Raw genomic sequence first — 144,179 nt, 5'->3', positions numbered from 1 at the left:
TCGAAAGGCCACGGCAACAAAAGCATGGGATCTAGCTGCTGGACCTTCAGGGGACACTGTGCATACCCTGTAAAGTTTCTAAAAACCTTCTGGTTATGTGCCTTGTCTGTAAGGGCACACAAGGCAGAAATTATAAGAGCTAATGAGTCTCATTCAGTCAAACAGCCTTCACTGTGACTCAGAGGAAATGTGGATTAACACCCATCCATCTCTTGTCGCCCAAGTCCTCTCACAGTGCGGCAATTCACTCGAAACAAATTAAGACACAGCCAAATACATTCACATTTATGTACAGGCACAGAAACACACACCTCTGCTTTAGTAGACCAGTCAATCTTTGGCGGATGTGACAGTGGGAGGCCTAAGGGTCCCCGACATAGACGCAAACAGGTATATAGATCTTCTCTTGCTGACATGTGAGTCCCTCAGTGTGAGACGCACCTCTGCTTTGTTTGGCTCCAGTCAATATGGACTAAATCAGCCTTCAGCCTCACAGGCACTCGTTCCTTCACCTTTTAATTACATGCTAAATATTTAAACAGGATTGAGGATTGAACAAGTCGGGAAACTTTTTTAATGCAGTCTCCTTCTAGCCCAGGCCTTCAATCACTCCCTGCACCTCGCCCTCATTTACGTCAGAAAGCTCTCTCCCGTCCCCTTCCCTTTCATTTTTCTCTTTCACTTCCTAACTTCCTTCCTTATTTCTGTACATCCATCCCGCCCCGGGTTTATTCACTCGCTCTGTTTTTGCGCACTGGAGACAGCGCCAAGCAGATGGTCAGACAGAAGACGGATCTTCAATGTGTTCAGAGAGCTCACAATGAGGCAGTGAGGGCAGGGAGAGTAGAGAAAAAAAGGAAAGTGCAAGAAGGATGAGTGAGAGAGAGAGAGAGAGAGAGAGAGAGAGAGAGAGAGAGAGAGAGAGAGAGAGAGAGAGAGAGAGAGAGTAGAAAGCTGAAAGAAAAAATAGATCTGCGCTCATCAATCATGAGCATGGTCATCATTCTTTCTCTTGCTGCAGGCTCTGATGAGGGAAAACGATCTTTTCTCATATCACCCTTCAACGTGTTTTGATTGGACAGACAGAAGATCTATCACATGGAAAGCTCGTCATCATTGGTACAGTATCGGTCACTCACGCCCTTAAAGGTAAAATCCACCTTGAACAATTTGCTTGCTAATGATTTTCTGTGAATTCAAAATAGCTCCTTGTACTATCAACATCTTCATCTAAATTCACTACGGTTAGCCCTTTCCCACATTACCCATAACGCTGTATGATGACATGTCGATGCTAGTCCAATTGCTCTTGCTTCTCCTGTTCCTAAATGACCTATGCAACAATGTCTTTAATCTTGTTTTTAAACGTGCCATTTTTGCTGGACTCTGGCTGTTTAGTGAAGACTGAATGCAGTTTTTAAACCTTGAAGTTGTCCAGAGAACTGATTGCTGGTCCTCTGGGCTTTCATCAAACCCTAGCATTATGAAATCTATCCACTCTATGCACATCTTGCTGTGTAACTTCCTCTTTCAACTTTTGTGAAAGTGAAAAAAAGTGCTGTTCACCATTTCATTATTGTATTCAAAGGACAAGAATGACAAAAAAGAGAGAAATAACTACTACTAATTTTGTCTACTAATTCAAGTTGTTTGTACCCCTTTGTTCTATTGTTTTTAGGGGTTTTAGGAGTTTGCAGCAACCCTGACTTACATTATGTTCCTTATCGTATAAATTATAATTTCTTAATAATAAGCATCTCTTTTAATAGACCCCTGTGACACCAGCAAGGTAGACAACTGCTAACTTCTCACAATACTATGCAAATTTGGCATAATTCAACAAATCCATGACTGTTCAATGTGGAGATTTCTGCACTGAATACATGAATAATCTTGGGGATGCATGACATTTAGATTGTTCTAGCATTTTTTATTGAAGTGCAGTGTTCTCGCATGACACATGGCTACTGCCAAGGAATGAATCAGCTTAAACATGTTCATTATCCCCATCATTATATCTCAGATTATGACTAACACTGTACGAGCTCCTTGTATGAGTGGCTTCCTTCCTATTCCCTTTAAAATGATTGGGCTCTAAATAAAGATTACAGGGAACAAAAGATGAAAAAAGTCCTTTGGTGAAAAAAAGTCCTGAAAAGCAGAAGAAAATTATATATTTTATGTCACACTGAATAGTTATGTGAACTTTATATTAAACTGAATTAGCAAAATTCTTTAAAATGTTCTTGAGAATTCTTGAGAATTTCTCCTGGAGAATTAGCAAGCATTAGCACAAATAATCTATCAGAAATATATATATATATATATATATATATATATATATATATATATATATATATATATATATATATATATATATATATATATTGTTTTTTTTCACCTAAAGTAGCAATTAACAAGCAACAATGAAAAGGAAAGTGTCCCCTATACACTGTTATCCCAGAAATTGTTTTAATTCAAACTACTCAGGTACAATAAACATAAAATCCAAAATGTTTGCACAATTACTCCATGTTTTCAGTTTGTTGTACGATTTGCATGATACTTTTCATTCTACTGAATTGTATAAATTGAAGGTACTTTAACTTAGCTTATTTTAGTCTGTTGTCAATGCAACGCAATACAAGGAAGATGTTGATTGGCTCTTTGAACTGTCGTCAGACAAGGATGCAGCGCGGATGTTCATCAACGTTTGCTGGTGAGTAGGACTTTACATTTTGGTCTGAAACAGCGAATACATTATAAAACATTGATAAATGAGATGTATAACATTTAGCCAGTAAAACTAAATGTATGTTCAGGCTGTGTTTACATGTTGACGTTCGCCATCGTGTTGTATCGATCAGTTGCAACCGCCACTTTTATACAGTTCTATGTTACGACATGCTCTTTTGAATCATCACATTTAAAATCTAATGCTTAACCTTTTTTTGATCAATAATTCTCATTAAACAAATGACCAAAAACATCATCTGTTGTGTAAAACTATATCTTTTTTTTATGGTGATTTTGCATCTTGGGAGTTTACCATATTAGAAATGTCCAACATGGTTTAAATACAGCGCAACTTTATCATTAACCTTTTAGAAGTTTTTACATTTCTTTGTGAGTGAAGTGAAATAGCTTAAATTCAAATTCAACTCCCTGCAAGAAAAACTAGCCCATGTAACGTTAGTTGTCTTAAAGAAATGCAACTTCGTGCTCATCAGCGTGGTGTTAGCTAGAACATTTCGGTTAATGCGAGTCTGTTGTATCATGACATGCTAAATAAATAAATATATAGCTAGATAACACATGAATATAGGACATGTAGTGATGGCTCGAACTTTAGAGAGAATGCACTTCTTAGTTGTGATGAATTCACAATCGCTCTGGGTCTGTACATTTGATGATTTCGAATTGGCTAACCCTTTAGGAAGATCTAAAAGAAAACATAAGATGTGTGCACTTTATTGGGTTATTGCAAACTTGCATGGAAAATACAGATCCACACTAAACTCAATTCAGTTTGCACTTAAGATCTCAAATGCATTTAATTGAACTAACAGTTTTTAATGCAGTGCAATTGAAATTTTAGGTACATTAAATTTAAAATGTGTTGTTTTTTCAACAAGACAAAATTAACCTTTTTAGGGCAATGAGTTTCCATAATTTTTTTAGGTTCAATCAACCTGTAAGGGCTTACAGTGTAGACAATATGAGGAAAAAACATTAATAAGGGCAGCATTTAAAAACGGACCCATCTTCTGGCCAACACTGGGTAATGTATTTATAAATTATTTCTCTTCTTTGGTGCCAAATAGATTAGGACATGACTTCCCTGCTTTACCACATCCATCAGAAGAGAAGGACCTCCAAAACTCCAACCAGTTCAATATTGGTGGTGCACCATTTCCAGCAACATGAATTCAGCTTTGACTGGTTAATGAGCTATTATACAAAACAAAACCTTGTGTTGTCAATGCAGGAAGCTGATGGAATTGTCACCTGCTTGCTGTGTCCTCATTTAGCATTGAATTTCTTAGTTATGCCACACTCCATGTGAAAGACAACACTCAGAGCTTTAAGAATTTGTAGTTTAGCATAAGTTTTTTTTGTTTTTACCTAGCTATAGGGAAAAGAAAGATGTTTAGCATTAAACACATTTTTACTTGTTCATAAATATCTTAAATTTGTAGCTGTTTTTTGAACCGCTAAAATCCTTGTAAGGTTATCTGAACAGAGTTAAAAACGTCTCACACTGAAATCACTGGGGGATGTGGTAGCCTAGCGGTTAAGGTGTTGGACTACCAGTCGGAAAATTGTGAGTTTGATTCCTACATACACCAAGCTGCCACTGCTGGGCCCCTGAGCAAGTCCCTTAACCCTCAATTGCTCAGTTGTATAAAAATGAGATAAAAGTGTATGTCGCTCTGGCTAAGGGCGTCTGCTAAATGCTGTAAATGTAAAAGCCAACAGTGACCTGACTTTGAGTTCAACACTGCAGGTACACACCTCACGTGGTGTTTAAAATTGTAACAGTACTGCTTCTCAAAAGCCTTTGTGATATGTGAGTGAGTTATAAAATTATTAAAGTTATGGATCTGTTAATTTAATAATAAGTTAATAAAATATGGTTCACATCTCACAAGTTCCTGCAAAAGCTTATTTTTTGTGTTCTCAGTCACACTTTGTTGGCGTATATTTATTATTGTCGTAGCTGTGTATTCAATATGACCACTTAAGTTGTGATAGTGAGAGACTGAGTGCATCTGTTCACACTGATTTTAATAGCAGATATCTTATTATAATGTCCATTGGTATCAATCTTAATATTTTTATGAATACATGTTTTAAATTATGATATACCACCACTGGCACGCCATCGGGACTGTGGTCATCGTGGCCCCAAGGGGTGTGGCCCCCGCTGCAGCAGGCGTCCCTTATTTTTCTGTATTGAAGGCAACCTAGCCTAACCACATATACCAAACATATAGGTATGTGTATAGATGAATAGAATCACATTTTTGGAACTGTCCTTAAAGGGTGCAAAGTAATAGTTTGCGGTCAGCAGTGTAGCAGAAAACTCAATAAAGCTGGAAATGTAATTGCTCTGATAATTGCATAAAAGTAAAATACAAAATATTAAATGTGCTGTATAAAATGTATTTGCTGTTCAGAACCAGTGGTATTTGGTACAAGGAAAAAATCCTTATTTAGAAAAAATTTTTCCATTGCCAAAACAAAGCATTTCAAGGGCAGACAGGTTATAAATTGCACAGCAATCAGTCACGCTTGTGGTTTCTCACTGATATTTATTTTAACACTTATCACATACTTGTTAATTAGTGTGTTATGACAGCCATACTGTCATAAACTTATAGGTGTACCAATGTACAGTACATACAAGAGATGATGATATACGTAATAAGAAATTCAACAGCATTTCAAGATGCAAATTTGTTTAAAAAGATTTTCTTAACAAAGCCTACCTCTGTGTGTGTGTGTGTGTGTGTGTGTGTGTGTGTGTGTGTGTGTGTGTGTGTGTGTGTGTGTGTAAGAGAGAGAGAGAGAGAGAGAGAGAGAGAGAGAGAGAGAGAGAGAGAAATAGACAAAGTGTTACATAAGACATTCATGTTGCTGTAAAAAGTATGTGTTTTAGCAAAACCCAGCGGCCTTCTATGTCCATCACAGCATTCAACTGCCACCCACTCGTCTCATTCCTGTAGCTACGGTGTAAGCGCACAAGGCATTTTGTCTATACAACACAGCATACAGATTCAAACTAAGCCTTTAAGAATGTTCAGCTGTGCCAACAACATGACAGAAATAAATAAGTAAGAAGCATTAGGTGATGCAGCTAATGTTAGAAGATCATGAAGAAGCACAGATCATGGAGTGTTTATATCTAGCGAAAAAAAAAGAGGAGAAATCACACGATCCAAAACATCACTAAGACTAAATTAATGCTAATTAAATAGTTTTAGTCAATGTGTCTGTTGTTTCTACATGGTGATGTCATTAAAATGGAGCTAGCCAAGTTGGAACTTGTTAAAGAGCTTGGTGGGTTGGTGAGTTGGTGTGTGAGGGTCTTTTGTGGTGATTGAAACTCTGAGCTCCACCTACTCATCTTTCTGGAAACTTCCACTTGGCCACCCCCCTCAAAAGGTTGCCATAGTGGCAAGACGTTTCAATCTGAACTCAAGAGTTGCAGTCATGCATTTTATGATTTATAGTGATTTGCAAAGATATCATATTAGCTTATTATAATTAGCATTTGTAGTCACAAACACACACAAAAATACAGTGGTGATATATATGTATCTAAAATTTTGGACACAGAAATAATTTCATATAACCTTCTTTTAAAATAGAAATAACAAAATTCTGAGTTTTGTAATATGTTCAAAGTAAAAGTGTACAAGACAGTAGTGAGACCAGGTATGGTGTATTGGTTAGAGGCCGTAGCATTGAGGAAAAGACATGAGGCAGAGATGGAGGTAGCAGAGATGAGGATGTTGAGGTTCTCTTTAGGAGTGACGAGGATGGACAGGATTAGGAAGGAGCACATCAGAGGGACAGCTCAGGTTGGCTGTTTTGGAGACAAGGCCAGAGAGACTTGATTGAGATGGTTTGGACATGTACAGAGAAAGGAGATTGTTATATTGGTAGAAGGATGTTGGAGATGGAGCTGCCAGGTCAAGAGGTCAAAGAGGAGATATATGGATGTGTTACATGTGGATATGAAGTGTGGTGTGAGAGTATAGAGGATGCCGAGGATAGAGTTAGGTGGAAACGAAGAGGAAGAAGGAGGTTCATCCTATCTCTCTGTCATTTATTCATTTACCATTGGATGCTAGTCTGTTCATTTTTTCAGATAAGTGACAGCTGTGTTGTGCTGAACACAGCTACACCACAGTTCATCACAGAATCATAAGGCTAGCTAAGGTCAATGTGCTTATTGAGTTATCAGCTCAGAATAAGTCAGCATTACCAGATATGATGTTGGTTAATTATAACAAGGGAACGACTTGCAAACACGAGTATGAAAATAGGCAAGTAAATCATCACTTTCATAATTAGATCATTATTCTCTGGCCAGAGTGCACTTTTGTTAGAATATCTGGTGCAATAATTAGAATTTCTATGGTATTTCTTACATTGGCAAAATCATTTTTCTTATAATTGACTAAAATAAGCAACCTCTGAGAGCAGCATCTTCCCAAATACTGCTATATTTTGTCAAGAACGGTTAGTCTACTAAATATAACACACCATGTTCAAATGAAACTGTGATTCCTCATACTTACTTATTCACAACCAAGACTTTGAGTTCAACACTGCAGGTACACACTTCGCGTGGTGTTTAAAATTGTAACAGTACTGCTTCTCAAAAGCCTTTGTGATAGGAAATGTCAAAGTGTTGGCACAGCTGGCTTGTCTTCCTCTGAGGTGAAATGGAGCTAAAATATCTGGCTTTAATAAAACAAGATCATTCACCGAGCTCACTGTGTGCACCCGATAAGAACAAGCGATGCCGCCAGTCAGACTGTGGAGCTGCACACCTATGGAGGTAATTTCCTGTATAAGAAATATGGACAGAAATTTGCCATATGTTTTATGAAAAAAAATTAAAAATTAAATATAAAAATTTTGAAATCTGTAGCTAAATGTTCAAGTATATGTTTTATTTGTAACTGCACCACTCAGCCCCACTCACTCAGCTTTCTCGAACCTTCCACTTGGCCACACCCAGGACAATGCCATTATAAGCAGTTCTTGGGCATTTTAGAATAATTAGATGTGATTTATAAACATAGAATTTTAGTTTATTATTATGATGATCTGTAATCACTATACTAATAATTTAAACATGAAAAAAAATTAAGGCAGGACTCGGAATATATGAAATGTGTTTGTGAAAAAAAATATACTTATTTTCCATATATTCCATATACTTATACTACTTTTCCCCAAAAAGCTTTGTTCAATTTTAAATAACTATACAATTATGTATTTCAGTCTGCATTCTGAAAACATTATAATGCACTAAAATGCCCTACTGCTTGCCTTAGCGGAACATCTGTTTTGGTAATGATGGACTCGAATGCAGCATTTGACACTATTAAATTTTAATGAACAAGCTTTTGAAGACACAGGTTAGATGGAGTTCTTTTGCTTGGTTTGCATCTTATTTGACAGACCATTACCAGTTTGTAAGCAACAGAGATTCTTCAGAGTCTAAAAAAGTGTAATTTATATACAGCCCCTTGGATATGTAATTTACAAACATAATGTTGCTTTTTGCTTATGCTGATGACACACTATTATACATGTATCTGTCAGTTGGGCTGGATTCTGCCAAGATAGAAAAGTATGTTGAAGACAGAAGACAAGAGAACCACCTTCTTTAAAATTCTGAGTGTTTTCTGCCAAATTATGACAGCACATGACAGCTTCAATGACAGTTCTGACCCGATTATACAAATTTTATAAAATAAGTAAAAATTGTCACTTTATTCTATTACTATGCTTGTATTTTGCTGTTAAAAGATTTATGTTCAAACCTACTGATAAATCTGTCTGTCTGCTAGCTAGTCATCATCGATTATATCTGGATAAGCACTGAAAAAAGGCAACACAGGAAGTCTCGACCAATCAACAACTTACGGGATATTTTCACTCTGAAAATATTCTACAGTCTGGAAGCATCGGTATAGCGAGCTGGAAGGAAAGTACAGGTACTCTTTAGTTATATATGTTATCCATAAACTCCATGTATTGTTTGTACAGTAGTAAATGTCTACTGAACTCAGTACTAGTTTTGAAATGTTTAAAAATTCTGTCACATCAGACACTCCATAATAGTCCATAAATGTACTATTATAGCAAACATCAGATATAGTTAGTATTAAAAATTTGGCATCAGTTGATTCGTCACTTACTATCAACAATGCAAATTTTGCATTTTGACTGTTGATGTTATTGATCTGTAAATGATTTCAGAAATATAGAAGTGTTCTTTCTAAAGAAGAAATTTTATTGTTCATCCATATAAAAATTAAATAAATGATTACACTACAGTATTGTGTTCTTGTTTGTACACTAAATGTTTCTCAATGATGTTTAAGCCACAAGGTATTTAGCTAATTACACACAATCTCCCAGCTAACGTATTGGATTACTGGAAAACTAAATTTCTTTATGCTCTGGCCTTCCTCAAACTGCCTTATCTTACTTTTTATCTCGTGCAAAATACAACAGCTGAATATTTACCATGGATCAAAAAGAGGGTTAGTGTTTCCTCTCTTTTGACATGTCTTCACTGGTTTCCTTTTAAGTGCAGAATTGATTTTTAAAACTTTTATTTATGTATACAAAGCACTTTCTGGTCTCATGCCACAGTATGTTATTGACCTTTTATACTCTCGCTTTCATAAAAGAATGCTACAACCTTGCAACAAAATACTTCTATCTTTGTTGTTTGGTTTGGTGCATGTAAGGTCTGCTCTATCTTTAGCTTTAGCATCTTATGATGTTAGTTAATGTAACGTTATATGATGATACATACAGCAACTAATTGTCTTTAAATGTGATTTATAAATAAAATTTGATTTGACTAAGCAGTTTCATCTCAGCTACATAACGACTATTATAACAACAGTATAATTGTTTCAAATATACAGTACTTGCGTTACACACCAGGTTATGTATCTCTACCTGTTCGAAATTTATAGTTCTGCTTTTTGGCTCTTTTGGCTCATTTTTAATACTTTAATCATAATTAAATAAATTCATTCTCAATCAGGTTGTTAAAGGCAAGTTCACTTGAGAACAAAGTTGGGATTGTATTAAATGGATATAATTTCTAGACAGATTGCTAGGGTCAGGTTAGAATTCTTCTGTACATTTTGAGGTTGCTAGTCCCCTAGTCGCATGCAGAAAACTTGTCTGATTCGGGTCCCCTCTCAGGAGACACAAAGCAATTACAGAACAGAATAGTGTTATCCGAGCAAGCCTTGTCTCTCAGAGATGAGCTGCTCTTTTGTGGCCGCCTGGTGCGAGTTTGGGGGCAGTGGCATGAAAGGCAGGAGGGGGCAGGCTTTGTGCCTCTGTGACAAGGGATATTGGCCTGTAATAGCCTGGTCTTACTGTTAATTAAGGTTCAGCAGGAGATAAGCAGACTAGAACTCTCTCTGCTGTGAGTGTGTGTGGGGAAGAGAATAAGAGAGTGAGAATGCAGATAAAGGAAGACTTATCACAAATTTGAACACTATCTAGACCGCAAAGTGCAAAAGTACTTTTCTAAAGTAACTCGAAGGCATAAGAGGCAAAGGACCACTGCTACATTTCAAATATAATTAGAGAACATCTTTAGTTTCTGTCTTTATTTATACTGCAAATTTTATTCGGACATGTCGTTAAGAAGGCTTCTGGTTCTTTCCGATATTAACACTACCCTCATCCACTGGGAGGCAGAACCTACAGGGCCCCATGATAAGTGTACAAGTGGTAATGTAGGTTTGTCCTTTGCTAGAAATTTTGAAGTTTTTAGATTTTAACATAACAAGCCTTTAATGTATTTACCTTCCGTACAATAATGTAAAACAGAAATTCAGTAAATTAGAAAATATCATAAAATATATAAGCTGCTACCAACTAGTAAGTTACAGAAATGTACTGACAGAATTTGAATACCATTTTGACAAAGTGGAGCCTTTATAGAATACATTTTTAATATCCTTAATATTTTTTGTATTTTCTTGTTAATTTCTAAAGAAACATATATATATATAATTTTATTTTTAATGTTATTTATTTGTATGTTTGTTTGTTTGTTTGTTTATTAATAAGCTTTGCATGTTTAATTGAATTAACATTTGTGTCAGAGTCATGTAAGGCCCTGCAGGGTTTTATTTTACACTGTACTTAAAAGAAGTGTTTTATTCTTCATTTTTTTAATCCATGATGCGTCCCTTCAAAATAATGACAAAGCTAATTTTCAGGTGAGGAAAAAAGTGATGATGTAATATAAGCACACTTTATAATGAATACCTTAGTCTGTTGTGTAGATTGTTGAATGTATTCACACAATCAAGAGCCTTCTATCAAAAGAAACTATGTGAACTGCCATGAGGTTACAGCACTAGTACGCTAGTGTAACAGTTTTATGAAAAGAAGGATTCTTATAAGAAGCATTTTTTAAACTCTTGTAGATAAAGGCAGGCTAATATTTGTGCTAACATTCAAAAAGTATAAAAAAATAAATAAATAAACATGCAACCTTGAAGTCAAAACATCACATTTCCAGTCAAAACACTTCCAAGAGTTTACAAAATCATTTATCACATAGTTTCAATCTACCTCAAGAGCCTAATTCATACTGTTTCATTAACCAGATAAAAGAATGTAATAGTGGTGCAGTAGCGGTGTCATGATTAGGAATATATAAAGTGAAAGAAATGTTCTTTTGCTGTACATATATGAAATTCAAAAGCCTCGCTGATTACAGAACTGCCTCAAACTGCCCTTGTCTTCTATTGTTCCAGACTGCTGTAGAGCTAAATCACAGAAAAGCATTCTAGTAATGTTACCGCATTTCAATACACTGCCTATGCGACCTTCATTCATCTCTACAATCAAAGAGTCAAAAAGGAGTCATCACACTCACTCTCTCTCACACACACACACACACACACACACACACACACACACAAACACACACACACACACACACACACACACACACACACACACACACACACAGAAGGAAGAGAGAGACTCTTTATGCCATTCCAGTAGAGCACTTGTCTAGTTCCTTGCAGATTGGATACATGCAAACTCTATCTCCCTCTCTCTCCCCCTCTTGCTCTCTCTTTTTTTTTCTTTCTCTCTCTATCTTATTCTGCATGGATAAATGATGAAGGTGCAGACATGGAGAATGAATCAGTGCAGATTTGCATCGCACTCACACGTGCTTGTTTGAATGACTGGCAATCATCACTATACTACTGTTGCCTGTTACAGAATAGATGAGGCGATCAAAATGGCATTACACTCCACTGAAAACAGAAAGAAAGAAAGAAAGAAAGAAAGAAAGAAAGAAAGAAAGAAAGAAAGAAAGAAAGAAAGAAAGAAAGAAAGAAATGAATGGACATCAGCAGACTGAATTAGACAAATGAGGGAAGAAAGAAGAGAGAGAAAGAGAGAGAAAGAAAGAAAGAAAGAAAGAAAGAAAGAAAGAAAGAAAGAAAGAAAGAAAGAAAGAAAGAAAAAAAGAAAGAATTATTCTGTATTGTACAATATGTTGAATTATTAGTAAAATACAGTTATGTCCTAGTGACAGAGTTCATCTAATGTTAAGGTTTTATTTCATTCATGAATTTGTATGATTCATTAATGAAAACTGCAACATGTCAAAAATAAAAACAGGACATAAATGTTGTTCCTTTTTTTTTTTTTTTTAAATGCTAAATGCTAATGCTAAAATTCATTGATGTGTGACGTTACCATTATATTTTTATTTACATGTCTAATGAATGTTATTTTACTTTTCTGGGGTCTTCAGTAATGAGCGCTCCATTGAATGAATGATGCACTCAAAAATAATGATGATGTTTTTAATGCATGTAAAGAAGCCATTTATGTTTTGTAATAAATGGTGGGGTCAGTGGAGCATGTGCAGTATGTAGTATATGTATATCCCTGTTTGCTTTTTATTTCTTTTTTAAATTTACATTTATTGAAACATCAGCCAGTGATTCTGCACATCAGATTAAAATGATCAGATTGGAGATAATTAAAGTTAAAGTTTTGAGTTTTTTTATTTGAGTTTGACCTACATTATTACACACACTATGTAATTACATTGTGATTACACACGCTATGTAACTACATTGTTATTACACACGCTATGTAATTACATTGTTATTACACATGCTATGTATTTACATTGTAATTACACAGCCTATGTAATTACATTGTTATTACACACGCTATGTATTTACATTGTTATTACACAGCCTATGTATTTACATTGTTATTACACATTCTACGAATTACATTATTACACACGCTATGTAATTGCATTATTACACAGCCTATGTAATTACATTGTTTTTACACACGCTACAAAATTTCATTGTTGTAATTACATTATTATTACACAAGCTATGTAATTACATTGTTACTACACAGCCTACGTAATGACATTGTAATTGCACAGCCTATGTAATTACATTGTATTTGCACAGCCTACGTAATTACATAGTTATTACACAGTCTATGTAATTACATTATTACACACGGTATGTAATTACATTGTTATTACACATGCTACGAAATTACATTGTTATTACACACGCCATGAAATTACATTATTACACAGCCCATGTAATTACATTGTTATTACACACACTATGTATTTACATTGTTATTACACAAGCTATCTAATTATATTGTTATAAAGGCACACACACACACACACACACACACACACACACACACACACACACACGACTGAGCAAAAGAAACAGCGAAAACAAGTGTAGTGTTTGTGTGTGTGTATGTTAACAAAGACCTGTAGCCTGCAGGTTCCACTTCTCTGACTTTTCCACTCCTCTTTTTCCTCCAGCTGAATGGCTGAGGTCTTTAATCGTTAGCAGCATCAGTCTCCAGTGGATCTAATGTCTGCTATCCATCATCCTGTACATACTTCACACACGAACACCCTACCAGCACACATCAACACTCTCTGTGCAAGAGTGTCTGTGTGTGTCAGTAAGTGAGATTATTTGAGCCTACATTACCTGTGCGACTGTCTGTGGCTCTGTGTGTGTGTGTGTGTGTGTGTGTGTGTGCGTGTGTTTGGGAGGGGGGGGGGGGGTTGGTTGCGTACGTGCTTGTGTTAGTGAGTACGATTATTTGAGCCTACATTACCTGTGCTAATGTCTGTGGCTGTGCGTGAGTGTGTGTGTGTGTGTGCGTGTGTGTGTGCGCGTCACACCGAGTAAGATTATTTGAGCCTACAGTACTGTGCACCTTTCAGTGGCTGTGTGTGTGTATGCATGCGCGTGTGTGTAAGGCTAACAAAGTGAGCTAAATTTTGATAAATTCATGCAGGTTATCAACACTAAATAAATACATCCGTATGTCAAGATATGGAATATTATGTGTATTTATTATTTATACATTTTAAACTACAAATGCTTTGTAAACACTATTTTTTCAGTGGAATAATGGAATATGCAATGTCAGCATTCTACAGCACTGTGTCTACATTAAAGGCCTCAATCTGTGCATTGCATATATACAGAGCAATAGGATCACATGATCGCCTCTCGTTACAGTACCTGATTCATCATCCTGATTCCAAAGCCCAGCCTGCTTTAACTGATATAGATTTAAACTACCAAATTATAATTGTCAGAGGTGGGAAGGATAATGGAGTAAAAATAAAAATTAATTCTTACATGCAGGACATGTCTTTGATGGGAAAGAAAATTATTTATCAGTTTGATCCAAGAGTGATTTTTTTTTAACTTTGCTTTTACACGTGTGCGTTGTAGTCTTTCAGAAGTGCGTCTTCAACTGTCTGCTTTATTTGAACGGAAAAGCACAGGTACGTGCAGCGTGCACGCTCAGTCAGAGCTGGAGGCGTTTATCTATAACGTTAATCGGCTGAAAGACGCAAAGACGGCAACCAAAAGCAGTGAAATGTCACTATTCTTATTACCAGAGTTGTCATATAATATATAATATAAAACTCTTCTTGTTTTAAATTCTCACTGAGAATGAAGATGAAATCCTAGAACCGCCCCTGGTGTCAACCCAAAAAACACGAAGTGCTTAATTTAATTAACATTAATTTTGTCATTTGTAAAACATCACAATAATTTTGAGTTGTTTTAAAGGACAGAGCTGGAATCTCCCTACCGTTTGCGATATGGCCTTGGTGAGTCACTTGGTATACATTATATTTCCAAAAGTATTTGGTCACCTGACCTTTCCTGCTATATGTGGTTGTTTTCTGATCTCACCCCTACCGAACACCAGTGGCCTAGTTTTTTGTAGTGAGTATACTGTGCCCCCCCCCCCCCCCCGCCTCATACTCACCCATCCGAGAGCGACACCCCATAGGCACCACCGCACTCACTAATGCATAAAATATGCATCTACATGTAATTTAGAGCATTATTAAAGACTGCTTATGTGTTATCAACATTCAAATTTATTGTAAGCAACAAAAGACAGTCAGCTGATAAATCCTGTGCTCCGGGTCCCATATTCATATAACATTTAAGGCTAAATGTAGCTCTTAAAGGTATAGTTCACTCAAAAATGAAAATCGTGTTATTTCCTCAACCTCAATTTGCTCCAAAACTGTATGAGTCATCATCACAAAAGATGATATTTTGAAAAATAACAAAATTTTCATTTTTGGATGAACTATACCTTTAAGAGCTACATTAAGCCTTAAATATATGAATATGGGACCTGGAGCACAAGTTTTTATCTGCTGTCAATTTTCAATGTACATTTAAGAGTGAACAATAAACATTTGTTCAGTTCTATCACCAACACTCTTTCATTACAGAATATTATGAACAGAATGAACTACGACTTTTTACTTAAGTACATGTCAGAGCCCATACTTCTTTACTTTAACTTGAGTAAAAGAGTGTAGTCACTACTTCTACTTTTACTGGAGTCTTTTAAAAAATGAGTATCTGTACTTCTACTTGAGTAAATGATGTGTGTACTTTTGCCACCTCTGATAATAGTTATTATCTTTCATTCATCATGATCCCTGCACCTCTGTGATCTACGCTTCCTGTAAAATATGCCACCAGAAACCGGTCAGTTTAGCCGATTTTGTAGCTCACAATAATCATTTTGGTTTGGGCGATCATTTTCCACTAAAATCCCCAGGTAAGAAATATTTGTTTATTTAATCTATTTTGGTGGGGAATTCAGAAATGTAGTTATTTATTTTAAGATATGGTTAAACTGTAGTATTGCAGTATGTTAAATGAACTCAAGACAAGATTGTACTGTGAGAGAGAGAGAGAGAGAGAGAGAGAGAGAGAGAGAGAGAGAGAGAGAGAGAGAGAGAGAGAAAGAGAAAGAGAGAGAGGAGAGAGAGAGAGAGCGCTTTGGTAGTTTTAATAAAGATGAGTTGAGTGGAGAAGTGATCCTTGTGCATTTAAGTAGCCTCTAATGCATAAAAAATAAGATACTCTATTATTATCATGAAAAAAAATACAAAGTCAAAAGAACCTTATGATAATATTGTAAAGCAAACACACTCATGGATCCACTTTGCTTTTTTCCCCAAAGCATACCATCCTTCCTCATGTACAACTAATGACACAAATTCACTTTCCATCGCATGGAGACACAATTTAACTCCTAAAGTCCATAAAAATATCATTTTCATCTCACAACGAAGCCAATCAGCTCATGCTGGGCAATCACACCACTGTCATAAGGATGTCTTTCTACCAGCAGGGAAGCCTGTATAGTGAAGAGCTCATTTACTCCGGCTGAGGGTAAGATGATTGCTGACACCTTCACTCAGCTCGTAGTGGCTTATAATTGGGAAAATCAGCACAGAAGCTGAGAAGCTGGCAACAAAAGTGTGAATCCTAAAATCTATCAGACTGTAAATGCATCCACTCTTTTCCTTTTTCTATCACTTACTTTATGACTACGGCACTCACATGATCGGTTCATGATGTGGCATTTTATTGTTATTGAAGCTAACATTGCTAGTTATTAAATGTTTACATGTATTATTTTATTAGACCTTTGACTATAATTGTCACACTGTGCTATCTATTTACTGCAGATTTCAGCCATATATAAAAATAGAATCTAAATTACTAAATTGTAAAACATTATTATTATTGTTTTTATTATTTTTTTAAAGACTGGCCTTGCACATTTATACCAGCTGCCCCATTCAAACTATGTCCAAAAGGTTACGAACCATCGCACCACATATACCTATTGATAAACATCCCATTCAAGATTTATTCCCCTTTGCTGTTCTAATAACCTCCAGTCTTCCCAGATGGCTTCCCAATAGATGTTGGTTGTGGGGATTTGTTTTTGTTCATTCAGACACAAATGCATTAGTGAGGTCTGACTCTGGTCAGTGAGGTCTGGGTCTGGTCAGTGTTCCAGTTCATGTCAGTGGAGTTGGGGTCAGGGGTCATGTTCTTTCACACCAGTCTAAGTGAAGCTTGCTTTGTACACAGGGATCTTGTCATGCTGAAAGAGGTTTGGGCTTCTTAGTTCCAGTCAAGGGAAATTGTAATGCTATAACATACAAATTACATTCTAGACAATTTCGTGCACCCAGATTTTGGGGTGTGTAACAGTATGGGGAAGAAGGACATATACTGTAGGTGTGATGGTTAGGTGTCCACATACCTGTTGGACCTAAAGTGTATATTGTCAGATAAAATTCCAATAAAACACAAACATTAGATTAAGTAGCTACTAGAGTTACATGTAAAAACCCTAAAGATTTGTTGAAATATGTTAATGTAAAGTATTATGACAATTTATTTTGGTATTTCAAGGCAATATGAGCATATAAAAAATTATAAACAAAATACAATTTTGGTATAGAATTTAAAATATTTATTTGTTTGTTTGTTTGTTTGTTTGTTTATATTGATTTATTTATAACTATTTCCAGTATTTTGGGACATAAAAAAACAATTGTTAAAGATACAAGCAATAGATGAATGCCTTAAAATGATAATTTTTATACATTAATAAATAGGTATTTATTATTTGTACACTTTTTCCCCATGCGAGGATATCTTAACCTTTTGGATGGGCCACGAACAACAACCTTGAACCGCAATACTGCAATATAATCGAATCTAATTTAAATCTGAAAAAATTCTAAACAAACATTTGTTATTATCTTACTACTTAATATCCAAATCAAATTCAAACAAATCTGTCTGTGTATTCACACAAGTAGCAGGACATTTTTTAATTCACAGCCTACAGTACATGCTTGCTAGCAAAGTGCAGCATATTATTTAGCACCGAATTTGTTACTATTAAAAAAAAGAGACACGGTACAATTGATATATAAGCAAATGTTATGACTGATATGACTGAAATAACACGGATTTGGTTATTTACAGTACATTATAATTTACAATATGGACAAAAGACACAAGCAACAAGGATGAGTAAACAAATCCTTAGCGTTCTAAGCAATTATTATGAATGTTGGCTTGTAGCTAACCACCAACATGAAAGCCCTCTTGCTATGAAATGTCATAAAAGAGAGAGTTGTCATTGCAAAGTCACCTTGTCATATTTAACACCGCGGAGCTGGACATAAGAAGCTAGACGATGTGTCATTGAATCTTGTCATTGAAGCTCGTTTTTCCTGTTCAGCTGCTCTGTGTGTATGTGTGTGTTGGTGTGTGGGTGTTGATGTGAAGGATGCTGTCAGCTTGTGTACAGCCTGTTTGACAGCTGAAGACCCTCTCAGGTAAGCGGCTTGTGTGTGTATGTGTGTGGGAGTGTGTTTTTTTGACCTGGGTGTCAGTCATGGAAGCTAGGTGACATCTCATTGTCTTCCACTGTGCAACAGGATGACTGAGACAGACGTGATGAGCTTACACTGAAAAGACAGCGTCCTCATGACAGAAAGCACAATCACCTTGTTCATCAGCGGTGGAAGAAGATACAATGCAAATACATTGTGCATAAATACACTAATAAATACACAATGTTATTAGTGACACGGAGCTGCTTCAGTGTAAAGAAAAAAACCAAAACAAAAAAAACAAATTTAAACCATAGTTTTGAAAATAAATAAATAAAAAATAATACATACATATATAAATAATAATAAAGTTATATATATATATATATATTATATATTATATATATATATATTATATATTATATTATATATATATATATATATTATATATAATATAATATAATATAATATAATATAATATAATATTGTATATAATATTGTAATATTGTATATAATATTTTATTTACATGATTGTGTCTGAACTTATGAAGTTAGCACAAGATATGAGGCTAATCTTGCTAAAAACTAAGGTTCACTTCACATCTCAGTCATCACACACACACAACTTTCAGATTTTGATCCAAATTTTGTTTTAAATTGTTGAAAGAATTGATTAGCATAAGGTAAATTTTAATGAATCTCATTTGTAACACTGAGTTTTTATAGACATCTTTCTTAACACAAAGATTTAGGAACCAACTCTGTGTAAGGGAACAATGACAATCATTTGCTACAGTACAATGCAAAGCCTGACCAAGCAAGGTGCATGCTTGAGTCTGAGAACCTTACCAAGGCCTGACTAAGCTTGTTCAGGCCTTGGGTCTCGCCACCTCAACTTTAGTACATCCTGTTGCTCTATCAGTTCATACAAACAACCTCTACTCACATACATAAAAGGTCAGAAAGGATCCTTATAAAATTTATTATCACAATCATGATGATGATTTTTTTGCTATTATTATTATTATTATTATTATTATTATTATTATTATTATTATTATTATTATCTGATTACATTTAGTAGTCTAAATTAAGAAAACATAAGTAATGTCAACAGGAAGAAGAAGAAGAAGAAGAAGAAGAAGAAGAAGAAGAAGAAGAAGAAGAAGAAGAAGAAGAATATAAGGCATAGAAAATAATAATATATTTATTTATTTGACTCTAATGTGGTATCTCTAAATTGGAACCAAATGCCATTTGACACATCCATAAATTATTTTTATTATTTAAAAATTTACTAAATTCAATTACAATTTATTAATAAGTCTTTCTTGATCTTATAGTTTAAATATAAAACTAGAAAACCTGTCCTGCTGAAATGACAAGCCCTGTTTAATGTACATGTACACTGTGTTATGATTGCATTTCACTTCATTTCTTCTTCTTTCCATATTAACCGAGATCACCAGAGACTACAATTTATCATTATTTCATATAGTTCCTGTCTTTTCATCTCTTTTTCTCTCTTGGTAGGTATAATTTTTGAGTAGTCTGAATCAAAATGGCTCTACAGACTGCCTTATGCAGCATACAGAAAATAGACCTGTACTTAGATCATGGAGGGAAAGAGAGAGAGAGAGAGAGAGAGAGAGAGAGAGAGAGAGAGAGAGAGAGAGAGAGAGAGAGAGAGAGAGAGAGAGAGAGAGGGCAATTTCTCTGAAAGCTGCAGGGCTCTTCACAGAATAACCTGTCACTGAATTCTCCTTGCTGCTGAATTACCAAAAAACGTCTGGATCTGAAATTCACAGTTGGCAAGTAAAATGGAAAGTTATTAGGTAAGCAGTTAACGAAATCTGTCAGTCTGATATTTTTCATATTAGAAGACAAATTTTCTCCCTACGCAGATACCAAAATGTACTCCGAGACCTCGAGGCATATTTCCATTCAGAACAGATGGTTCTGCAGTGGTTTAGTTTATATAGAAAGTAATAGAAATAACTAGATAAACGCTATGTTTTTCGCCTCCTCTCCCTCATGGTCTACTCTTCTCCTTCTTACTGGATTCACACAAATTTGCAAGGATTTCCCACAATCCCCCTGGGATAACATGATTGCTTCTTAGTCCTATGCAGAGCCAACAAGGCAAAGGCTAACGCATATCATTTTGGCAGGAGTGTGTCTTGTATGTACGTGGTGTTCAGACCCACAAACATTCCACAATCCAATTCCCACATTCCACTCAGCACACATCTGTGAAAATGGCTTTTGATGGTTTAGATACATATATAAACTCCCACATACTCACCCAGCTCTGCAGAAATACATGTAATGCATTTGTGTGTGTGTGTGTGTGTGAGTGTGTGTGTGTGTGTATGTATGTAATGGCTCCCAACCTTTCCGCATGTCATTTCTAATCTTCACTGATGTGTAAATTGTACTTTCGTTACCATGACGATTCCCAGCTTGGTATAGACATAGACAAGCTTTAGCTGCTGGCACAAATGCTGACCCTGAGCATCCTGCCATTCAAAATTTCCTTATTACCCCTTTTTTACCAATACACTAGTGTTCCGTTAAACCTGGGAAAAGGACATTTTTATACTAAATTTCAATCCAGGTAAAAAATTTATATTAATTTATGGCTACAAGTCTGATATACAGTAAAATGAGTCAGACTTTCAGTACGAGACGCTTGTTTACACCTCTATCGAATAACCTTTCACGGTTATTCAGTGGTTAAAGAAAACACTTTCACATTATACATGCTTACACTTTACATTTTACATTACATTACAACTTGCACTTGCACAATAGGGTTTGATATCACCACATACTTTGAGCATATTAACATTTGTGTAACAAAAAAATATTTTCTATGAATATATTTCCACCTAGCGAGTTAGGTAAGAATAGAAATATCAATGAAAAACAAATTCTTAAAAATGAAATTAGAATGTATACTTTTATATGAGTCATTAAGCACCACTTCAGAGTGTGACATGATAATGACATTCAATGTTGAATGTGGACAAAAATAAACAGGCATTTTTTTGGCCTCTGACTATCACATATCATGGCTTCTGTATAAATACTTGTGAGTGTATAATATATATTAAATAAAAGATTGTGCTGGATCAAGTGCTATTTTATAAGCTATACAAGATTGAAAGTGAAAGTCCTATTGTTACTAATGTGTGTTGTGCATGCTCCACCATCTTGGTCAAGAATCTGGGGTCTATTTCGAAGTCTTTCAATCCGTATTATAATTTTTTTTTTAACTTCCGTGCCTTTATAGATTATTGACAGTAACTAAACATGATCTTTTTTGTGCCTTTAGATAAACTTTTGTTGGGATTTCCCATTACTCCACACAAATATCTACAAAACTGTTTCATATTAGATACTAAATATTAGATTTAATCAGATGGATTGACTTAAATTATTTTAAATGGTCTCCTGTTCTATTGCTTTCTTCAGTCCAAATTTTCTATTCCTTTTTTTTTTTTTGTTAAAAGGTGACGGACACTACTACTTCTATTGAAGTAAAACCTGGCAACCACAAAGGTGTATACATTCATATATTCATCAGGTCTGTTACATAATCCGAAAAACAGAAGCCCAATTCGATTTAAGTAGGACCGGAAGAAAAATTCTTTATGTAACTTTTGGACTTAAGTCCCCACTCTGAATATTGCTGATAGGTAATGCATTTTTTAAATATAACACTCTAAATTATTCAAAATCAATTCAACCGAATCAAATTATAGTCAAGATTTCATCATTATGATTTACATCATTGTGTTGTATTATTATTTATGCTATTGACAAACCTCGCCTCTGTTAAACAGTCATGTCCAAAACCTCTGAATACACTACAGCAGACAAAACAATAAACATTTGTTCAGACAAAATAATACATTAAACTTTTTTATTTATTTATTTATATTTTAAAATAATATACTATATGTTTAGTCTATATAGCACCTGGAGTTCAAGGGTTAGAAAATAAAGCACTTTCATACTAGCAAACCGTCTCTTCCCTACTGTGTCCGGATCTAGCCTAATTACACCTTATTAAAATATTCACTTGGCTCAGGTTCACTGAAGGCTAACAGATTAATATTAACCTACTCAGTCATAGTCTAACAGTCTAGTAATAATGCTACTGCCCCATAGGCACTACTGCAGCTTTGTTTATGACTGAATCCCATACATTGTGTTACTGTAAATAACCTTTACAAATGAATTATAACAAATTATGCGAGAATGGAACAAACTTCAGAAACAGATTTGCTTTCCTGCTTTGATCTAAACCCACCCCTTGGTTGTGATCTGGACAACAGGGAGAGGTAGGAGTGTTGATAAAGGTTATGGATGGCTGGTGGAATATAGGGGCTGTATATACTGTAAAGGCTGTAACATGAAATAAGCTTATTGAAACACTTGGATATTTTGGGTCAGTTGGTAAGACAGCTATACCTTTAATTAATGGAAATCTAGTTTAAGTAAAAATACAAGGCCAGTATTTTGAAGAGAAAAAAAAACCCACAGATTAAAGAGGCTATTGATCAGCATTTCATTTTTGGTTATTCAAACATATTATTCTGAAATGATGCAACAGGACTATGGGAATACGGTACAAACCTCCTAGCATCTCGAAAAAAAACTCTACTGAAGTATATTTGTGTTATGTTTACAGTAGTAGGGTGTGAAAGTAGGAGTATTTAGAGTAGAACGTGTATTCAGAAAACATAAGCTAATAAAGAGAAAGTCCCAGCATTGTCTTCATTAATTACACAAATCCATTTAATACACCTTGTTGGCCCATTTTTGGCAGTACAGCAGCTTGTCATATTATAAAATAAATTGGTGCAGTGATTAATGTATGCATGGTTAGCACAATGCTAGCACTCCTATCACACAAAAGGGGTTGAGTCAGCCCCAAACACTCAATAATGAAGAAGATGCAGCAAGCTTAACATATCCTCTCCCTCGCTTGCACTTCCTCCATCACTTTAATACAGGTTTAACTCTTTAAATTTCTATCCACTCGACTGATCGTTGTTCATGCTAACATAATTAGGGAAATGATGTCAGATTAATTCAGAGCGAGTTCTTGTCTGTTAGATAAATTTCTTGCTATTGCTCTCTTTTTCCTAGGTCAATGAAACATTAAAGAAAATATGAATAGCATCTTATGAAAATGCAAATGCATTATTCATAGCTGCAATCACATCAAGTCAAACAACAGCAAGATCTTAAACTCCACACTTCCACACCATATAACCAGCTTAATCATTTTACAGTACATTGTTTTTATCTGAAGTAACTGGAGAAACATTCATAATCTTCGCATATGTAAAGGAGCATAACAGGTTAATTGTCATCCCCTAAGACGAGATTGGACCCAAAATTGTGTTTAGGGATGTATGACACTGTAGTGCTGTCATTACTCAGTTTGGCGCTCATAAATCTTGCTTTGCTGCAAGCCTGTTTAAAATTATAAAAAAATTTGTTACACTTGGAGAGAGTTTAAAACAATCGCAACCACATATATGTGGTCACAACAACAGCTTTACAAATCCTATCTTGAAAAAAGGGAAAGAAAGACAGAAAAAATTACTTTTAATTCAGTAATTTGTTTTTCCTACTAAATAATGACACAGTGATGCTACCAATAAACTTGCAAACTTGGTCTCTGGCTTCAAATCCTGCCACTGCAGTATGTGTATTGTTCATGAGAGTTTATCTATCTATCTATCTATCTATCTATCTATCTATCTATCTATCTATCTATCTATCTATCTATCTATCTATCTATCTATCTATCATTTTTTGATAATACTGAAATTATGTACATGTGCAAATATTGGAAATCCTGAACTATTTTAGGTTTGAATGATAAACTCTTGTCACAGAGATACAGTACACTGCAAGGTTAATGAACAAAGATCATGATTCTTAAGGGCTATTAAGTAAACTATTAGGCCTATAGTCACTCTGCGATAGTCAGCTTTTAAATGTGAGGACAGTAAAGCTAATCTTATCAGTGTACCTGTAAAGTCCCAAATAGACTCTAAACACACTCTTTACATGTACCACTATACTGTATATTCCACCGCACAATATGTTGAGAAACCACAATGTGAAAACAAAAACACTGGGAACTCTGCTGAGTTTGCACTACTGGAGAGACTCTACTGTCAATCATTATGTCATCTTATACACCCGTATACAGTAGCTCTGTTCAGACAGGAAATGGGACTTTTTTTATGTTTTTCACTTATAATTTAATTGTAAAAAGGGACTTAAACTAACCATTGGTACCTACTTATTAAACTGCAGATTAAATGACTTTTTAAACTTCTAAAATCGAAGTTTTTAAAAAGGTACAAAGGATATGTAAAGGATTTTCCTTTGACTCAGAGTTGATTAGGTCATCTAAAGTTCAGCTGCAACTAACTGAACTCTGGTACAAATGTTCTCAAACTCTAAGATACTGAGATTCCATTAATGTGAATACTTTAATGTTAAGATAAAAGAAAGAAAGAGGGATAAAAAAAAAAAACGTCTAGGTCAGAAAACTAAACTGAAAATGTGTTATGAGTCTATCTTAGTCCAAGATTATAAGCAGCAGCACAATATTGATTGATGAGACTAATGAGACAATTTTAATCCTCATCAACCTGCGAGTTTGGTGACCTAGGGTTGAAAAGCAGTAGATTAGGACTCTCTCTCTCTCTCTCTCTCTCTCTCTCTCTCTCTCTCTCTCTCTCTCTCTCTCGTCAGAGTATTTCACATCCCCTGATCAATCAAACCTAGCACTTTATAGGCTCTTCCAGGTTACAGACAGAGATAAAAGAGTCTGCTCTGCTGCTGAGAGGCACTGTATTATTTTATTTTAATAATCATATGCAGGTATTCATGTGCGACTGAGAGATACTGAGCATTCTGACAGGCATACAATATTAACTGGACACAGGTAACACTATCCACTGTTCGATTATGCAAATGGTGGAATAAAAGGAACAGAAGGAGATAGAGAAGTGTGGGAGAGACGTAATCCTCCGTATTATCTGTGACGGCAGCCAAAGGCTCTCAGAGACGGTGTGTGGAGGGGTGACCAAAACAGATAGCAACAGAAAGAAGAGACATGTGGAAAGCCCATTGTGTATGTTTGTCACATTATTTAGAAAAAATATATATTATTCAGAAATAAATAAATAATAAAAAATCGATGATAAAAATTAAGATAAAGCCATAAATTGTCATCAAAGTCTAAACACATATACTCAATATCAAGTTATAATAAAATAATCCATATTCTTGGTCACAAGAAGCCCAGTGTAACATTCGGGAGAGGCCGCCGGAAGCGATGACCAAACCCGGATCTCTGCGGTAGTCCCTATCACCCTTGTACCGCAGATCAGACCCACATGCAGGATAAAGTGAAAGCACTACATTAACAGGATGAAGACTAACAAATCTCGCATCAAACAACTATAGCAACAGAAACAATATTTGACTATAACACAAAAGCTCAGACACAATAGCTTATGGCTCAAACACAGAAATGACTGACAAGAACAGTGATAACAAGAAAGGAATATATAGACCAGCACATCAAGGTAAACAAGGAAACCACAACAGTAGGAAAGGGCACGGCACAACACAACCCATGTGGGAACAATAATAGCAAAGCAGTTGATAATGGAACATCTGCCAGCACTCCCTCTAGTGGTCAGGCATAAAACTATACCAGGAGCTCCTAATAACCAGAACATAAAAACATACATAACAATACAACATGTATTAAATAATCAAGATTGTACTCAATGATGTATAAAATGACAAATTAATCAAAAGGCTAGAACAAAAAGGAAAACACAATGTGATAAGACAATGACATGACAGTCGTTAACAAAGAATAGCACATAAAGGATAAAGAACAAGCAGAAGCAGCGTACACCAGATCCGGAAATGAAATATAGCCGAAAGTGGAAATTTGTCTACATTTTTCTACAATATTTAAATCTTTCATAAAACCCCGCATGACAACTGACATAAACCTACATAAACACTTATAGAGTCTTATTCCAACAAGCACCCTGTTTCCAAAAGATGTCAATTTTTAATTAGTGTTGATGAAACACTAAATTTTGTAGGTGATTTTTGTTGACCCAAGGTTGTGTTATAACAGGTAATGCCACAATAAATACCCACTATGGAACCTCCTATGGTTAAACAACCTGGAAAAGTGTCTTGTTGGGGAAGTATGTCATTAACTAGAGAATATCTTCATCATCATCATTATCACAGAGAATATTCTTCTCCTATGAAATATTCCACATCTTGAGAGGTATGAAAAATTAAACACCTGAAATGTGGAATAATAAGGTGGAGAGGAATGGGTGTAAGGGGAGATGTTGGTAAGGAGATAGTGAAAGTTCTCTTTCCTTTTCCTGACTCCAGACTGAGACTAACATGCTGCATTATGATTTTATAAAATCCTCTGTTTATATTCCAGTTTAAAATTGAATACTTATGCTGTCCTAGTATTTCATATTATGCTTACAATTTAACAATAGCAGAAGATACTCAAGAAATCACACAGTCAGATGTGGGCTAATTTCCATTCCATCCATCCATTTTCTATAGCGCTGTTCCTATGCATGGTCCCAAGGAGCCTGAAGTCTTGCCCAGGGGGACTTGGGGCACAAGATGGAGAACACCCTGGATGTTTTGCCAACTCATCACAACTCTTTCACACACTACAGACAATTCAGAGATGCCAATCAGCCTACAGCATAAGTCTGTAGACTGGGGAAGGAAACATGGGATACCTGGAGGAAACAGGGAGGAGGTGAGAATTGAATCCCCAATCCCAGAGGTGCAAAGCAAATGAGCTAACCACTAAGCCACCATTTCCCCTGTGGGCTAGTTTTTCAGTTTTTTAATTTAGTACTTAAGGCCAGTATTTTTGCTAATTTGAAAATGTGGCTACAGTGAAGGATACGGTAGCTGAGCACTCAATTGCTATGCTTAATTTAAATCTTTATTTTACCCCATAACGATGATCATAGAGATAAGCAGATCTCAGATTAAGATGATATCTACTCAGATTGTTTTTTTTTTAAAAGCAATGATACTAACAAGACCATTCCATTTTTTTGCTTGTATATTTACAGCCCAACAGTTTTGATACCATTCCTGTCTTCTCATTGGTTAAGCTTTCTAAAGCATGTGTCCGATCGTTCTTACCTGTGTGTATTTTGACTACAGACTAAGTTTATCTTTTCTTGTCTGTGTTTTGACTCCTGCTATGGGCTTTGACTACGAATACTGGATGTGTCCTAATAAACATGTCAATCTTAAGCACTTACATCCTTCCTGTATGCTCCTAACACATTGTCAACTTGTGCTTTAAGGATAAAATGGGCAGCAGCATGTCCTATAGATTATATTAATTCTTATATTTATGTAAGGTATTTAGTTCAGTTCTACATAAAATAGGTATTTTCATACCCATGTAGTGTATGTACGGAGACGCCTTTGACGTTTCGCTTCCTAGTACATAACTGATGAACGGTCATTTACGGTATGTTCATGTTCAGATGCTCTTGCAAACAACAAGTGTAAACTACGGCCTCTGAAAATATAGTGAACAATTCGCATAAATTAATCTGAGCAGAACACAAAAAAGAGATTTGCAGTCAATGTGCCAACCACAAATCCTCTGTTATTGCTTCTACTCTGGTTTTATCCTTTTCACCAAATGAACCCGCCTGTAGCATAGAAAATGTCATCTCTTTTGTCTAAAAACATAGAAGCTGATGGCCTTATAGGTTTCTTGTTTTCAACCAGACAATTATTTTCCTCCTTGGCAAGGGTAATGTGGTCATTTGCAAAAGAAAATAAAATCCTGTATAAATCAGATAATTAAATGCATTAGCTTCATCTCCACAACAGAAGAATCCACTGTCTCATGATTACAGCTTCTTTTATATTCAGGGCTTCGAAGGTGTGTGTGTAAGGGCCATTTTTTTTTTCTGAAACAAAGCTATCTGTTATGATTATGTAGGGCCTGAAGGTGGAATTGCTGACTGAAGCTCTGCCCTAATGGGATTATTGTATAATCTAGTCAGGCAGCCATGGGGTCTCTCCCACATTCCTTCTCTCGGGACTGCCATTTAGCTTTATTAAGAAATATCACCTGACAGTCATACACAAGAGGCGACATGTACAGGTTACAGTCATGGACTTAAATACAGCGAGGAAGGAAACAGACAGCTAAAAAATCGATAGTAATCCTGTCATAACTTCCGGTAAAATGTAAAATTTATTTTTATACCATTTTTTTTATATTTTATATTTGTGATGCATAACATTACAAACATCGCTAAATGGCACTTATGGGATTACTTTCTTAATTTACTCTGATAATCCTTATCGAATAGAGAAAGATAAGTTAATGCGCGTTTAATTTATTTTCCATTCACATGTTAAGGAAAACATTAACTAGCAAAAAATAATAGCATATTCTCAAGCTGGAAGTCATAATATGTTGTAGTTAAGACTATTACATGATTTCTACCTGCTTAACTAATCATTACTTAACATTTAAGTAAGTATTAATTCAGGGATTAGTTCTGGATTATTTACTTACGCTTGTGATCGCATTACCACACTGAACATGGAAGAGTTTTATTTCACTTATATCACAGTAACCCTTTCAACAGATTTTAATAATTCAATAACAAAACCATACTTTTATTATTTTATAGTAATTAATGTTGTGGAACATCTAAGATCTAAAAAAAAATTGATTAGTGCTAACACCTTTTTACCAATCAAAATCGGGGATACGCAAGAAACGCTTACAGTACATAATGTAATACTGTTGCACATATCTTTCTGCTAAAGCATTGTGTTTTTTTTATTAGTAACTATTGCGCATCACAAAGATCTTGTCAAATATTGTTCACAACATATTTCAAATTCAAACCATGCTGGTGATCTTTAACATGTAATATGTTAGAAAGGAAGGTGAATGAAGCACTACAGACATGACAGGATATGAGTTTCCTCCCCGATGTCAGCATGTAAGGTCACTTTTTATTATATAAAAGCACACATGTAAAGGTTAACTTCAGAGTGCCTCCCTTAATTAAATGCCATCTCATTTCTATCCGGGGTTTTGTCCATATACTCTGATGTACTAACACACTGGATGAATCGGTCACACGTGGCAAACCAAAGAACAATTTGATTAAACACTGAAGAGCTTGTAACACACCAATTATGAAACAGTGAAACTGGTTAAACTCTGAAAAGACCTCTTAGAAAATGTCTGTGTGATCATCAGGGCTTCAAAAAAAGTGTCCTTGAGGAGCTCTTGATGAGGTTGTGGGAAATAAATGTAGCCATTTGAACCAAAAAAAAACCCTTTATGCCCCTTTTGTGTCCCTTCATTTGAGTTTGCTTAGCTGCCTGGTGATATTAGGAATAGCTACAGCTGGAGATTTTAAGGATTTAGAGTCTTATAGTGCAAAAGAGGTTTTATAATTTAATAACCATGAAATGTTATATAGCATCATTGTTCATAGCATTATTAACAGCTTATTACTTCTGGGTCCAATAATGGAACAGCAAGGCTTTGAGGACTTGACATAAGGGAAAAAAAAATTCTCCCTGAACAACTTGTCTATTCATTTTTATAATTAACACATTATCTTTGAAAGATTTATTGAACTCGCAATAGTCATTATTTGTTAATGAGGAATTTTGAAGATTAGCATTTAGACAAGAGGTGAGCAGGGTCATCTGCAAAGGATGCATGATTGTCTGACCTCATCCTCATCCTCGCCGTGCTGTTTTACTCTTCGCCTTGTTTAAGCATAAGAAAGCTTTAGTGCAAGAAATTAAATATCTATCATGTATCTTTCAACTCCATAACAAAAAGGCAACTCTCCCAACTTTTAACTAGCTTATATATATATATATATATATATATATATATATATATATATATATATATATATATATATATATATATATATACACACTGTATATGAACGTATTTTGCCATTGACACAAGAAATTACAAGCAGCAGTCACGGTGCACTAGCTTTTTGGCATGTCATACACAAATTACATTTTAGCTTCTGGCTAGCAGTGTTACATTCATATGTGCCAAAAATGTGTTTAATATAGCATTGTGACTCAGCCTTAGGTCAAGATATAATGTATTCTCCCTCAGAAACACACACACACACAAACACAGACACACACAAATTGTGTTAGAGGTGTGAGCAGGCAGTCATGTCCATGAAGGAGCAGGGGCAATGCAAAAGCTGTATAAGAAACAATGTTATACTATTATAAGTAGTGTGTGTGTGTGTGTGTGTGTGTGTGTGTGTGTGTGTGTGTGTGTGTGTGTGTGTGTGTGTGTGTGTGTGTGTGTGTGTTATATGCCAGCAGTGGAAGTAAATGCACTGTATTAGTGACCACATGCCATCAGAGCACATCAGTCAGCACAGCACTACTAGCACACACACACACACACACACACGCACACACACACACACACGCACACACACACACACACACTAAAGCCACAGATTTTAATGAAATATTCATTTTGCCATAGGCTCACACAATTTCACTGATTACAGATGGATTATTTACATAACACAAGATTATAAAAAGTGATTAGACATGATTAGACATATCAATAACACACACACACACACACGTTTCTCCCACAGAGTCATAATCAAGAAGAGTGACTGTAGGACTGTGTGCACAATCAGCCTTCCCTTGTCAGTTGAACACACACACACACACACACACAGAGAGAGAGAGATAGGACACTACATTTTTTGCACAATAGTAGAGTGACATTTAATTAAAAAGCCAGCATTAGACCAAAACAAAACAAAAATAGAGACAAATATATATCAGAGGTGGGGTAAAAAAAATATAAAAGTGCTATTGTATTTAATGTACCTTAAGTGTCTTTACTGAGATCATTGACTTGTATTAACTGTAGAAAGAATTATGCACTGTACTGTAAAATATCTCACATAAGAAAAAACAAAATTACTTAAACTAAATTAGCCTCATAACACCACCCCTGATTTACATGTTAAAAGAATGTTAGGTTTTCAACATCCAGTGAAAACTGTGTACATTTGACTTTTGGATATCAGGAACCAATAGTCGTGCTTTTATAGCACCTACTTGGCATTCTTGTTAGCAGAGAGCCTTTGTGCTGTAACTACGCTAGTATTTTAGCCCGTGAAACTGCTTCCCTTTATCCCCGGCTTCAATTCCTGTTTGATAAAGATGTCTGGCTCATGAGCAATCTGGTCCTGTCCCCGTGTCGTCTCTCACCTAATGAAAAGCAGAAATCGATAGCTAGAGGATTTATGCACTGGAAATCAAATGTCTCTTTGTTGGACAGACTGAGAGAATGTCTCGGCTCGAATCAGACGCTAATGGTGCCATTTAGAGGGGAAGTACAAAAGCCTGGTGTGTGTCAATCCACAAAAAGATAGGAGAGAACAGAAACGGAGATGGCCTCCGTGGTAGACACTAGAAGCCAGTTGCAGTGTTTATGGTATTACTGTACATCACTGTAAATTACACTAGTTAGCTTCCTAGCTAATATGGCATCTGGTTTTAAATTAGACAATAATGATATACTGTATAGTAGTTACATATTATTAGTCTATTGTTATTAGGTATTATGATAGATAGCATGTATAAGCTAACTTGTAATTAGCTAATGAATATGGCTCTTGGTTTGGAAACCATAAAATATTTTACTTAACATTAGTGAGCATTAGTTTAGCCATTAGCCAATTAGATCTTGGTTAACGGGTGGCATTACAGCCTGTTAGACTTTTATCTAAATTTATTACGCTGTCAAATGAAAGTGTTTTACAGTAAAATATTGTTGCTTAGCAACTGCCAAACTACTCTTTAAAAGATATGTTAGGATTATACTTACTATGATCTTGTTCTAGACTAGATAGAAGGAATCATGGACGGTTTAATCTATTTTGACACAACCCTGTTAGACAGTTGAAGATAACATCGAAAAGCACAAATGCAAGTCAGTAAAATAATGGCTTCAGAAGATGATCAGGGTTTTGGAATGGTCCGCTTACAAGAAGAATCTAAATCCTATCATATACCTGTGGAATTAATTGAAGAAGGTTGTGCACAGGACGTTCCATTGCAATTTGATAGTTTTTGGAAGGAAGAGTGGAAAAAAATGTTGTGTTTTTTTTTGTTTGTTTGGTTTTTTTTGTTTGTTTTTTTGGAAATAAAAGTTTTTGAAAGGAAGAGTGGAAAATATTTACAAATTATTTCTAAATTTCCAAATTATAATGTAGTAAGTATTAGATTAAATTACAAGAAAAATGCATTTTAGCAAAGTGTACATTAATGTGTGTCAAGTTATCGGATTTGTTATTATTATGATAATTTTTAATTTCCCTAAAAAAAATCTATGATTTTTTATTTTTTTACTTAAATTTTATTGTTTATCACATTAAAGGTGAAAAAAAAAACATATTGTAATGCTTAATCTTGGTTTTAATTTTTTACACACACACAAAAAAAAAACTGCAGTTCTAACCAAGATCTTTTTTTTATTTCTTTTTGAGAAAGCAGAAATATAACAATAAAACAAATCTATATTATTCTAAATTAGCTAACACAGTTTCACCATACTAAGCCAAACAAAGCACTGAAATGGCTTTGGTCACTTGATATGCAATATATGATGCTCTCATGCAATTTTAAAGACCTACAGTAGCCTATCATTTGGTTTAATAACTTCATCTTGAATCCACCCCACCACAACCAAACCCTTTAAACAGAGCAATAAAAAAAAACAGTATAAAACATTTTATGTTGGTAATATTTTAGCGCTTCCGAATTCACATAAACAGGGCATTTGAATAGTAAGTAGATAAAAAAAGGTCAAATGAATGATCTGAACATCTATTCATGAATCCACAGTAATCCAAGTAATTAATAGTACTCCAGTGACTATTTTAATATCCTAAGAAAGATGTTAGTAAGGGTGTATCCTGGTTTCACTATTGATGCCAGTGCATTAGCAGCAGGCTAGTAGATCAAATCCATTCAGTCACATTGAATTGAATTACAAAAAGGTTTAACATGAGAAGCTCGCACAGACACATTCATTTAGTTTCTAAAATAGACAGCCACTGTAATGCACATTTGCTTCAATGGACCGATTGCACTAATAGCGGAGCGACTATGATCAGGGATAATTAGAATGTGATCTACTAGCCAGGCTTTTGTTGTAGGAGAGTGAACTGCACTTATTGCTTTGACCTCGAAGCCACCCGCTTAGAGGATAAAGAGCACAAATTACCATGGCAACTGCTATATACCTGCCAATTAGAAATCTCTCAAGAACAGAGCTGGATTCTTAATAGTCACATAGGACTGATGTCACAAAATCACATGAACTTTATACTCAGTTCTACAGTGAAACGTCGCACCGGACACCGCTTACAGTTCATCATGGACATGCTGTTGAGGATTGAGCCTGTCCGAGTTCCAGACACTGGGAATAGTGGGAGGCTAAGTGCTATTTAATAAAATGACATTAAATTTGACACCATTAACCATTTCAAATTGTTCCTTTGGTGAAATCAGGATTTTCTCCATCGAATGACAATTTACTAGCAAGTCATACAATATAAATGCCATGACTAGGGTCATGAAGTGACTTACACCATTCGTGAATCCACCAGCACGCTTATGAATGTATTATGTAGGTGAAATGTTGGCAAGCTTCACTGAAAGGGTGAGAAAATGCAAAAAAAAAATAAGTTTAATGTTGATAACCTTCAAATAAAGGGTTAGCAAAAATGTTAAAATAACTGATCACTTTTTTCCACTGTATGCATTATGAAGATCCAATGGATGTAAACTTAAAAAAAAAATGTTAACAAAAGATTGAAACCATTTACAATTTCACATTAAAAGTGTATTACACAGAATATAGGTTGAAATATTTGACAGTGTCAAAAAGAAGATCTTATGAATATGTTATGAAGGTTCAGTGTATGTCAGATTCAGAGAATGGGTTATCATAGATTTTGAAATAATTGTTAATTTATTAAGCAGTGCTTCATATAAAGGGTCACCAAAAATATCTTGAAATTATTTATAAGAAGTGATGGTTTTGAAAGTATTAGGTTGGTCTGATGAAGGTACCATTTGATTAAACTGATACAGAAATGATGTTGTAATAAAAAAAATTGCTTAGACTGTAGCTCCTAGACTATATATAAAAGAAAACATTTTTCCAAATGACATACTTACAGTGGAAATTGTGACTTGTGTCTCAGTGGCTCAAAACTAGTCTCAATTTCTGTTAAAAAAAGGAAAAGAACACAAACCCAGGCAACATAGATCAACGTAGGTGACATATGTCACCATGTGGCTCTGCTGTGGCAGATTTTAGGAACAAATTCAAAAAATTGTCTCAGTTGTTATTGACAAACTCAATTCTTATGACTTCTGACATCAAGCATTAAAAATGATTGATAGTCTTTGTGAGTATAAAGGCATACTGTTGCGTGGGTCAGCAGTTCACTTCTGCGAGCACTGAGTATCGAGACACACGGATCATGAAAAATGAATAAATTTAGCTCAAGTCATCCTCCTAAATGTCACGCACACAAATAAATACACAATACAATGCACACAATCAGAACGAGTGACATTTCTAATTTACATCGTTTGTAATTCAACAGCAACATGAGAGGCTTGTGTTTAACTACAGAATGCCATTCTCAGTGCACCATCACAGACATCAACCTTGAGACAGCAGATCTCTTCCCAGGAATACAGCTAGGTACGGACATGTGGGCAGATGAAAGACATGATTGTAGTAAGCTAGAGCTCACAATTCTCTCCGGACTCAAGAGCTGGCTGGAGATTGACTTTCTCCCTCGCTGATGCTTTTTTTTTCTCGATTAAAAAAAAAGATGTCAAAACCCAGAACAAAAAAGACTGAAGTCTTATGAAACTTGCAAATGCAAATCCTTGCTTCATAAAAGATGTATGCAATGATAATAAAGGTTGTCTTCAACTAAAGCGTTAACAAAATTTATTCATTGAATTGTCTTCAGTACGACTTTTTTCTGGTTTTCTGGTTGGGGACATGATGTCATCGTGCACTAACATACATTCACACAAGCTACACTACCTAGAAGCATGTTTTTTGGGGGGTGTGAGGAAAGCTTCAGAAAACAGATACAGGGAGAAATATTTCAATAAAAGTGAAAGGTTTCTCACAACAGTGGAAAGACTGTAAATGGAAGGAAATATATTTTTCCAAATGTCAAATACTCGCCAAACAAATGAAGAAGAAAACATTTTCTATTTCAACCTAGTCATTTGTCATTTTCTTTTTTCTTACACCAATGCTTCACTGGCTTAAACCATTTCTTATTGTCTATAACAGCACAACATTATACTTTAAACAGTCACTGCTTTTTTCACTCTGTTTATTTAACACTAAAGGGGAATTTATTCCTGAAGAATTGTGCAGATATATAAAATGAAAAATGTCAGTCAAACAAAGAAGCCTGCTCATTGAGCTATGTCTAAGGGGGGTTCTGATTATGGACACAAGCTTCAATGCTGTACGCTGTCAGTATGGTACATTAGTTCGTATTTCATTATAGTGTATTTCGCATTTCATGAATATTATTTTGGACTCGCTGTCCATTTGGATAGGAGCACCTACTATACAACTGCTTCAGTTTATGAAGTTATCACTTATCTTCTGTGTAAACTCTGGAGAATGTTGAAACTCTCAAACCAGCCCATCGGGCAAAAACACACAGCCCACAGATAAAGTTACAGAGATCACATATTTTCCTCTATTCTTATGTGTGATGTAAACATTAACTAAAGATCTTGCTTGATGCACATATGCACTGTATATATATATATATATATATATATATATATATATATATATATATATATATAGAGAGAGAGAGAGAGAGAGAGAGAGAGAGAGAGAGAGAGAGAGAGCAGGTGTACAGATGTTCCTATTATAGTGGACGCTAATGGTATATACTGTATGTATATACAGTTTAAAAAATATAATTTGTGGTATTGTAGTCAGTCAAGGGGTAACTCTTAGCATGATGCAACCACCACCAGGCTTTAATGAATGACTGCAAGTACAAGATAATTTTTGAACAAACACAAAAAAACAGCACACAAACCTACGGTGAAGAACAGGCAGAGGTCAATCAAGATCAGAATGAGAAGCATTTGGATTGTACTGTGGGTTTGTTTTGGCTTCTGGAATGGCGCTGTAATTGGATATGATGTAGGCATTGAAAAACTTGGATTGTCAAGTCTGCCAAAATTACAACACAATTACAGTGTTCTATAATAATGATAATAATCAGATATTGCAATGATGGAATTCAACTGTTATAAGCATGTGTGGTCACACTGCAAGAAACAGGATGCTGAATATGTTCAGGCTGCCTCCAGGTATTTTTGACCTGTTGAGGCTGGATCTCTGTAGGTGGTCTGGAAGTTTAGGGGTTTTAGCATCACTGCCATCCTCCTGGGCGCCACATCATTACTTAATCATATTGACAGATCACAGCATGTAGAGAGCAGCAGAGTCAAGCGGTGCGTGTGTTTCTGAGAATTGCACCCTACCTCTTCTGTTCCTTAAGTATACCTAATTGGCAGAAAAAGGCAAAGAGAAGGAATAGTCGAGCGAACACTTTGTCTCTTCCTTCACAGTCGGGGAAAATCAAGCTGTCAGGTTATTACCGCATTAGCACCTATGTGCTAGCATAGAAAGGAACCATCAGGTGTTGAAAACAACAAGGACATCTTAGGTTTGTACTTCACACAAAAGCTACTTCAAATGCTTACTTGCACATGAATGCACGTGAAATAAGTTCTAAACATAAATCAAAAGACCAGCACATAAAATTAGGGATGTTTCCTACTTAAACGTTTGGGACTAAAACATTTATGAAACATTTCCAGATACATAGAATTATCACCCTCCAAAATCGCTAAAAGTGTAACAAAGTACTGGGGGATTTGTGTGTGTAACATTTAAACAGTAAAAAATTTGTTATAGCGCTTTGCATAAGTATTCACCCCCCTTGAAATGTATAATGATACATCCAACAACTGAAATGGGTTTAATTAGTATCATATCATTAAATGTAAATACACTGTATATACAGTATTTATACATATTATATATGGTTTGCTTTTTATACTATATATATATATATGGCTTGTTGGGGGTGGCACAGTGGCTTAGTGGTTAGCACATTTGCCTCACACCTCCAGGGTTGGGGGTTCGATTCCCGCCTCCACCTTGTGTGTGTGGAGTTTGCATGTTCTCCCCGTGCCTCGGGGGTTTCCTCCGGGTACTCCGGTTTCCTCCCCCGGTCCAAAGACATGCATGGTAGGTTGATTGGCATTTCTGGAAAATTTTCCGTAGTGTGTGATTGCGTGAGTGAATGAGAGTGTGTTTGTGTGTGCCCTGCGATGGGTTGGCACTCCGTCCAGGCTGTATCCTGCCTTGGTGCCGATGACGCCAGAGATAGGCACAGGCTCCCCCGTGACCCGTGAAGTTCGGATAAGCGGTAGAAAATGAATGAATGAATGTATGGCTTGCTTTTAAATCAAATGTAAATTTGTTCTATTTAAGGTTGTCAACAATTTTGCCACACATTCTTGTTAGAAAATAAGCATGATGATTTTCACATGTTTTAAATGAAAGATAATTAGCTCCACATTTTGATTAAACTCATTGTATTTGATATTATAAGCAATAGTTTATCCATTTCTCTCAAATTCTCTTATACCTGGAGTTGGCTGGAAATAAAATTCTCTAGATTTTGGTTCAATATTCTCTTCAGGTAGTTATATCTGAACACCTTCAGGGCTGATAGGTTTAGAGTCAGCTTGCTGTATAGTTTGATGGGTCAGTGGGTGAAACTGTGCTGTAGAGAGAGGCACGCCATGACAGCCACCCTGCCATGCCTGGTAACATAGTGTATGCTCTTGGACAGTAAGCATGCAGGCACCAAGCATGGTGCTTGTTACCCTTCATGCATGCTGGGGCATGGCAGTCAGGTGATACAAACTGATAAGCAAGAGACAGATCGAGAAACCTCCAAACCCCAGAACTCATTCTTCCATGTCAGACCCTGCCAATCACTTCCATATAAACTCTCTCTTTCCTCCCTGCTAGCCAAGGTCTCACATTTCAGCAGGTGCTTGTGTGAGACACAGAGTGGTTAGGAAGTCGATGTTTGAAGATGCCCTTCATACTTGATCCCACTGCTTTTGGTAATTCCAGAGATGGTCAAAACACTTGATATTCTCCAGCTAGTCTCTGTTATCAATAGAAGAAAAGGCATATTACTGTGGTGATAATGTGCCATTGGTGTTAGCACATCGCTAATGGGCTTGTCACTGCATCCCAGCTGTCCTTCAATGAGGTTATTCTACCACATCCTCCCTCTCTCTCTCTCTCTCTCTCTCTCTCTCTCTCTCTCTCTCTCTCTCTCTCTCTCTCTCTCTCTCTCTGTCTCTCTCAGACATGGTAATTACTGTCAGCTGGCAAAAATGCCTGGATCGAACAGCATTTGAGAAAAGGGATGCAGTCTGAAATGGCAGCAGTATGCTGTATGTGTGCAATCTGGAGTTTCAGCCAATGATGGGTCATTATTTGACCGAATCACTGATAAATAAAAATAGCTGAAAAAACACACGGGATACTGATATTTTAATTTTCAAACAAATACTCATAACATGCCTACTGGTTGTATTAATTTTTTTACAAGTGTTATAAAAAATATTAACTGACTTTTTTTTTTAAATAAATTATTCACTCAACACGTTGAGCTAAAAGTTTCTTAGCATTTGCATTGTCCCTGTTTGCTTTAATGGCAGTGTACACTCAAGCTGGCATGAACGTCGAAGGTTTCTAGATCAAATCCTTCAGATTGTCGTTTTGACATGTCTCAAGAGAAGACATTAGACCAAGAAAATCTGACCTTTTGTATAATGCGGTTAACATGCTAAATATCACACATTTGAATACATAGATATCTAAATTATTCTAATCCATTCCAAATAGGGCCATTGTGTGAATATACCTGAGCTACTTGCGTTAGTGACATGGTAACCTGATAACAAGTATATTCCTAATTGTAATTCCATATGTGAGCTATAAGGCTCTTGTGCAAATCCAGGCAACCAAATAAACATCACGAATGCTAAGAACTGCATCCCCATAAGACACCCGAATGCTCGTTTCGAAGATCTGCTGCTTAAGCTTTAGCTTTACTCTCATAGAGCTTACCTGATGGAAAACTATTTATTATTCAGCTGTTCGAACACATTTTTTGAATCATTCTTTTCTAAAATCAAAATCTACCACTTGCCTCTTGCAAATAATTCAATCACGTTGTCAAGCTCTCGAAAAAAAAAAACACAACCTCCACACTTGGGCCAATTAGAAGTGCAAACACACTAGAGCAAATGTAACGATCTCCCCAGGTATTCTCAGAGCTAAGCCTTGACAAGTTTTAACGGCAAATTGCTCTCCTTGATATAGACATCTACATTAGATCTGTCTAACCTTGTTGTCTCACTTTCACAAGTCTGCACAATATGCCACACTAGGCCAACGCATCCAGCTGTCCCTGTCAGCCTTCCGCTAAATCGGACCTCTAGTGGATAGCTAGCTTAACTGCTAATACACTAACAATTACAGCAAGAGAGAGTGAGTTAAAAGAGTGAATAATCCATTTACAAACTGAATCCAAGAAGAACAATTTGCACTCGAGTGTGAGAGGAATAAAACAGGATCAAAGATAGCAAAGAAAAAGGATTAGGGCTACAAGCAAAATAAAATCAGGGTGGAAAGAGAAAGAGTGGAGGAGGGTAATGCAGGAAAGTAGAAGCAGGGTTTAAATGGGGAACTAGGTCAATCTAAATAAAACTTTTAACTGTACGTTTAACCCCAGACTTGGTTATCTAGGTAATACTCTTGCCTGAATCCAATGAATTATTAGGACTTCCTTTTCTGGAACTGGAGCATCGCTTATAAACTGAAGACCTCACCATACTTATGCAAGAGTTGCACACAAATGAAACCACATCTTCTCTGAAACAACCAATCATGGGCTTGCTTTCGTAGCCTGTTCAGCCTTAGAATCTCAATATCTACTGTATGTGCTACAGAGGCATCATGTTGTAACAATCATATGTGTATGTTGAAACTGCTAGTACAGAGTAAATCACAGAAAATGAACCTATCCAGGAGTCTATATTAACAACTATAAGATTTTTTTAAAAAGGCAGCATCATGACCAAAACTTTTTCTTGGCCACATGACTTGTCTCCTCCATGATATTATAGAAGTAGGCTATAATGTGTCATGACTACAAAGTCTTTTTATTTTTTAATCCACCACCATCCACCCTCTTTGGAGGACAATAAGGACACTGTTAGCAATATATCAAGTTACATTGTTATGGTCTATTAAAGCCATTCAAGAGAGAGTGAAAGAAAAAAATAATACATTTGGAGGAAAGAATAGACAGAGAGAGTACAGGATACTGCGAAACCAAAAAATTCCAAGAGAGAAATTATGGAGATGGAATAAATGTGTCGCCTGAACACCAGCAAATATTGTGTTATTGATGGATTCTTCAACTAGGTCTTTGTAGCATAATACTTTTCATTTTGATTTAACAATCACACTAAGAAGCACCATACGATGTATTTTTATTCTTTATGATTCATTAAATTTGCCCCACACATGTATCATCAGCTGCTTTTATTACACATGAAAAATCTCACTTGGGAAAAAAGTTTAATAAAATCCCAGTTGTTTGAAGCCTGGCATGTATGTATATTACTGCTTATTTACAAAAATACCCACAATTCATCTTAGCAGTAACCACTACTGTCTAAACTACAGTCTAACATTGCTAGCAAAGTAAGCGAAGCTTTACAAAAACTAGCCTACTTGCTTAGCAACATAAAGTGTTTAATCAAGTCAAATCTTTCTGGAGACAGCACAATTTTATGCAGTAAGCAAGAGACATTAGCTAATTTTACATGGATGCAACTGATGTGTTGTATGTATGTTAGCAATAGCCATGTAGCTGCCTGGAAAACCTGAGATTCTTCCGCAGAGAATTGCTTTTTTTTTTAATTCTCCATCACATCATTAAGTCTAATAATTCAAACTCTTGCTCATAAAAATACTAATAAATTTCCAGACCAGGTGTTTGAACAAAACCAAATTTAAGCCTTAAAAGAAAAAAACAGTGTTGTTATTTCAAAATGAAGCACCACTTCCATGTAGGTGAACTAATTATTAAAAATCAAACACATAAAAACCATAAGAGAATGTTAAAACTATTCTACTCGCAGCTTCGGTGCCCTTCGGTTCAGTTCATATCAAATAAGCTTTCCAATCCGAGTTCTTTTTTTTAGTCTGGGTTGAACAGCTACAGTGCATTTAACAAGTGTATGGTCATTTTCTTTTTGAGCTAAATCTCCACTATCTCGTTAGCATGCTAGAAATTCAAAATTGCGTTGAGGGTATCACTTGGAAAGCAGTCTTTATTTCTTTTATATGTTATGACTTTGGGTACACAGGAAAACAGGATACAAGTGCATGAGGTTTAAAAACCTGAAGACCTGCAAATTCAAGCAATTATCCAACTAACCAATCATGTGGCAGGACCTTAAGGATCATGTGGATAAGTATCAAAAGCCCAGAAAATCAGCAGTCCCCTAGGTCTAAGTGTTTGTTTGGTGGCTAGGTTCTAGTCTTCCTGGGATAAGCTGGGTATCCATCGGACACCTGACTTGGATCAATAAATCTTATTTGGGCTGTTCTGTGAGATCTTGAAGGCAAATTGAGAAACTTGTCTGGAGCTTTTGAGTCATCTGTTTTGAACATGAACTCAATTTCAGAAAATATGTTTAAAGAACCTCGAATAGTTATATGTTTATTTACTGGATAATAACAGACACTTCCTGGAATACCTACACTCACTGCCAATATAACATAACTCTCATGGGGGCAGTTTCCTTTGTGTGCTTTGGGGTATGTTGGAAAAAGTGTATTTCCTGCTTCCCTTCACGGTCATAATTTATCTTCAGTTTTTAACTGTATCTGTCAATAGCTCTGTTTTCTCCTTATTTTCTGAGTAGAGAATATAGTGGCTTCAGACTGGCTTCAGAAACCTCCCCAAACAACCCTGTTGCTTCTCCTTGGTTATAGCCAAATCTACGGACCTTGCTATGGTGCAGTCTTCAGATATCTCTTCTTTAAATTCATTCATTCATTTTCTACCGCTTATCCGAACTTCTCGGAGCCTCAGGCGTCATCGGGCATCAAGGCAGGATACACCCTGGACGAGTATATCTCTTCTTGGCATTTTGAATAAAAAAACATAATGGTGGCTCAGTGGTTAAGACTTCGTCCTACTAATTAGAAGATTCACATCTTTGCATTACCCATCTGCCACTGAAGGTCCTTAATCAAACCTGATCAATTTCGTCTTGCTGAGAGTTATCCTGTTACTTTGGATTTAAGAGTTGTCCAAATAAATAAATCCAATAAACACTTGATGCTTTAAATCATCTATCATAAAAACAAATAATCTGAATCTGGCTCTTCTACGTTGACGTAACTGCCAGTCGCTGACTCATCCAGGTCCCTCGGTGTGCTGTGTCGCTGTAGTTTAAATTTGGCCTGCATTACTCACCTAATACATGCTCGAGTCTGTGACAATAATAGGAGAAAACATGTTTTTCATTTGTTCTTTCATCACGTAGACCTGAGTCACTTCAATACAAAGAAGATCAAATGAGAAAAAAAAGTTAACAGGCCCTCACAGTTCTCTATTTGTAATAAAAAGAGATCAAACATATGATACATTGCTTTAGTCAAGACATAGAAAGCTGTTGGTTTGATTTCACAGCACATTTCACATTTCTTTTTGGTTAAGGGGTAAGTAGTAGATAAACCAAAATGGAATAGGTAATGAAATTGATCAACCAAATGAAGCTGAGTTTTATATTCTTTAGCTGATTTCTGGACATCATTGACATCTGATTGCTTGATATGATGAACATATCATGAGTAGCATGTGTTCTGGTGCCAATTCAGGTGAAATGTGGAGCAAATAAGCCACAGAAGAGCATATTGAGGATGGGTACGAATGTTTGGGAACTTAAGTTTGTTGAACAGCTATGAATTGAAATGGAACAGCAATTTAATTGCATTCAGCCTCAACTAGATCAACTCGTGTGTCATGATTTTAACCCTAACTTGTGTTCATAACGCAAACCCCTTTCTGATTATCCTTTATTTCATTTTATATGTGAAAAAGAACTATATAAAATGTTGTCTGGATTTGTTTGAGTCTAAACCCTGTCGAGTTTCTCTCTGGGTTAAGCTTCTTTTACTTTAAAAAAAAGCAATATGTCATATCACTTTACCTACAGAAGATGTCAAAATGTGAAGGGTAGGCTCGGAAACAAGAAAAGAGAACCAGACGGATAGGTAATTATACAGGAAGATCTGAATGGCTTTGATCAAAAAAACATTTCAATGTCAGTCAAGTTAGAAAAGACAAAAAAAAAACTATTGAGGCAAATAGAGATGTATAAAAAAAACAGAAGAAAGAACAGGAATCAGAGAAGATTATGGTGAGTATGAAGATAGAGGATGTGGAGAGGGACAGAGAGAGAGAGAGAGAGAGAGAGAGAGAGAGAGAGAGAGAGAGAGAGAGAGAGAAAGGGGGGGGGGAGAGAGATACAGGATAAACAAGCATTAGAAGAGAGAGGGGTGCCCATCAAGTCTCGGCATGGTGTGTTAATGGTCTGCTGATTGCTGTGCTGTTACCAGCCATCACTGAGTAATTGCCGCTGGGGTTTATAGCAGTGCAGAAATGCAGGCGTACATGTGGGGCACACACTTATCCATTCCACCACTCAACTCAACCAAAATGGCTTCCACATTATACTTCGGCACAGAAAAGACACCTGCAATTTTTAGCATTTTAGCCGTGCAACCTCAAAGAAAAAAACAGGCATTATCAACTTCATCATAATCATCATCATCATCATCATCATCATCATCATCATCATCATAATGCTTTTGAAGCTGAGATTATGTAGAAACCAGTAGCAGAAAAAAAGCTCATTTTCTATGCAGCAAGCATTTGAGCATTCATTACAAAAAGATGAACATATTAAATGGACAAGAAGGGAACTGTGAAGGAAGAGGACGAATCTCCCTGGAATGAATAAACGTCTCATTCGCTATCTCTCTCCCCATCCTGGATGATGTCTTCGTGAAGCGGCTGAGGGTTGCCAGGCGACAGGGTTGCCTGGGAGCGAGGCTTTAATGAACAGTAACGGTGTAGTGCTACTCTCTAGATCTCGCACACACCGCTCCGAGTTGCACCACAGTCCGAGTTGGAGAGGGCGGGCGGGTTCGGGCGGGCGAGGATGCAGCTGCTGAAACAAAATGGCTGCTGTCATGGATCGCTGTTGATCTGTGCCTGAGGAAAGCAATTAAAGCAGCCACTCCTGATAGAGAGAAAGAGAGAGTGTGAGTATGGAAGAGAAAGGAAAAAGGGGCCTGTAGTGCACATCTGTTGATGTTAAAATGTCCCTTTTCCAGTTCTTTGAAACTGAATATATGGTGAAAACAGGGGCAGATATAAAGTACAGGATGGCTGTGCTGGAAGCATTAACCACCATTTTGTAATATGCCAAACCACTCCTAGGCCTTCTGTAATATATTATACAAAATATTATTTTCTGTTACATGCCTGTTGAGTATGGTACTGGTGGATGTCTGTTACATGTATGTCTGTAATTCTACCACTGATAAAAGATAAATCAGATTTTGGACAGCTCTTCTGCTTCAAGAAAACACAAATAACCTGCTGAAAAGTCCAGCTGGATCTGAAAAGCTATCAGCTGCCAAAACGGAAGCTCTTGAGCTGATAGACCATCGTTACCAACCGATAATTTCTTTTTCAGCTTCCTTATTTATTTATTCATCTTCAGTAAGTGTATCTGGAGTCTATCCCTGAAACACTGGGTACAAGGCAGCTTCCTTATTACTTCACTTAATTGATCAATAAAATGGTTTAGCTTTGCTTTTCTGATCGCTTCACTGTTAAAAATAACTTGTCTTGCTACTATTATGAGCTGTAATTTGGAAACTTTCTTCAGAAATGTTCTTACAAGCACTAGAAAAGCTGGCCTACCAACTTGATAACATTGGATAATCAGATACCTGGGCTCATATTCAAGAAAATTCTTAGTGTAAAGATTTTCTAAGAAGTGCCTTTGAAATGTGGACATTTCCTCTTGAAATTAAAGGTCAAAAAGTGTTAGGAGCATTGAGGAGGAAGTTTAAGAGTATAAGTTTAAAAGTTTCTTTATGAGAAGAGAAAATGAGCAAAAGGTGAAGAGGGAGAAGCAATGTTTCATGCAATATTATATATATATACATATATACACACACACACACACACACACACACACACACACACACACACACACACACACACACACACACATGATATGGCCTTAATATCTTCACACACACAATATTTGCCTGGCAATATTGCCTTGCTCTGAGATTGGGCCAGAATAACTCTTAAGCTAATTTTATATTTTCTCACTTTTGCAACACACCTCTCTCAGAGACATAAAGTGTCAGAGACATAAGTCAGCCATTTTGTGCATGAGTCATTTGTTTGATTTGCTACACCTGATTTGATTTACCAACGTTTGTACCATTAAGAACATAAAAAAGCTGTATTGCTATTTTCACATAGCAAAACATTTAGCTGATCTAGTAATCGCACCATTAATTAATAAAGGGATTTTCTGGCTTTTTGTCTCTTTCTCTCTCAATATAGATATATCAACCATTAGCCAGTGTGAACCACAATGTTATTATTATTGACTGGGTACTCCACTTCTACATAGTACAGTCTGCACCTTACTGTGTCTGAAGGAATCTATCAGAGAAAGGATTGTACTCTGTTGTATGTATGCATAGCAAACTGAAATCTGCAGACAAAACCACAATATATTCGATCATTTTTGTATGTCAGGTGTCATTTCATGATACAGATAGTGGTGAAAAAATGATTTGTAGAAGCTAGACTAAAAACATCCCAGTACCTTATCCAAAGCTGTTTTCACTGAGAAATGAGAGAACCGCTATCTGAGCCATGTGATTTCTGGCCTTGATATTTTCTGCTGCTTTGTCAAGATTTCCAGTCTGCAGCATCCCATTGCGCTTTATGCCTCGCTGGTTAAGACACATAGACTAGTTAAAGTTTATTTTCCTACTGACTCAGAAAAGTGCATTATTTCATCAGCCTCTCTTTTTTTAATGTTCAAAGTACCAAATAAAGCCCAGTTTGTCAAGTCAACAAGAAACCATATTGCTTAATGTTACTATGTCTAATTTCTTACCATCGAGACACCATCCAGACAACCATCTGTTTCCTGTAGTGTTTATTCTACACAGGGTCGCAGGGAACATGGAGCCTATCCCTGGTGACTCCGGTCACAAGATTTTTGACATGACATAAACCAATCAATAATAGGGCACAATACAGTCAATTTAGAGATGCTTATCAGTTTACAAGGCAAGGGAATAGATTGCCCAGATGAAACCCCAAAATGGGTGGGAGAATATGAAAACTCAGCACACAGTGTGGTAATAAAACCCACAACCTATGGAAAAATCTGGATTTTTGTTAAAACATATATAGTTTACTATATGATATGATCTAAAAGTTGCTTACTACATTTAACATACCTCATTGTCGTCACTTAGCTTAATATCACTCGGTTCCCACTGAGGAAAGAATCCATGAATCATTGAGTCACTGCTGTTCTTTTGGCTTGTTGTGGATGTATTTTTATTAGGACATTTTAAACTATTTAAATCTTTGTCCACTGCGCATATTTTCGATGATAATGTGATAATGCAGTTACAAGCTGATTACAGACTGAACCGATTAGGTTAATATCAGTTTCGATACAGAAAGTAAATATCCAGAACCTTGATCAAATTGTGAGCAAATCATAGACTAAATAATGATATAATTCATAGACTAAATATCATTTTTGCTCAAATGTGTTTATGTTTTTCCCAAAGTGGAGGTGTCAGTGGATATTATTTTGTCTTGCAGAATTTAGACACAACAACAACATAGTGCACATTTGTGTAATCAGTCATTATTTCCTTTAATTTTCCAACCATTTTCTTTCATGTTTTCTTCTCAGTCCCTGCAGGGCCTTTCTTGTCAGTGCTGTAGCATAGCAATATTCCAGGCATCTCTGTGATAGGCTGCACATGCACAGATACACAAACACACATGCGCACACATATACACACACACACATATGCAAACACAAAGAGCGAGAGAGAGAGAGAGAGAGAGAGAGAGAGAGAGAGAGAGAGAGAGAGAGAGAGAGAGAGAGCTGACTGTAATCTGTCATAGCAGAGCTCTGGTCTGTCAGTCTCATAAAGCAGCACTGTGTGAAAATGTCAGTGTCACAGTGATGGCTCCAGCTCCGCTCTGACGATCCATGGGCTGCTAACAGGGTCACAGATACTCGGATTAAAACTCCTCGTCGCTATTTTGAGACATAAGCTTTGCACGATTTTTAATCGTGAACACGAGTGTAAGTTTAGGATTGAATTGATTCAGCTTTCCCATGTGTATTAGTACTGTAGCACTGGTGTCAGGTACAAGGACGCTCACTCAATCAAAATGTGTCAATTAATCAAAACATAAAGGTATAAAATATGGCCACAAAATTTAAAAGAAGCAGAAGCAAAAGTAAAAAATAAATAAATAAATAAATAAAAATACATGAACAATTCAACATCTTTAAATAACAACATTGCCTTAATAAATTTGATTATGATTTTAATTATAAACCAAAAAAAAAAACGCAACATGGGCCAGTGGATGTTGTGAGTTTGTTTCCCAGTGCCACTCCTGGGCCCCTGAGCAAGACCCTTAACCCTCAATTGCTTAATTGTATAAAGGAGATAAATGTAAGTCGCTCTGGTTAAGGAAATGAAATGAAATGAACATGATTGGGTTGTTGTTATAGGAAATGAATAAACATTTGAGTGAAGTGATGCAGCTGAAGAAAACCACCTGTGTCAAGGACTGCTGGGCAGTTCCCTGCTCCAATTCTAAGATATATTTGTCTTTGTTCTATTGTATTATATATTTTTTTCCTGTTTTCTTTTTTTGTCTTAGATTGCATACTGTTATTACAGAAGCACAGTGCAGTTATTTCCTGGTCATTATTATCATGACACTGCCCTGCACTGAATCATCCTCCCTCAGGTAATTTGACACGCAGTGACCCTCTGGTCAGAAGTCCACATAAAGACCTTCACTTCCCAGAGCCCTGAAAAAATCTCCCTTTTCAGATGTGACCTTTTCTCTCAGAGCTCTGCTGCCCTCCACCCTGTCTCAGGTTTTAGATTGAAGTGACAAGACCAGTACGTGAGCCAGCTGAAGGCGACAATGCTGTCATAGTGAGGAGTTTAAGGTCTCGTCAATGGCATGACAGAAGCCACAAAGACAGTTACACAAACAAACTGGTTTAAGTGCACAATAAAAAGCACACCGACATTCACTCTCTCTCACGTTCTCTCTCTCTCACACACACACACACACTCGCATATTCTCTTTATTTCATTTCATTTCCCTTTTATTCTTCTTGATTGATGGCAGCATACAGAAATAAAGCTATCACTATTTGCATATTATTTACTAGCCTAGCGCGCTGCTTTTAGTGTCTTCTCTTTTCTTAAAAATGCCCCCTCACTACAGCTCTGATTTACAGAAGTACCGAGCCGACTGTGATTTAGTACCGTCATCAAGAGGCCCTCAATTATACAGGTCACAGGCTGTTCTCCTTATTCCTACTCCTCAGTCTAAAGGTTGATGTGCCAAACTGGTTCTATGCAGGTCAGGTTGACTCTCAACTGTGTGTAGGTGGGCTACAGCGTGCAGAAGTGCTTAGTAAGTGAAGATAAGTGGAAAGCCTGTGTGTGTGTTATCTTTATTGCCAAATGACCTAGCGCTCAGTAGCAAGTGTGAATATTTTAATGCAGACAGCAAAATAAATGACAAGACCAAAGAGACCAAGAGATCATTCCTGAAACTTTCTCACAATAGCATAGACAATGTTGGGCTATCGTGTTAGCATTGTGTGCTAGCATTTGTTGGTGCACCTTGAAAAATAAACATCCAACACACTTTCTGAACATTTCCAAACCGGAACCAAAATGGACTTAATTGGGATTTGATATTTCACAACTTGTTTATGAATATTTACACAAATTAGCCCATAATACTGACATGCAAAAAATAAAAAAATAAAAATATTGTGGTTGTAGGGGGGCATGGTGGCTTAGTGGTTAGCACGTTCGCCTCACACCTCCAGGGTTGGGGGTTCAATTCCCGCGTCCGCCTTGTGTGTGTGGAGTTTGCATGTTCTCCCCGTGCCTCAGGGGTTTCCTCCGATTACTCCGGTTTCCTCACCCAGTCCAAAGACATGCATGGTAGGTTGATTGGCATCTCTGGAAAATTGTCCGTAGTGTGTGAGTGAATGAGAGTGTGTGTGTGTGCCCTGCGATGGGTTGGCACTCCTGGTTTGATGCCCGATGACGCCTGAGATATGCACAGGCTCCCCGTGACCCGAGAAGTTCGGATATGCGGTAGAAAATGAATGAATGAATGAATGAATGAATGAATGAATATTGTGGTTTGTAGAATTATTTACAAATTCAAGATGCTAAGGTTGAATCTCACCATCATGCAACCACTACCAATCTTCACTGCTTTATATTTTCTTTAATAGTCAGATGCATGTTATTATTATGATGTGAATATATATTATATATATATTCACATCATAATATATATATATACACATACACACACATGTACTCATGACTTATAAACTTGTTTTAGTCCGCACATCCACACTAAACAATGTGGGAAAGTTCAAGGTGGGTGAATACGTAGGCAAACCACAGTACATATCGGGGTGAGTGTTTGTGCAAGAAGCTGTGTGAAGGCATCTCCAAATGGAGTGTGTGAGAGTGTGTATATTAGGCGGAGTCGGGGGGGATATGTAATTACTCTCAGATTAGGCAGAAAGGCGGCCGGCACAGCTCTGACTTTGATGGGATTAAACACTCAATTACCCAGCAAATCTGCCTCTCCCCCGTACCATTTTACACCCACACACACACACACACACACACACACACACACACACACACACACACACACACACACACACACGCACACACACACACACACACACTCCTTTTCACTCTTTCGACAACTACACTTCACACCACGACTCCATTAGAAATAGGGTTTCACACACACACACACACACACACACACACACACACACACACACACACACACACACACACACACTACTGTTCTATTTCCACCCAACCTTGCCAATCTCCTCCAACTTAAAATCTCAGATAACCATCAACCCACCACCGAGTTAATCTAACCGAGCTAATATCTTTCCTCATGCTGTTTCCCACACATATCAAACCTCCTTTTTCTCTTTTCCCAAACAAATAAAAAAAATAAACACAGGTTATATGAAACATTCCAGAAGTTCCAGAAGTATTGGCACCCTTCAACATATATAAGGTAAGACAGTTTAGATTAACCAGAAGTTTTATCATTTTAAACAAAGGCTTTTCACTACAAGACAATGGCCTCACAAACGATTAGAATTCCATAGTTAACTCCATAGTTTATTTGAAACTACTTATCATTGATAGTTCGTGATCGTTGAACGTGGAACACCTTTCCAATCAGGCCAAATGTTTTACGACACCTGTAAATGTTTTTGAATATTTTCTGAATGTGATGTGGTTCTTCCAAAAAGTGACCTTACAGCCATCTCTATGTTGATTTGGATGTACAGTACAGACCAAAAGTTTGGACACACCTTCTCATTCAAAGAGTTTTCTTTATTTTCATGACTATGAAAATTGTAGATTCACACTGAAGGCATCAAAACTATGAATTAACACGTGTGGAATTATATACGTACATAACAAAAAAGTGTGAAACAACTGAAAATATGTCATATTCTAGGTTCTTCAAAGTAGCCACCTTTTGCTTTGATTACTGCTTTGCACACTCTTGGCATTCTCTTGATGAGCTTCAAGAGGTCGTCACCTGAAATGGTCTTCCAACAGTCTTGAAGGAGTTCCCAGAGATGCTTAGCACTTGTTGGCCCTTTTGCCTTCACTCTGCGGTCCAGCTCACCCCAAACCATCTCGATCGGGTTCAGGTCCGGTGACTGTGGAGGCCAGGTCATCTGGTGCAGCACCCCATCACTCTCCTTCATGGTCAAATAGCCCTTACACAGCCTGGAGGTGTGTTTGGGGTCATTGTCCTGTTGAAAAGGTGGTGTGTCCAAACTTTTGGTCTGTACTGTACATGAAAAGTTTGGTTTTCTTGTTAGATCTAATCTATAGGCAACTGCTAACCTCCTGGTCAAGTATTTCAACTGCCAAGCTTACCAATATGCCCTGGAGCTGCAAAGAGGCTCCCAAGATTAAACAAACTCCCATATATCTATGTATTACAGTACACAGATTGACACCTTGCAAACAGCGACATTTAATCACCAGTTACACACAATTTTGCTTGTCGTCTCATCTCATTATAGCTCCAAGGATATTTTTATAGCTGCATTTTGTGGGTTGTTTTCAACAGGATCTTTTTTGTTTTTCTAAGATTTCTAAAGTAACCTAATTCTATTTTTTTACCTACACTATTTACTTAAATGCATTACTGCTATTCGGTCAGATAGAGTGCACTTTAGTCCACGTTCTCTGTTCAAAAATAAAGCAATTTTAGAGACAGGTATCTGGTGAAATTTCAGAAATAATGCACAAAATCTGTAAAATGAGGTTTTATGATTGGATTGTATAAGTGACAGCAGGATAACGGCTGAACATCATGACATCTCTGTCGAGCTTTTTTTCCTTTTCAAATGTATATTCTTTTATTTTTGTCATTTGGATTGTTTCACTGGGTTTAAGATATCTGATTTATTTGTATCCATCATGTCTGTCATTGTCAAAATGTGTGTGTTGGGAAAAGAGAAAAGTTGAATAAAACTAATCTCTATGTGTAAGTATAAAGAAGAAAGATGACTGACAGAAGAGTTGATCGGTTGAAAAGGTCAAGATCCATATGAGTTCGTCTACATGATTGTTACTCAACTTTCTGGCATGTGTGTGTGTGTGTGTGTGTGTGTGTGTGTGTGTGTGTGTGTGTGTGTGTGTGTGTGTGTGTGTGTGTGTGCGTGTGTGTGTGTGTCCTACTACTGATCACTCCTGAGGCAGATCCTCCCATAAATAACCCAAGCCTTTCTTTTGTTTGTGAGAAAATTGGAGAAGATACTCTTTTTTCATGGAATTATGGATTGTTTGACATTTCAAATGTCATCCACATTCCCAGAGGTGAAGTTGCAATCATTTTTCCGCCGTTGGCTGGTGTGACACTCAAATGTGAAAGTCAGAAAATGTAAATGTAAAACGAGGAGCAGCTGGTACTTTCTCTGCATGGTTTGCTTGACTGGCTCTCTTCATAGCAGCAAGCCTGTAGAAAACATCATGCCAGAAAATACCAGTGCTTCTTATCACATAAAATCTCCCAAATGGGCTGTTTTTCATTCGGAAGAAGTAAGTACAGTGAAAAATATGCACCATACAATTTCTCATCAGCATTTATAATCAAATATGCACAGAAATAAAAATCCTTATGTCATGTTACATCGGTATTGTCTTTGTCTCTGTTTACATCCTGTCCCCCATGCCTCTCTTTACTGTGTTCACCTGTTCTGTGTTTAGTTCTTACTTAGTTTGTCTGTTTATGGTGCCATAGTCATTTCTACAGCCTGTAAAGTCTTACCATGCACTAAATAATCTCTAAGTCTAAGAGAAAAAAATAAGAAAGAAAGAAAGAAAGAAAGAAAGAAAGAAAGAAAGAAAGAAAGAAAGAAAGAAAGAAAGAAAGACATTTGGGAGAGAGAAAATTAAGAAAAGAAAGAAAGAAAGACATTTGAGTGAGAGAAAATTAAGAAAAGAATGAAAGAAAGACGTTTGAGTGAGAGAAAATTAAGAAAAGAAAGAAAGAAAGAAAAAAAGAAAGAAAGAAAGAAAGAAAGAAAGAAAGAAAGAAAGAAAGAAAGACATATGGGAGAGAGAAAATTAAGGAAAGAAAGAAAGAAAGACATTTGAGTGAGAGAAAATTAAGAAAAGAAAGAAAGAAAGAAAGAAAGAAAGAAAGAAAGAAAGACATTTGAGTGAGAGAAAATTAAGAAAAGAAAGAAAGAAAGAAAGAAAGAAAGAAAGACATTTGAGTGAGAGAAAATTAAGAAAAGAAAGAAAGAAAGACGTTTGAGTGAGAGAAAATTAAGAAAAGAAAGAAAGAAAGAAAGAAAGACAGAAAGAAAGAAAGAACTAAACTAAACTAAACTATCTAAAAATACAAGGAGAACCTCGACATCCTTATCCAGAGTGTCTTACACATATCTCATTTATACAGCTAGGCAATCGAGGGCCTTGCTCAGGGGCCCAGGAGTGGCAGCTTGGTGGCAGTGGGAGTCAAACTCACGACCTCCCGATCACTACTCCAACACCTTAATCACTAGGCTACCACTTTCCTGCAGTAATGATAACTAAGTGCACTCAAATTCTTGATTATTCTCAATCCATTAGGGCTAGCATAAAGAAAGAAAAGCTAGCACACCACCAGCTTAACGAACGACAAATAAACTGCTGAAATGTATGATTTAAATAGCATGCTGGTCAGCTACATTGGTAACTAACATTTCTCTTCTGGAAAAGTAAGAGTGCCTGGGACTTGTCATTTGTTCGTGAAAAAAAGCAATATGTGTGACTCATAGCTATAGATTTAATCTGTTGTACTGTAGTTACTGATGTGTTTATGAGGAAAAAAACATATCCAAGGGAAAATGGAATTGTGAGAAAATATTCTACGGGTTTGCAACTCTGACTGGAGAATTTACATTATGATTTGTACATGACTTCTCATTTTTTGATACATATGTGTGAATGTGGTTTGCATCCTATGCGTGCTGTAGCAAAAACCTCCTCTATTTTCTTGTGACAGGAGTTGTTTTTCCTCAATAATGCCTTCATACTAGGCACAACAATGTGCTAGGTGTAAATGTAGCAGGAAGCGGTATTAATAAAACAGCTTAACAGCTCGAATAAGATATGAAGCCAGCTAGAAAGGCCGAAAGTGGGCCTGCTTTTAAGGCCTAAACTCTACACAGTTGCCCAGGTCGCTGTGTTCCCATTGGTCAGATCAGGTAATGATGACTGAGAGATGGGTCTAACTATAGAGAGATGTTCAGAACAAAGAGAGAGAGAGGAAAAGACAGAGACAGTAAGTACATAAAAGCAAGCCCTGTATTCCAACACATATATTATTAAACTACTTTTCACTCTCTTTGAATATATTTATACTCACATAATTACTTGAAATGGCATAATTGTCTCCAAAACAAATTCCTCTAAAACCACATGAGGCTTCAGCAGCAGAAAGCAGATGTATTATTGTGTATTGGAACATTTTATGCAATATTGAATGAGAGAAAACGAGCTCGAGAGAGCGAATTGGGTCGGAGACTGGGGCAACAATGTCAGGTAATTATCAGCAACTACTAACATCATTTGATCGTTAAATTCCAGAGGGAACCATGGCAACAGGCCCTAACTATGAGTATGAATACAAAGCAAATATACAAGACAGGAACTGTTCTCATTCTCCTCGACATCCAAATGGTATCAGATCTAAGGCAATTTTTTTAATAGAAATTCTGGATGGACTTTAATAAAAGTGAGGTTCCTAAGGGCTACATGATACCTACATTATCATAACATACTGTGAACCCATATAAACATATAAAAAAAAAAAACAGCAAAGCAAAATCTCTGCAAGAATAATGTCAATGAGTGAGTAAACATGATGATTTAAGATGGTGAGGAATTAATGCAACACCAAACTCAAACTGGTAATTTAGTTGGAATTGACAAAATATGGGTTTATCTGTAATAAGAAGGCCATAACCCTCATCAAAAATCTTGTAAATAGCTAATTGCTTACAGGTTGAGTAATGTACACTTGTTAATATTCTTCATTCATTCATTTTATACTGCTTATCTGAACTTCTCGGGTCACGGGGAGCCCGTGCCTATCTCAGGCGTCATCGGGCATCCATGCAGGATACACCCAGGACGGAGTGCCAACCCATTGCAGGGCACACACACATTCTCATACACTCACACACACTACGGACAATGTTAGCCGCGTTGCCTATTGGCAGCGCGGAATCTACTGTTGTCTTGTCCTGTGTCCGCGTCCTGTTTAGTGTTTCTTTCATTATTAAACCCTGTTTTGTTTTGCTATCCTGTGTCTGGGTCCGCTTCCTGCCCCGCGTCATGACAGAAGATTCCGCCGCACCAGGACCCAGCAGGATAGCCGTGCTCGGACCGGCTTATCGTGGGAGCGTTTTTGTGTTTTTTTTTTTCCCTGGACTTTGCGGGTTTGGTGACATCGGTCCTCATTTTTTTCGGCGAGGGACCCCGCTCCGCATCCGGTTTCTCCGCGGGGGGCGCCGCCTCACTTTCGGGTTGCGGTTCATGTCGCCAGCCCGAGTTTTGTTTTGTTTTTTCGGTGTCCTGTGACATCGCCCCGCATTTGTCCGGTAGGAGGCGTCGCTTCACATTTTGTTTCCGTGGAGGACGTCGCCCCACTTCCTGTTCTGCGGGGGTGTTGCAGGCCCGTATTTTCTGGCCCCTATGGATTTTCTGTTCTGTGGAGGATTTATTTTTTTTCTTCCCCGCCCTCCCTCCCCGTTCCTGAGAGGTGAGACTGGCCGCGGTGGACGTCACTCGGCCCTCCATCTTGGCTGTGGACGTCGCTCGGCCCTCCAGCTCGGCTGTGGATGTCGCTCGGCCCTACAGCTCGGCTGTGGATGTTGCTCGGCCCTCTCTGGCTGCGCCGCCATGTGCCTTGCGCCCCCCACCTGCCTTCGCCGTGTGCCTTGCTCCCCCCCACCTGCCTTCGCCGTGTGCCTTGCTTCCCCCCACCTGCCTTCGCCGTGTGCCTTGCTCCCCCCCACCTGCCTTCGCCGTGTGCCTTGCTTCCCCCCACCTGCCTTCGCCGTGTGCCTTGCTCCCCCCCACCTGCCTTCGCCGTGTGCCTTGCTCCCCCTCCTGGACCTTGTCGGGATTTGGCGCGTCGGGAGCCGTGCCTTGGGGGGAGGGGGGGGCCTTTGGCCACGTGCAGTTGTTTGTTTACGTTTCTCGTCACGTGTCTGCCCCGCCTTCGTCTGCTCCTCCCTGTCACCACACCTGCTCCTCATTGTGTCATCATTGTTTTGTGTACAAATGTTAGCCTCGTTGCCGATGGCAGCACGGAATCTACTGTTGTCTTGTCCTGTCTTCAGTCCGTGTCCTGTTTAGTGTTTCTTTCGTTATTAAACCCTGTTTTATTTTACTATCCTGCGTCTGGGTCCGCTTCCTGCCCCGCATCATGACACCATACATGTGATAATGTGCGAAGCATAATATATTGGAGCACCAAAATGCTACATTTTAATTGTGAAATTTTAATTCTGTAAATCGTTTCAAACTACGCTGGCTAAGACCAAACAATTTTAGATTTATTATTGTATATCCTAAAAAATGCTGTCTGCGCCAGGCTTTTTAGTTAGGATCAGTTTGGAAATATCTATGTCTTTCATCATTGATAAGTGCTTTGATCGTGTACGTACGACACACAAACACTTTTTCAAAAAAAAAAAAAAAAAAGCAAAAGTCAACAGCAAAAGTTCTGAGAGGAAAATCATGTAAGCTTAATCCGCTGAACTGCTTCTTTTTTTAATTAAACATACAAATAATAGAATACATAAAATACATTAAATTCTTGCTGATCATTTAAAAGATGTATTACTGAAGGTGACAATAAAAAAGACACTATTTAGTTATTAAAAGACCTAAAATTATGACATAGTATGAAGTCAATATGAGTCTAATTGCAGCATGTTATTCGCTAAGACGTTCCAACGCTATCATAAATGAATAAATAAATAAATATTAGTACAAAGTTCCTTGCACATGTGTTGGTTTGTTGTTTTTCACACAGTGTGATGGCTACCTAATATTAACTAGCTCACACTTCATGTTTTGCCTTTTAGCCTGTTGATGTTAGCTAATGCATTCAATGCTAGTCTAATCTGACATTAGCAAAGAAATAGAGATAATACAGACAATGAATATGCCTAAAGAAACTAGATTTTGTTCTCTCGTGGATGACACAATTCTGAATAGGCTTTTCTACTGTAAGGAACCTGATTGGATGCTAAAGTGAAATAACTGGATAAGCTAAAAGAAGTTCAACTGTTATATACTTTAACATACAGTCTAACTAGATGGAAGGAGAAAAGACTGTAAAAAATTACCAAACTTATTTTCAAATACATAAGCAGTGATAGTATATTTTATTGGTTAAGCAAAAATTTAGTATAAAAAAGAATAGAAATTAATCATATTCAGGAAAGAAAAGTGTTTGAGAGACTTTGAGCCTGTCTTGTGCAGGGACTAACCGGGCACTTGGATGGCTAATTACTTGAAGAAACAGGTAGTATCTGATTGGACAAGCTCATTAACACTTTGCTCCCTAATAATGACTCTGAGTAGCTTTCTGTACATGTCCTCCCACACCCTCGTGGCCGTATCCATTTTTCCTTATTATACGGTGAGCCGAGCTGAGACCTGGCTATTTCACAGTGATGAAAGATATGAGAGGAGATGATGGATCTGACACCCATCATAGGGAGAAATGTTGGCCCCAGGGAGACACTAGCATTTTATAAACTGGCCTTAGTGTTGGCTTGTCCAGCCAAGCACATCAATGGGATATTGCTTTGTTTTTCTATGTCAATTTGTCCATCATGAACCACTTTTTTTTTTTTAACATCTCACCATTTTTTATGAAGCATGAAAAGTTCACACACACACACACACACACACACACACACACACACACACACACACACACACACACACACACTTTTAAAGTGTTTCTTCTTCATAGCGCTGGAAGGCAGAGGTTTTATCCGTGTCAGTGAAAGGAATCTTCTGATGATATTTTTTTTTCTACCACTCTCCCTAATCGTCTATAAACTCAAAGGTCAGCCATTTTGTCCCCGCAATTGCCCAGTAGAGTGAAGAGAATGTGCTGATTGGGGGGGGGCAAAAGGAGAATGGTTTGCAAAATGCCATACAGTGCTTTATGAAAGTGCAGTCAAAGGGATAAGTCTTATGGATACAAATTTGGGCAAATTATCATTTTTAATTTTTATTTGCTTTTTATTTTTTCTTCAAGCAGTAATACAAAGTGAAATGGTCAAATAACAAAATCAAACATTTGGGAAAGGAAAGCTTTTGGGAGCTTTTGAGAAAGGAAAACAAAACGCTTTGGAATGACTAAATGAATACTGTTTACATGTTAAAGCCTAATTATTTCCCTTAACATTCATTTTGGATACTTAACATGTTGTTCTGTGTGATATAGTTTAGCTCACCTATGGCTATATGACATCTGTTTATGACACCAGTTTTTCACGTTTCACAGGTCTTCTTAATTTTTCCTCTATTATAACAATAAAATAAACATTGCCATAAGCATAAACTGACATAAAACTGGCACTGACTGTAGAGCTTTATCACCATCTATTTATTATTCACATTATAGAAATTGCTCAGTGTTTTAATATGCACTCAAATCACTTAGTTTGGTCCTTTTCATATTAATCCTTTATATGAATCTGTAAACGTTATGCTTAGTTTCATGTGCCATTTAACCTTAAGACCTTTCAGCCAAAAAGACATGTAAGCACTAGCAATTTTGCATTACAAATGATTCGAGTCAATAAGCTAAATGATTCAGACAGATGAATACGTACGGTCAGTGGCTGCCGAACGTTTTTATGGGGTTTTTTAAAAACTTCTTTGTATTGTTTCGATATCAATGAATCTTGCAGTAGTGATAAACTTCTCGGTAATGAATTACTGACTGTTTCATTCATGACAGAGTTTACAGTGAACATTTTGATCATGACAGAGAGTTACACAATTTCCATTCAAGAAGTCAGTATTTGACGCTCCTCTCATTCACTGGGACTGCGTTTGAATCAGTGAATCTATGAGTTTTAACAAAGATTCTATGTTCCCTTGTTCAACCGGGTAAGTTATAGAATCAACCTTTCTGTTTTAATTTAAATTCAATCATCTTGTTTAGTGTTTTTTTTTTTTAATCAGTGAATCTTTCAATCATAAAGCGAGTCACTTGCTTTGTGTTCAGTGAGTTAGCGTTTGAATCAGTGAGTCTTTTGGACATGATGAACATTTGTTTTTTGTATTTTGAAACATTTAGATATGGCTAAGATGTGTGAAGCTGTAAATCTTTTTACTCATTACCTACATTCACATCCCTACTGGACTTCCTGACTGGGAGACCTCAGTCAGTCTGGATTGGAAACAGCACCTCCAGCACCACCTATTGTTGTTTACCTTGCTGACTCACAACTGTGTAGCAATCGAAAAAAGAAGATCGAACCATATCAACACGTTCGCCAATGACACGACCGTGGTGGGTCTCATCAGGAAGATAGAGGAGTCAGCAAACAGAGAAGAGGTGCAACAGCTAACTGCCTGGTGTAGAGCCAACAACCTGTCTGTGAATGTTGATAAAACTAAAGAGATGGTTGTTGAATTCAGAAGAGCACAGAGAGAGAACTGTCCTCTGAACATCGATGTATTCTCTGTAGAGATCATCAAGAGCACCAAATTTCTTGGTTTTCATCCTAATTTATAAGTTCAACTGGTCATTCGACACCAGCTCCATTACAGAGAAAGCCAGGCAGCGTCTCTACTTATTACTAATGCTGAGGAAATCTCATCTCCCTCCCCCCATCCTGACTACGTTTTACAGAGGGACCATTGAGACATTCTGAGCAGCTGCATCACTGTCTGGTTTGGGAACAGCACCATCTCGGATCTCAAGACCCTGCAGCGGATATTGAGGACATCATGGACATTTACACCACACTCTTCATCTGCAAAGCAAACAGCATTATGGATGACCCCACACACTCCTCAGACACACTCTTCACCCTCCTGCTGTCTGGAAAAAGGTACCGAAGCATTCGGGCCCTCATGACCAGACTGTGTAACAGTTTCTTTCCACAAGCTATCAGACTCCTCAATAACTGAACCAAACTGTACCGAGCCAAGCACAATACACACACACACACACACGCACAGTCATCTGTTTTTACTGTACAGTACTAATGTACACCAAATACACACTCTTCCAATATACATCCATATACACAGCACCACCCATATCAAACTGTTTACATGATGTTTTTGCACACTGTTTTTGCTCTTTACTCACGCTGTCTTGCAAATTTCAGTCAACTGCTGTTTTGCACAATACATTAATTACAATACCTCATATAACTGCTGCTACTACATTAAGAGTTCATTCCAATATTTCTGCACATGCAATATAGAACACACAGTATGTACACTGGTCGCGTCTTTTGTTTATTGTCTTTTGTGTAATTGTCTTTTGTCCTGCACTGTCTTTTTGTCTTTTGTCGGCTAGGATTAACTTATTGAAGTCCTTAGCTCTGTTTTTGTTCTATGTAGCACCATAGTCCTGGAGAAATGTTGTCTAATTTCACTGTGTACTGCAACAGCTATATACAGTATGGTTAAAATGACAATAAAATGTTTCTTATTATTCAGTGGACCAGTGTTGGAATCAGCAGAATCATTTAGTCATGACTGTGATACACTTCTGTTTCATTCAGAGAGTTAAATCAGTGAACCTTTCCTTCATGACAAAGATTTCTTCTTTCTTGTTCAGTGTTTGAATCACTGAATCTTTCAATCACAAAAGTGAGTCACTTGCTTTGTGTTCAGTGAGTTAGCGTTTGAATCAGTGAGTCGTTTGGACATGATGAACATTTTTTTCCATCTTTTAGAGAGAGAAATATTTGAAACATTTAGTTACTGCTAAGAAGTGGGAAGCTATAAATCTTTCCACTCATTACCTACATTCACTCCCATATTGTTTAGTAGACCAATGTTGGTATCAGTGGAACTTTTGGTCATGACAGTGATATAGTTCTCTTTCATTCAGAGGGTTAAAGTGTAAATCAGAGCTCCTGAATCAGTGAATCTTTCATTAATGATCGAGATCCATTCCCTTCTCAACCCACATGTTAAGGGTTTGATTCACTAAATCTTTTGGGCACGTTAAATACTCACTTTTCACTTATTTAGTAGGTCAGTGTTTGAATCATTTGGTCTCAATTCACTTGTAAGCAAATATTCTCAGCAGATTTCTTCTCACAAACCTAGCACAACTGAGGCCATAATGACCTACAGTTATGTGAATAAATTAGGACACCCTAATAACTATTCAGTTTCCCCCTTTGGCTGAAATACTGTAACCTCAGAGAAAAGTTTCTTGTAGCCAACTACCAGTTTCTGATATCAGCCTGAAGAAAGTTTCCGCCTCTCTTCAATGCAGAATTGTTTCAGCTGTGTGTTTGAGGGGTTTCTTGCATGCACACTCTGTTTCAAATCACCACACAGGATCTCAATAGGATTTAGATCTAGGCTTTGTCTTGGCTATTCCAGAATTCTCTGTTTTGTTTTTTGTTTTGTTTTTTCATTTTCAGCCAATCCTTGTTGGATTTACTAATATGTTTTAGGTCATTGTTCTGTTTCAAGGTCCAGTTCTTCTTCAGCTTCATTTTTTGACAGATGGTCTCACATGTTCCCCAAAAGCACCTTCTGATACAATGTACAATTCATAGTGGATTCTATGATGATGAGCTGGCCAGGTCCTTCTGCAGTAAAGTATCCCCAAACTATAACAAATCCACCTCTGTGTTTCACAGTTGGTATGATAAATGAAATGCTGAAATGTTGTATTTGGTTTACACCAAACATGCCCTCTGTAATGGTCTCCAAATAATTACATTTTAGGCTCATCTTTCCAAAGAAAACATTATTCCAATAGTCTTGGCCTTTGTCTCCGTCTTCTTTCTTGCCCACATGTTTTTCTTAGACAGCAATGGTTTCCTCCTTGCACACAACCCATGATAATGAAAGCTGATTGTAGATTCATGCATTTTGACATCAACTTTAGCAAGAGCTTTCAGAAGGTCCCATGATGATATTTTAAGGTTTTGGAGACTCTGACCTGGGATATTTTTATATCCCTTTCCAGACTCATAAGCATCTTTATATCTCACTATGATGATACCTCTCACTTCAACAATTAAGATCAAACCAAACTAAATATCAGAGATTTAAATAAAGCATGGGGTGTCCTAATTTTTTACATGGCTGTATTCTGATTTATTCTCTCTCATAAAGAGCTCCTATTCATTTGAACTCACACACAGAATTCAAACACACAAGACAGATACATAATAAGATGGAGTTAGAAAGAGAAAGTGATTGTGATGTCAGCAACACCCTTTTTTTCGACTCCTCAGAGTAACGTAGTGATACAATCAGGCGATAAATAACAAGAAGAGAACAGACTTCAGATGCCAATATAATGTTTTACACAGTCTAATGCTAAAACAGACTCAGCGTGATGTGATTATATCTAGAATAGATTCGAGCTAAACAGATTTTGTGTTTTATTGATTAGGAACCGCACCAGTGACTGGGTGCAAATGTAATAAATGTAAATGTTAGTTTAGAGGTTTAACAGTCAGATTGTGAGTTAAAAGGTAAACTGTTTGAGGCATATTTACTGGATGACAGCTATCATGGTTTATAACTTTGTTTACGTACTGTATATCCTGTTTGAGTAATACATAGTAATCCCAGGAAGGGGATAAATGCTTTCCAAGCAATAGCTGGTTAAATTCTCCCCTGGGGTGTGATACAGACCGATCCTCATTCGTGTTGTGTATTTCTTATTTTTTTTAATAAGGTGAAATGACTGCTAGGTTAAGGTAAGCTAACAATCTCTATTGAATTGCAGTTCATTATTTTTTAGTTCATAGCACTTCAAGTCCCCAAACACCTGACCCCAGTTCATCCTATTGCTTGATCCCTGAATGTTAGTCGCGACCACCACAGGGGAAATCAACCAATCTGCATTCTGTATTTAAAACTAAAGCAGAAGCTTGTTAAGGTTGTGTCACCTGCACTTTTCTGCCCCTCGGCTGATCCAGCTCAAGTCTGATGAGTGAAAATTGAAATTCCGTCAGAGAGGAGGCAAGGTGAGGAATGAGGGTGAGATAGAGAGAGAGAGCGGGGGGGGGGGGGTGCAGAGAAAAATAGATCAATATTTAATTTTCTCTCCAGGTGATATGTTCAAGAGCTAATCAGCAAAAAACGGGAAAGTTGACACTTGGAATGTTAATTAGCCGGAGCAGTCTCCTTTCTTGTCGGACCATCCGTCCACCTCACTTTTTTTTTTTAGTATCTATTGCATGCTTCATTTTTCAGGTCACTTCTTCAACGTCATGTGTTTAAAGATCAAATATTTACTAGTTAATGTGTGCAAGCAAGAGACTAGATTCTAACAATATACTGTACACTTCCATCTGAAGTAATTCTTTATGATTGTATAAAGAATCATTTTTGTAAAACTGGCCTTGGGCCAACTTTTGTTTTACTGTAAAAGCACATGCGTGGTGCCCTGCGATGGGTTGGAACTCCATCCAGGGTGTATCCTGCCTTGATGCCTGATGACGCCTGAGATAGGCACAGGCTCCCCGTGACCCGAGGTAGTTCGGATAAGCGGTAGAAAATGAGTGAGAGAGTGAGTGAGAACACATGTGTGTTGATCCCACTATGGTTGGGTAACACTTTGGAGAAAGAAAAAAATAATAAACTTTTTTGCTTTACATACCTCCTTTTCATTCCTTTATCCACAATAGCCAATTAGCTAGCCACATCTAGTGGTTCCGAGGACTATCCCAGGAACCCTTAGTGTGAGGTTGGAACACACCCTAATCGTAACTCCATCACAGTGATAAAAACCCGATTCCACATTTAGAGCAGTAGGCTATTTATTGCACAAAAGATTGTGGCCGCAATTGTATTTCAATTAAATGAAGTGTATCTAATTACATCGAGGTATAATCAAATTGTCCTTGGTTGTCTCAGAAGTGAATTTGCACAAGAATAAGCAGCTAAAAAATGCAGAATAAAGACACAGGTTGACCTCATCTTTGGAGGTGGAACAAATAAAGAAGAAAATGCCATAACTAACATTATAACTGATGAGGTTTTTACTGCATTAGCAAAACTACAGCTAGCCTAAACACATTGAGTTGTGGCTCGTTTTCCACAACTGGTCAAAGAGAAACAGTAACAGCATCTGAATAACCTGTGCAAATGTCACATGAACTTTTTCCATTGGCCAGAATTTTTTTTTACCTATTTTTGTTGTGTCCATGTTCAGTATTGAATGTCTTGGTCAAGGGCGTCGATTTGGGTAGGGACGATAGGGACATGTCCCTACCAATATCCAGGGAACACTCAATTGTCCCTAGCAATAATTCGACCAAGCCTATATATATGTAATTATACATAACCACTGATATCCATCTGTGTCTTGTGCTTTTTTATCCAGGAATCATTAAATAAGATTAAAATATTTTACAACGGCGTTCTGGAAAAATAGCGCAACTAGTATGACACAAACGGTTAACAGATTTATCCCCTGCAATGAATCCCGCCTCTGTAACTCACCGCTCTAAAAGGATTGGCCTTTGCCTTTTTTGAGTCCTGCCTCTCTAACCCACGTCGCTGTTTGATTGGCTTTGTTTTTCTCGCTAATGTGTCGAGGTCGGCCGCGGTTATATTCCGTTGTATGCGACATGATTATGCAGGCTACCGGTATGTGAGTAAGAAAGTATTCTTATAGCAACAGTTTTATGCACAAAATACAGGGAATGTTGTCCCCACCAATGTCAAATTATGTCCCCACCAATGTGAAATTATGTCCCCACCAATGTCAAAATCAAACTTTCGCCATTGGTCTTGGTCATGTCACACTTCACAGTGGTGGGAATGTAGACTCCCAGGACCACAACACAGATGCCTGTCTTCTGTAATGCTCTTGTCGCTGAATAAAAACAAAATAAAAATATAAGGGCAGACTTCAAGGTTTTCTTTTTAATACTTCTTTTATCTCATTGACAATGCTTGCCACATTTTCAACATTTCCAACCATTTATTTTTTGCACACATTTTGCAATTTATCTGCTGTTTATTAATGAGAATAAATGTTCATGTGTGCCCAATAAAGCAAACAGACTTTTGATCTAATCAATGACATTCACACACACACACTCAAATCTGTGAGAACAAATTTTTTATCTATTAAAAAAAGAAGGAAATAAACATGACTCCCAAAGGCAGTCGCAATGAACTTTTTTCTATAATTATCCCTTTTCCTTGCTGTGTCTTGCACTATCTCTGCGAGAGAGTGGGCGACACATTCAGTGTCTCACTGCGCTGGTGGTCAAGGGCAACTCTGTCTAATTAATACTGACAGCAGAGGGATTTCGAACCTGCTGTCCTAAACACACACACACACACACACACACACACACACACACACACACAGACACACAAGCACACACACACAAATACATACACAGAAAAGAGAGGGCACAAGCAATCCAAACCCTGCAGTAGAGTGCACACCCACACACACTTCTAAACCAGACAAGTGACTGACTAAGTCCAACCTAGAGGTTTCTATTAAAATACACACACTTAGCAATGTCACCTTTAAAAACTTGCTTATACTGCAGCATGAATACTCTAGAGGAAAGCTTGTTATAAGCATGAGAGTTAATAAAAAAATATACTAATAATAATGAGGAAGTGAGAAAAGGCTGGTTACATAGGAACACTGCCTCAAATTTGTACCATGTATTTTTTTGTTGTTGTTGGTTTAGCTTGGTACGTAGTGTGTTGCTGTCAACACACACACACACAAAAATGTACTGCAGTTGCACAAATCTGTTAGTGTGTAATTATACCATCACGTGAACTGTCTTTCAGAGCAAGCTTTTGAGCCAAATATTGAAAGCGAAATGTTTCCATGTAGTTCATGATTTTTCTTCGAACAAACATTTTCTTTTTATACTTCAATATTACAAATGTTGTTTACATGTTTGCTGTGTTATCTCAGTCATTAGATTTGATGAGTAAAGACAGCTGAATAGATACCGAGCAGACTCAGTATGACAGTAAAGGGTTAGGGTTAGGGTTAGGGTTAGGGTTAGTGCTAGTATCAAAACCCACAAACCAAGGATAATATCACCATTAGAACTATCGCAACCAATGAGATCATAAGATACTATTGTAAAATTGTAGCATTATCAGAAATATAACCCTGCTATAGTAGTCCGGAATTTTATAGGAAGGAGCGCTACCACAGTCCATTTATATATTTTGGGTGCAGTGGTGGCTCAACTGGTTAAGGCTCTGGGTTGGTGATCGGAGGGCCTTGAGCAAGGCCCTGAACCTTCCCTGCTCCAGGGGTGCTGTATCATAGCTGCCCCTGCACTCTGATCCCAAAATCCTCAGTTGGGGTATGGGAAGAAAAGAATTCCACTGTTCTGTAATGTATATGTGGCGATAATAAAGGCTTCTATGTCCTGCTCCCCCCATTCTTTATAGCAGTGGCTGTCAGACTTTACAACACTGCAGTACACTGCATTTACAACACTGCATTACAAACTTTATATAATTTTATTTCTTAAATTATTCCTTAGGTGTATGTAATTACAATACAGTTTTTCTGCATTTTAACTGTCTTTGAGCTGCTGTGGTAAGTAAATTTCCCAAACACGTGGGAACAATCAAGTTTATCTTATCCTGTCTTATCTTATCTTAGTATTGTAAGGTCAACCTCAAATCCTTGTATCCTCTGTGTGGCTGATTTCTGGCCAACAGTTGCTTCACAACATCTTTACAATTCCTGTAGTTCGGGCATCACCAAATGGCGGACCGCGGTCCGGATCCGGACCGAGTCACGGGTCTGCCCGGACCCGTTAAAATTCTAATATTATCATATTAAGCATCTCCTTATTATAATCTAATATTATAAGATTATATAAGCTCTTTGATATTAATAAAAAGATAAATCTTTCGTTCATACACAGTTAATCTAGTTATTACGTCCGGAGCGTCATCAAAAGCCAAGCCAAAAACAGATTGTTTCTGTTCCATACTCCAGAGCAGAAGGTGGCAGTAATGCATCTAATTACGCTGGCAGGACAATTAAGATTCAAACTGCTGGAAGGACAGTTACATGCCCATTTCTCTCACTCGGAACGGAAGATGGAAAGGGAGTAAGGAGAGGTGGAAAGGAGAGAGGAAAAAGGGAGCTGCTCAAAGCTCTGCACTTTTCTTTTATTCAGTAAATTCTGCCCTGTTCTATTTTACTTGAAATGTTCTTTTGCCTAAGGTTCCTGTGTTATTAATGTAGTTAATGTTTAAAAAAGGAGCAGCTCAAAAGTCTTTTGTTTCATTTTTTTTCTTAAAGATTAAAAGCACTTTTATTTTATTCAGAAGATTCTGAATGTTTTACATTACTTGAAATATAGGCCCTAAGTTCAGGCTGCTCAAAGCTGTGTTTGCGATTTTTATTTATTTTATTCAGAAGAAAATCAGTGCCTGTTGTCTGTTACTTGACATGTAGTAAAGACAACTACAGGATTGTTTTTCATTATATAAGATTCGGACCTTTGCCGGGAGGAAATTTTAGTAACTGGACCTCTTTGAAAGCTTGTATCTAGCTTTTGTGGGCTCTAGCCTGTGTGTGTACCCTAGCCTGGTGCTACCGGTACAATTGACAAATTAATGATTAAGCATCTTGATGAGATATCAGTGTGAGTGAAGGTTAAAAGTATAGAGACACCGATGTGGATGATCCTGATAATCAAAATGAAATCTCGTATACTTAGAAACCACGACCTTGGCTTTGGCTTGCCATTGATACGAACAGTTTTTGCTATGATGGTGTTAGGACTTCAACTGAACTGTTTGATAACCTGAACAAGATAGACTTAATGTTAAAACTAGAAGGAATTTGACCATATAGTAAGATTTATAATCAGATTATCCAATGTGAGATGAGGATGGATTCTTTGAGATGAGGATGGTTCATCTGAAGTTTTCTTCTTTATATTGTCTCAAGTAATTTCCTGCCATCGTCATGTCTGGCTTAATTATTAGAAACTAATTTATAACATTAAAAAGAATATCTTGAATTTGTGCATGTACAATGCATGTTGTTAAAAGCACAACACAAAAATAAACTGAAATGAATTTCCCATTACAAACTAATCCCATTTTTCCATAAGCAGAAGAAATTACGTTCAGTATGAAGAGGGAAATGAGGCATTTGCTTTTTATAGTCAGTCAGCTGTGGATAATATTAAATCGGGTTAAAAATATTCCTACTGAGATAATATAGTGGTGACATAAGCATCATTAATGACTCTGATGAAAGTGTATATTCCTTAATAGTTCATAATGTATAATAAAGCAATATGCCATGAAACACGTGTAAAATTGTGTGTTCCTGTACTTAATAAAAATTAATAATAAAAATGAAAAAATATCCTGACAAAATTCCAGGAGAGTGACCCACAAAAATCTTAGGGTCAATTTTGTTTTTTTGTTTAATTTATTTGTATATTTTGATACATTTACTTTTGTTGGTGTCTTTCATTGGAATCAAAATTAAATCTTTAAATCTAGATCCCCCCCCCCCATTTTCACATTTGAAAAAAATTGCGGTTGAGATATAAACAAAAAAGCGATTAAAACCGTATTTTTTTCTGAAATGTTTGTGAAACACTCTAAATGTCACTGTGTTAAGGGTTTTCCCAATCCACCACACAGATCTGGAGCTTGCAACAATATAAATGTTAGCAACTGGCCTATATTTTCAGCTCACTAGCTAACATGCTAGCAATCCATGTTGACCGAAGCAGAAAACGAGTGTAAAATGCATAAGAGCATTACTAAATCACCATGAAGGATGTAACTGGAGATGTGGTAGCCTAGTGGTTAAGATGCTTGACTACCAATCAGAAGGTTGTGAGTTTGATTCCCATGTCCACCAGGTTTCCACTGCTAGGCCCCTGGGCAAGGCAATTGCTCAGTAATATTAAAAAAAGATAAAAATATAAGTCATTCTGGATAAGGGCAACTGCTAAATTCTGTAAATGTAGCATGAGGGTGTGCTAATTTCTGTTTACCTCTACTTCATAGAGTACCTCTAGTGACAGCTACAGTACAAATAATGTGTGGGAACTAGCTAACAGATAACTGAGGTTCAAACTTGACTGCTAGGTTTATAGTTTGTTGAAATAACATGGGGTAATAAAAGAATCATTGCTTTCCGGTGAAAAAGGGGATTTTTTATTACATACTATATATCCTACAGGTTACAAATAAGCGAATGGTCAGTGTTAGACAAGCTCTAGCTGTGCATAGCTTTGTTGAGAATATGGTTAGCTCACGCTGGTGTATGAAGCGCTGAGCTGTGAATGTGTATTTTGACCTTTCTTATAGCAAGCGAAGAGACACTGTGCAGCTGCGAGTGATTTGTCATCAGTTGTGGGAGAAACCCTTTACACTCTGCCTCTCCTGACATTCTCTTACCTTCTGTATCCCTGCTGTAATAAAGAGGAACTCTCACATTCTCCTTCTACTCACTCCTTAGGAGTCTTCTTTCCATTGCTCTCTGTGTCACAGAGCAGATTTTACTATCACTTTCCCTATTCACTTAGTAAGACATATCTGCACTAAGTGATGGGAAGGAAGTAATTGGCCTCTCTCTCTCTCTCTCTCTCTCTCTCTCTCTCTCTCTCTCTCTCTCTCTCTCTCTCTCTCTCTCTCTCTCTTTGTGTGTTCATAAGACACATATGTACTAAGTGATGGGATGGCAGTAATTGGCCCCTCTCTCTTTAGCCACAGAAACATTAGGGTTGCTCAAGCGTTAAGCTTTCCCTGCCAAGACAGCGAACAAAAAAAGGGGAAAAAATAACGGTCAACCAACTGACTCCTTTCGCTTGCTCAGACTCACCCCTCACAGTTCTGCCCCACAGCTATACTCACAGACAGCTGAGTGTCTTATGTGTATGACCGACATAAGAAGAGTGACTCAACAAGTCACACTGTAATGTGACTGAGGGCTCAGGACGCCCTTGTCTGACCAATTCTTTCCCCCTCAAGTCCAAGACATAGCCTGATGACTCTCTCGCGCCAGTGGATCTAGTCACATAGGCTCCCAGCTATGCTCTTGACTCTCCTCTGACCAAAGAGTATAAGTTTATAGTACTCTAGCAAGTTAATTAGGCACAGGCCATGTGAAGGGAATCAGAGACACTTTTTTTTATATAAGTTGTTTTCTCCACAAGAACATCATTGGGTCTTAGCTGGGTTCAAATTAAGTCAGCCCAATTATTCTGTAATTCAGAGTTGAGGGTCTCTGGTATCTTTCTCACTAAATGTTCATATGAAAAAAATGGCGTTACTTACCTCAAAGACTTTTATTATGGTATTATTATGGATAATGTTAAGAATTTGTTTAAAGTTAACTGTAAGGTTTTTTTTCCTGGAAAGTGAATGGAATTAACCAAAACTTTGACATTATTTTATATTATAATAGCAAATTAAATAGCATATATCTAGTTATGCTTTCAGGATATTACCTTGATATCTCACAGCCATTTAAATTTTCAATTAAACATCAGATCATGATAGTAAAAAAAAATATTAAATAAATAAATAAAATGTGAAAATAATAGGTTGTGTTGGATCCTATTTTATAAGCTGAATAATAAGAGTGGAAGCCAGATTTGCTGCTTTACTGTAATATTATGACTAGCACTATTCAAGCAGCAATATATTAGAAATACAGTATTAGATTCCTGTTAGATGTTAATTTCAATGCTCAGCAATTTCTCATTCGAATATGATTGCATAGGATTTTTCGTTTTTAAATGGCCTCTTTCTTTTACCTTGCGCCATCTCAGAAGTGTTTAGGAAAATACTAAATGAAATCCATATGATAAAATAAATAATAAATAAAAAAAAATAAGACACTGGAATGACATCAAGCTTTATAAAATAGCTACCAAATCTGAAAAATATAAATATCACAATTTATGAACTCCAAGCTTTTGAGAATTTAAATAGAAAAGTGGTTAATTTTCTACTAAACATTGTTTTTAACCCTGTGGATACAGTGCTAAAGCTGGTGCAATATTGTAAAAATTTGTTATAAATGTTATTTCAGTTAAGATTCCCAGTACACACATAACATTTGACAGGTTTAATCTTCTAGGGACCAAAGGTTCCTGTAACTGTAACATTCTGCTTTAAACAGTTGTCTCTATGAACTTTACTTTTATCATGAGTTGTAAAGGTTTGCAGGTTTTGTCCTAAAACGTATTAACGACTAGTATTACAGGGAATCTGGCATACTTAAATAAGAATCAGTAGGTTATTGGTGGTAAATCTGAACACTGGTAAAGGTCAGCATCATTAAGGACTAAAACAGAATTCTGTTGAGAATCGTATCTAGTCTTAAACCATCTTTACCATTCTGTTTCCTAATCATTGGTGGTTCTGCTGGAACAGAATACCATCTCTTGCTAAATCAATAAGCTCGGATACACAAGAGACAGAGCTACAAATGTCAGTGCTTACGTGCTTGCCTGTGTACACAGCACCTGAACCTACAGGGATAACTGGAGAAATGAAAATACGGAAAGGAACAAGACACGGAAATGATTAAATGTGCAGAAGTCGTTATTTAAAAATAACTTCTTAGAAGTACTAATAAACTGGAAAATATGTAATATGGAATCAGAGCCGATTGCAGGGATAACAGGAAGAGCAGCAAAACTACAAACACATGGAAAACTCTGAAGAAAATACTAGGCAGACTGAAGACTGAAATCACAAAGCACAAACAGAAACCAGGAGACACAACGTGGACTCGAACAGCAAGCACAAGACAGCAGGTGTATATATAGGGAGGGCAATCAGTAAGACACAAGTAACAGGTGTGCGGAGTTGGGAAAAGATTGAGTACAAAACAAAAGTTTGTCAGAACGTCCCCCTGGTGTCCTGGCAAAGAATAGTCCAAGCCATCCATTACAGACTCAGTGGCTTGATATATCTAGGAGGATACACATATTAAATTCAACGTTCTTGTCATATGATTAAGGTATGATAAGCATTTGGATGATGGGTTGGATTTGTGACCAAACTGGGAGAGAATGAGAAAATGAGACTACCATGACAACACTGAGACATTTCCATTCACACACTATTTTCTTAAATTTCTTAAACCATGCATGCTAACTAATGGAGTCCAAGATCATTCTGATTAAATTGGCAAAATATGTTTGCCTAGAAAATCGCCAGAGTAACTAGAGTCACAATTCAATTCAGTCACATCCTCTATGTTTCCTCAGGGTTCAATATCAAAGTCTGATGCACTCCCTGGAAACCTCTTTAATTCCCCTCTTCATTCTGTATCCATTAAACTCGGGGCATTGCAATGCCCTTTAAAAAACCAACTCGTAATCTGATAATTAACAATCTGCTAAACTTCAAGTAAGAGAAACAAGTTCAGGGGAGTACATGTGTGTCAATGGCAGTGGGTTTCAGCTAGCAGTGACCTTTTCCTGCTGTAGACTCAGGCCAGTATGGCAAGCCAGCTCAGTTAAAAGAATTTAATTAGTTAAGCTCCAGGCTGTATTATGGGCTTAGAGAGAGAGAGAGAGAGAGAGAGAGAGAGAGAGAGAGAGAGAGAGAGAGAGAGAGAGAGAGAGAGAATAAGTGAAAGAGCAAGTTTCAAGTTTCATTTTAGCTCACATTTAAATCTAGCTCACAGAATTGAGCTACAATTAAAAACAAACAAAGATGGAGACAAAAGAAATCATTTGTCCTTCTTTTTCACAATCCGCATACATCTTTAAGTTGTGTCCGAGAACCAGAAAGAAAGGAGTGACAAAAAGAAAGGAAAAAGAATAATGCTTTGAGAGGTTTACTTTTTTTCTTCAATGCATTTTAGTATATCAGTGATGTACTGTCTCATGGTCGCTATGTGACGTGACATGACAAACATCAAACCCGAAATAAATCGCAATATTTTCACGAGAAAATACTTTTCTAGAGTTAGAGAAAAGCTACAGAAATCTGTAATTAGTATTCTTAAAATCTTACACATAGTAAAAAATTGTACTTTCTGAAATAAAATGCAGAATAACATAATGTGCTGGATCATGGGCTGATTTATAAGCTGCTAAATACTTATTCGTATATGTACATTGTAGTACACCTGAGAGCAAAAGTAAAAATATTCTCCATAGAACATTAGATAATATAATACAGTTACCATTCTAATATACAAATATTGCACCTAAAACACAGATATTACATCTAAAGCAGAATTTATATTACAGTGGTGGTAAAAACAGTAGTTGGAAGCAGTTCAGGCATCAATAGGAATAGAACAATTGTGATAAATAGTAAATAATTCAAGTAAAGAGAAATTAATAAATAATATTAAAATAAATACGTAGGAATATACTACTATTACTACTACTACCACTACTACTACTACTACTACTAATAATAATAATAATAATAATAATAATAATAATAATAATAATAATAATAATAACAATATACTAGTATTTACCTTACATAAGAAAAATCTGTATTCCTTGACGTGTGAAAGACAAATCAGTTTAATGGACTCTAAATCTGAAGAACTTTCCATTGTGCAGAGATTTAGATTCATTTGAAATTAAGTGACCAACATTGAATACAGAAAAAAGTAAGATATCATAACATTCTGGGATGTGGTAGCCTAGTGGTTAAGGTGTTGGACTACTGACTAGGAGGTCATGAGTTCAAATCTCAGATCCACCAAGCTGCCACTGCTGGGCCCCTGAGTAATGCCCTTATATATAAATTAGATCAATTGGATAAGAGTGTCTTGTAAATGTAAATTATGCCATAAGCTCGTTATAGAGGTTTACAGTATATATGTCAAGAAAGTGCTAGTCTCTAAGAGCTAACTTTTTACAATTGGGATTGATAATCTTTGGATATTAGATTTCTTTAATTCACCCATTTTTTTTTCTGTATAGACTGAAACTACAGGGAACATTGCATTGTCTTTGTGCCAAAAATTGAAGGAGGCAATATGAGAATGCATATCCTCCATGCCAAATGCTGATTGTTTTCACTTTTCCCCCTCTCTCATTTAGATGGTACCTATGAGAGAACTCTGCAGCTTTGCGACTCCATGCTTGGCTGTGTCTAATCTCAAACAGAATTGTTATTGTGTGCGAAAAAACAAAAACCCAAACCCCACTACACGTTCAGCTCCAACATCCCTCTGGCTGCCTGGCATTGTTTGCCTTTTAAAGGCTCGAATGGGTCTCGACATCATTTAGAAGGCCTTGCCTAGCTGCACCCATGTCACGCATTTCTCATGCAAATGCATTCACGATGCAGATTTGCATAATAAATTGGACGGAATGTTAATCCATCCCAGTTTAATTTGGTGCGAGAGAGCCAAACAAAGACAAAGCCGTCATATTAATTTGCAACGATCTATTTCGTAAGGAGCAACAAACAACAAACGGCGAGTAAAGAGCGATTGCCATCTTTGGTTGGCTACATGCTTTGAGTCAGGCTAATCCACACAGTCAGGCAAATTAGAAACCTCAGCCATTAAATACATGTAAATAGACCTTTTGATTCTACTCCAAGGAAACATTCTGCCATTATCAAGAAGATTAGCAGCTGCTGCAGTGACAAAGAAAGGATTAGGTATTTAACTTTACACAGTCTCACTCACTTTCTTTGTTGTTTCCTGCAGATAACATCTTCCCCCCTCCCCCCCCACACACACACATTTTTTGACTTTGTCCTTAATGAAATAGAGGTCAAATGTGTTTGTGAGGATTCATCAGGTATCTTGATATATCTACATTTTTGTTGTAAAATTCAGAGTGTATTAGTATATAGTTCGGTTTGAGCAATAATAATAATAATAATAATAATAATAATAATAATAATAATAATAATAATAATAATAATAATAATAATAATAATAATAATGTATTTATTATTATTATTATTATTATTATTATTATTTATTTTTTTATTTTTTTATTGTTATGGATTATTCATTCCCTTTCAGAACATTCACACATCACTTTTTGCTTGACGTATTTTCCCCCCACTTGTAACTGAAATGATTGGCAGGTTTATTCTGAAAGTGCGAGACTGCAGCAGCCTGCAAAGGAAAAAAACACATACTTTATACTTCATGTAACTTGAGGAAAAGTTGGGAATTATTCACTGAAATCGACTTGAAGTTGCATTTCTTGAGGTTTTAGCCACTATTCATGACAACATGAAATTGCAGGGCAGGAGACCGGGTCTACAATAGGAATCAAAGTGCCACACAAAAGTATGTTAAATGGGTCCGTAGTTAAAAAGTGACAAGCAGTAAAATGCTTGTGTGTCAAAACAGTGCTAGGTATTGACAAAAGGGCTTGACAAATCTGAAAAATACATACAGGCCCATACTGTACTTACACGTAGTATCAATTTGCTATATGTCAACTATAAGAAATCCAGAGGGAATTATTGTCATGTAACAGCTCAGCCTGTCTTGTATTCTTCTTCTTTTAATCCAATAATGAATCTTTTTGCCAATGATTAAAATGGTTATGTTATGGATGAACTCATCATACTTTTTAAACTCTTTATTATTACATTTAATCTTATGAAACATCTCCAACGCAAATTTCTTTATTATTGATTATATTATAACAGTTAAAATTTCCATGGTTCTAAAGAGTTTAAGGTGTGAAACTTAGTTGCTAACTGTCATGACACAGCCCAGTCTTTGGCCACGTGCACTTGTTTATTTATGTTCCTTGTCACATGTCTGCCCTGCCCTCGTCTGTTCCTCCCTGTTTCCACACCCGTTCCTAATTGTATCTGATTGTCTTTTGTATTTAAGTGCCGATGGCAGCACGGAATATACTGTTGTCCTGTCCTGTCTTCAGTCCGTGTCTTGTTTCGTGTTCCCTTTGTTCATGTTTGTTTGTTTTGCTATCCTGCGTTTGGGTCTGCTTCCTTACCCTGTGTCATGACACTAACTAAGTGCTGACACCTGAGACCCATTCCATATACTCTATGTTACATAAACGTGTTATAATAAAAAAAAATCTTAACCACATCAACATGTACAGTATGTGTTTTTCTTTGTTAAAAATCAATGCAGGTTTAAGCATTTTTGGTACAGCTGGAACTACAGTCTTCGACATGCTGTTATTTAACGATCCAAACCTGCTTAAAATCCAGTTTTGAGAATTGAAGTGCACTCTGATGTAACACTTAATAATTCATAGCTAAGTATTAAGTAAATAAACAGTTAATGAATAACAGTAAGACTGTGTGTAATGTGTAAGACTTAACATTAGTCTCTTAAGACTACTGGCCTAGTCATCTTAAGATTGTATTATTGCTATATTGATATTGTCTAGTAGTTGCTTAGTAGTTAATGAGAAAAGAATAATTTTTAATGCTTCATCCAGCTTCTAGATATTTGACAAGTATTTCTAAATAATAGTTAAATCTATTAGAAGGATGATTGTATATCTTATAAGCACTTAAGTTTATAAAAATGTAATTCTCAAAATAAGTAAATAAGCGAAAATACCAACAGGAACAACAACGACAACAACAACAACAAAAAAAGAAGATTAGCAGAGAGATTATCATTTAATGAAATTCAGTATAAAGAGAACAAACGAAGAGAAAAAAGCTTGCTGTCAGGAAGAACTTCAACACCTTGTAAAAGGTTTGGATAATGATCCCTGCATTGCATCTGCAGCTTCACCATCCACTGAGGTAGGGAATTAAATTAGTGACAGTGTATTGAGCACCAGAGTAGGCTACACGCTTTGGATAATTATCTCTCCAACAGACTCGGCTGCCTCCTTTACCGATGGCTAAGATCACTAAGAATCAGTTAGACAAACGCATGCTGGCATTTCCTCCAGATGTCGGAGCCGACTGATAGCTACCGCACGACATAGGTTATTGTGAATGCCGTCTCGCTGTAGGAAGAATGTTGATTTTAATGTGGCTCTGTTTCCTTGTTTTTTATTAGTGCTGAAAGTCAGTGTGCTCTTGCGCTTGTTCCTTAATGCCAACTAATGACAACAAAATTCAGGTTCCAGACTGCCAAGGCAATTCTCCATTCAGATTCCTTTACCTAATTGCTAAATGCACCTTATGGCAAACAACTGGAAACTGTGTTATTTGTTGTCTCATTTTTTACCGAATCATGTCTCAGTGTGTGGTTGGACGGTAGTTTTTTTTTATATGTAGTTTGAAGCCACAGAAGCCACAGAATAAAGTAATCAACCAATCAAGCAAACAGTCAATTAATCAACATTCACAATGAATCAGGCATATATATATATATATATATATATATATATATATATATATATATATATATATATATATATATATATATATATATTCCTAATTCAACCACTATCCAGGAATTTATTGGACAATCTATCTTAATGTCAATATAATATATCGATCACTGTTATGTTCGACTCCATTATGGTGGAACTGGCTAACATATGCTTCCCCATTATAGTCAAGCATCTTAACATACACCTCCATTACACTGTAGTATTTTATCTGCCACTTGGCGTTCTGCTCAAAATATGCTGTCAAGCTAAACATACAACCCTATTAACTCCTGTAATGAAGCCTCACACAGCTATCCTGACAGAGATACATTGCTAAATCTCTCCAATCCTTTAGATGGGAGCATGTGTGGCATCGTTCCTGCATCCCTGACTGAGACCTGGGTTCCTGAAAGTGAAGAATAATCCTATGAAAAAACAAAACATTTTAACCTCATTACACTTTCAGCGTTGTTTTCACAGTTTTGTCAATATTTATGCGGGTTCTGAATCAGGCTTCACTCATGCATGATTTTTTTAGGCTTAGCATTATGCAAATCTTTTGTACAAACTTCATGATTAATATGATGATATGTGAACAATCAGAAGATGGAAAGCCAGGGAAAAAAATCTAATAGGAGTCTAATGTATGGCTAGGTATATTACTGCATGAATAGTCCAAGTCGGAACGATCATATTAATCAATGCAAAATTTGGTTTAATTAAACAAGATGGCTTCCATTATAATTATTTGGCATATTATATTATATTGAAATAGCATTTGATCCAGCACATTCTATTATTTAAGTCATTTTATATTACGAATCCACATATAATTGGGCATTCATCTTAATGTAGTTATTATACACTAACTACTAATTAGCAAGTCACTGTTACACATTAGACGTAGGCTATTTAATTACAGTTTGCATTTTTTTTTAATTGAATATGCCAATAACATAGCATTCGGGTTAATTTAAGGCACGAGCCTGTAAAAGAAACACACCCATGTTTTGAATGATAAGCTGAATAACAATCATCTGTTATATGAACAGCTTATTTTAAGTAAATATTTAATTTTATTACAAAAATAATGGATCTGTGCTTGAGATTAACATTGTTGTTGATTATGACGAAAAATTTGAATTGTCTTTATTCGTATATCAGTTCTGTTCACAATTTCAATATCAATTTCTCACTTCCCTCTTAATAAGTTTCCTGAAGAACAGGTGTGTGTGAGCGTGACCTCGCTACACTCTGTCTCGAGCTACTAGACATGGTTTGATATATAATACTGCCGCAAAAGATGAAATATCAAATTTGCATTGCGTGTATTTAATCACTGCAAATTCTCTATCAATTTGCTTTTGCTTTGCTTCTTTTATTATTTCATTACTACTTTGTCTTTCTGCCCTCGTCTCTCTACACACATCATCTCTCTCCCTCTTTCACTCCCCCTTTCTCTATCTCACCATGTCTTTCGTTAATCAGACACAGGTTTCCACTATCATTTCTCTCACTGTCTTTCTCACATTTGTCCCTATTACCACAGCTCATCAGCTCACAAGCTGGAGGCCAGATCCATTTCTACAACGCTTACAGCTCAATCTGTCTCCGCTTTACAAATTACAGCCTCCTGAACACCATGAGGCAGTGCAGCTTTATTAGTAAAGCTTTATATAGATGACGCATCCTGTCGTTTTCCAATAATAAGATCTTAAGGTGTTTATTTTATGTTTCCTTACGAATGTGGAAAAGCTAGTTGGTTTTCTAAAGACTTTTTAAGCACTGGATTTTATTTTTCAATATGATTTTATATAAATCCTTTTTTTTTGTTTATCACTACATAATATTGTTATGCACTTTATATTAAGCTCATACCCTATTCATAATACCTTATTTAGTAAAATAAAGTGATTTTATCATAAAGGGTTTTTAGTAACAGAAAACCTAAACAAGGCACTGTATTATGTTTTAAAGCAATTTTGATTCTAATAATTAGTTTTAAATCTATTTCTCAAATTGACTGTATATGATATATCCAATATCTCAGATTTTTTCACTGCAGAGAATAATTATCTTTCTTGGATCTTCTTCTGGGGGCTTAGTGGTTAGGACGTTTGCCTCACCTCCAGGGTTGGGGGTTCGATTCCCGCCTCCGCCTTGTGTGTGTGGAGTTTGCATATTCTCCCCATGCCTCTGGGGTTTTCTCCGGGAACTCCGGGTTTCCTCCCCCGGTCCAAAGACATGCATGGTAGGTTGGTTGGCATCTCTGGAAAATTGTCTGTAGTATGTGAGTGAATGAGAGAGTGTGTGTGTGTGTGTGTGTGTGTGTGTGTGTGTGTGTGTGTGTGTGTGTGTGTGTGTGTGTGCCCTGCGATGGGTTGGCACTCCGTCCAGGGTGTATCCTGCCTTAGAGAGGCACAGGCTCCTCGTGACCCGAGAAGTTGAATGAATGAATGAATGAATGAATGAATGAATGAATGAATGAATGAATGAAAGAATGAATGAATAAATGGGTCTTCTTCTGTATTCCTCGTAACTTTACAATAACTTCAGTGCATTATCTTAGCAATTGTTTACTTTTTTTTAACATGGGCAATTTATTAGGCTGGTGTCACTTGTTAATATGTCCTTGAAGACAAAGATTATTTTAAAGACCTTTTAAAGCACAAGAAAGCAACAGGGTTGGTTGCATCTCACATTACAAGCCTTTTACTTGTAATCCCGCTAGTCTTGTTTGTTTTATTGCCATTGTGCAGCACTTAAGAGCATAAATGGACATCAGGGGACATGAAAGTGGTACAGGGATCCCTAGTGTGCAGGGTCCTGCATCCAACCCTGAGATGTATTATGACTTTAAGCAGAAGCCATTCTCTTATAGTCAAGCCAAACAGATGGCAATTATATTCTAACATCCTTAAATCATCAAAGTCTAGTGCTTTACAAGCCATTACATTTTAATTTGTGTGTGTGTGTGTGTGTGTGTGTGTGTGTGTGTGTGTGTGTGTGTGTGTGTGTGTGTGTGTGTGTGTGTGTGTGTGGCTAGCACCCTTCAGTATATCTCACATTCATCTCAAGCCTACTGCAATATGCATTAATAGGAGTAAAATTATGTTTATAGTGTACTGATAATATACTGGCTCATCTATGTACACTATAAAGGTGTCAAGTGTATCTACCTGTACGTAGTCCACTATACAAGAATTTTCAAATACTAATTGACTACTAATTATAGATGTTGATTTTAAGAATACTACAATGTCTAAGTATACTTTAATCAAAGGAATCTTGGTGTCAAGTATAGACAAATTAAAGTTTTGGGGTTTTTTTGCCTGACTTTTGAATGAAACCTTTTTAAACTGTTTATATATTTATTTATTTTTATAATGTTTAATTTCCAGTCCCTCCTCGTACGTATATGAGTAGGATTCAAAAATTCAGGTTGACATAATTATCATCTGCCATTTGATGCCAAAATGTAGCTAGCTAGACATAGACATAAACAAAATATTTCAAACATGAATAAAAAATCACCTAACAGAACTTTATGCTTTAAAACTATTGTTTATATACAATATTTACAAATGACACCGATACAGCAGGTTGTGAACGATTCCGATTTAGGTTTGAGATGTCAGTCAGGTTCATGAAGTGTTCTGTGACTGGTAATTGATTATAAGACTCCACCGCTTTTAGAGGTCTACCAATCATCAATCATCATTAGAAGAAATGCACAGACGAAACAAAAATGTTTCATAGCAAAACCCACTCGTACAAACTCGGGACTCAAAATGCTGCATTAAATCTCATTAATCTTGCTTTCCATTCAAACATTTTCTACATTAAACTGTAATAAACACTCAATCAAAGACACATAATTTTCATCAAATTTTTACACAGGTTCACTTAAAACACCAAATATCATTTAATTTGCTAAACTAACAAAGCTTAATGAATAATACAGACACCTTTAAATATCAATGCCACATTTTAAAGTACTCTTTAGGTACGCCAGACTTTATGTGTAGTCTTAAAGCAATCGACTGGTCAAATAAGTATTGGAATAATTGAAGAATTACATTAATTTGCAAATATTCTTTTTAAAATATTAGCATGTCTAAATACACTTTAAGTAAAGTAAATTAGGTCACAAGTAATTAGTAAGTACTTTTATAATCTATAAGTCATTTTGATAAATATTTTCCACTTCATGTAGTAAAATGAAGTGCTTCTTCTATACTAATAAATGGGAAATGTTTTTTGGTCACCAAAACACAAATCTACTTGAAATTTTGTTACTGATTTGTACTTGTAACCTAAGTTCAGCAAAAGCTACGGTTTACGCTATCCAAAATTTAAAGGTAAAGAAAAAAAACAACAACAATGAAATATGAGGTTTCATGAAGATGTGGAGAGTGATCTGAAAATGTAGGTGACAGCAGGACAATGGCGGAACATCACTTGTCTAATGAACATTAGTGTGCTATTGGCTTGACTCCCAGACACTGGAAATGAAAAAGTAGCAGCAGGGAGTGATAATGACAAAAGTGGCAAAAGTGTGATTTGAGTACAAATATTCATTAGCAAACAAATAATTTGCCAAAACAGCCCTAACTGTCAAGGCTAGCACATTTGAAAGTGTATTCAGAAACAATTCTGTACAATACTCTGCCTTCCGGCGTGTGCTGTCGGACGTGGCAGGGAAATTAGCTTTCATGTGTACTGGAATAGCAATTCTTCAGTTCTAGCTTTGAGTGCAGAGCTCGTGGGATAGTGGTGGTGTTGTTTCTTCTCTATGTCGCTTACTAGGAGATTCCTGGCATGGATCGCTATTAGTTATTGCTGGATATGTAGCAGACATAGCACATGATGGTATTCTAAGGCTATGTTGACAAATGATTCTTGCACAAAGATAGATAGATAGATAGATAGATAGATAGATAGATAGATAGATAGATAGATAGATAGATAGATAGATAGATCGATCGATAGATAGATCGATCGATCGATCTAAAATCACCCGAAAGCCCCAAATCTATTGCCAAATCACAGAAAGGTTTTATTAGGTGTGAATTAATGGGTGAAGTGAAAAAAAGGCACAAGCAAGAAACAGTTTTCCAACAGAGTTCCACAACTACCAGATTTCTTCTCTAAATATATATCGGTTCATATTCAGCTGGATAATCAAGGAACTTTGGTTGTATTTTGTTTCTAAATGAGTAACAGTTAGAGAAAGGGTATAGAATTAGTACATGCACTAAATGTGTAAAGAAAAATAAATACAAGTTTTACAATACAAGTGATAGAAGGACATTCAGAACATCTATTCACCTAAAATGTACAGTTTTCATGAATAAATTATTTTCGGTTTATATTTTGGGTAAGAAATTTGCCTTGTCAGACAATATGTCAAATAGTCCAAATATTTCATAAGATGGAATGTGTGACCTTTGCTGGATGACGCATTGTCCAAATGTCTTCATGTCCTGATGTCCACAGAGGTGAATTAATGGCAGTGAGCCCTTTTACAGAAAACAATGTTGTTTCATGAGAGAAATGAGTTAACAGAGCGAGCGCTTGTATCTCTAAGTTCAGTAGAGCACTTAATGCCTTTAATGTTCTATATAATTGTCTGAGAGTCTAATAAAGCCTAGATAGGGTTTAGCAACAAAAACACACGTATCTAAGTTGTTGACTAACATATAAAACAAATATTAATGGCAATTCATCTAGCACAACATTTACAAAGTGTCTATCTACCAGCTAAGATTAGGCTCAAAAGGCTTATATACACATGCAGATGTCTTTTAATGGTGCACTTACGAACTGCTATAATAGAGTAACAAAGGCTTTGGTCTCCCTAAAATGGACCATGAATCCTTTCTATTTGATTTCAGTTTTACTGCACTGTGCCATTAGCTGATTATAGGTTCAGTAAATGCGGTGTGAAATGCTGTCATTACTCATTCTAGACCTAGTTGGACTATATTCAGTGGAAAAAAAAACATTATACACATATTTACACAGCATATGGTGAGATTCGTTTGATTTGTTCATTTAAGAGAAAATTGCTGAAATTCCAACTCACACTCTTGTAACAAATAAACATATCACGGTATCATGACCTGGACCGACATTTGTTCAGTAAAACAGAATTGCAAAATTCCAAAACACATACCACAAAGAAGCCGTCGATGAAAACAATGAAAAATCTGCTCTAGTTTATTGAGCGGAGGCAGTCATTTGGCAAGCGTGAGTGGAACTTGTAAAATTGATTCCTGAAAGAAAACAAATGGTCAAGCACATATTTTATGCTTCATGAACAATTTTTGGCGAAATAAACTGACAAACATGCCACATTATTTCAACAGCTCTAGGAATGTCCTTTACTGGACGGCTTTCAAGCAGTACCTTCTTCTTTTTTCCACATAGCAAAAAAAAAAAAACAGCAATCTGTTTACTTAGAAGATCCAATAGTGGGTTGATTCGTTCCCCACTGATTTTTCATTTACAATTACAGTATGTATGTAAAGTAAAGTGAAAATACATCTTAAACAAAATGCAAAAACTTTGCAACTTTGCAACTTTTACAGCATTTCACTTGTCCCTGTATACTAAAATGAAGTTTTCTGGTATGAAAGGAGTCTCCAGTGTCAGAGGATTACCAGGAATTTGTTTCTGTTCACAGTTACAGTAAGTTTTATACAGTATATAGTAGCTATAAACAGTCATTCTGTTGTGGAAGACTCTTTACAATTACTTTACAGTTACCCAAACCACATGATATGTTAACTAACTTTCCACATGTCCAGTTGCTGTGATTCCGGCGTTAAGGAGGCTCAGTTGCCCCTTTTCCACCGAGGCAGTTCGAGTGCTGGTTCGGAGCCAGAGCCTAATTTAGAACCGGTTCTTTCTGTTTTGACCGCCAAAGCACCGGCTCCGAACCAGGAAAAGTGGTTTTTAAGTAGCACCAAAACGTTGCTGGTCTAGACTTAAGAACCGCTTGCGTCAGGAGCTGTGTTAACACATTTGATAATGTACCTTAAGTATACTAATGTTTAATACACTTTTACTTTACCGCGATATGATAGATTATCAGCACACATGATAGTAGGTAGCTACATGCTAAGGCTAAAGTTTTCTGCGTTAACGATAAAATAACGTTATGTACTTTATCAATTACAACCTCCTTTTATACAGATTACACGGAGCCGCACATACACGTTCGGTTCAAGGTGAAGGTAACAGCCTTTAAGGCATTAGTGATCACAGGCTTCCCCAGGAATCCCTAAAGTTGGCTCTCAAACACAGAATCCTGCGGACAACGCCAGCTTGTTGTGGAGGTTTTTGAGAAAAATAAAAATAGCACACTGGTAGGCACAGGCAAGAGTAAAAAGGTTCACAATTTATTTGTGCTTCTGCACAACAGGACCCAACAATCCTTGTGTAGCATCTGAGAGCTTGTGCCTCGATCATTCATTACATTGAGATTTTATTGACATGATTCAAACAAAGAAAACATGTAGAGAGAAAAACATCATCAATCATTGGCTTAGATGTACAACGCCTGCTCGTCTCCTGATCTGGATAATCTTATCCTTTCCAAGGTCTACCTAAAGTTTATGAGCCTGAGTCTCACCAACTTGTCGCTAGCTCCTTCTGTGCCTCTAATATTCTACAAAAACAAACTCTGGTAATAACAATTTCACAAACAACTTCTAGTCACGCGTGCACAGAAGGTCAGACCGTTACAAACAGCTTCTTAGTCAAATTTTCCATCACACTTCCTTTCGAGTTGTTAGTGTAGAAATTGTTAGTGTAGACTCCTCTGAAAAGGGATCTCTTTTCTAACAGGTTTCTGACCAATCAGAATCAAGCATTGTTACAATGGTAATTATACTTCACAAACAAATTCTTAGGTAAATATTGTGTCTGAAATGTCAGTTAGTCAATAATAATTTTCGTATTTAGAAAACAACCAGTATGATATTCGTAATTGTGATTGTGTAGACTGAGTATTGACACGACCTTGCGCCTACAGCTGAATTTTAATCTTTCTGATGTTCAGTATAACCACACAGGTGAGCTTTTCGAGTAGGAACACTTCATTATGTAGTCATGCACATCATTTGATCTTTTGATTTATCCAGGTCCAACATGCACACATATAAAATGAATGAATAGGAAACAGTTTGAGGTTCAGACTTACATAAATCATTTCTGCTGAGCAGGCTTCCTCTGTGATCTACAGTACGTCAGGGGCCTTCGGAAATCATCAAATCCTCTGAGAGGAGTGACATCATCAGACAGGGATTGAAAAAAAAAGGAAAAAAAGAAAAAGCAGATGAATACGTTATGAGAAGTTGTCTTGAAGTGACAGGTGTTAAGATGAATTAAATCCATCGCTGTCACTTTCTGCGTCCATGCACAAAGCAGATAAAAATAATAATAATAATAATAACAAAAAAAGTCAAGTCTACGCTTTCGTGAGATGAAGGACAGGAGAGACGCTGGAGACACAATCGTTCTTGGTGTGATTTGAAGCTCTTTTCAGTGCATCCTTTATTTGATGTCGTTTGTTAGACAAGGCTGGTGTGGCTCAAGGGTCAAGTCTTGAAATAAAATCCCGAACGTGGTGACTGAGTGAGTGCGATTGGAGGTGGTTCCTCTTTTTCAGCCCGTAAATGAGTTTTCGGAGCAGCACAATGCAGGATGTGCGCAGGGACCGCAAGCTTATCAGTGGTCTCGTCTTCGCTATCAAATAGGTTTGGAGAATGCCGAAGAGCTTCCCAGTGCTCGGCTCTCTTAGGAATGAAGTGCTACCCGAACAAGCCTGTCGGTGAAAAACTCACTTCTTTTCACTGACACAAATTAGAAAAGCATGCAGGCTCTGATGGAGCTAGCTTGGCTTTCAAATTTTGAATATTCTCTAAATTAAAACAACACCTAACATCTGAACTTCTTACAGATGAAGAAGACACAGCCTAAAGGAGAGATCTGGACTAGAGCCAGATGGATATTCTGACATTTTAAAAAAACAAAACGCAAATACTATCAGGCATGCATAACATAAAACCACGCATTAAGTGCTTGAAGGACTTATGATGAGAGTGCGTGTGGTAAATACGTGTAGGCGATATGGAATAAACAATCTGGTTCATGTTATTTTGCATTTGTGTTAAGCGTAGAGAGAGTGAGGGCATTCATTTCAGCATATCTAATATCTAGTGATTGGTTAGAAGGTTGAATCATGTTCCCTACAACTCACACTGCAGTTACAGCTATAATACAAACCACATGTTTATAATAATGCATTCATTCCAATTCAAGATCAATATTCTGCCTGATCTGGCTGAATCTAATAACAGCCTGACTAAAAACATGCTAGTTAACAAAGAACCACATGGAGCTATCGACATGGGGAAGCTTTCTACAGTATAAGGAGTTGTTGATATATCATTGATGGAAAGAGTCTTAGGTGTCAGCATGTTGAGACTAAATTTTCCATCATGGTGATGTCTAGATAATAAATAACAAACAGCTAGTGTGGGGATGAGTGATGATAGCGTCTATAATGCAATTTGGTTTGTAATGTTAAATGATTAAACAATTACGACGTGTTGTTTGAGACCGATAACCTCCATCACATCACCACGTTTCTTGCTTATGTGCAACTAAGACTGCATTCTTCCTGTATCTTTTCACCTGTTATTATTATTTGTATTGTTTGCTATTTTTTAAATTTATAAAAGACTTTATAAAGGTTGGTTAATTTTGATGAATGATGGAATCGGTATTAGTTAAAGGAAACAACTGCAGCAGCGGCAGCAACAGCAAGAACAACAGCAAAAAGAAGAAGAACAACAATAAATAATTAACAATAATTAACTGGAGAAAAAACAAAACAAAAGAAAATATAAAAAAATGGGGACTAAAATTAATTTTCTCTCCTGGTGTGAAACGTTACTCATGTTGCCATGTTTCAGATTACTAACTCTGATGAGAATGTATCTGATTATGTACTGAATAAAAAAAATCTATTATATTCAACTTGAAGGGCCCATAACTCATCTCTCTCTCTCTCTCTCTCTCTCTCTCTCTCTCTCTCTCTCTCTCTCTCTCTCTCTCTCTCTCTCTCTCTCTCTCTCTCTCTCTTTCTTGCTCTGTGTATGTGTGTGTGTGTGAGAAAGAGAGAGAGAGTCTGGATCAGGGGTGGTAAATAGATAACTGAGGCTGCACTGAAAGATCCCTCTCTCAGGAGATGTAATCTGCAGACCTGCCACTCAAAAAGCAAGCCTCGGCACAATCGCTCTCATTCCCCCCTGCCTGCCATCCCTCCCTTCACCCTTCCTCAGCTCCCACCCCTCTGTAGGAATATTAAATATGTGCAGCATTTCTATCAAGCAGGACGCAGCATTGATTAAGTGTCAGTCCTGTGCGCTACCGATAGAGTGTCATTTTCTGCCAACAGCTGCTTATTCTCTCTTTCTCTTTTTCTCTTTGGTCAAAGGTTGAGAAAAGAGACCTCAAGCTGCAGACTGAGACTGGGTGAAGTGCAGGTAGACATATCAGAAACCTCTTTTGTATATAACAGATGTGATATTAGGTTAAACGAAGTGAGAGCTTTGCAACTATTTTGCTTAATATGATATTCTGTCTTTGTGAGCAGCTTTTACAACTACCATATTTTTCCTTATAGATTTTTGTATTATAAAACATTATTATTATTATTATTATTATTATTATTATTATTATTATTATTATTATTATTATTATTATAGCATGAGGGAAAAAAGTACTAGAAAATATAGAAATGTTTGAAAAATGTAAATTAAAATGAAAAAATGTACTGTAGTTTAACATGTAAAATGTAGAAAAAAGTTTTATTAAGCTTCAACAGTAAAAAGTACTGAATGTGAAAATGAATGTAAATAAATAAATTAATTATTTTAATATTATTATTTAAATAATATAAAATTTTTTTTATAAATATCTGTGAAGATACAACAAATCTAAAACTCGACAAAAGCTCCTGTAAAAAAATAAATATTTGTTTTAAGATGCATTTTAAAACTGTATGAATTAACCATTAACAATGCATAATCATTATGTAAATTAACACTGCTATATAGTGTTATGTATATTCTTAAATAATCACTGCAGAGCACATTCACTAGTCCTTATAAGAAGGTGTTGTTCTATTCAAAGCTTTTAAAACAAAACAAAAAAAACCTTAAAATGTATTAAATGTCTAACAGGGTCTTTCGTTCGAACAAGTTGTCAGTAGTTGGCTATAATTTTCTCTATTCCAAAACCAGCAGTGGAAAAAGTACAGAGACAGTTGTAATAAGAAGCAAAAGTATGGAAACTATCTAGAAATTTTACTCAATTAAAGGGCAAAAAGCTACTTAACTAAAAGATAAGATTTAGAAAGATTTCAAAATTCTCAAGTGTTCAGTTTTAATCACTAAAAATCTGAAGATACTGAAGTTCTTCCTGTGCAACTCTACATGCCATGCAAACAATCAGAAGGAAACGATACTAGTGACTCTAGGATTTTCTCACTAGGTCACTTATAACTGTTAGCTGTTTTGGAATTAGCTAGAAAATGGACCAATCTAATCTTACAGTATAAAAATGTATTTAACTTATTTAACAATCTAGATTAGGCAATCTAGTATATGAATCTAAACAACCAGTTGAGGTCCTAAGTTAATATAACCCTTGCTGTATAATTTAAAGGAAAAATAAGAATCTTATAAATTTCAGTTTGTTTTTTTATTTAGTTCTGCACTGAAGAAGCTATTTCACATAACAGATGTTTATATATGGTCCAAGACAAAATAATAACTGCACAAATTATTACCTAACATGTAGCTAATTCATTCATTCATTTCAGTAACTGTTTTGTCCTGTAGCTTGCTAATTTAAATCCAATTTGTAAAAACTAATCTTAACTAGCTCTGTAATTTGACAAGCTACTGTAGCTAAATTTACAAGCTACTTTATAAATCCTAACCAACTAGCTAACAAAAATCTATTTACAAACTAAACTAGCTAGCTACTGTAAGCTAACACACTACCTTTTCTAGGCGCATGTTTGAGTAGTTAAAATTTGTAAACTCTTTTAAATCTGCTTAATAATACTTACTTGTTGTGTTAAGTACAAATCATCCAAAATCCCTCTAAAATACAGCAACAACATGCAGTATTTTGTAATTTAAATGTAAAATAATAAGAGAGAGAGAGAGAGAGAGAGAGAGAGAGAGAGAGAGAGAGAGAGAGAGAGAGAGAGAGAGAGAGAGATAATGATATTAAAACAGTTATAAATTATATTAAACAGTTTAATTGTAAAACATACATTCCTATTTTGGAGTCAGAATGCAAACACTGAAATAAATATCTTGTTATCACATGGTCACTGAAAATAAGACTGTAATGAGGATTATAAAGGCTATGCTCAATATGCATTTTAATTACTGCCCCTATTTCGGTGTCTGTCTCATGTCTGTTCACGTGTGAGAAATTTTACCCGTTTCTTATCTCCCCTAACTGCTGTTTATATATATATATATATATATATATATATATATATATATATATATATATATATATATATATATATATATACATACGCATATATATATATATATTTATATATTTATTTATTTATTTTTATTTTTTTTTTGGTAAGAGATCTCCAAATTTCAAGAGTACCAAAACACCTGTCACTACTCATTTTCTAAGTTTTGCAGAAGCTCAACAGCGACATCTAACGCCTGTCGAGTGCATTTCCATATTTAAAAGACTCCTGTGGCCTTCAGATGGACTACAGAATTAGATGTTTCGGTAATAAGAACGAGTATACTGAGAAAGGAATAAAGAAGCAAACAACAATAAGTTAGCATTGTCTTATCTTACAGTAGAATATAAAGAGAAAAAAATCAGATTAAGGACCTTTCCTTGAGGCTCATAGAGAAATGCCTTGATGCCACTTGCCCCATTCCTGTCTCCATTGATGCCACCCTAGATGGTACTAAAAAAGAAGCGTATTAAAAAGGCATTTCCCAGCGTCCCGGCTCTCCCAATGAATTTAGTGCTTTAGGCTGCGGCTGTATATCTCTGAACTCTGAATCACCCTGCACATAAACAGCACGAGGCAATAATATCCTCTAAACGAGATATTGACAAAGTCCCACTCTCTGAATCCTACCAGCAATCAGCAACGTCCCATTAATGGCAAACCTCCAGCAGGCATCATGCACTCGTTTCCGAGGTGTCGTTAACGAGCAGATCGCCATTAAGATGGCTTCTTCCTGCTGCTAACAATCTTCATCTTGTTGTTATTAGGTAGTTAGCGGAATCATTCTTCGACCCGTTCCGACATGTTAAATTGAATAGGCCGTCGTTTTGTGCAGCAGATCGGGAAATCTGGAGCAGTCACAGATTTACACGAAACCTCACTGGAACAGGAAATGAAACATTGTTTAAACTATGATTCACTTAGGAGGCATTATAAACAAGTTACAATATGTCTCACTGTTAAAATACACAAAACAATCCTGGTAAGGTCAAGAATTTTCTTTAAAGACTATTCGTACTATATAATGTTTTTTGGATACATCCATAACATGTTATAATGTATACATAATGCATTATACACATCTTTAATGCATTACAGATTTTGCTACACTTTTGAATGTGTTCACATGTTGTTATGTTGCATTATAACACACTATTTCAACTCATAAAGCACTATGCAAAATGGGGCCTGATGACATAATGTGTTAAAAACAATACTTATAATACTATTTAACCATTCACTACTACTATAAACTATACTGCCATCTCATAAATAATAAAATGCTTCATGAGGTGCAATAATGCTATGAATGTGTTAAGAATGACCATAGATTCAAGATATGTACAAAGTAATAACAACTCATAATGCATTATAGACCTTTCTATTGAAGTGCAGTAATTCAGTACATATAATGCTTGGTTTATAAACAAATTCTAATACGTTATGACGTTTTGTTTACTTTTTTGATTATTAAAAATCTAAGCCCATCTCATATCATATCATGTCTGTTGTCATGATGTGTTTATCTGGCATTATGAACACAAATTTAAGTGTCACCATAGAAAAAAGAAAGAATGAAATCCCACAGTAACGTTAGCATGAGGAGATGAAAAAGAAACCGTAATGAATTTATTATCATCTATATAAAAGCACAAGCTCCAGGGTGCAAGAACGCGAAAATAACTCACTGAAAGCCTGGACCCTTGCAGAGCAGCTGAATTGAGAGCACTGGAAAGATAAACGCTTTACAAACGATAAACACTGAGTGCTTTAAAGGCCTTAGTTAATTGAGGACTGTGTTTCTTCATCGGTCTATCCATCCATTAGTCCAATTCACATTTCCAAAACATGAACCTACATTTCAGAGCAAAGCGCTCTCTAAGATACAGAGCTAAAAGGAAATGGAGCATTGAACAGGATTTATGAATACATACTATAAAACAGAATGTGTTTTTTTTTTTAAACCCCTTTAGTGCTTTGAGTATGCGGCATGCAGCAAAGCAGGGATGCAAATGTATTTATTCAGAAATGAAAAACTGTGAGCAATTTTAAATTCACAAAAGAACTGAAGATTGCTTGCATTGCTTGGAAAAACTTCCTGTAACGGCTTATGACTTCTGATCGCGTTCATAACATGTTATAAGGTATTTATAACACGTAACATGCATAAAAAAAATGTAGATTTTTTGTAGAGGTTGTAGATTTATACATAATGTTCTTCCAGTCTTATAAACTGTTACAAGAATGCATGGTGTATTCAGTAGGCGGGCCTTATTAGGTATTACGTAGAGTATGTATGTATACATAACAAGTATATAATATAGCAGTTATAACACTGAACATCAGTTAATTATCTTTCAATAACTTTATGCAAAAGTGCTTAATTCTTCTTATACCACAGCAGTTGGCAGAGGATTGAAAATGTGTAATGTTCACAATGTGTAATTTTTATCCCTTTACAGTTACATTATGTTAGAAGTTTAAAGTTAGCTCTGTTATGGCTTGTGTTACATCAAGTGAAGTTAGAGGTTTAAATAATCACCGACAACCTGCTGTAGGTGGACATGCAGGTTTTATTTTACCTGTGTCGAGTCAAGTGTGCACAAATAGAGTGAACAATGGAAGAGAGAGAAAGAAGTGACAGGCAGCAGGCAGACATTAATAACCTTATACTTCATTTCTTATATGGAAGTCTTGCCTATTGAGAGACTGTAAAACATCTGACTAGACTTGTACAATAATAGGATCATAAATTACCATGATAACACACAGCACCGAGAAACATCCGAATATTAGAAAGCAAGTTAAGTACACTCTCTCTCTCTCTCTCTCTCTCTCTCTCTCTCTCTCTCTCTCTTTCTCTTTAGCTCTCAGTCTCTCTTTATATATACACGCATAGAGTAGTATAAAATGTTCATAGTGCATGCTAAAAAATGTTAAAACACAAAACAGGTAAACATATTTAGCATATTGGCAGTTCAACCACAATACAACAGCGAGGTCAAATAAAAATAAAAAAATAAAATAAAAATCATACCCTAATTTAAAGAAGCATTTTTTTTAATCACCCAACAAAATCAACTGGATTGTCTACATTCATGGTTCAGTTAATGGAAGTGTTCTGAGAATGAAGGTGTTCTTTATCTCATGACTTACAAACACATTTAAGATAAACATTGATCTCAAGATAAATGTAAAAAATATCCATATGAAAGGTCATTCAAAAAAAAAAAAGAAAGAAAAAAGAGAGAGGGGAAAAAAGGACAGAGTTTTTTTTTCACATGCTTTAAACTGTACAATTATTCATATTGTTTTAGCATGAAATATATTGCAGTCAAAGTCGAACGACTCACAACGACAACACAAGCTGGCGTAACATTGATAATCTCAGCACCTAGAGTAAAGGAACGCATTATTTCAGTAACATCTCCTATGAAGCCTTGATCATAAATCATTAGAAATGGGATTATCGTTCTTTATAGATTGGATGCTTATAAGCATGTTATAAAGCTCTAATAAGTAACTGCTTGATAAATTATTATGTAATGCTAGAATATCAACACAAACAATAACGAATTGTGTTTGTTTTATTTTTAAATAATCAATAAACTTTTTCAAAAACCAAGGATTAGAAAGGTAACAGGGAATGAAATCTGAAAACAAATACAAATTTGACTATAAATTTTATATTTCGATAAATTGCCAATAAAATTACTCTAAAGAACTATTCGGACGGGACTAGTTTTACGTGGGGACGTGGGGGTAAAGTAATTATTACCAGAGCTTCTCTGTGATTTTAGTCCCGTCCGAATGTGCCATCTCGGTCATCATTACGGACAATGTCAGTAAAGATTACGGCGACTTTTACCTTCTGTAAAAAGGCCTGGAAAAATTACCTCAAGTAATACTTCCGAAAAACTCCGTCATTTCCTTTTAAAAAGTAGTTTTTGGGAACGTTTTGCAAGCATGAAGGCGCTTGAAACAGGAAGCAACGTCATACGCACATGACGACAAGGAGGTTACTATTGTGCATAAAGCGAGTTACCCCTCCCACTTCTGCTAGTTTTACTGAGATGTCTTGTCCCGTGCGAATTGGCCAAGTAATATTACAGACGTCCTGAGGTAAAATTGCATTACTCCACGTCCTCATGTAAAACTAGTCCCGTCCGAATAGTGCTTAAGTTGTTTTTTCTTCCAAATGTAATCTTTTTTTACATTTTTTTTAACAATTAATAAAATACATTTCCACAGGGTATTATAACAAATAATGACACTGTCATTAACATGATTATCAAGTAAATAGTCACGGCATGTTAGTAAAGCCGTTTGTGGCATTATTACACTTTATTACTTATACAGTATTCTAGTATTCAGTATTCTACAGTATACTTATACAGTATTATTACACTTTAATACTTATACAGTATTCTAAGTACTCATAAGAATACGGGCTTCATAAAAGGTGTTATCGAATTTACTCTTTGTATAGTCAGGTAACACTTTCCACAATCGCTGAAACAGTCATGTCATAATGCATTTATAAGGGCTTATACTCTATATATTGCTTTAATGGAGTACGAATGCATTCTAAGCTTATGCTTATACACAATAAGTCACCAATAATAACAAACGTCAGCACCACAGTCAATTATGTTTAATTATAGCCATGTTTCCAAAAATGTCATTCTTGTGATGCACCGTACAAACATGGGCTTGGATTTTTGTATTAGTGTTTGTTATAATATGAAAACTAATAAAGTATAACGTGTTCATAAATTGTTTTTATTATGATGTCTATAGTGCCTTATGAATGCATTATAGCATGACATGAATGTGTCATATAACCTTCATAGAAAGCGTAACATATGTATTTTTTATTTTTTTTTTAATCTTAACTATTTTTCTCTCTTTTCAGTCTCACGAATCACTAAAAGATTACTTTTAAACTGGAGATATAAAAACACTAACGCTATTGACAAACAGATATTTTTATATATATATATAAAATATGACATTCAAGATGATGTTAAAAAAAAAAAAAATTCGGAGAGGAACAAGTGCTCAATCTGCTTTGCACTTGCAGCTCTTATCCACAAGATGGAAGCATGCTGACGTCTCGGTCTTGGTGTTGCGTGTGTGCCTGGTCATGATCGGAGATGATGTTTAAAATCGAGTAGCATGATGAGGAGTAAAATCGCATGATGACTGACGTCCGTTTCGGGCTACTAACAGACCGGTAGAGGTGGAGGTGATTGTAGGAGAGTCTTTTATACTCATCTACTTCAGCCTTTTTTTTCTGTTTAGAGGAGTTGAGCTGCGGTCAGAGGAAGGCTGGATGACTTTCCAGTGTTCATCTTTCTTCTGCTAGGTTACCTGGAAGCCATGATCAACAATGAAGAAATTTCACATGCTGAACCTTTGGAGCATGTGATAGATAGTGGAGAGTTGGATGGAAAGTGGGAACTGGCAAATAAGCAGGTGGACCCTAATAAATACTCAAGAATGATCCAAAAATGATCCAATAAAAAAACTCCAAGAATTATAAAATGATCAATAGAGTAATATCTTTAAATCTCTGATGTACCTGAATTATAGATTGGCTTCAAACACCGCTTCGCTCAGTGCCTCTGTGTCCTCCTCTGCAATCACTGAAAAAAACACAGTTTTTAAAAGATAAGCAAAAGAGTGTTGAGCTAAAACACAAATTTGACATAATGCTAGTCTGATGTGAAGCAGCCGGAAATAGAAACATGATCGTGCAATGTGCTAGACGAAGCTAGCTGTTACTTGGAGAGACAGAACTTGCACGTGCCAATTTATAGACACACGCACGCACGCACGCGCACACACACACTCACATACACACACACACATTTTCAATCCTCATACAAGGATGAGGAAGCAATTAACTCTGATGACTCACCTCTGTCTTGACAGCTCCTATAGAGACGTGTGTGTGTGTGTGTGTGTGTGTGTGTGTGTGTGTGTGTGTGTGTGTGTGTGTGTGTGTCTGTAAACATCTGTATATGCGTAAAACAGATTTACTCTCAATCTCCATTGAACAGTTTGAAACTATTTACCTGAAGTGTGAATTAAAGTCTGTTTTGAATTCTTTTAATCGTTTCGTTCGATTTTCAGTTTCTTAAAAGTTTTAGTATTCACTTTTGGACAGAAATTTATACTGACAGAAACATCGATTAGTCTCACACATACAGTACTATTTAGGGTATACTTATATTTATGATTTATTTCTATTTAGATATTATTATATTTACAATATTTCCTAAGAGACTGTTTAGTCCTGTAGGTTTAAAAGAGGTTTTTAAAATTCGCACAACTACTGTATAATAGAAAAACTGTTAGTGTTAGTAGAGAAGTATAATGTGATCTGAGACACGAAATTAGGTTGTTTATTCAAGTCGAGACGCATTATTCGGTTATTATTCAGCTGTATTTATTCAGTTAGGGACACAGTTAGTCACATGGTGCTATACTGCCTCCACTAATTACGTTGGTATTGAACCAAACATCATATGCGGAGTTATAAATTAGGCTTTATTCTTCTTGAGTCGGCGTTAAAAAAAAAAAACTGAGTAATTACCATGGAAAAAAAAATATTCCAGTTCATTCATAGTGGCATTATGTCTTTATATAACACCTCGTATACACGAATACCACATATACAGTATGTACTCTGGTTGGTGCTGCTTTTCTGTATTGCCTTGTGGTGTTTTGTATTGGTTGTTTTCACTGTCTTTCGTCTCGCACTGTTTGCACCAGGTTGCACAAATGCACTTTATTACTTTAAGTCCTTAGCTCTGTGTTTTTCTATGTAGCTCTGTCTTTGTTCTATGAAGCACTACGGTCTTGGAGAAACGTTGTCTTATTTCATTATGTACTGCTTCTGCTATATATGGTTAAAATGACAATAAAAGCTTCTTAGCTTGACTTATGAGTACTTCTATATGATGATGCACATTACCTGTATTCTGGAGATTTGTGTGAGAGTTTGATGGAGGTGGAAAGCTGTACGAGCGAGCCTGAAGGGTAGGCGGAGTTTCGTGACTGATGCTCTTTGCTCGCTTGCGACATTCCACCGCCAACCGCGAGCGACACGCCTTATGACAGTTCACACCACACACTGGGGGAAAAGGTGAAAGAAAGAACAAGGGACGGTGTAAGTCGGGAAAGACAAAAGGAAAGAGAGGGAGGGGGAGAGGGAGAACGCATAATAAAAGAGAAGAGTGGAAATGGAGAAGGGAAGAGATGGGAGGGATGAGAAGGAAAAAAGGGAACTACAGTACAGTGCATATAAACGTGTGTGTGGGGGGGGGGGGGCACTTTCACACACATGCCTAAAGTGATAGACACCACAAAGAACCCAGAGATGGAGGGAGAGCTTGACACACCTATACAGAAATAGAGAATAATGAAGACAGGACAGAAAATTGTAGGTGTGGGAGCGTGACACATGAGTATAGAGCAGAGATCCATATTAGTGCCCTAGGCAACATAGTGTGCATACCTGAGGTAGGAAATCTAAAAAAAATATAGAAATATATTAATTTAAATTAAAAAAAAAAAATGCTGGCTGTTTACTTTTACATGTACTGTACAACTGTAAACATTTACAATATTGGCAGATTGTTTTTTTTTTTCTAAAGCGACTTTGTCAAGACACAACCGGGACTTTTGGCCACGTGCTGTTTTTGTTTATCATCTTCGTCACGTGTCTGCCCCGCCTTCGTCTGCCCCTCCCTGTCTTCACACCTGTTCCTTATTGTGTCATCGTGTCTTTTTATATTTAAGTGAGCCGCGTTGCCGAGTGCAGCGCGGAATCATTAGTTACGTTTACCCCTCGTCATGTCTAGTCTTTGTTAAGTGTCTTCATTTGTATTGCTTTTGTTATCGTCTTTATGTCCTTGTTGTTATCATTTATTAAACCCCTTTCCTTTGAAGCTATCCTGCATACGGTTCTGTCTCCGTCCACTTCCGGTTGTGACAGACTTACATTTATCTCATTTACACAAATGAGCAGTTAATTCTTAAGGGCCTTGCTCAAGGGCCCTAGTGTGTGCAGCATCCGATCTTCCAATCGGCAGCCTAATATTTTAACCACTGTGTTACTCTTGCACTTATTTTCTAGTTTATAGATGCTCTAACTTAAGTGATAACAGGAAAGTATTTTCCTATGTTCCTTTTTTATGTTAAAAGCATTAAAAGTCACTAAATACATAACTGTTCAAAAGATATTTAAATGTTAGAATCTCATCACTACTTCTTTACTGCTGTCTACCTTGTTTGTTAGGTGAGCTAAGAAAAGCTAAGATCCTTCTACTGTTCTAAAAAAAATATCAATGTGCCTCACTATCAGACATGAATAAAAAGGAATAAGGAATAAACCGAGCTTCATTGCTATCAATGAAAGAGTATGGCAGAATCGGCGTGCACACACACACGCACACACACACACACACACACACACACACACACACACACACACACACACACACACACACACACACACACACACACACACACACACAAAATTATGTAATTCGGGGAGTACCAGTGCCATTGGAAGCTTGTTGTACTGTGAATATTCTTACCTTTGCACTTGTAGCCTTGTTTATAAAAACCCCATATCTAGAAAAAAAAGAATTATGCTGGTTAAATAAAAAAGACTGGAAGAGAAAAGTGATGGATGAATGGAAAGAACAGCAGAAAAGCGGTAATGGAAAAAGGGGAGTCAGGATCAAGAGAGATGCGATCACATCACAGCAGGGAAACAATACATGAAAGGATTGGCCAGAGCATCACACACACAAGCACACACACACACACACACACACACACACACACACACACACACACACACACACACACACACACACACACACACACACACACACAGCAAGATCTGAGGGTCTAGAACATGCATGGATACGGCACATGTACACAAATGATCCCTCACAAATGAACACACAAACAACCTCATGATCACCTTTTCGGCACACAAAAAAATGTTCAGGGAGGTTTAGCACAAAACAACACAAGCACACAACTCCTGATACCAAATCTAGAACCACTTGTACATCTCTCACACAAGGAAATTTAAAACAAACAAAAAAAAAACATTGGTGAAGTGCGGTGAATTCAAGCCAATTAGTTTAGTCTGTACAAACTGACCTATATATACACACACACACAGACACACACACAGACAGAGTGCAGAATGAGCAGCTGAATGGCAGAATGTGTGGAGGAGTTTGGGTTCTGAATTTGGAGCTCTGTCAAATACACAATGTAAAAAAAAGAAAAAAAAATCCTAAGCAAGATAGCAAGTAAAAAATCTGAGATATTTCTGAGACTGTTATGAAATTCTACAATATATATATATATATATATATATATATATATATATATATATATATATATATATATATATATATACACAAACAATATAGGCCATCTCCTTATTATTAGCACCCCTCATTGAGCACAAATAAGTGCCTAAAGTAAATCCATAACAAATGAGGGACATTTAAATCCTAAAAATATGACAATAAACTACCAAATTGACACTGGTCGGTCAATACAGTATTGACACTGGTCGGTCTGCGCTGTTTTTTGTTTACTGTCTTTTGTGTACTGTCTTTTTTGTATTTTGTGTATTGTCTTGTAACCACAGTCTTGTCTGTCTTGTCCTGCACTGTCTTGTCTGTCTTGTTTGTATTGTTCTGCACTGTCTTGTTTGTCTTGTCCTGCACTGTCTTGTCTGTCTTGTTTGTATTGTCCTGCACTGTTTGCACCAGGTTGCACAGTTGCATTTTATGTGGCTAAGACTACTTACATGTCCTTAGCCCTGTCTTTGTTTTATGTAGCACCTTGATCCTGGAGAAACGTTGTCTCATTTCACTGTGTACTGCAACAGCTATACAGTATATGGTTGAAATGACAATAAAAGCTTCTTGACTTGACTCTTGAAATTTACGCCGTGTTTTTTCAAGTGGTGCATTTTTTAGCTGGTTTCAAAATGATTGGAACCATTTTAATAAGTAAAATCACTTGTTAAACGATCTTGAGCACTTAATTTTAACTCAATTCTTATAACTCATTTGTGTTCTTAGGTTTGTGAATGTGGATTTTTTATTTTAATTCCGACCACAGTGTAAATGTGACACTTAAATGTGATCATCGTTATAGAAAAAGTCACTTTCTGTAGGAATCTGAATGACTGTGTGTAAGATTGATCTGTTTTATTCCCCCATTTTCCTAAATGATCCCAGTAATTGTCTGTATCTGGTAATAAATATGTCCTCGAATGTATTTATCTATCCACGAAAGTGTTGCAAGAGGTACTCACAAATCCGGCGCAGTGCTCACAGAAGGTGGGTTTAACATAAGTGGTCTCTGTGAACGTGTGAATGAAGCCCATCTTACAGTTCAGCAGTGAACTGGCCTTCATAAAATAGTCGATCATCTCCTCCCTGCTGATCTTACCATCTCTGATAGAGAGACAGAGACAGAAAGAAAGAGAGAACAGAAGAAATGTGTGCCAGATTAACATAATGTATGAGAGAAACAGGATAATTAAGTGGAAAAGAGTTCAACTGAACTGTAAAAGAAAAAAAAAAGGCTGACCGGAAAAATAAAAATTAGACTAATAAAAAAGGGACTTTTGCGTAAGGAGTCACGTAGGCTGACAGTAAATCAGTTTGAATGGTACAGTATGTACAACAGTGAATACTAAACATTAAATACTCTGGAGAAGTCAAACACAGTTATTAATAATTACATTGAAGAAGTCTGGGCAAAAAGCACAGCTTGTACTTTTACATGAACATTTGATTAGGGATTGGCAGATCGCATCAGAAATAGACTAGAATAGATCAATAAACAGGACAGAAATATACAATTTCTACCATTTCAGTATTAACAACAATATGGTATGGTATAATAATAGCAGTTGTGCAGTTGGGAACGACTTGCTAACAGTGGCAAACTACCTGGATGGAGATTCTGCAGTATTGTGCAGTAAAATCAACCTTTTCACAAAACAATTACAGATAAAAAATATATCTATAACCATTCTAGTCTATTCGGACGGGATTAGTTTTATGTGGGGATGTGAGGGTAAAGTAATTATTACCAGAGCTTCTCAGTGATTCTAGTCCCGTCCGAATGTGCCATCTCGGTAATCATTACGGACAATGTCAGCAAAGATTGCGGCAACTTTTACCTTCTGTAAAAAGGTCCGGAAAAATTACCTCAGGTGATACTAATCCCGTCCGAATAGACATGCTGTAAATATGTACAGTAAAATTCCGTCATTTCCTGTTTAAAAGTAGTTTTTGGCACGTTTTTCAAGCATGAAGGCGCTTGAAACAGGAAGCAACGTCATACACACATGACGACAAGGAGGTTACTGTGGTGTGTAAAGCGAGTTACCCCTCCCACTTCTGCTAGTTTTACTGAGATGTCTTGTCCCGTGTGAATTGGCCAATTAATATTACAGACGTCCTGAGGTAAAATTGCATTACTCCACGTCCCCACGTAAAACTAATCCCGTCCGAATAGTGCTTAAGACACCTTGAAAGGTGAAATATTCTTACTTTTCCTCAGATTACCATCAGATATCAAAGACTCTTCATTTTGTAAATATTAGATACCTGGACAGTGTAAACGTGGCTTTTCTTTTCAAGGTCATGCATTTTTCCTACTTGATTTAATTCAGTATGGAGAACAGCAAGGGATTTTTTTTATTTTTTTTATTGTTTTGTCTATTTTGGCTTTACTCACACCAATGCTACTTCTCAGACATAACAAATCTGGTGTTTGGTCTGGCTGGTAGTTTAAGATTTGTTTTCAACTGACACAACACAAGTTGTAATGGTAAAGATTTAAATGTAAAAGTAGCATGAAGGGGGGTTCCAGGGTCCGTCCAGGGTGTATCCTGCCTTGATGCCCGATGATGCCTCAGATAGGCACAGGATCCCCGTGACCCGAGAAGTTCGGATAAGTGGTAGAAAATGAATGAATGAATGAGTAGCATGAAGGTCAGCACTTCAGTGCCAAGGTCAGTGTTTCTACACTCACTGGTTTGTATCCAGCTCTCCAAACTTGCTGAGATATGGGAAATTATTCCGGATGCTCTCAAACTCCTCACGGGAAATATAGCCGTCTCCATCTGTGTCGAAATTTTTGAAGACAGACTGCGACCGTGGAAACAAGACAGATTATTTGCTAACAATGTAAACAGTCATGCTTTTGCTTTCAGATGATGATTTAATTCAATATGATTTTATGCTTTATTGGCAAGGATGAAAAGAATGAAAGTCCATTATAACTTGTAGCTGAGAATACCAGTGCTTTCATATTACAGTACATACTGTATAACTTACTCAAAGCTGCCTAATGGTGCCTAATTTCCAACAATTATTTTCCATCGGATGCTTCATTGCAATTACATAGATTAATAATCAGTACTACAGTAACAGGAAACATGATAAGTTTATGCATTTCTCTTAAAATCTGATTTAGTCTTATATGAATGTGTTAAAGAAAATTTAATCTAGAGGTCTGAATCTGCAAATTCAGCAAAAATCCTGGAAGTAACTAGTTGTAAAGTATCTATGGGGCTTTTTACACTTGGTCACCATGCGTTTTCTGTGATCCGATGGTAAAAAGACCAGGTCTAAATGCCCTCCGAAACGGTTTTGAGACGGATATAAATCCGATCGCTCAAACCACTTCAGGAGGTGGTCTGGGATGCATTTCAGATTAACCTGGACAGGTGTAAATGCATGTGGTTGTTCAAGCCACATACGTCAGCGCTATACTCCTCCCAAACGGGAGTACCTCACTCGCAGGTGACTTGCGAGTCGTGCATCGCGCCAGAAACAAATATGTTTTCCCACCAGCGCTGCTCCGATTTTTCACCCAGGTGTCTCGTTTGGTCTTAAAATGCACTGCTGCCGCCAGCGAAAATGCAGCAAACAGTAAATGCTGTTTTTTTGTAGCAACCACATACACCAAAGCATGTTCCATTTCAATTGCCCCAGAAATGAGGTGAAATATATTTGCATATTGGGCGGGAGTAGAAAGATCGGATCGATATCCGATTCACCAAGACGCATTTATGTGGCCTAATGTAAATGGAACAATTTTAACAAATCAGATAGCTATCGAATCAGAGAAAACACATGAAGTGACCAGGTGTAAAAAGGCCCTAAGGTTACTGATAAATAAATACATTTAGTTGTAATAGTAAAGTTCAAGAAGTTTCAACAAGTTCACCAATGGCAGATGTGAAATAATAAGATATGATGAATATGGAGAATATTTCATAGATGCTAGCTAGCTTTCTGACATTTAGGTGGGAAACCAGCTAAACTAGCTAAGGTTAGAAATATATTTATTAATACTTTTGGGATGGAGGGAAGATATAGCACCACCATATGGCATATAAATCTAAAGATATGGGAATTTAATGAGTTTAAAAATACTAATTAGGGCTAAAATACTTTCATACCTCAACCATCTTTTCAATGTGTTTGGTGATGACAGCAGGATCTGCTTTAGGCTTCACTGACGCTGCCCACTCATCAACCATCGATAGTCGCTTAGTTGCTAGGTTGGAGGTGGGGTTTGAATTCTAATTGGACAATCACAAACAAAGGCAACACTTTAAACATGATAACAACAATGGAGAAGAGAAATGGTGCAAACTAACAGCAGAGGAATAACTCACAGCAGGTTTAGAACTCCGAGGTTCCCTTTGCAATGAGAGCTGGTATATCTCATCTTCTGTATGATACTGGTCCAGTGATACCTATCATAAAACACACACACACACACACACACACACACACACACACACACACACACACACACACACACACAATACTACATTATATACAATCAAAAAAGCACAAAAGCAGTGCATTGGCTCCGTAACCTGACTTTCTCCAGGGAGACACAGAAACCCAATCAAGCCGTTCCTTAAGGATTAATAAGTCCATCATTTGCCCTACGGTTTATACTAGATTTGTGAGACGTCTTGGAACATGGTGTGATCCATTTAGACCAATATTCATGCTGAAACAAAATGTGCTGCTGCGGTCTGTAAAGAACATCCTGGACTTAAAAAACTAATTTATCTTGATGAACAATAATATCTGCACCCAGTCCTACCTGTGCCGAGGTATTTATTCAGAAAAATATTAACCCCGTATAAAAATACAGCTGATGTGAGGCTTTCAATTGTTTTCCTAAAATCTTACAGGCATCACTGATCAATTGATCTCAATAAAGTAAGCAACATTAAGCAGATATTTATTTCATACCAAAATGCCTTCATTTCCTTTAAACCACAGAGCTGTGGAATTGATTCATTTTCTATACCAGCTAGTCTGAAAGTAGTTCCGGACATAATTTAAAATATACCTTTATATGTTGACTAACTAAATAGCTGTTAAAATAAAAACGCAAAACAAAATACGTCTTAGTAATTCTTGCACTACTACAGCTAAAAGAACCCCAAAGAACACCAACACTACAAAATGTGCACAGGACCTTGAAAATATATTATGACCGCATTCTTCTTGATACCTTTTTCCTAGAAGCGCTTTCTTCCTTGTTTTTTTTTAATTTCCTAGGTTAATTTACATCAATGACCATTTAATCACTGTTTCTTTAGCTTTTTATTCTTAAGATGTAACTACTATTTTGCTTTTAATAAACTTAAATATTGCCTATATAGTGTATCTCAAATAAATATACCACATACCATATCGTCTAGCAATAATAATTGCGATTATCGTTTAAATCTTATATGTTTCTATTCATGACAGGGTCTGAAAGGATCAAGTTTGACTAGAATGTGAATTTCAAGACATCGATTTGCCCGAGACAGCAGATGACCCGATAGGTGTCTTGAGAATCATTATTTTATACAAATGTCAGTGTGAAGAATGTGTACTCTACAGAATAAAGGTTAATAGGTGTGAAATAAATGCAGGTCTAGACAGGTTTCATAAGTCATAGCCATTATCATAGTACTAGGCTTTGAGTGTGTGACACAGTTACACATTGTCAGGGTCTCAGTAGGATTGGGGCATGTCTACCGGGGTATTTATACACAATTTCCTTCCAGGGTGAATTCCTGAGCATGCTACTGTAACGTATCTGTGTGTAAGTGTGTATGAAATTCTTCAACACAAGCAGGAAGACTGAAATTATTCTATTTTCTGACATGTTCCATGTTCCAGTCCTTAATTCCCAGAATTCTTACTTGTATATTTACATGAGGAATGATGAATGCTTACAAAAATACATGTTCAGGAAATATGTTCAGTGAACTTTCCACATGCTAAATTTGTTTACCCTCAACAAGACACACACAAAGATGGGTTTTTTATGCCAATATATATATATTGGCAAAGCACAAAAAAAAACATCTTTGTGTGTGTCATGTTACATTAAAGCTCTTAAAGCTCATCAAGAGAATGCCAAGAGTGTGCAAAGCAGTAATCAAAGCAAAAGGTGGCTACTTTGAAGAACCTAGAATATGACATATTTTCAGTTGTTTCACACTTTTTTGTTATGTACGTATATAATTCCACACGTGTTAATTCATAGTTTTGATGCCTTCAATGTGAATCTACAATTTTCATAGTTTTTTCATTTCAAAACTCTTTGAATGAGAAGGTGTGTCCAAACTTTTGGTCTGTACTGTAAATATATATGTAAGCACGATATTAGCGTTCAGAATAAGTGCTTTATCCCTGTTTCATTCAAAGAGCTAAAGCCAGTATCATCAATAAACACCTGCAACATAAAAGGAATGATTCATTTACTTTGTTAAAAAAATGCTAAATTTCTCTAAAGCTGTGAGAATGTATGCTTATCCACATAACTTTACAATATTCAGCTTCATGCTTACAATAGCAAGAAAAAGAGGAGGAAAGGGGAAAAACTGTTTTGTTCGTACAGGAAAATCATATCTAATAACAGCCTGGTTATTTATTCTAGAAAAACACTGATTGATTGATTGATTGTTTGATTGATTGATTGATTGATTGATTGATTGATTGATTGATTGACTGACTTTTAATCCATTTATTTTGGTCTGGAACATTCAAGAAACAAGATACTTCCCTCACCAGCCCACATTTCTCACTCTTGTGTTTGTTTTTAAGACGATACATGTGGCTTGTCATGTCGCTCAGAAATTCTTCAAATCTGCCTAAAAGAATTTATCATGTCTTTAGCACTGGAGACTCCTTCCAAAAGTTAAATAAACATGTATATCACAACTTCAATAGTTGTGAGAAGCAAAAAAAAAAAAAAACAGAAACAACAAAAAAAGGAAGAAAACCTAAAAAAATAAATAAATAAATACAATTAAAAAATGCACCTCTTCTAACCAATCAGAGTCGAGCATTTACCAGCAACGTAATATAAATTACTCACTTTCACAACACTACATTAACAATCTAAGGAGATAAATGTGCCTATGTAACCATGTTAGATTTATTAGACATATAGCTCCAACATGCTAACATATCTTGGGTGATTTTGGGTGTCCAACATTAATTTTATTTGGCCAAACTATTTTGTGCATTAAAGCAGCATTAAAATCTTCACTGTAGTCACAATCAATCTGTCATTATACAACCAATATCTCAATAAAAGACATAATTTTTCACAATACTGATATTATATGCTCATATTGTCCAGCCATAATAAGTTTTACTGTATTCGCATTACAGTAGCGGCAGGATCCCAAGGTTCAAGGGCACTAACCCATCCACTGAAAAGTTAACTCTAAATGCCAGTCCTGAACCCAGATAAAAATGGGAGGATTTCGTCCGAGAAGGAAACTTCGGTGTAAAACCTGTGCCAAATCTAATATGCGGACCATGTGATGAAAAAAAAAATTTATTCTGTCTAGATTAATTTCTCAGAATTCTCAGATGGCTCACAGAACTTTGCAATTCCAATGGATGAAAAGGGCAAAATGTGTCTCCAAAACACACACACACACACACACACACACACACACACACACACACACACATACACAAACATTTCCCTTTGCTAAATAAATGTTATTACCACCTGCTCAGGACTTTAAAAGGCTTGCAGACAAAACATTTATTCTCACGTAAACAAGTACACACATAGACGTACACAGAGTATTGCTAAATATGTCGCAACCGTCTGCGAAGTAAATCCCACACTAACACGCAAACAGAAACATACACACCAACCAAAATTGCAACACGCTGCCTTTCTGTATTGCAGATAATATGTTTCAAAATGGAGAATCAGTGAATGTTAACACTGTTGAGAACATTACTTACCAGTTTTGCAAAGACACACAAATACAACCACACACACACACACACACACACACACACACACACACACACACACACACACACACAGTCTCACCGTGAGAAGGTTAAGCAGGTCGGTGTTGGCGTCTATGTTAGGTGGCATTGTCTGGACCAGTGCCAGCTCATGCAGTATGTAGTAGAGCTGTTGGGTTTTGGTCAGATTAACACGTGTTTTCTCATGATCAGTCCAATCTGGCAGAGCCACATGTACAGCGATCAGATCCTTCAGATGAACGCCCAGGATTGGGAAGCGGAAACCTGAACAATCCGAGAAGCGCCGCCGGTACTGACTATAGTTCCCACATGATGTCACCAGATCCAGCAGATTGTTAAAGATCTGCAGCAGCAGAGAGGGAAGTAAATAATATTGCATATTAAAAACCTGTGAAGAATTAAAGGGCAGAATGGAAGGAAAAAGGAAAGAGAGTAAGACGGAATGCAGAAAGGACATATGTCAATGTCAAGACTTCAAGAAGGAAGGAAAATGGGAAATGGGAAAGAACGAAAAGAAGAAGGCAAGAAAGGTTTTTAGGAAGACAGTGGAAAGAATAAGGCGATGATGGAAGGAAGGCAAAAGAAATAAAAAATGATGGAAGGAAGGAAGGAAGGAAGGAAGGAAGGAAGGATGGATGGATGTATGGATGGATGGATGGAAGAAAGAAAGAAGGAAAGAAAGCTCTGACATCCTCTACCACTTCTAAGGGTTCTTTGGTTTGTCTTTGGTTACATTCAGTGGTTTTACAGGACAGTAAGAGTAGATTAACTGGAGACTGCACAGTTATTATGAGTATGATAATACCATCCCTTGAGGACTATTGGCTAGGCTTCCTTCTTCTCACCAACGTAGGCCGAGTTTCCCGGCCAAAGAACCAACCCCAGCTACTAAGGTTACAGAGTGCAGAAGACACACTCCTAGTGCTGCTTCCAAACCCTGATAATTTGGCAACGGTTGCATTAGGAAGGTTGTCCAGCATAAACTCCTTGCCAAACTGAAAATCTGGATCAATGAACCTCAGTGGTGACCCATAACTCGAGTAAATGAAAAAAAAATAAAAAGATGATTATGGTACTGATGTGCATGGTGATGATGTGTGTAGCACCTTGTTGGTATCATTACTGATGTGGTTCTGTGTGTCTTTAAGCCTGGAGATGGAGCTGTTACTGAGGCCTCCGACCACCGCCATGAGGGTGTTGAAGTTCTGCAGCTGCAACAGTTTCTACATGGAAAGAAAGAGATCAGTAAATAAAATACAGTTAGGACAACCTTTTTTTCTGAGAGGGCTGTTGTGGATGGAGGTGCATGGCAGAGAAAATCGGAGAAAACCGTTGATTTATAACCGAGATTCTGATGGGGTACGAAGGAATAGATGAGATTACGATTTAGTGTAAAGGTCAAGGAAGGAAAATGGAGTCGATCAAATGAAAGAGTTTAGCTAAAGGAATAAGAGAGAAGAAGCAGGAAGAAATAGACCAAATAGTCAAAAATGAATTAAAGGAAACATTTAAGCTGAGCATGAGAGAGAGAGAGAGAGAGAGAGAGAGAGAGAGAGAGAGAGAGAGAGAGAGAGAGAGAGAGAGAGAGAGAGAGTATGTGGGTGTTGAGGTATTAAGATGGCTGGCAGAACGACAGGAGGAGGGAGACACTTATGAAGAGGAAGGAAGAATTGGAAAAACAGATAAAGTTAGACTCATGGTCTTGATCTCTCTCTCACTCTATCTCACTCACTCACTCTCTCTCTCTCACACACACACACACACACACACACACACACACACACACAGACACACACACACACACTGCAAGTATTATGCACTACTACTATGGCAGCATTGTTTCATTGTTCCACAGGCTGGATGGGATGTGTACACCACAGTAAGTCTTTGTGAATGAAGCTCTATGGGAGACATCCTCTGCCCTTCAAGCCATACACAGATACACACACTGCAAAAAAATCAATCCCATTCCATCTGCTTCAACACACACACACACATGTTAAGCCTCTTTATTATTAGCCAAATATCATCTTCAGTAAATCCACTTTTTTGTACAGAACACTCATCAGAAGGTAAAGTGGATAATTACATCAGACAGGTTTATGCTCGAGCCTCCTAATGTTAATGAATGCTACTGACTCATAAAAACCCTCCATGTTATCAAAGAGGGAGATCTGGAGAAGGGATACTGTGAGGAACGATGAGGGATCAGGAAGAAAATTAGCGGGGGTAAGAGCATCCTAGAGAGCGACTACTCCAGGATATCGCACAGCACGGGAAAAGAAAAAACAACAACAGCATCTGTGCAACTAACCAAAGTAGAATGTTGAACGTTTAATTTTTGTAAATCAGCATCCAGGCTTGTACACTACACACAAACACCACACAAAGAAGTGTCAAAGTTATTTGACCTCCGTCCCGTTCTGTCCTGTTTGGGCGCAGGTGCTACACACGCACCCCGCCGTGAGACGTGAACTTCTCAACAAGACTCTGGCTGCGACGTGACAGAGTGAGTAACGTTAATAAATGATGACTTTGTAAAGATAGAGAGGCTGCGTGTACAAATGCAGGCTCATCTAAAATTATCCCTTACACGAAAGCAAACGAGATACTGTATATACAAATAGGACTGAAATGTACATATGTCTTATTACTATTATTATGCCCTGAAGTGCTTTGAAGCTAATGAGTCAAAAAATAAATAAATAAAAAATCCCTCAGCTTCTTGCGTTACCAAGAAATAAGGACGTGCAAAGATTTTGATTGATACAAAACTCTGACACTGGAAACTTTTTTTAATCTATTTATGTGGAGTGTCCATCTTAAATTTTATTTATTTATTTATTTTTAATTGGAAATGAATGTCTAAGATCATCTTCTTATGAAACAGAATCAAAACTTCAGATGATAAGATCAGAGTTCCGCATTTTTCTGCTAATTATGATACAAAAGCTCTTTTAATAACCTTGTCCTGGCATCTTTGTAGATTCAAGATGTTATTGAAATAAAATTCACTGTAGTAGAGGTCTTCTAGGGGTCTAAAGAAATGTACCCGACCCGAAGTGACCTGAATCAATTTTTACCCGAACTCGACGTGCATAAATTATTTATTTATTTATTTTTTAAGAAAGACCCGACCAAAGACAAACCCGAAAAAATTTGACCCGAGTCCGACCCGACCCTAACCTGGCTGGACCCGAATGTTGCATAACTCTACACTAAAGTAACCGCTACAGAGTGGATTCAAAATTGATTGACAGGTCTGTTTCAACAAAAATTAGCTTACCGCCAGCCACATGTCACCAGCCACATGTCGCAAGCGGTCTTGGCAAAAAGAGGAGAGGTTGGAAAAGTACTCGAGTCGATGCACACACGCGAGATACAGTAGTTCGGGTCTTCTTGGGTCCGTTCGGCAAAAACACATTCATTTTAAATTACCCGAGACCCGATGCCGCTATTATTATACCCGACCCGTGTCCGAGGCACACGTGAAACTTTTAGACCCGAACCCGCTCGGGTCTCAGGTCGGACCTGGGGTTTTCGGATCTAAGTGGACCCGTGAAGACCTCTACACTGTAGTAATTACTGAAAGTGATTATGTTATTTTAGAGGATTTTACAGATCAATTTGAATTGAAGTGCAATGTTTCTTCTCTTATGCCATAAGAAGTTCAATATAACACTTACACGATCACTCAATAACCAGCTCATAACAGGGACTGACCTGTGCGACTTGTACAAAGTGTGTTATGACAGCAGCGCGTTGCTGGGCTATGGGCTTGCTGAGCACCATAAGCTGGATCCACTGGGAGACACTGTTGAATAGCATGATGAAGCGCTCCAGGATGGGGTTATCCACCGTGCAGCCGTGTCTTACGAAGCTGTGATAGTCCTGGAACTGAGCACAGTATTATGATAGTATTATGATATGTGATGATACAAATATAACATAAAACCAAAATACTTTCAGAAAACATAAAGAGCAGCAATACAATAAATTCTAAATAAAACTCCCCACAGAAAGCTTTAGCAGTTACAAGTTCAGTTACCTTTTCAGCTGAAAACAAATGGAAGACAATGTAAAGAAAATGTTTGAACACACCAGAATCTTGCAAAAGGACTTATATTCCAGGTAGGTAAGATGTTCTGCCAGTTCAAAGGCATCCAAGTGTTCGAACAGGAGGGACATTTTCCTCTTTTTTGACATGGATGGCACACGCTGGGTCACCTGGCGCTTCCACTTATATGAGGGGCTGAGAGGGGGGAAAAAGCATGTTGAGAAATATATTACATTTATTACATTCTTTTTCTGATACATGGTACAGATTTCAATCCATCCATCTGTTTATCTTCTGTACCTACACATGGTAACATGGAACCTGGATGCTCTCCTAATAGAATTGGGGCAAAAGGCGAGGGATGCCTTGGAAAAGGTGCAAATCCGTCACAGGGAAAAATCTCACGCACACACAGATACACACACACCAAGAGTGTACGTAGTGTTTGGAGATGCCAATCAGCCTACAACATGTACTTGTGGAGGAAACTGGCATAAACCCCTCGAAACACAGGGAGAACAAGCCACTGTGTCCCTTATACATGCAATATAGTGTGGGTGTGTGTGTGTGGGTGTGTGTGTGTGTGTGTGTGTGTGTGTGTACTTACACACTCTCAACATCGATGAGCTGACTCTCCTGCTCATTGCCCTCCGTGTTGAGCTGATCCCTCAGATCTCGAATCTGTTCAGCCAAAGCCGGATTAAGATTAAACTCGACAGGAAACTCTGAGATCCAGAACCTACAGGGACCAAACAAGAGACACAGACAACAATCAAACTTATATATCTATATATATATATATATATATATATATATATATATATATATATATATATATATATATATATATATATATATATCTATATATATGACATCAATGGTGCATATTATTGTATTTATAGGTCTGAGACAGATGGTTGGATGGATTGCAGGCTTCAGACTTAGACAGGTGAATGGAATATATGGATGGGAAGATATATAAAGCAAGCGAGATATCTGAAAGACGAAGGTCAAAGAAACTATGGGACAGGTAAGAAGTGAGATTTTATCAAATTGAAGAAAAATGACATAACCCATTCTTGAGTGTGAAAACAGATGGACGATAATGGGTTCAGACAGAGAATAGAGCAGATGAAGAAGCAATAATGGCAACAAGAGATGCAGTGACTTTTATAAGTATTCTTCACTTATGCTGTGTAACTCCTGAATTAGTTCTGCCAACTATTTGCCATCACAAATCACATAATCAGCCGTCACTCCGACTGAGAATGTGTGGCAAGACTTACCAATTGGTCTCCATCCAATTTAAAAAGAGTATGAGCCAAGAAGAATAAGCAAAACACAGAAGTGCAGGGAAATGTTCGTTCTACCAATGCAGCTGAACGCTTTTGCAACCAAGAAACGTTTGTAATTTAATTAACCTTCGCCTCAGTAGTGTCAGGGCTGTTGCATAAATCAGATAGTACTGCCTACTACGCTATAAAATGTAGACAACTTCAAGAGGGTGAATACTTGTGAAGGCACTGAGACAAAAAAAAGGTGAATAAAGAACGCACTTACTTGACTAGGTGGCAGATTCGGCTCCTGAGTTCGGCGGTGCAGCTTTCCTCCTGAGACCTGATATTTAATGAAGTCTTATTAACATTACTTTAAGCACAGGGAATTGATTACTGTTCTTTTGATAAAAGAACACTGTGATCAGTCTTTTAAAATGGTAAAGCTGACAAAAGCTTAGATGAAGTGCTTAATAGGGGTACAGCAGTATAAATATGACTGTCTAGCCCGATACAATTGATTTTCAGAACATCAGCATTGGCAACAATCGAAAAAATTATGACAAAGTTATGCATTATTTTTTTATTTTTTATTTTTTTCTAAAATGCTTCACTTTTTGTTTTGTGGATATTGACATCTCTAGATCCTCATGGCTAAATCAGACTCGTCTGTATTTTTTCCTGTGTCTTTTGTATGAATGAACAACCCAATCTGTGGGGGAAAAAAAGCATTTAATGTTGTCAGTCCTTATTTTCTATCCCTTTATTTCTCAGAAGGGAAAAACCTCCCTGAAATCACAAAAAGTAAACTTTGTACTGTCAATAAACTGAATGAGTCACAAGTGTCCATCTACCTTGCAGAACATGTCCATAGGTAGATATACTATGCTAAATCACATCAGCAATAACATCAGCAGTAGCAACAATCGAGCATTTCTCTGCTTTTTTTTTTCCTTCTTATAACTGAATCAGGCATTGCCCATCTTCTGTAGTCTATAAATAAATAAACCAATCAAATAAAAGGTTATGTGTTGTCAGTCCTTATTTTCTATCCCTCATTTCACAAGAAAAAAATATAGAATAAGTTTTTCTTTATTTACATTTACGGAATTTGGCAGACACCCTTTTCCAGGGCGCTAGGATTCAAACTCACAAACTTCTATTCAATACTCAAACAACCTCACGACTAGGCTACAAGGATTTCATGGACATGCGAATGGCACATGCTCTGCTGCGACAGCACGACCTGTACTTTGTTTTGTCATGAAAAACTGTCAGTCATTCGCAAACTCAAAGGACTTAATGTCACTCCTCGTTTACTATTACTACTTTATCAAAGCATTATTCAGTCAATTTTACTGTATTGTTCAACTTGTTTTTTCAGCATGTATTCTGTTACAAATATGGTCAAACTCACAAAGGTGTCCAATATTGCTGCAAAAGTTATAGGTCTTCCTACACCCAACCTTATAGAACTCAATAACACAGCTATCGGACGCTTTGCCATTTCAATAGAACAGGATTCCACACATCCACTAAATGAGTATCTAGCCCCACTGCCCTCAGGGCGCAGGTACAGGGCTCTGAGGTGCAGAAGGGCCCGCTTTGGACGAAGCCTGATTCCATCAGTCATTAAGTATATTAACAATAGACATCGCTGAGTGTTATTCTGAATGTTTTTGACATGTGTGTATTACGACTGTCTATGTTTATGTTGTGTATGTCGAACAAGTGCAGTGTTGTGGAAAAGATTTTCCCCTTTGGGGACAATAAAGTAATAAAGTAAAGTAAAGTACAACAAACCTCCCAAAACATGTCAGTGTGTCAATATTCATCATGCATGGCCCCCTATGATGAAATTGGCATCTAATCCAGGGCAGATTTAGCAGTAATGTATTACTATATTTAACATTAATCTACACATATCGTAGACACACTTGGTGCAGATTGGGCTCAAATATGGTGGAGGGGTTTTTTGACCCTCACTCTGGACTTCATTTATTAATAATTCTTAATAATAAATCTTTTTGTTGTTTTCTTGTTGTTACCTGGCTTCATATATTCGGTATTAGCCCTCATATATTCAATATTAAACGTTTTACAAAGGTGACATGTCTAAAATATATGAATTCTGGTAATAAATAAATAAATAAATAAACAAACAAACAAACAAACAAACAAACAAACAAATAAATACACCTGCTTTGTTTTCTCTGGTCAAACAAACTGACACAACTAGCATGTAATATGCAATAAGGACCTTACTGTTGTGGAGTTTTCTTGCTGTTTCATTTTTGCTAGCATGTTATCTGATTTGTTGTTGCATGTTTTACTTCTTAATGTTATCCAGTTGCATCTGATGGTAGGAACTAAAGATGTTTAATTTGTTCTTTATTTAGAAGTAACCTAATAATGATATAGTGCTGGTAGTCACGAAACAAAGCTTGATTTCTTGTGCACAGCTCAGCCATTGCACGGCACCTCGTTAGACATGTTTGGTCTAGATTTTAAATTATAAATAGGCATTTTAGTGAGTCATACTTGTGCAGGAGTTTCTTGGCCAGCTCTGTGGATGGAAGGTACCAGGGGTGCATCATCAAAAACATTCGCACCAACGACAAGTCCTTCAATTTCCCCGTGTCATCTGGAGAAAAGCAAATAGAAGCAAACAGTGGGGTATTTTTAATCCACTCCAAATAAAAGGAACAAAAAAAAAAGGAAATAAGTACATTATTTAATGGCAGAATGGTAGAATTTAATTACTGCAGACAGACAGACATATGATTCTACAGACTGACCAAAAGCATTGATGCACGCTTCCACCAGCTCATCCACAGTAGCTGACTCGGTTGATAGCGACTCCATCTCTCTTCCAGTAACGCTTTCTCTTTATCACCCTCTCCCTCACTTCCTCAACACAGCTCTTTTTTCTCTTTGGCCACTGCTCTCTCTTTTGCTCCCCTAAAAATGGAGAGAAGAAAGCAAAATTAATTTAATAACTTCAGAAATTGAAATTCTGATGACATTCTGTGAATCCAACTGTATCCAACATTACAATTTGTTAAGTAGAATCCTTCTAACTGATAGTGACTTCTATTATAAATGTCAAAAAAAAAAAAATACGTCATCATATTAACACATGCAAAAACAAATTGCACTGCACTGCAATGTGATTATGATGTAGAGCATAGAATTCATAATCTATGATTCCTTTTGCAGTCTTTGGTCACTTCCACTGAGTTAATGTAATTAATGTAACAAAATCTAAACCTAAATCACAAAATCTTAACCTTAGCAACCAGTTTTTATTTTTAAAGCTGCATTTTTGTTTAATAAATAGTAAATAAATTTAAAAAAAAAAACAGAAATCTAACAAATGTCCCAAAAATATACAATTTTTCCATATTACACAAACATTCCCAGATTACACGGAAACACAAAACGTTCTCTTATTGATTTACATTTCAAGCCAGGAAACCATGGTAACAGTCCCTTTGCACACAGACATAGACCTAGAAAAATTCAGGTAACATGAGAGATGCTCGCTCTAATAATGATACTGATTGCATCAAATGCATTTACAGAAATTCTGAATTTTGCTTTCTCCCCCCCAAAAAAACCCTGAACCAGCTTAAAAGCAAAATTCAGATTTTTAATAAGCAAAAACTTTGACTGCCTTTGACTGGACCATTACAGTGCTGAATAATTTGTTTCAGCTGGAAACAATACTATTATCTCTAACTGATGCCTTGTATAGCTTCACATTGGCCTGCATTGATGAGCAGAAAGGAAATTACTGGAATGAATCTAACACATTACTAAAACCTGGCAGGACAAATTAATTTGCTGAAGAAATGTGGATGGGGAAACAAATCTTGAACGATCGTGATCGTTAAAAGCTTTATGTAGTCACATCGTTAAAAATATACACTAGAGCTCATAGCTATGTGAGTGATTGTAATAGTGAGCTATAGTGAATGTATGAGCGTCACCTTGTACGCGATGGAACAAGAATACACAGAATTAGGAATAAAAACAGCTGTAATTGTAAATTGTAACAAATTGTTACAATTGTAAATCCATATTCAATTAATGGATTGTTTTAACATATTTTCGTGGTCGATTTCTGTTCAACTTAACATCTCAAAATATTTTGTAATTAATTAAATACAACAAAAGAGAGTTGACAATGGCTAATTAAATAAATACATATATAGTTTTCCTAAGGGTGTCGAGGATAGTTACAAATAAATACACAAAGTGTGAAAATAGAATAGAATAGAACGGGGGCACAGAAGCCTTTATTATCGCCACCTATACATTACAGCACAGTGGAATTCTTTTCTTCACATACCCCAACTAAGGAGGTTGGGGTCAGAGTGCAGGGGCAGCTATGATACAGTGCCCCTGGAGCAGGGAGGGTTGAGGGCCTTGCTCAAGGGCCCAGCAGTGGCAGCTTGGCTGTGCTGGGCCTTGAACCCCGATCCTCCGATCAACAACCCAGAGCCTTAACCAGTTGAGCCACCACTGCCCCTTAAAATGATGGCATGTCAATGAAAAAAATATTTTGTGTGATTAAAAAAAATGGAGCGTGATCGATCGGGATCGTAGAATAAAGGAAGGCTACTGACACCATAAAGTGTAAGTCATTTTACACCTGTAAGATTTACATATATGGTAAGTTACTGCATTTAAATAGATCCCAATACAAATACATTACTGTAAAAGAAAATAATTATAAAATCGAGTAAAACAAACGCACCGTGAACATCAGAAACACGATAAAGCATATTTTAATCGAAGCAAATGCAGGAATCTCTGGTATGTCGGATCAAGATGTATCAAACGTTTCTAAATACGACACGACTGAATATCATGCAGCAGTTATATTTAGGTTACTAAATTCTAAGCTTTTTTCATCTCCTTGAAACCATTTTCTTTCTGTCCACACTTCTATTAATTTACCAATCATTGACGGTTAATTCAAAGCACATTGCTTGCAAAATACAACATAAATATCGAGAGATTTAAGATCTACGCTTCAGGGATAAGTTTGATTTAAAGTCGACCTTGCCTCTTTTGTCCTCTGCTTCATAATCTCTCTGTGAAAATTGTAAAAGGGTTGTATGATTCACTTAAATGAGTAAAGCACCAGCTGACCAGTGATATGTATTTCATACAGACTACAGTATAAAGCAGGAGGTAATGCGAGGTAATGCTCTACACATAAACTGTCTCGAATCAATACGAATTAGTTCTGTAATTCTATTTCAAGCAGTTTAAATGAAACAGCGAGTGCTTTAATTCACTGAAAGGGAAAATTGAACGGAATAAGATGTTTAATGTGTTTATGCTAAATTATTTGGGATGTGTTTAGTCAAACTTTTGTGCTAATTACCCACAACCTTTACGCTTGATATTATGTTATCGAGAAATCCAATAGAGCAAACATTTGGACTCAACGTTCCAGAAAGCAGTGCAGATCTACCACTAAGTTGTAGCTAAGACTAGCTAGTTAGTGACACGCACAATGGTATTGGTGGCTGAATTAGCACAGATGAGTATAGATGAATATTATTAAAGGCATTACTTAGCTTCTACAAGTGGAAAAACGATACCATGAATCGCTTTAGGCATTTTGTTAGCAACAAGCTAGTCAGCTAACAAATTTGTGATTGTTTGTTTCTGATGTTTATAGATCCTCAAAATGTATATAGTCAGCTTTATAGATTTAACAGACGAATATGTCTATGTGATACTGCTTTTACTGTCAACGATGTGAGTCTTCATGTTGACAAGACATCAGAGTGGGGTTTTTTTAAGGGCAAAAACACATCTAGTTCCAGGAAGCTGCACAGAAGCCAGAACTTTCAGGAACCAATGTGGTTTATTGGTTTTAACTTATTTCTGCTGTATGTGTCTCAAGAAACAAACACACGCCATGGAGAAATTTTAACATACCAATATCTCATGCAACGAAGGAAGAAAACTCAAGTTGTACTAAATTTAAACACACTTTTTTGGCTCCCCCACACACTGCACCAGTCTTTTTATGGCTCCTCTTTGTGTGCTGATGGAGAGGCACTGCAGTAATGGTGTGAGCACGTGCGTTTGTATGTGTGTGTGTATGTGTGTGTGTGTGTGTGTGTGAGAGAGATTGTGGTGTGTGTGAGATTGTGGTGTGTGTGAGATTGTGAGGGTATAACAAAACCCCCGTCTCTGTGCTGCAGGGAGGTGGGTGGACACACTCGATTATAGCCCTCAGAAAAAGGCAGAGGGTTAACAGACAGAATGGAGAGAGAGATGGAGACACACGAGAAGAGAATATGTATTAGTTCAAGCTCTGATGGTTTTGCTCCGATCACCCCGTTAACTAGAAAACACGCTTTCCTCCTGGCTTGTGTGGTTATTAAATGCTGATTGCCACTCCATCGCTAATTAAGCCGTGTGATCATGCTTATAATACTGCGCTCATCAGCTGTGTGCTCTTTCTTTTATGCTCTTCGATTTTCATTTACAATTTGTAGAATTGCACAAAACTTCATTTACAACCTTAATTTCCTTAATTTTACAATTAATCAGACTGAATGGCTCCCCTGAGTTTGTGTTTGCTCATACTGCACTGACTTCACTTTATATAATATATACTGTATATATATATATATATATATATATATATATATATATATATATATACACACTCACACACACACTACACTATATATATATATATATATATATATATATATATATATATATATATATATGTGTGTGTGTGTGTGTGTATATGTGTGTGTGTGTGTGTATTGTGTGTATATATATATATATATATATATATATATATATATATATATATATATATATATATATATATATATATATATGAACATTTTATATATATCCAATGTGTTATATATAATTTTTTTTTACAGTTAAACCAATTCAACAAAGCAAGAAATAAAGCATGACAGACTTTTTGGAGGACACCATGATGTATCCTGTGGTGATCAAACAAAACTGAAAATGCCAATGTTAGCAAGAATCTTTGTAGGCTGTGACGGTTAGATTTTGCACTCTACCAGTCATTCTGCACAGTTTAAAAACTCCACATCATTGTTACTGAAACTGCATGCAATATAGTGTACGCTGTACATGTTTTAGTTTTTCTGACCTTATAGCATCAAAATGAAAAGAAATGCAATTTTATTAGCATGTGATGTACAGTATATGGGTTGCTTACTTGACTTTCCTTCATTTTCAGTAATCCATGTCAGTCACAATTGTGACAAGGAATTACTTCTTTGTTTATATTTTTGCTTAGAAACTTATAGTAGGGAGGTAAAAGAGAAAAAAAAAATACAGCAGACGTGGATGGGATTTGTCTAACCTGAACAAAAGTGGTACCATGACGTTCTAGTGCAGAACAAAACACTTCAAGTTGTAGAACTACATTTATAGACGTTAACTAAAAAGTAACCGCTATCGCCATTCAGTCATGAGACTTGTTTTGACCTTTTTTTTCTGGACATTGTAAGGCAAGAATTTTATGTAACTTGACATTTACAATTTTTCGTTCAATACCCATTATATAAACAGATTGGGAAACGTTTGAGTGTGTCCACAACACTTGGAAAGGTTCAAGGGTTTGCCCTCCTGTAGGGAAAAATCAATCCATATATAAATGGCAGTCTGGCTGCTATTGAGTCTCATGGTGCAATTGACAAGTGTTTAGGTCATACATAGACACAAGAGCATGATCTTGTCTTTCGTAAACCTGCTCTGCTTTTCTTGGTCACAGAATGAATGTGTGTTGCAACCTCGTGCAAGCCAAGACACTTCACGCTCATTTCTACTTTCATTTTAGATCAGCCTTCTCCTGCCTCTGACATTAGTAAATTCTCTCTCTGATAGATGAGTGGACTTCCTTATTCCTACACTATTACAGGCATTTGTGTCTCATGCCTGAATGCATGCATGAGTATAAAAAAATGAATGAATAGGATCTTTAGGCTGCACAGATGCAAAGCCTCTGTTGCTTGGTGACACAGACTTAGTGCTATCGATCCCGCCAGGGTCCTGTTAAAGGAAATGTGTATATACAAGTGTGTGTGCGCACCGAACGGACATCAAGGCTAATGATTATTCCATTCCACCGCTCATACTAATGTTATCAGAATGGAAAGCCTGACGGGTTGATTGAATCCCTATTCTGCAGTTATAGTGCATGCAAATGCCATCAGTCCACTAACAGCCCACATCATGCAGACAACCCAGAGGCTCGACTAAATAGCTCTGTCGCATACCTCATTAGAAAACACACACAAACACACACAGGCACACTTTTCATCTGAGTCGTAAAGTGCGTTTCATTTCATCTCGAATTTTGCGAATGAAATGAATCCGGGAGATGATCTTGTGCTGACCGAGACTCTGATATAAGATGCATTTGCCTTGTCGGGGGGGTGCAGCAAAAACAAACACTAATTATAGAGAGAATCAATGATGGCTCTTGGAGGACATTGTACACAGTGGCACTGGGAGAGCACAGATATCCGCTTAGTTAATGACCGGCACTGTCCCACTCCAGCGTGCACACACACACACAGAAATACGTGTCTATTCAGTGGATAGGGGTCATGGGAGTATTCTAATCATTGATTGTATTCCTCAAGTATTTGTTGTGGAATATACTCCTGGAATTTGGGGTAGCTGGGTGACCAATGTGCAATCGACTCTCTGGATGAGTGCAATGATCATTCATTCATTCATTCATTCATTCATTCATTTTCTACCACTTATCCGAACTACCTCGGGTCACGGGGAGCCTGTGCCTATCTCAGGCGTCGTTGGGCATCGAGGCAGGATACACCCTGGACGGAGTGCCAACCCATCACAGGGCACACACACTCTCATTCGCTGACGCAATCACACGCTACGGACAATTTTCCAGAGATGCCAATCAACCTACCATGCATGTCTTTGGACCGGGGGAGGAAACCGGAGTACCAGGAGGAAACCCCCGAGGCACGGGGAGAACATGCAAACTCCACACACAAGGCGGAGGCGGGAATCGAACCCCCAACCCTGGAGGTGTGAGGCAAACGTGCTAGCTACTAAGCCACCATGCCCCTGCAATGATCATATCAACAAAATTTTAAATGGTTTACACTGTTGGCCAAAGGTGAGTCTTGTCTTACCTAACCTAACCCTAACCCTGTACTAAGTACCTGTCCAACCTTGTTCATGAAATCCACAAGGTTGGACAGGTACTTAGTACAGGGCACCAGACAGCACCTCCAAAGTAATGATGGTACTGTACTCTCTAAATAAAGAGAAGACAGTTGTGGTGGCTTGAGAACTTTACCAGAATGAGCCACACATTCCAAACTGCACTCCCCAGTCAATACTTACAGTCCGTGGTGAGGAGGCATGAGGTATGTTTCTGTTTACTAGCTGCATCTAAATTCCTGTCCTGATCTAAGGTCATGAACTACTGTATATATAGTGACTGAAAGAATAAAGGTCACACGTAGGGTTAGAAATGAGAGGAATGAGGATCCTCTACGGTTTTGCTTCTAGTATGAAAAGCACAGCAGCCTTGTTAATGCAAGAGCATCCAGTTGGGTTTGGGCACTTTACAAGGATGCTCCAGCCATACACCATAAAGAAAAGAGTCGGTTGCTCCCTTTGGGTGATTCAAAAGACCTTGCTCCAGCTTCTTTCTGTTTATTGCTTAATTTATGGTTGCCATAATGTCACAATCTGTGTGAAGTGCCAAAAAGATTAACATTGCAAAAAGTGAGGGTCTGTCGACGATTTGCCGTGTTTACTCACTGATATACTGTAGGTTGAGAAGCTCAAGAAAAAAGAAGAAGAACTTGAAGTAAATCTGTTGTTCCTCCAAATCAAGAAGCTCTAGCTGAAGTAGTTTGAGGTGTCCCCTGTTCTGAGTTTGCCAAAACTAGATCAGGCCTGGCTCACTGGACCCAAGGGCAGATCTAGGACCTGCTGGAGAAATTACATCTCAGTGACGAACTGAAATTTATAGAAGGGATGAAGACAACTCAGCCTGTTGCCAGAACTCCTAATAAGTTAAGCAGAAGATGAATGAAGGAACAAATGATTTTAGTTCAAATTTAATACAAATATGCTATTCTTATCATTTTAGAACAGCTGTTAGGATAATGATATGTTTACTACTGAACGGTTTATTTATGGCTAGTTCATTTTAAAACGTTCTACTGGAAAGAAATCTTATTTGTAATCTCCAAGTTCACTCCCACAGTGGCAGAAATGAAGTGGATGGAAGACAGATGTATCAGAGACTATAAATAAGCTGTAAGTCATTTATATTCAGTGCAATGGGTAAAATTGTGTTTCAAAAGTAATTGTACTTGCTGACTAGTTGTTGTTGTTGTTTTTTACACCAAAAAGCGTCATAAAAACGTCATAAAAACTATTTTGAAGCTTGTAAAGTCTTCTTATGGACTTTAATACTAGGCTTGCAGGAAGAAAACTTTCATTCTGGCTCCTGATTGATTGACATTTGGTCGCTCGGTGGGTCGGCTATCTATTCGGGATTAAGTTTTTTGGTTTAAATTTGCACACTGAGGAATACTTTAAGAACAAAATGGACAGAATATAGTATGTTCAACCTCCAGTATGCGTGTGCGTGCATGCTTGTGTGTGCATGTACGTGCTTGTGTGTGTGTGTGTGTGTGTGTGTGTGTGTGTGCAGATTACTGCAACAGCATGTATTAAAAAGCTCTCTATGTGTGAGCTTCCTGTTTAAGACTGATCTGGAACTCTGAGCATTTCTGCTATTGATGGGAGCTATATTTAGTCTTACTGAGTGTGTGTGTTTGTGTGTGTGTTTGTGTGTGTGCGTGTGTGTACACACACACACATGGGGGCTTCCTACGCCGCTTTACAATATCTCACGAACACAGAGGAGCTGGCTTCCCCAGATTACACCCATTTCCTAAAAAAGTAGGTTGACTCAGCATGCAGCTGCATACAGATGTGTCAGTGCATGCATATAAAAGCTGTGCATTCTTTCCACTGGATGATTTCACAGCAGCAATCAACCAGAAAAACGTACGATTAGTCGAATTTCCTGAAAATGCAGATAGAAACATGGCATTTGTGACGTGTGAGGTTTGTCGCTTTTCTATTCATTGGTACTTCCTGTTCTGTGTCCTGCTAGTTGCAGATTTGAGGGCATAACAAAAACCGGATGTTGTGTATGTAAGTATGGTATGAAAAAGTGAGAGTGGAAACGAGTAGGAGACCAAGACTTAGAAAAGGGTGTAGAATGTAAAACTTTGCTTTGTTCCTCCAGCATAGATATGATTTGTTTTCCCATAACATATTCAAAAGAGGGCTACAGGGAACAAGAAATTATTTTTAGCTCTTTCACACAGGAAATATTCTCCTTCTAGAGGACTAGAGGGAAACAAAGGAGAGAGACGTAGAGTAAAGAGACACAAAGAATGCTGGAGGAAGGCCAACAATCTGCACAAAGCAAAAACATTAGCAAGGAAGAGAAAGAGAGAGAGAGAGAGAGAGAGAGAGAGATAGAGAGATACAGAGAGACAGAGAGAGCGAATATGACAGATTGCACGACAGGCTGACAGACAAGTTGCCTCTTTGTGTGTTATGTTAGAATATTTTCACTTCCTGTGTATTGGCCAATCATTAAACCAGAAATGCAAATGTCATTATTTTTGTTTCCTGCAGTTCAGACACTGGGTTATTACTAGTCAGGTTAGATATATAAATATAAATATATATCTTATCACAAGGTACAAATTTTAGTCAAAGATTTATTTGGGGTTTTTGAAGGAGTCTCCAGTGTCAGAGGTGTTCCTTAAAGTTTTCTGCCATCGAAGTATGGCGTGCTTTTGTCGTTTTCTCGGTCAAGCTGAAGTGTTCGACAAAAGAATCGTACAGAATTTAAGACTTTTAAGACTATATTTCCACATTTAAACAACCACACCAGCTATAACACAGCAGGACATCATCATCATCATCATCAAAACGCATTCAGCACACTCAGCAGTGGAACCGACCTTTCCTGTTTACTAGCCTCTTCGACGCAGGTCACAGGTTGAGTCCGGTTTCCTGTGTTTGGACTGTGATGGTGCCAAAGATAAAGCCATGTCTCCATTCAGAGGATCAGGAAGGATGGAGTACTAAACATAGCCTGGGACAAGATTTGCATGTTCATCTTGATTTCCGTGCATGTGTACCTCGTCGTAACGTATTAAAGCCGAATCTCTCTCGGAGTGTTCTCGGCTTAATCGGCTTAAGTGGATGATCTAGACACATGGAATGGGAGGCATTTTTGAGGTTTGCTTCGATTAAACAGAATCCTGCTGCGCATGCACAAGTTAGCCGATAGTGGAATTCTTCATGGAGTCTCCGAGGCGTACCTTTTATCTCTAATCGCTTCCTTGAGTCATCAGCATCCTTTTCACAAGATGACAGACAAGCAATAGCTCATCAACACCAGCCTTCAGAAGACATCAGTTTAGCAGACTGTCATCACCATCATGTGAACAATGACCTTACATGCCTTGAGTGCCGCTGTGCTTTCATTTCCCCAATGGAAACTCATCTTTTTTAATGAGAAGTGCTCATGCTCAGCTCTGTTCACCTTCACCTAGTGTCTCATTAGCTCCGAGGCCGTGAATGATTTCACCCTGCTGATCAGGGAGACCCTGACGTCTCACAGCTGTGTCATTGCTTCTTCTGTCTACAGTGAATTTAGCTGAAGGATGTGGGAAGCTAATTTGAGATCTTTTTTTTAAATAGCAGGCTTATGACCTATATAGCAGTATCATGTTGAATAGAATTTTTATTCATTGCGTTATCGTTTTTGTCGACTGTTTATTTTTGAGGACACCATGGCGTAGAAGACCGATGTCTTAATAATCCAAATAAAACATCTGAGAAAATAGAGCACATACTAGCACAACAAATAATAAAATAAAGCAAATGATAAAATACAAAAAAAAAAAAAAAAAAAGAAGATAATTATGGCACATCAAGTCATAAGTCATTCATGTTCAAAATAAAACACAACGAAATGTTGGAACAAAAATATGATAGTTAAAAGTTGATATTCATGTGAAATATAAAATAAATTAAAAATATTAATTAAGAAAAGCGTGTTAAGTTTTGGCACCCCATCAACAACCGTTTTTGACTCGGGGGGGGGGGATGACCAAAAAGAAAACATTCAATAAAAGTTCAACAAAAGTTCTATTGTAATTTGCTTATTAGAACCTTTTTGAACAAAAGTTTGAACCTCTTTCGAGTATAAAATGAAAGAGCAACACAGCTCTTTTTTGTCATTTTGCTAACACATTGACATCAGCTGTGTTTGTGATGACTTGTGATAATCTGCCTCAGAAAGTTGAAGTGGAAATGTGTCTCTGTTATAATGCCTCTGGCTCTCTTTTAAATCATATGTGCTTTTAGCCGTACTGGGTACTACGTACTAGGGAGTTTTTCCTTGCCACTCCTGCCTGAGTCACCTCAGACTTGCTCATTGGGGATATATACATACTGTACACATTGTGAACTAAATCCAACTAATGTTAATCTTAAATTTTGCATTCTATTAGTCTTTATATGATTCTTTATATTAACCTTTTGTTTATGTTCTGTAAAGCTGCTTTGAGACAAATAAACTTGAATTGAATTGATTTGGATTGAATTGGGGGGCACGGTGGCTTAGTGGTTAGCATGTTCGCCTCACACCTCCAGGGTTGAGGGTTCGATTCCTGCCTCCGCCTTGTGTGTGTGGAGTTTGCATGTTCTCCCCGTGCCTCGGGGGTTTCCTCCGGGTACTCCGGTTTCCTCCCCGGCCCAAAGACATGAATGGTAGGTTGGTTGGCATATCCGGAAAATTGTCCGTAGTGTGTGAGTGTGTAAGTGAATGAGAGTGTGTGTGTGCCCTGTGATGGGTTGGCACTCCGTCCAGGGTGTATCCTGCCTTGATGCCCGATGACGCCTGAGACAGGCACAGGCTCCCCGTGACCCGAGGTAGTTCGGATAAGCGAAAGAAAATGAGTGAGGGTGAGTGAGAGTGAATTTTTGGTTTTCAACCAAATTTCAACGGCAATTACTAGAATTAGAGGATTGAAATGACAAATTATTTACAAATACAATGTATGGTGTAATCCACTTTAACGTGTATTGTATTAGAGCACCATGAACTACCAGCACAGCTTCAATGTGCCTATCTTTAACATAGATAAGCACACCATTAATCCAAATAATTCCATATATTGCCTATATATTGTCCTTCATTTGGAATTTGGTGTCATGTTGTACACTATCCAAACCTTCACTCCATTTGGTGCGTAACTGCATTGTGATCTGGTAAATGTGCAGATGCCCTAATATATCATATATATATAATTTTCTTCCTCATCAACACCATTGACTGAGCCCTTATGATATGTTGACAGAGGTGAAGTTATCCTTGTAGTGATCACTACTATCAAGAGAGAAATTTTACCACGGTAGAACGGTGGTCAGTCATAATCACACTGTACTGATTTGCAGTAGCTCCTTTATCTACAAGCAGAACCAAAGAAAGCCAATAAATGGTCTCACAGAGTATAACAGGAGCCGCAAGTTATAACCCTTGTTTTCTCTCTAAGAAACTTACCAACCGGCTGAAAGAACACTCATTGTCCAACATCTCATGTCTTTCGAAAGACTCACTAAATCACATGTTCCACAACCACAGTCAATCTGTGTGATGAAGCTTGAAGTAATTACTTTCCTTTGTTAGCAGACTACTCTGTCTGTCTGTCTTTGAGTGCGACTGCCTATAATACAGGTTTCTGTGATTGATTTTTTTCTCCCTCTCTTTCTGCCTCATACTTCATCCTAGACCAGATCAGTTTGCTGAGCAGGGTTGAGATGTCAAAATTAATAGAGAAGTGATGAAGAATATTTTTTATATTGCTTGGGTTGGAGTATAAGTAAAGCCAAGAAACACGAAAATTGTTTATAACCTAACATGCCATTCATTTCGTCCACAAACAAGCAATGGACGATAGGAATTTACTGGTCGAAAGATGTGGAATGGAAAGGTCTGGTGTCATAACCACACTGGAATCGATACAGTCTAACAAATAAAACTAAATGATCCATAGCAGAGCTTATGGGTTATAACTGTTCAATATACTGTAGGAAAAACACTCAATGCATCGCTTGCGAATTTTAACAACACGCTGCGTCTCGTCTTAGGAGTGACTATATAAAGGTGGAGTCGTCTTGTGCGCAATAAAAGTCACAGATTATCTTAATTTAAATCCACCTTCTCCTTACAGGCCCCAGAGTTTGTTACATGCCTAAATCATGAAAACAGATACGTTATTAAAACAAAGACAGGACAAAGTTCTGAAAAAGTATCATCAATCAAAAGTCTGTTGTGCTCAAGGCAAAACATTAAATTCATTATTATATATCACTATTGGGACAGAACAACATTAGCGTTAGAACAGGTCATACTGAACAGCTCAGTGACTTAGTCCTACTGTAGGATGGTCAATTTGTCAAATTTCCGCATATCGAGAGCTGCCCTGGTTATCATTAAGTGCTATTTGTCTGAAGTGGAAGCTACATTCAACAACTCAACCACAAACCACTAGACCTTACAAGTTCATATAACGTCAAGTGCTTTTCACGTACTGTATAAAGCTCACAGACGAAAACAATTGCTTGTGCATTGTTCCAGCACTCACTACTCTCAACTTAACCCGCAGCTGCCTATGGACGCAAGATCAGCAAAATAACTTGATGACATGGGTTTGCATAGCCAAGACTATGTTCACTACAGTGCTGACTGGAGTAGAGTAAAGCATGATGGATTCTGGATAGTGAAAACATGGTCTTTAGAGTAAATCACACTTTACTCTCTGGCACTCATGTACAATTCTGGATCCCAAAGTACCATTTGTAAAGTTAGATGAAAGAGGTAGAATGGATTATGCTGGTTTTTATGGTTTTAGCAGCAGTTTGGCATACTGTAGTTCTGAGGAAGGCCATTCCAGACCTGAGAGTTTAATAAAGACAAAGTTTACCAAAGATGGTGTGAAAGAACTTGAGTGGTCTGCAAAGAAACCTGACCTCAACCACAATGAACATCTTTGGGATGAACTTTAATGCCAAATAAGTGCCAGGTCTTCTCACATGATTCACTTTTGTGGTCGAATGGGTGATTCCTCATACCCATGTTCCAATATCTTGTCAAAGCCTTAACAAAAACCAGGAAGGCTTTAAAGCGTATCTTCCATATTAATTCCCATGGTTTGTGGAAAGGATGCTCAGGTGTCTTTATACTTTTGTCCATATTGCAGATAACATACTGTATAAATTCCAATTTATAGTCCAATAATGTTTCCCGGTTGTAGCAATACAAAAAGGAAGAAAAGTTCCAGGAAAATAAAGACTTATACAAGGCAGTACATCTAACTATCTAAAGCAGAATCTAACACATTATTGGTGCTAATGTGACATTTTAGAAACAGAGAGCCATCTATACAAGTGTGATTTTAAACAGCTGCTGAAACATTGTAATGTTACTCAGATGATCCCCTTTTAGTTATGCTTTTTTTTTAGGGAACAAATAAGAAACCCAACAGTCTGTGATTTGGCTTAATAGCAGTTTATCCATTTTAAGCCACAGAAAATAAGCAGTCTCATAAATCAATATAAAGATTGTCATTCTGAAGTCAAGAGTCAAACTCCATTTCCTCTTCCTCCGGATGCCAGGCTTTCAAAGAGTTAAATGTCAGTTGTAGAAACCAATGTTTCCCATGGCTTAGGTTTAAAAAAAGAGGATGTGTGTAAGGGTGTGTTACTTTGGAAGAATGAGATAAGAACAGTCAGGCTTAGGCAAGGCTCCTGCTGTTAACCTTATGACCTGATGAGATATGCAGGAAGTTCAGTAACCTTAAACGAAGGGTCAATATGGAAAAATTGACAGGAATCCGAAAGTTAGCATCCCCCACATTTTACACATCACGACAGCTGCAGCACATACAGTACCTACAGTATACACATTTATGGAGCTCAATTGGGCTTAATCAGATTTGACTCGAACTGATCACCCACATATGCACAGATGCATGCGTATACACATAAACGCACACACAAATATGCAACCCCACCTTTCCAGCCCTAATATGTGCAGAAGCATGACAAGGAAAGCATATCTCTATCTGTGGAGGAAACAAGAGACTCCAGATGCTCTATAACAAGATCAGGACACACGAAGGCAAACAGAACAAGTATCTCTTGACCCTCTCATCACAGGACTGAAACTCTACACTGCAGTTCATCTCAGTCCAGATGCATCTGTCCTTTTTCCTCCAAAGAGGACACGAATGGAAGAACACAAACAGCTGGTCTGTTATCCAACTGGCAGAATATGTGATTTGTCTCAGACCGAACTGCTCCAGGGTATACCTTGATGACTGCAGGAGACACAGATGGTCCACGGTTCAGCTTCATGTTTGTGGGTATTTTTTTTTATTTTTTTAGTTTCACACAAGCTGTGCCAACTGGGCAGACAGTGGTTTTGGCTATGAAATTGATAAAAAAAAAAAATAATAAAATGCTATTTCAAAAAAAATTCCTCACCTACCAAGTTTCAACATGAAGTCAGTGCGTATACAAGTCTGGGTATGACTAAAAAAATGCTCTCACTGTTTCCTGCACTGTTAGTCCACAAACTAAGATCTAAAATGAATTCAGAGAGTTCAGACAACAGACCTCATTTACTGTTAATTCGTCACTGGAGATTGTGATTGTGCACAAATGCTGCATTGTGATGGAATTAAACATCCTGCAGCAGGAGCAGCATCTTGCAAGTTGCATCGCCAAAAGCATTATCATCTACAGTGCAAGCAACATATGCATGCTCAATGGAATTCCATGTATTTTTTTTTAACGCTGTGGAATCAATTAAGCGACGAATGCATGCATGCGAGCGCGCGCGCACCCGGCGTTCGCTCTTACCTCCAAAGTTTGGGGAAGCCTGTTACAGCAAGAGGCTCGTGCACTGAGAAACTCCTGAAGAGCAGCAATGTGCAAATAAAAATAAAAATAAACCCTTTATAAACCGTGCAAGACAACTCCTGCCTTGTTCATCGCCCCTGTTTGGAGTAAAAACGGTTCCAGAGAGCGGTTCCAGCGCTGGAGTGATGTGGTATGATATGAGCGCCTCCCTCACTCCACACTGCTCGAGCCTGTTGCTGCTGCGGGTTTTTGAAGCTGCGCCTGCGTTTGTCCTCCGCAGTGCTGTTGCACTTCTACACGCCGCCTGAAGGGGTCGCCAAAAACAAAAAACCGCTGCCAGTGCTGTCTCTTACAAAAGCAAGCAAACAAATAAAAAGACGATTATGCAAAAGATAACTTATGCACTTCAAAATGATGGGAAAATATAAACATATTTAGTATAACAGCAGCCAAAACAATTACACAGTTCCTGATGTAGTTTAAACGTATAAATAAATAAATAAATAAATAAATAAATAAATAAATAAATCACATGTTTATATTAATGTATTATTATATATCATAATTGTAATTATAATGTTAACGCATTTACATAATAATAATAATAATACTTCTTTTGCAACAGTTATTATGTTTTCCACCTAGGTAAAGGGATAAATGCTTTTTAAAAAAAGTTGTTTTATATATACAGTTGAACAGGATATGCATATAAGTGCACACACATGCATATATACATATACATGTTGGGGCAAGTCATGGCCCAATGGTTAGAGAGTCTGACTCGTAATCCTATGGTTGTGGGTTTGAGTCTCGGGCCGGCCACGACTGAGGTGCCCTTGAGCAAGGCACCGAACCCCCCCAACTGCTCCTCGGGCGCCGCAGCATAAAAATGGCTGCCCACTGCTCCGGGTGTGTGTTCACTGCTGTGTGTGTGCACTTTGGATGGGTCAAATGCATAGAACAAAATCTGAGTATGGTTCACGTTACTCACTCACTCCTGCATGTATAAAGCATCTACAATGGCATAAGCTCCAGTAACTCTGGTAGATGGAAATTTCTCTTTTAAAAGAAAACTGGATTTCATTCTGGATAAATGCAAAGTTGTGCTCATACACTGTAACAAAGAACTGGCCTACCATGGAAGCGTTTAAAAAATAATAGTAGTAAAAATAAAACACTTTACAGGTTCTACTAACAAACTGATGAGTAGTGTGCAACAACCCACACTGGATCAGTGTATACGGCATGTGATTAGAGCCATAATAATAGCAGGCATTTGCCTTAGCAGCTGGAAGCTTCTGTGTGTTCTGTTTTAGTTTGACAAGCAGGAAAATGACACTGAATTTAGATTGAAACTGTTCTGATGGTTTGCATCCCTGGATATAGCAATTTTGTGAAGTGTTGTTAAAAATAAACTTGTTAAACAAAATAAATAGTGTATGTTTAATTTCACTATAAGTGTGCGATTAATCACAGTTAATTAATCGTGATTAAAAAAAATTGTATCTATTGACATATATATATACACACACACACATAGAGAGAGAAGAGAGAGAGACAGAGAGAGATAGAGAGAGAAAGTATTTGTGTGGGGGGGGGTGCATATACTGTACTGTTGGTATGTTTCAAGAAAAACAATCAGCTTTGCTTTATGTGTAATAATGTGTTATGTTTAGGTGAGGATTCATTTTTAATGACAGCAATTCCAACTGTAATTCTTGTAAGTGTAATATTTTGTAAGTAAATGCACTTGTTTTTATATGATAATACAAATTGTTTTCTGGGTGAAACAGTTTAAGCAAGACAAAATCAACAGCAAACCAAAATGTTTTGTCATGATCCTCTTTAGACATCATTTGAGTGAGTGAGCTCAGCTGGCTGTTTTGTAGAATGAGCAGGAGTTAGATGCAGATGTCACTGCAATATTGCAACACTGCAGTGTGCTGTTTTCCCAGCCATGTACAGCTATGTTACTCATACCCAGAGAAAGCATGTGGGAACGTTTACGGTTAGCTCTGAAAGCCATTAGCAATGAAGAAATTTTCACATGAACATTGTCTTGTTTTTTTCCCCCAAGTTTACAATGTTCTAAACAAATATTATAGCATCTGAGTTTGTCTGAACTTCAGTACCACCATCTTTTAAAATTAAATCTTTAGGAAAACAACACCTTGGATTTTAGCTGGTAATCTTCTATGATCTGATGATTGTAGAACTTTGCACACTCAGTAAATTTAATGTATTTTTATTTATGTAGCCATTTTTACCACAGACATTATCAACTTACTGAAATAACAAGCAGAAGAAACATTCGAATTTACCCGACTATAAAATGAACTATGTTAACTCTAGATGTAAAAACAGCTAATCCTTGTTTGGCTTGGTGGCAAAGTAGACAACAAATTTCACCAATCTAACACCAACTAGATAAGTCTGGGACTGTAGGGTAGGTTAAAGGCAAGAAAATCATCTTATTCTGGCCTAAGTGATTTTTAAAAATTATAAGCTGTATAAAAATATACATTTCTTTGTTTTGAAGTTTGACGTTAAATATATAAACGAGGACACAGAAGTAAAAACATATTTGGCATTCAATTTTTTCTAGACAAAATAAAACAGATTAACATAATTGTTAGCTTACGTTAATGTAGTTGCATCGATCCTATTTAACCACTAGATGTTGCCAGAAATCTGGGCTTAAAAATGTAATTCATTAACCTCTGTATGATGGGCATTAAATGAAGCTTATTAATAAACACAAACAAACTGATTAAATATATAAATACGCTATTTTATAATTAACATCGTTTAACAGTAGCACATGACAGTCTGGAATCCTGACATTCCTTATTGTGTACTATACGTTCATTATTCTTGAGAATGAAAGATTGTAGTTTATGCCCCTGGTATACACTTCATGTAGGTTCATTTATGCTGTTACATTTATACAATTTTTCCCCATTCTTTTTAAACAGATTATACGAGAATGGTCGTGATTAAACTTCAAATTGTAGATTTAATTCTAAACCAACACAGAAATCTATATTACACAAGATGAGCTAACAGAGCGAGTCAAACCCATTAAATTGTCATGGCTTCCATCAATCTGCTAGGCAGGCCTGACGTCTGGGTAGAAATCGTATTGTTGATTTTTGGTTGTTATTTTGATTTTGTAAAAGACTTATATGACTTTAGTGTGTCAGTTACTTTGACTGATGCATAAAAAACATTACATTAACATACAGATGTATGACAAGATGTAAGCCCATACTTAATGTATTTTGTTTCAGGGAGCCCAAGAAGTTCCTGCTTCCTCCATCTCTGTCCATGCAGCTGGTCAATGTTACAAGATATTATTAATCTAAGAACTTTTTTGCTGATTTGGAGGTACTAAAGCATGCAGTTTAACTGCATATACACAAATGCAAATGCACAGACCTGCCACAGGTTCAGGGGACTTTAGGTTTCATTATTCATAATTTATTTACTTCCTTCTAGTAGACAAATCACTCCTACGTCAGTCACCTTGTAATTGTCTCTAAGGGTGCTGAAATTATTTTTTTAATAGCACTTCTTCACTGACTTGTTGATGATGCAAGTATAATGGAAAAATGAAAGAAAAACTTATTTTATTTTATTTTCATTTCACTAGGTTTGATAACTGACAGCCCAAGGCAAATAAACCAACAGTAGTTACAAACTACTGAATTTAAAAAATGTATTTTTCATTAAAACTGATATATGTCTGTGATTTATAATGTCTGAAAGGTGTGTCACCCAAATGATATAAATGATATTCATGGAGATTTAATATTTATGAACGTTTAATATCATAATAAAGAGTAATTAAACGCAAAAGACCGCATTATTTGTGCAAGCACAAACATTAACATTTACATGTGTAAAAGTTAATGTTTGTGCTTGTACAAATAAAAATGCTTTGCACCCATTGTTTATTTAAATACAACACAATATTTAAGCATAATTTGTCATGATTGATTGATTGATTGATTGATTGATTGATTGATTGATTGATTGATTGATTGATTGAGAAAGGCATATAATTTACAGGATTAAGTTAAAAAATTAAAAGACACATATACTGATTTAAAACTAGATTTTATGTTCAATTTCAGCACCATCAGAAACAAAAATACTGCTTATACTATAAACATTATTATTCTGACATTATTAAATACATCTGGGAAGTATCCTGTGTTTGCATTAGATTGTGTAAAAAAAATGTAAAGACTACAGACATTGTTTATGTATTTTAACAATGCTCTGCTATGCAAACGTTACATGTACTCTTTCTTGTATTGTATCCTTACAAAATGTAAACTTCCACTTAGGAAGCACCTGTGTGTTATTTTTAATCAGGAAGAACTGTAATAATAGAAAGCATTGAGTGAAGAGTGAACAAGACCTGTCCAGCTATGGCATCAATTACATGCCATGAGTATCGTGGTTGTAAATAATATGCACCAATCATAGAACAGAATACAAACGTAAAGAAAAAAAATTACTTAAAAGAACAGAACGCAAAATACTAGAATTTAAGAACTCACATGCGACTCTGCATTATAGTGTTTGAACCTGTCTTGAGCAAGTGAGATGTATTACAGATACAGTCGTACACAAATGTTTAGGAACCCCTGACAATTTCCATGATTTTCATTTATAAATATTTGGGTGTTTGTATCATTTCATTTTGATCTATCAAATAACTGAAGGACACTTCAGTAATATTTCAGGAGTGAAGTGAAATGAGGTTTATTGGATTAACAGAAAATGTGCAATATACATCGAAAAGAAACTAGACAGGTAAATAAATCTGAGCACCTCAACAGAAAAATGGGTTCCCCTTTGAGTCTGGTTCCTTTCAAGGTTTCTTCCTTACCATCTAAGGGAGTTTTTCCTTGCCACTGCTACCTGAGTCACCCCAGACATAGGAGATAAATACATACACATTGTGAACTAAATATATCTAATATAAATCTTTCATTCATTCATTCATTTCCTACCGCTTATCCGAACTTCTCGGATCACGGGGAGCCTGTGCCTATCTCAGGCGTCATCGGGCATCGAGGCAGGATACACCCTGGACGGAGTGCCAACCCATCACAGGGCACACACACACTCTCATTCACTCACACAATCAAACACTACGGACAATTTTCCAGAGGTGCCAATCAACCTACCATGCATGTCTTTGGACTGGGGGAGGAAACCGGAGTACCCGCAGGAAACCCCCGAGACATGGGAATAACATGCAAACTCCACACACACAAGGCGGAGGCGGGAATCGAACCCCCAACCCTGGAGGTGTGAGGCGAACGTGCTAACCACTAAGCCACCATGCCCCCCTAATATTAATCTTGAATTTTGTATTTTATTAATTCTTTATATTAACCTTTTGTTCTATGTTTATGTTCTGTAAAACTGTTTTGAGACAATGCCCATTGTAAAAAGCGCTATACAAATAAACTTGAATTGAATTGAAAACTTGAATGAATGTAAACTCATTCCTGCTGTGAAATGCCCCTAACTGCACTTCAGACAAACTACTACTGATTCCTTGTTCAACCAAGGCAGCGTGTAACGTTTATATCGATTACAAGTAGACACGTGTAATCACGCACGTTTTTACTTGCCCTCAATACAGGCGCAAACACAAAACGTCGCGCGACGATGACGTCACAGACGTATGATTGGCTAGAGAGGCTGTCGATTGCGAACCAATGGAATAATCGAGGCGTTTATCTTGTCACTAATTTGCATAAAACCCTATTTGAGGTTCGGAATGGGGAAAAAGAAAAGAAAAAGAAAGCTGAAGCGTGAATAAAATAGCAGGAACTACAAGCATATACGTGCCTATATTTAAGTATTATGTGTTTGTTTTTGTTTTTAATTCCTTGAGTTCTGTGTTTGTGTTATTGTCGCTTTAAGTCGTGTGGGCGGAGCTACGATTGATTGACACGTGCAGCCTTTTCCACATGGTGACTGGATGTTTTTTTTTCCATCCTAGTCTTACGCTGAAAAAAAGAGGAATAACAGGCTGGGTAAGCTTTTGTACTTCCAAGGTGAGCACATGCTTTATGTCTGAAGGTTTAGATCTGTGCTGTAGACTAACCTCCCAGGTAAATAGGATTATGTGTAGGTTAGTGACGATGTGGCTTTATGTACATTTCAGGACATTATATATAATGTGTGTGTGTATATATAATGTGTGTGTGTGTATATATATATACTGGTACTACTGGTAAACAAAACGGACATTGTCCATATTTCACATCGCCTTTGATTAAGAGGAAATAAAAGATTGATGGCATGGCGTATCTTTGCGGATGTTGCTCAGGTCGCACTCAGCGCATGCGCGAAAACTACGTCATACTTGGTTATGTGTACTACATAATAGTTGAACACACTCTGTATGTATATTTGTTCTTGTTATGCAAAAAACAAAAACAGTGCCACAGGAAAATTGGCTTCATGCACAAATAACTAGATTCTAAGAGGTTGTTAATCTAAAAACACTAAAGCTGTTTGGATATTTATGGTTTAAATGTTTACAATGAAGTTCATGTGGATTGAATTGGATAAATTAAAACAGATAAGAGGTTTTCTTAGAAGAAGAAGAAGAAGAAGAAGAAGAAGAAGTCTGTCAATAACTATGAAATTTCATTGTGTTGGTTCAAGATGACAGGAAGTTTGTGGGATTATATGAGAAAAAAAACTGCACTTGATGTTCTGTTCTCAGTACGGTTGTGTTACCAAAGCTTTCCTGTTTGCTCGAACCGCACCGAGGTGTGGGGTTTTTTTGCTGTTGTGCCAGCATCCTTGCCATGGCCGGATTCCATGTTATCTCTTTATTCTGCAATCTACATCTACTGACCCTGTATCTACATTATTTCATGCATTGTACTTCTGCCAGATAATTGGTTTTAAAGGTTTTTGAAAATCAATCAATTAATGAATAAATAATCCTGATTGGCTTGATGAACTCATGACTGATGAACTCATGACTGTTTTGTGTTTTTAATCGGATTACAGGACACGTATCTAAACCAAATCGGCACACTTAATGTCTTTGACTTTGGTCTTGAATAAAAACGATGGATTTTGAAACCGTGATAATGGCCATAGGTAAAACACGACCACTTCAAATTTGATAATTTTATTTGTATCTAACTCTGAACTCTAACTCTAATCAATGCTTAGATTATTGTTAGTTGCTTATCTGGACCTTTATAAGGAAATTAACGTAACCAAACCATTATAAAATATTTGAACAATCTCCATGCAAGTCTAATACTCATGTTAAGGAGTATAATTTTATGTCTCCTATGTGTTTTTTTTTTTTTCTATTATTCATTCCAGGTGCTTTGAGTATTATAGACTTTCCCATGGCGCTCAAGTGCATTTAATTTGAACGCAATCGTTAGACTATCTCCTACACTCACAAAGCCTCCAGCGCTCTGGCCGTCAACATACAGAAAGGATACAGTAAATCTGGCTTATACAATGCGGGAGGTGGACATTTGGAGGACAGGAACGAGATGAGTTAAAAGTCTGTATAGTATAGTCTGCTCGCTTGGTGGCCATCTTGGCATCGGTCCCAGACAGTTATTTCCAGGTAAGGTACAGAAGAGAAGACTTCAACCTACTAGAATGAGAAGAGATGAGAAATAATTTGACAAGCTGATCTTTCAACCACAGATTCGAATCAACTGCAAAAAGTGACCCAAACTTGAATTGAATCGGAAGCCTTTATTATCAGCACATGTACATTAGAGCACGGTGAAATTCTTTCCTTCGCATATCCCAGCTGAGGAGGTTGGAGCAGAGAGGGTTAAGGGCCTTGCTCAAGGGCCCAACAGTTGCAGCTTGGCAGTGCTGGGGCTTGAACCCCGATCTTGTGCATGGAGTATATTAAGAGTGATGTTAGAACTTTCTTTTTTAAAGGTACCCCCAGAAGGGATAAAAGATCAATTATAGTCTTCTGGAACCATTTTCCCCTCTCCAAGTGTCCTTGTATAATAATTACACACTTCAGTTGCTTAACAATTCTAGCTTTCCTCCTAGAAAGCATCTACATGGAAGTCTTTTTTTTTTTTTTAAAGCAAAAATCATTGTTTTGTTTTCAAGTTAGTCTTATCGAGTATGAAAGCAGCTTTCGGATACGAGTCATTAACTTAGCCGCTGGCACGTATGGCTGACTTAAGTGACCTTGGGACAGAGCAAACACTTTTGATGATAAATGTTTTTTTGAACTGACAGTAAGGCGTACAGGCGTACTGCGTAGTTAAGCGTTCCTAAAGGTGTGTGTGCGATTTTTTTTTTTTTTTTTAATTTTTTTTTTATTATTATTTAATATCTTGGAAAAGTATGTCTTTACAAGTGACTGGGTTCATTAACATTCTGTTTTCCTATTTAAGCTTAGACAAAAATTTATCAAGAGTAACTGTTCCTAGGGCTTTCGAGCCACATGCACCAAATTTGGATATGTTGTAGGACTTTTTCGAAGCAATCCGATTTCCGGTACTTCCGGTACCAGGTATCAAAGTGGCCTTTTTTCCCATAGACTCCCATTATAAACTTTGAAGGTTTATAACTCAGCACAGTGGACCCCAACCCCCGGGCGGTCCGCGGACCAAATTGTACCGGGCCGCCCATGGAACATTAAATTATTTCCATTTTATTTACTGTGGTGTATTTCTCTCGGGTTTGTGCGACTTTCCATGGACGAGAGGTTAACCGGGAGCTGAGAGACGTCACCTAAAGCCGCACCAGTACCGCGCATGCGCAAAATATCATGATCTCGGGCCGGGTTTAGGTGACGTCTGGAGCTGAGCGGCTGCAAGCGGCAGTGGTGTTGTAGCTTTGGTGGAGAGAAGGTGTGTATCGCTCTTCTCTCTGTTCACCAGTACTTTGTCATGTTTAACAGTGCTTGGTGTACGTGTATATTGTGTTTGCTCAAATTTAACCCACAAATTAGCAAAAATGAGCACGAAACAGACGTCGTTAGAAAGTTAGAAACTCTGCCGGTGTTCTGGATTAAAGTCATGGCGGAATACCCTGAGATTGTCACCACAGCACTTAAATCCCTATCGCCATTTCCGACATCCTATCTGTGTGAAGCGGGGTTTTCTGCAGTGACCGCAACGCCCCCACCCCCAGCGGGCTGCGGTAAAATGATCAAACATTGACTGGTCCGCGGTGAAAACCACTGACTCAGCAAGCTTTCGAACTATCTAGACAAAACTCGGCCAGCTCCTTTAGGGTGATACTCTGAACAAAGTTTTAAATTGGTGTACCGACTGGCCTTTTGGTTGTCCCACTCCCAAAATATGCAAAATCAAAAAACTTCATGTGATGTCGCATGAAAATAAAAAATTAGCACAACATGGACATGTTACATATCAAAACACTCAGCCCAATGCACTGCCTCACAGTAGGGCTGCGTGATTTAGGGAAAATGTCATATTGCGACCCTAGGTCATCGGGACATAAGCTGTCATGTACAATAAAAGTGCCTGCGCAGCAACAGGAAATATCATTTAACACAAAAAGCTGCCTAAACGGTGGACTTGTGCTCAGGACCTTTCTTTTTTTGAGCGGCGTGTGGACGAATTCTTTCTACGCACACACTATTTTATTTCTTGATAACAGACCGCTGCTAACTATAACACACCGTTGCCATGAAAAACAGAGTGTTGCCATGGACACACAGGATTCTAACCCTAGAGACGGAGCGCACTGTTTTCTTTAACGGAAGCAATACAATTGTTCAGCGGTTTCGTGTTGCAGCCACAGGCGTATGAGACCTGTAAATTGAGCAACAGCGCGAAGCCGCGAACTCATTCTGAATATTTTAAAGGCGTAACAGCTGATGAAAAAGCAGAGACAATTGTAGACGAAAATGAAGAGAGATTTTATCTTAGTTTTTATTTTATACAAAACATTTTCGTCTCGTCTTTTTTCGTCAACAATAATGCATGTTAAATTTAGTCTTAATCAGCGTTTTTGGACAGTGGTGCAGTCTTGTCATCGTCTCGTCTTAGTCATGAAAAAAAAAAGGTTGTTGACATATTTCGTCTCATCTGACAATTAACACTATCTAACAGATTGTTCTTTTTGTTCAGTTGTTTCTTTACTAATCTGGGCTTTTACCTTCATGCATTCATAATACTTTTCTCTGTGCTGTTTCAGGTGCTGATATAAGTTTGTCGTGTCGTCACGTGATGTAGCAACTTAATTTTTTTATTTTTTATTTTTACCAATTCTGGACAGTACCTCTCTCTGCTCGGTGTCGGATATCTTATAGCCAAAATATCGCCATATAACAGAGGTAGCATTTTTTCTGGCTACCAGTTCAGTGTCCGTCTGCTCGGCATCAATCTTCACCCGTTCCGCGCTGCACACCGGAAAAAGTCACGACATGACCATACGCGCCACATGTGCCACTGCCTAAACTGAAACTCACTGGTCTTTTTTTTTAGTAGCGGATAGCGGTGTATTGTATGAAATAAGCAAACAGCTTTCAGAGAGAATGGGTTGTCATGTCCACACATGCATTTATTTATTATTTATTTATTTCATAAAATCGCAGCATTTTGTGTCATATAATCGCACAGGCTTGATATCGCGATTGCGATATGATTAATCGTGCAGCACAACCTCACAGGTATTCGGATCACGTCACATGCTCCTGTCCGCTCGCCTCCAAAAGTATTGGCACCCTAGCTTTCTGTCCACTTGCCTCCAAAAAGCACCGGCCTTTGCGAATACTTGCCTCATCAAAGCCAACATCAAAGTTTGTCGCGACAAACTTTACAAATCTAGTTGTTACTTGCTTCATTTAACAAAAACTGCACATTTTGTCTTGCAGGAAAACCGCAAAACCACCCGTCCCTTATTGGAAAAAAATTAATTACACCATTACTTCTGAAAGCATTGAAACTGGAGACTCCTTCCACACATGCTGAGGTCTCCTCACAGTCACCATTCCCATTAAATGAACCATAAAAATTGTTGCTATAGAAACGATACTGTATTATAATGGACATAAAATCCTGAACACACATTTTCAGGTGTAGGGTAGAAAGTGTTAAACTTTTATTTTACTCAAAAAGGGATTTTCACTCGATATTCCCTTAATATGTCTTCGCTACAGAAAACCCTTAGTGCTGCCTTAGATTCAGCGTCTCAGACAAAACTGTTTACATTTCATTGTAACGATTGTGTATAAAGACACAAACACTAGGCATTGTTTTGTCTGATCACCTCACACTCTCTAAGGTGACATACCTTATTGACATAACGTTTAATGCGGCAGCATGTCTCTGTATGCTCAGGCTAATCAGGACAAAACACCGGTGAGTTTACAAAGACAGCACTGTTGCTGAGACGCTTTTGTCGAGACGGAAGAATTTACACATTTTCAGAGGATGCTGTTTGTTCTGCTTTTCTGCAGGTGACCTAGAAGGTTTGAGGTTTTGAGTTTGAGCACTCTGGAGGATTTACATAAGAGAATACGTGTGTCCATTAGCTCATGATAGTGCATTGGACTTCTAGGTAGAAAGTGGGGAAACCCATAGACGCATCAGTGTTCCTCTGTGTAACTGGGATGACTGGTGTAACTGGTATGCACCAGCTCAAATCAGCCATCTTTATAGATGGTGTTAGAGTTTTGTGTGACTGTTCGTTGGTCTAAAACAAATACTTGTAGATTACGGTAGAAGGGAAGAAGATCTGCTTTGTTTACTGTGAGCAGCCAAGTTAATTTGCTGAACCTGGGTATAAGGAGACGTTCCCGTGTTACTGAGCACTGAGGTATTCTAAGTTCAGGGAATGCTTTCTTTCATTGTTTTATTAAAGGTCAGAAGTTACAACCTTTAGTCGAATGCAGCACAATAATCAGTTATAGAAAATATCTCATGTAAAAGGTGTTACTCTTGGATATAATTAGGAAGGATTTTGTGCTCGGAAGCAGCATGAGGACGCTAAGAGCACATTTGGACCCATTTAAATTAAACGTGTCATTTCAGAGGCATTTCTCTCATTATTTTCTTTATTGCTGATATGAGCTCCAAACTCGAACTCCACATAAAGTGTGATACTGAAAATAAAACGACTGTAATGTGATCGGACATTAGGGAATAATATCAGCGCACGTGTCCTCTAGCGAGACGCCTGTACTGAACCAGGGCTTAGCGATTTGCATAAAATTTGAATTGATACAAACGGTTGCCATGAGCACTCATGTCCACAAGCGCTTAGGAGAAAGATGTTTATCTGGTTTGGGGGCTTGTATGTCCATGTCTCATTGTGTGTGCTGGGTATGTGGTAGCTTAATGGTTAAGGTGTTGGACTTAACCACTTAGCTAGTGGTATAAAGTCCTCAAAATCTGTGCTCTGT

The 144,179-nt window shown here is 37.0% G+C and overlaps 2 protein-coding genes and 1 long non-coding RNA gene across 10 annotated transcripts in view; 1 reads left to right on the top strand and 2 right to left on the bottom strand.

Annotated features, from left to right (window-relative positions):
- Positions 1 to 81,944: 81,944 nt before the first annotated feature.
- Positions 81,945 to 86,900, bottom strand: LOC125145233. The gene is made up of 2 exons (XR_007143573.1): positions 86,610 to 86,900; positions 81,945 to 84,678 (listed from the first exon to the last, which is right to left on the bottom strand). It is a non-coding gene; the product is annotated as an uncharacterized LOC125145233 (long non-coding RNA).
- Positions 86,901 to 91,148: 4,248 nt separating this feature from the next.
- LOC113635487 (RAS guanyl-releasing protein 2) lies at positions 91,149 to 132,206 on the bottom strand. 5 transcript variants are annotated; one of them, XM_047816289.1, is made up of 17 exons: positions 131,759 to 132,206; positions 116,512 to 116,674; positions 116,255 to 116,357; positions 114,000 to 114,056; positions 113,047 to 113,178; positions 112,484 to 112,634; positions 112,106 to 112,279; positions 109,489 to 109,605; positions 108,444 to 108,725; positions 104,737 to 104,817; positions 104,518 to 104,640; positions 103,083 to 103,198; positions 101,350 to 101,491; positions 99,593 to 99,629; positions 97,966 to 98,124; positions 96,568 to 96,631; positions 91,149 to 91,863 (listed from the first exon to the last, which is right to left on the bottom strand). In XM_047816289.1, the coding sequence occupies exons 2-16, from the start codon at positions 116,576 to 116,578 to the stop codon at positions 96,573 to 96,575; spliced, it is 1,800 nt and encodes a 599-aa protein (XP_047672245.1). In that variant the 5' UTR covers positions 116,579 to 116,674; positions 131,759 to 132,206; the 3' UTR covers positions 91,149 to 91,863; positions 96,568 to 96,572. The 5 variants fall into 5 exon arrangements, with proteins under 5 accessions (XP_047672245.1, XP_047672244.1, XP_026990769.1 ...); XM_047816288.1 differs by lacking the exon at positions 91,149 to 91,863 and adding an exon at positions 93,537 to 96,399; XM_027134968.2 differs by lacking the exon at positions 91,149 to 91,863 and adding an exon at positions 93,537 to 96,446 and having other exon boundaries at positions 131,759 to 132,205.
- A 5,341-nt stretch (positions 132,207 to 137,547) lies between these two features.
- LOC113635403 (equilibrative nucleoside transporter 2) overlaps positions 137,548 to 144,179 on the top strand; it is a 19,041-nt gene continuing 12,409 nt past the window's right edge. For 2 of the 4 annotated variants that reach the window (XM_027134774.2, XM_027134770.2), the window contains exon 1: positions 137,548 to 137,841. The gene's annotated coding sequence lies outside the window, so the exon portion shown is untranslated. The remainder of the gene's footprint in view (positions 137,842 to 144,179) is intronic. The other 2 variants (XM_027134772.2, XM_027134773.2) reach the window with 2 other exon arrangements.

Source organism: Tachysurus fulvidraco, chromosome 7 (assembly GCF_022655615.1).
Source record: "Tachysurus fulvidraco isolate hzauxx_2018 chromosome 7, HZAU_PFXX_2.0, whole genome shotgun sequence".
NCBI lineage: Eukaryota > Metazoa > Chordata > Actinopteri > Siluriformes > Bagridae > Tachysurus > Tachysurus fulvidraco.
This window is presented reverse-complemented; position numbering and strand designations above follow the sequence as displayed.

What these genes read in the sequence shown, in the direction of transcription:
- LOC113635487 (XM_047816289.1), bottom strand. Translation starts at nt 116,578, where the DNA reads ATGGAGTCGCTATCAACCGAGTCAGCTACTGTGGATGAGCTGGTGGAA. An exon ending in CTCATCGATGTTGAGAGTGT is followed by an intron (nt 112,635 to 113,046) that starts GTAAGTACACAC and finishes CCCCCCTCTCAG; the next exon opens with CCCCTCATATAAGTGGAAGC. An exon ending in TCAGTAATGATACCAACAAG is followed by an intron (nt 108,726 to 109,488) that starts GTGCTACACACA and finishes CTGCTGCTGCAG; the next exon opens with ATCTTTAACAATCTGCTGGA.